At 42.3% G+C, this 144,179-nt stretch overlaps 3 protein-coding genes across 6 annotated transcripts in view; 2 read left to right on the forward strand and 1 right to left on the reverse strand.

Annotated features, from left to right (window-relative positions):
• The first annotated feature begins 16,173 nt into the window (after window positions 1-16,173).
• On the forward strand, window positions 16,174-84,250 carry LOC105923790. 2 transcript variants are annotated; one of them, XM_036134292.1, is made up of 7 exons: window positions 16,176-16,561; window positions 63,680-63,824; window positions 63,909-64,004; window positions 78,514-78,658; window positions 78,729-78,874; window positions 79,274-79,413; window positions 83,704-84,250. In XM_036134292.1, exons 1-7 carry the CDS (start codon window positions 16,462-16,464, stop codon window positions 83,850-83,852), a joined length of 921 nt encoding a protein of 306 aa, XP_035990185.1. In that variant the 5' UTR covers window positions 16,176-16,461; the 3' UTR covers window positions 83,853-84,250. The 2 variants fall into 2 exon arrangements, with proteins under 2 accessions (XP_035990186.1, XP_035990185.1); XM_036134293.1 differs by lacking the exon at window positions 63,909-64,004 and having other exon boundaries at window positions 16,174-16,561.
• A 10,776-nt stretch (window positions 84,251-95,026) lies between these two features.
• On the reverse strand, window positions 95,027-107,968 carry LOC118562010. Of its 3 annotated transcripts, none has more exons than XM_036134301.1 (14): window positions 107,881-107,968; window positions 105,484-105,920; window positions 105,307-105,366; window positions 105,188-105,223; window positions 105,036-105,099; window positions 104,838-104,941; window positions 104,460-104,732; window positions 104,247-104,340; window positions 103,516-103,583; window positions 103,208-103,432; window positions 103,039-103,098; window positions 102,824-102,958; window positions 102,457-102,528; window positions 95,027-102,234 (listed from the first exon to the last, which is right to left on the reverse strand). In XM_036134301.1, the coding sequence occupies exons 2-14, from the start codon at window positions 105,577-105,579 to the stop codon at window positions 100,057-100,059; spliced, it is 3,465 nt and encodes a 1,154-aa protein (XP_035990194.1). In that variant the 5' UTR covers window positions 105,580-105,920; window positions 107,881-107,968; the 3' UTR covers window positions 95,027-100,056. The 3 variants fall into 3 exon arrangements, with proteins under 3 accessions (XP_035990194.1, XP_035990195.1, XP_035990193.1); XM_036134302.1 differs by having other exon boundaries at window positions 103,039-103,095; window positions 107,008-107,963; XM_036134300.1 differs by having other exon boundaries at window positions 107,008-107,963.
• Window positions 107,969-143,069: 35,101 nt separating this feature from the next.
• LOC118562012 overlaps window positions 143,070-144,179 on the forward strand; it is a 3,926-nt gene continuing 2,816 nt past the window's right edge. Inside the window, exon 1 of the mRNA XM_036134307.1 lies at window positions 143,070-143,299. The gene's annotated coding sequence lies outside the window, so the exon portion shown is untranslated. The remainder of the gene's footprint in view (window positions 143,300-144,179) is intronic.

Genomic DNA, 144,179 nt, shown 5'->3' on the forward strand with positions numbered 1-144,179 from the left:
ATTTTCCCTTCATTCGTTGTTTGGTCTAATGTCAACTTTGATTTAGGCATAGATCTAAGTTTTGATGTGTTACCTCGGTTATGCGTAATCATTTTTTTGTTATTGGAGTTTGAATGTTTACCCAATATGATTCTCAACTGTTCTCACTGTCTGCTGACAGCTTACCAAGTTTTTGCTACTCCTGTGAGTAGTTTTTTCTGGAGTTCCCCTGCCCGCACTGAACCTCTCCTGCCTTTGCTCCTGGTGTTGTAAGTTTGGAGTGGTGGATTATTGTCCACTGGAGGCGTAAGTGGAGAAAGGAGTAGGGGGGTATTCAGGGCGGGGTGAGAGTAGACGGATTTGACCTTAATTAGTATACAGGTTTTAGCTTACCTAGTCGAATACACCTAAAATAATGTGCGCATAGGACCTAAAACAGGCCTTACTTTAATTAGATGAACCCTAAATTGTAGGCAAATGCTAAACTTTGATCTTGTGTGTTAAAACTCTCCGAAGCATTCATGTTAATCACTACTGAAGTTCCAGCACACATGATTTGTACTTGCATGTTCATGTCACGAGTCATCTTGTTTTTGATTTGTGGGTGATCACATAGATTATACATATTCTATGCGATCAAGGGGTGGAATGTTGTATTAATCTTTGCCCTACAGTCAAAGTGACCTGTTGCCTCTCGGACACAGAGCCAGGAGACGAGATGTCTGTGTATGTAATCCACTGTTACTGAGTGCAAGGCCGAATGCTGCAGCATAACACTGTATGGCTGACGACTGTCTAGGATGGGCTGTCTTTGCTTTGTCTCCTGCCAAGGCCACGGTGCAGTATTAGGGAGAGCCGAAAGCGAGGTCGGGCAGAAACAGGGGCAGACGCTAGGCTGCAGCCGCGCGGTGCGAATACTTTGTCCATGTGTTGCTCTGCTCTGTTTCTCAATAAAGTGCTGGAACAGTAACACTCCACGTCTCCTTCTTCAGTAAATCTCAGGGAAGTCAGTTATCTGTTCAGAACTCCCATAACAGTGAGCAAACTTTTCAATTATTTCATTTTGTATAGTGTCCGACATCCAGTTGTCTCTACCTTCTATCCACTTTCTTTCTTCAGGGAGATCATAGGTGCGCTGCAGCATCAGTTCATATAGTATTCCTTCACGTGCTGTGTCGCCCCTGAAGGCAATTCCCTTGCTGCCAAGGAATCGGATGATCCTGAAGAGAAGCTCCAAACAGTGTCGGGCAGTAGCCTGCTTTCTGGCATGAGCGCTGGATAAGCGAGCATCTATGTGGATGTCAACCAAAGCCGCCAACTTTTGTATTGACTCGCTGTGCAGCTCTGATTTCTCATGCTCATTGAATTTTTCAGTGGCTTTACGCCAATTTGAAAAGCTGGCATTTATGAAGGGGTTGTCTTTCTTAATTTTGTCTCTTGGTATGACTTTTTTTCCGATTGCTTTTAGACAAACAAAACACAAAATGTGATCAGTATCTTCCACATAATGCAGCCACTGCCATCTAGCAAACCAAGCCAGTGCCACAGAACGTGAGAATGTTTCATTACCACAACTCTGTGCAGGAAATTTGAAACCGGATGTTGGCTGGAAGGGCTTGTCTAATTCAATTACGCTTGGTTGAGTTGCGGGTGTAGGGGCTGGGCCTGCCGGTGCACCTGCCATCAGAGGCGGGCGGACAGTCTCCTCACTCCGGCTGCTCTCCATCGTGGTGGTTACTGTACAAGTATTTTTCTTAACCGGTGGTGGTTTTCCAAAAAAATCAGAAATTCGTTTTTGTGCCATATTTCCTCCTCTTTTTTTCTCATTAGACTCTGTAAATGTACTAGTCTGCTGCCGCGAGCGGGATAGCTCTTTACTCGGCGACCACTAGCTTACTTGACGTTGCCATGACAACGTAACTTTCATGAACTTTTCAAAATCATTTAAAATAGTTATAAGAAATTTATAAATTGTGTAAAGTATTTTATTTATTAGGGTTGTCAGTTTTAACGCGTTATTAATGTGTTAACAAAATGCTTTGTTTCCCCGCAGCGCTCTCCGGACAGTTTTTTTTTTCTTTTTACCCTTGGTGATTTTCCTAGTTCTCAGAATGCTAGAGACTAGCAAAACAGACCCGCGCTCTATGTTGCCAAGCCCGCTTATTTCATGTGACATTGGACTTCTTTTTTCTAAAGTTGTTTGTAACTTTCATAAGTCGCGGGTTGCAGTGTTGTCGGCTTGTTTCTGAGAGTGATGTCGTTTATTTCATAGACATATATCTTATATTATGTCTATGGTTTATTTGGGCTCTAAACTAAGGGACGCTGCCGCACTACAGAGTATGACCAACGGACATATCCCTCCGCCTCATAACGCGCTGCAGCGCATCCTCCTTTGACTGACATAGGAGCCGAGAGAGTAAAGGTCTGTCCGTATTTTCTGCAGTTTACGGTTGCAATAACTGAGGATAACTGCTAAAAGTAGATTACGCGGTGCAGATCACCATTTTGAGCAGACATTGGTTTTGACAATTATTTTTTTACACGCTGAAAACATTGCAGAAACCCAACCGATATTTTAATGCTTGTTAATTTGTTGTATTTTTTTGTCTCTAAAATGTAAAATTAGTAATTACTTTATATGTAAATGCTCAATACCATGTCTGTCTTTGTTTAAGAGGGAAAAAATATTTCGGTATGAAATGTTTATTTACACATTGTGTAAACATCAGGGCGTTATGATTAGTTATTTAGCCCATTATAGGCCAGAGTTTAACATTTTATGCCACCAGGATGTTTTCATTATAATTCTGAAAAGTGCTTGAAAATAAAAAGTAATATGTATTTTTAGTACAAGCATGTTTTTACTAGTGTCATTTATTGCAAAATTGCATATTAAAATGCCCAAATAAGCTTTTACACTTTCAGAAATAAAAAGATAAAATATGCTATTGAGTATATCATTCGCATTTTGAGTTAACTATTGAAATTATGCAGTTAAAATTTTTAGTAGTTTGACAGCACTATTTAATATTTTTTTATCTACCTCTCGCCACTAGGGGGTGCTGCAGCACCCCCAGCACACCCACTTCCCGCGGCCATGGTATACACTGTATGACAGTGAGAGCTGCGTTCTTCGAAGGCATATGTGTGCTGGGTCCTTGAAAGGCAACATGGCAGTACCAACCGTACTTCTGGTTGGTACAGACTGACCTAGGAGGCAGCGCCCCCTGCTGTCTTAATTTTTACCGTTGAGACGTTTGTGTCAAAACTGAAAATGAAGGCCTAACTTGTAAAGTTAAATTTGTGACTCACAGCAGCAGATTTGTGTAGTTGTACTCATTGATTTGTATTTGTGTTAAGGAAAAAATATATAAAAAATTGTTTTTTTTGAAGATTTTAATACACGTTTTGAATTTGTTTTGCACCATTTGTTTTAGATCAACTGCAGCAGAACTGAATGATAGACATTTATGATGTGCAACTCACAGAACACAATTTGTGTACTTGTACTCAAGAATTTGAAGAGGTTTAACTTTATTTTGTACTTGTGACAGATTAAAAAAAATCTACAATTACAAAACACCAAAGTTACAATGCACAAATAGTTTTGCAACAATAGTTCTGGACCATTTGGAGCAAAACTGAGAATGTAAGAGTTTTTTTTATGTGCAACTCACAGAACACAATTTGTGTACTTGTACTTAAAATTTGAACAGGTGTAAAAAAATTTTACTTGTGATTTTTTTTTATTCTACAAATACAAAACTTAGAATTTAACTTCCTCTACAACTTCGAATTCATGCTTACAATGCACAAATCGCTTTGGAACAAATGAACCTTCATATAGAGCCACTGCTCCTCCACGTCCAGAGGAGCCAGTTGAGGTGACTCGGGCTTCAGGTTAGGATGCCTCCTGGACGCCTCCCTGGTGAGGTGTTCTGGGCACGTCCCACCAGGAGGAGACCCAGGAGAAGACCCAGGACACGCTCGATGGATTATGTTTCTCAGCTGGCCTGGGAACGCCGCGGGATTCCCCCGGAGGAGTTGGCCCAAGTGGCTGGGGAGAGGGACGTCTGAGCCTCCCTACTGAAGCTGCTACCCCCGCAACCCGACTCCGGATAAGCGGAAGAATATGGAAGGATAGATAGAGGGAAATTTCAACCTGTTCTTTAATTCTTGTCTAAATAATTTTATTGCTGAGCAAGAGAGAACAGATGCTCCAAAGTTTCGTCTTCCACAGAACAAAAAATACATGGCTCCACCTCATATTTAAATCTCTTTTGGAGCATGGCAGCAGTGGGATAATATTTTCATTTTTTTATTTTTGTAGATGCTGGCCATTTCATAAAATTATATATTTGTTGTTATGATTTTATGGTCACCTTTCGATCGAAATTGTTTCTATTTAAATATTCTGTCAATAGTTTTGTTATTAAGTATTTTATCATTTAGACACAAGTTTTGGTCAGAGTAATTGCCCTTTAGAATAATGCAAATAATTTTGTATCAGTTTGTATTAAGCTGATGGTATTGCTTCACAGTCTTATTGTATTCCTTTCATGTGCTTTTAATATTGAATAAAATTTTTAAATCTGCAAATCTAAGAAAATTACCTTGTAGTTCTAATATATATATATATATATATATATATATATATATATATATATATATATATATATATATATATATATATATATATAAAATTATTCCCTTGTTATACCAACTTTGGATGAATAGCATTTCCTTATTCACTGTAACTACTCTTTTAACATAAATTGTCTTATAACAAAGCACTTGCTTATAAAATTCAGCCAGTTTGACAGACAATTTGGAAATCTTAAAGTCCCATTTTAAAAGAAATTCTAAACCTCCCACTTAATCATAAATGTTTTTGGGAATGCAAAACAAAACAGAATCAGGTTTAGCCAGAAAATATTTTATCCAGTTAACTCTAAAAACTCCAGCAATAGATTCAAAATTCATTGTTTTTAGGCCAAAGGTTGCAATGATCTAATTAGAAATTTGTGTTCAATTAAATAAAATGAGTTGAAGAAATCAATGAATACTATTAGATTTTCTGAATTTATAAGAGCATGATATTTCTATCATATCCAATATTAGTGTGACATTAATATAGATATGTCTGCCTTTAATGAAGGCAGACTGAAATTAATCTATTAACTTATTTATAATTTTTTTTATCCAATTAGCTTAAACTAAAGCGATTGATTTCTAATCATTACAAAGTATGGTTATTGGTCTCCAGTTGCCCAGCTGTAAAAAGTCTTTATAGGGCTTTGGCAATTTTGTAATCAAACCATTTTTCATTGTTGGGGATAGTTGACCATTGTTTATGCACTCCAAATATGCATTAAATAATACATTTTTCATCTCTTCCCAAAGGGTCTCAAAAAACTCAATAGAAACACCATCAATACCAGGTGATTTTTCATTTGTTTCACAGTCATTTTAATTTCTGATAATGTTAGATCTTTTTCTAATGTTTGTTTAACTTCTTCTGATCATTTTATTATGTTTTGTTCTATTGCATTCATGAACCTGTCACAATTATCTTCTTGAACCACAACCTCACTGCTGCAGGTTGGAGCGATGAGCCTGCAGACTGGAACCACAACCTTGCTACTGTAGACTGGAACCATGATTTTGCTGTTCTAGACCTGAAACACAACCTTGCATTTGTAGACTGGAACCAGGATCTTGATACTGCTTGAGGGTGGAATTCGGGCTGAGCTCAGAGGACAGGACACAGTTTTTAGGGGACAGGTCCCAGGTTTTAGGAAACTGGATCCCAGGAACCCACGGCGGAGACTGAGGGTGGTAGGTCCGCTGGAGCCCACAGTGGATCTCTGGAGACCAGTCAGAAGACTGGTCCACCTGATTCTTAGAGACAGGAAACCTATGAAAATTGGAGCTCAGACACCAGAACTATAACAAAACCGCCAATGCTCTCCGGCGATGCAGAACCACCAACATTATCTGGCGATACAGAACCACCAATGTTCTCTGGCGATGCAGAACCACCAACATTATCTGGCGTTACAGAACCACCAATGTTCTCTGGCGATGCAGAACCACCAAAGTTTTCGGGCAGTGCTGAGCCATCGAAGTTCTCAGATGAGGTAACTACAGATGTTTCAAGTGATGTTAATGATGACAAAGACGACGATGAAGATGGCAAAGGATTGGATGGCAGTTTGTGCTGTATGAAGTGTGGAAATGATGAAGATGATGGTAATGAATATGAATAAGATGGTAATAAAGCTGGGACCAAGAACTTTTCGGATGGTATAAGTGATGGACAGGAAGATGATAATGGCTCGGCTGTAACTGGAAGTGAATGTGAATCAGAAGGGAGTGACTGTGTAGGAGATGAGAGGGAACAGGGTGATGGGACTGATGACACTGGTTGAGCACAGACGTCCTCTGATGACTCAGGGTAGGTGCTGGAAGTTGTGACTATGGGAAACTGCTCACAGGGTTATGACGTGTATGTCCCTGACCCAATTGCGGAAGTTCCACGTCACCACCAATGCCACAGGATTAAAGCAGCCACAGACAGACTGCAAACACTGGCCTGGTCCTTGGGAACTGGGACACCAGATGGAATCAGGATCAGCTTGGTCATGCTGAGTAGCAGGAACAGGTGTGGAGAAGCCAGGCTGATCAGCAGAGCAACCTGGTGAGCTGCTTGCTAGCGGTGTTCCCAGTGATCTGAGATGTACCGGTTGTTATGAAACCGTAGCATCAGACCAAGGTTTTGCTGCTAACATTGGTTTATTTTAGGTCAAATAAAACTGGACAGCTTTCAAAGAGTACCCGCCAACTCTCTCCAGTCCTCCAACAACAACCCTCCAGCTCCCGAAATGACACATTTCTACAGTATAACTAAAAAGAACCTAACTTAAAGAAACAATTACTGTGCAGCAGTACTTAGGAATGAAGTCTATTGCAGATCATTACAGCATAACAATATTTATCACAATGGATGAAGAGGAATCCAAATTATCCAAGAAAAACATAATGTGTGACATATTAAAATGGGGAATGTTGAGTTTAAGATTCAAACAATTTTATATATCATTCCAAAAGTCCTGTGAATAGCAACATTCAAAAAAAAAAAAAAAACAAGTGACAAATAGTTTGAACTTTATATATGGGTCAACCTTAAATTAAAATAATCTTTCAAGAAATTCGTCCACCAGAAATAAGCTATTTATTAATTTCAAATTAGTCTCTTTCACTTTTAGTGAAATTGACCATTTAACAAATTTGGAATGAACCTTAATCATCAATTGATCATTGTTACAATTCTCCAATTTCTTGAAAGTATTTCTTTTGTAATGATGGACAATAGTTTGTCTCAAACCTTCGTTGATACATTTACATACAGTTACATTTATAACTCTACAAATTACAATTATTTGCTACTAACTTGGGTTGTGCAATTGTTGCCTGAGAGTACCAAAGAGTATTTTGGATTAATTGAATCAATGACTGTGGAAGAGATTTACAAAAAATGTTGAAGGCTCAACTTGCACAATTTAAATATTATATGTTGACAAAAGACGAGAAGCTCTAAAATCTACCATTGGTGTCAAATAAGTCATTTATAAATATAAGATTTTCATAAAACTAATCTTGTATGAATTGAATTGAATATATGGAATATGATGATGAAGGACTTCTTGCCTCAAGCTAATATTCAATTCAATTTTATTTATATAGCGCCAATTCACAACACATGTTATCTCAAGACACTTTACAAAGCCAAATTCAATCAAATCAGATGGGTAAAATGGGTTTCCTAGCAAAGGAAACCCAGTAGATTGCACTGAGTGTTGACAAGCAACCAGAAAGAGCATAGAGACACAGTGGACAGTCGTCTGCATTGTTGATGGCTTTGCAGCAATCCCTCATACCAAGCATATCTACTATGAAGAGAAAAATGACAGAGACAAAATAAAGTTAAAGGTTGAAATAACAACTAACAATGCAAATTGGAGAACAGTAGTAGAACTTAGCAGAGTGAGAAAAATAGATCCTGATGTCCTCCAGCAAGTCTAAAGCAGCATAACTACAGAGATAGCTCAGGGTAACCTAAGCCACTCTAACTATAAGCTTTATAAAAATGGAAAGTTTTAAGCATATTATTAAAAGTAGACACGGTGTCTGCTTTATGGACAAAAACTGGGTGTTGGTTCCATAGAACAGAGTCGGATAACTAAAGGATGTGCCTCCCATTTTACTTTTAGAAACTCTAGGAACCACCAGCAGACCTGCAGTCTGAGAGCGAAGTGCTCTGTTAGGAACATACGGGGTAATCAGAGCTCTGATATATGATGGAGCTTGATTATTAAGGGCTTCATATGTGAGAAGGGGAATTTTAAGTTATATTCTTGATTTAACAGGAAGCCAATGAAGGGAAGCTAAAATTGGAGAAATATGATCCCGCTTGTTATTTTCATCAGAACTCTTGCTGCAGCATTTTGGATCAGCTGAAGACTTTGAACTGCATTTTGTGGACTTCCTGATAGCAAAGAATTACAATAGTCCAGCCTTGAAGTAACAAATGCATGGACTAGTTTTTCAGCATCACTCCTGGACAGAATGTTTCTAATTTTGCCGATATTCCAGAGGTGAAAAAAGGAAACTCTGGAAACCTGTTTAATATGGGATTTAAATGACATTTCTTGATCAAAAATAACACCAAGATTTTTTACTTTATTGCCAGAGGCCAAGTTAATGCCACCCAGATTAAGTGATTGGTTAAGAAGTTTATTTTTTGAGGACTCTAGCCCAAAGATTACAACTTCGGTCTTGTCAGAATTTAGATGCAGGAAATTTAAAGTCATCCAGCTTTTGATGTCATCAAGACATGACTGCAGTCGAAGTAACTGATTGGATCAGGATTTATGGATAAATATAGCTGAGTATCATCAGCATAACAGTGGAAATTAATCCCATGCTGTCTGATAATTTTGCCTATCGGAAGCATATATATAGTAAAGAGAATTGGTCCAAGGACTGAACCCTGTGGTACTCCACAAGTGACCCTAGAGTTTGAGGAAGATTTATTATTAACATGAACAAACTGGAATCTGTCCGACAGATAAGATTTAAACCAGCCTAATGCTTTTCCCTTAATCCCTACAGTATGTTCAAGTCTTTGTAGGAGAATATTGTGATCAACTGTATCAAATGCAGCACTGAGATCTAACAGGACAAGTACAGACACAAGTCCATTATCTGAGGCCATGAGAATATCATTAGTGACCTTCACCAGAGCTGTTTCAGTGCTATGATGAGCTCTGAAGCCTGACTGAAACTCCTCAAGTAGGTCATTGCTTTGTAAATGTTCACAAAGTTGATTAGCAACTACTTTCTCAAGAATTTTAGATAAGAAAAGAAGATTAGATATAGGTCTGTAGTTTACTAACTCATCTTGATCAAGAGAAGGTTTCTTAAGTAAAGGTTTAATAACAGCAACTTTAAAAACCTGTGGTACATATCCATTTACTAAGGATAGATTAATCATGTCTAAAATAGTGCCACTGATCAAAGGGAATATGTCCTTAAACAACTTGGTTGGGTATCGGTCTAACATACAGGTAGAAGGTTTAGATGAAGCTAAAATTTTAGATAGCTCAGAAAGCTCTACTGCTTCTAAACAGTTCAAACACTGCGCAGGTTCTAAAGATTCCTCCAATGCTGCCTCACTTACTGAGGATGAGGTAATCATGTTTGGGAGGATGCAAATTATTTTATTTTTAATGGAATCAATTTTATTTATGAAGAATCCCATAAAATGGTTACTACTAAGAGCTAAGGGAATGGATGGCTCAACAGAGCTGTGGCTCTGGGTAAGTTTGGCAACTGTACTAAAGAGAAATCTAGGATTATTTTTATTCTCTTCAATTAATGATGAAAAATATGCTGCTCTAACTCTGTGAAGGGTCTTATTATACAACAATAGACTGTCCCTCCAGATTAGGTAGGATTCCTCTTGGTGTGTAGAGCGCCATTTTCTCTCCAATTTCCTAACATTGTGCTTCAAGGAACGCAGCTCTGAATTAAACCAGGGAGCCAGCTTCCTGTGAATAATCACCTTATTTTTCAAGGGAGCTACTTTATCTAATGCAGAACGCAATGAGGAAGTCACATTGTTAGCAAAGGTATCAATTTGTGAATGGGAAGAAACAGCATTGCTGCCATCTACAGGGCATTTCTGCAATACTGAGGATATTAAAAAGGGGACAGACTCTTTAAGTTTTGATACAGCATTATCTGATAAAGATCTACTATAATGGAACCCTCTTTTGGGGGTGGAGAACTCAGTTAGATTAAACTCAAATGTTATTAAAAAATGATCAGACAGGACAGGGTTGTGAGAGAATACTGTTAATTTTTCACAATCAATGCCATATGTCAGAACAAGGTCTAAAGTATGGAGCCGAGAGTGCGTCGGTTTATGCACATTTTGAGCAAAACCAATTGAATCTAGGATAGTTTTAAAGGCTACACTGAGGTTATCACATTCAGTGTCAACATGGATGTTAAAATCACCCACTATAATAACCTTGTCAGTATTTAACACCAAATCAGATAAGAAATCTGACAACTGATCCAAAAACTGAGTGTAAGGGCCTGGTGGACGATACAAAACAACAAACAGAAGAGGTTTTATTGCTTTGCAGTTTGCATGAGGGAAACTGAGGGTTAAATGTTCAAAAGAACTGTAATTATTAATTGGCCTGGGACTAATTAATAAATCAGACTGAAAGATTGTTGCCACTCCTCCTCCTCTTCCCACAGATCTGGGAATGTGGAAATTTGAATAACTGGAGGGAGTTGACTCATTTATACTAACGTAGTCCTCTTGTAGCCAGGTTTCTGTGAGACAAAACAAATCAATCTGATTATCAGAAATCAATTCATTAACTAACAAAGTCTTTGGAGGGAGAGACCTTATATTTAATAGAGCACATTTAATTATTTTATTTTTTTGGTTCAAAGTGATCCGTATGGATTTTTATTAGATTTTTATGATTTGTTCCTTTTAGATCAGTTTTTCATCTGTTAAGTTTTGGCCGTGGGAAAGACACCGTCTTAATAGGATAATGGGTGGGTAACAGTACAGAAGCTGCGGAGAGGTGTGTTAAACTACGGCTCTGCTTCCTGGTCTGGACCCTGGGTTGTCAGCATTTAGGAGAACTAATAAATCTGGCCAGATTCCTAGAAAGAAGAGCTGCACCATCCAAAGTGGGATGAATGCTGTCTCTCCTGATCAGACCAGGTTTTCCCCAGAAAGTTTGCCAGTTATCAATGTATCCAACGTCGTTTTCTGAACACCACCTAGACAACCAGTGGTTGAATGACAACATACGGCTAAACATTTCATCACTGGTCAGGTCAGGCAGGGGACCAGAGAAAATTACGGAGTCCGACATAGTTTTAGCAAACTCACACACCGAAACAACACCAACTTTGGTGACCTCTGATCGGCGTGACCGGGTGTCATTACCGCCAGCGTGAATAACAATTTTGCGGTATTTACGCTTATCCTTAGCCAGTAGTTTTAGGTAGGATTCTATGTCACCCGTTCTGGCCCCTGGTAAGCATTTAACTATGGTCCCTGGTTTCTTTAGTGCCACATTTCTCACTATCGAGCTGCCAATAATTAAGGTCGGCTCCTCAGCCGGTGCGTCGCTGAGTGGTGAAAATCTATTAGAAACTTAGACGGACTGGTGGTGATCTGGGGGCTGGGATCTAGAGCTATGTTTCCCACGAACCGTCACCGGTGCTACTGCTTTTGGTTCGCTATGTGAAGTTACTCTATGCGGCTCCGCGCTAGCAAAGAAGCGGCTATCAGCTGGTTTTTCAACAGCATGGAGCCGGGTCTCCAATTCGGACACCCTCGCCTCCAAAGCTACAAAAACACTACATTTATTACATGTACCATTATTACTAAAGGAGGCAGAGAAATAACTGAACATCTGACACAGAGAGCACAGACTGTGTTTCTTTTATCCTCGGCACTTTCCGTAGTTTCAAGAGTGCTAGAGACTGTAGCAAAACAGACCCGCGCTCACTGTTGCACAGACTGTTTATTTCATGCGACTTTGGGCTTGTTTTATTCTAAAGGCGCTTGTAAATTTCATGAGTCACGGGTTGCGTTTTTTTTGGGCACGTTTCTGAAAGTGAAATTGCTTATTTGGGCTCCAAAATAAGTGATGAAACAGCGGTTATTAAGAGACCTGCCTGCATTAGACAATTTGAGTGTATCCAGCTGAAATATCCCTTCGCCATAGGAGCCGACGGTAGTAAAGGCAGACAGAGCAACTCTGTAGTTTACGGTACAATAACTGGTGATAACTGGTGAATATAGATTACTTGGTGCAGATCACTGTTTTGAGCAGACATTGGTTCTGAAGATGAGTTTTTAACATGCTGATAACATTCCAGAAACCCAACCCATAAACCGTACTTTAATGCTTATTAATTTGTTTTCTCTGTATTTGACAAACTAAGGCTGACTTACGTTGCCAAACGAAGGACCTGGAGTCACAAAACAGTTGCTAAACAGTCTCTCTTAGGGTATTAAGCTCCTGCCCAGTTGCAAACAAAGTGTAAGACTGGAATGACCTGGAAATTTAAAACCTTTTTCCAGGCTTAAACTGTATGAATATAGATATAAACAGCAAGCAAAAATATTGTTCCAGCACTCAAAGCTCAGAGAGAGTGAAAAAACCAACAATAAAACTTACATTTTTATTAATTTATATGTATATGCCTAATACCGTGTCTATATTAGTTTAAGAGGCAAAAAAATATATCGGCATGAAAATAGGTATATATTTACAAATTTATTTACACATTGTGTAAACATCAGGGCGTCATGATTAGTCATTTAGCCATTATAGTCCAGAGTTTAACATTTGGCACTAGGATGTTTTCATTCCAATTCTCAAAAGTGCTTAAATAACAAAATAAACATATTTTTTGTACAATCATGTATTTTATTAGTGTCATTTATTGCAAAATTGCATATTAAAATGCCCAAACAGACTATTACACTTGCAGAAATAAAAGGATAAAATGTGCGATTAATTTGAAATTAATCTCGAGTTAACTATCGGGATTAATCGATTCAAATTCAATCGTTTTAATTGTTTGACAGCCCTAATATAAATACATGTCTTGTGTCCTTCACATTTGTTAATTTAACTTTTTGTTGTCTGTTTTTAAAGAGTATCATTATGTTTTCTGCTCAAAGCGGTTAAAGAAAACTAATACCCACTCCTGAGTCCCGACAGTAGATGGCGCAAGTTTAAAAACAATAACCTAACCTACTGGATCTAGCTAGGTACCTGAAAGAGCACCGTGCTAGCTAACCATTATTGATCAAACTTTTTATTCATTAATAAAACTTTTGAAATTACTTTCGTTGAGGCCTTTCGTCGGCCAGCGGCGCAGGACCCTTTAAGACGGCCGGCGGAGCAGGTTGAGGGCTTTCGTTGAGGCCTTTCGTCGGCCAGCGGAGCAGAAACGTGCGCACCCACGCTGGCTTGGGCCGTGGCGTGCGCAGCAGGAACCACCTTGGGCGCCGCTCTGGCAGGCACCAAATCCGTGCGGTCAGCAGCAGTGCGCGCACCCACGCAGGCTTTGGCCGTGGCATGCGGCAGTAGAGCTGGGCCTTTGGATGCCGGTGGTTCGGTGTAGACCCCATCCTCACAGGCTGCAAGACTCTTATCAGCGGGAACAGTGGAGGACCATAATGGGAGGAGGTCGTCCCTGTCCCCGTAGAAAAAGTCCCACAACTGGTCTTCGTGGACGCGAGGAGCCCGGTCCACACTCTCCAGAGCAGCAGGAGTAACTGCACCCGGCCGACTCACCAGTGAAGAGGAGGTGATGTCGGCCCCAGAAGGAGCAGCAACAGTGGTGGCGTCTGGATGGGCCCCGGGGAATTTTTGTGCTGGCGACCCCGTCGTCTGCACCGGGAGGAGCAGGGCACTGAATTAGGGGCTGCCGCTAGTGACGGGGCGGCGGCGGGATCAACGGCAGGAGCTGCAGCAGCGGCGGAGACAGCCGAGACGGGAGGAGCAGCGGTGGACAGGCAGGTGAGCTGTGGTCTGGGTGGAGGTGGCTCGTTGAGGAGCTGGGAATGCGCAGCCTGATAATTCCACTCCAACTCCTCAAACAGCCCAGAGATTCCGAGGGTTGAGAGGAGCTTGATCTGGTCCTTGAAAATGTCCCATGCGTGGTTGACGGCATTCAGCCGCTTCCAAGGCGGGCTGGCTGCGGCGATGGCATCCAGGCCTTCCCGGAGCTGGATACAGAAGAGCTCCGCCATGGGGCTCAGGAAAGAGGTGAGCTCCGGGCTCTGTGTGGGCGACGGGTTCATTTGGCTGGTCCGTACTGTCAGGGTTTTGTGGATTGAACCCGAATTCAGCCACACACAGAGCCACAATTAAAGAGTCTTTATTTCCGGGTTTGAGCAGTAGATGAAAAAACCAGGAAACTATACCATACTGGAGCAGAAGTGTGAAGATGGCTGAAGCTGGACGGCGGAGCTGGTGAGGGAGCAGATGCTTGGCAGACGGAGGACGAGGAACACACGTAGACTGAGGGCATCTGAAGATTGAAGATGAACCAGCAGTGGGGAACAGACTGAGGGAGTTTATACAGGAGAGCTGAAAAGAGAATTGGTATAAAGTAACTTTTTATTCATTAATAAAAGTTTTGAAATGATCCCCCCTCTGTTTCTTTTTTTTTTTTTTTTTTTTGCAAATCGCACACTGTATATATATATATATATATATATATATATATATATATATATATATATATATATATATATATATATATATATATATATATATATATATATATATATATATATATATATATATATATATAGTGTGCAAACCTTGTGAAACTGGAGTCTTTCAGACAGATTAGATTCAAAGAATTGTAATGTTTTTCCCTTAATCCCTACAGTATGTTCAAGTCTTTGTAGGAGAATATTGTGATCAACTGTATCAAATGCAGCACTGTGATCTAACAGGACAAGTACAGACACAAGTCCATTATCTGAGGCAATAAGAATATCATTAGTAACCTTCACCAGAGCTGTTTCAGTGCTATGAGGAGCTCTGAAGCCTGAATGAAACTCTTCTAATATGGCATTACTTTGTAAATTACTTTGTAAAGTAATATTGTTGGGGTTGGTTCTAACATACAAGTTGAAGATAGATGAAACTAATATTTTAGATAACTTGAAACAGTGTTGTGGGAAATAAACATAACTGATTCTCCAGTTACACACTAACTTGAGTCCATCAAGTTTCAGCACTTTGAGATCCAGAGCAGAGACAAAGTAATCACCCCCTGGTTAGGCTGCAGCTTGCCCTCTTGTCTGCTCTTTCCTATCAGCTCAGGACTAAGCGTATTGGCTAATGGCTGATGGCTGAGGGGTAACAGGCTGATAGGATGGTAGCTGATTCAAGTCCAGGAAAGTCCAAAATAAACAAACAAAAACCTAAATCATGACACACTATGCTATATTGGATGTCCAGAGCAGACATGATACAAACATCTCATACCCAAACATTTGTAGTCTCACACAGAAAACACACAATGTGTACCTTGATTTAATCAGGATAGAGTTAAGCTGTCTTCTCGCTGAGTATAGCTGCTTACAAGTTTCCAAGAAGATAGGTCAAGGTGATTTTAATACCTCAAGTTTTAATAATTCCGTTCACAAACAGCCCAAACATAGAACAAATTCTAAAGATACCTCCAGTGCTGCCTCACTTACTGGTGACAATGAATTATGTTTGTGAAGATGCCAGTGATTTTATTTTTAATAGTCAGTGTTATTATATGAATGAAAGGATCTACAATTACTTTGTTTTTCAAGGGGCCTGCGTTGCTCATTGCAATTTACTGTCCAATTACCGAACAGTTAAAAGCATAATGTGCCATTTGTTTTCGGTTTCGAACCTTTAAGTTCGAATGGTTAAACTTCCCTTTCAAACTAAATTTTGGAAACCTTTTGGATGATCTAACCAATCCATGTACCTGTAGATCAGGATAAATATGACAGTGGCAATGAAGCTGTGTTCCAGAATGATTCATTACGTGACGCCCCTTTCCGCAAAACTATTACATACTACTGACTGACTCACACGACGAAAGTGTTATCAAACCTTTACTAAGGAATAATAGATTTTTGTTTCATATGGTGATATTTTTCGTACGGTTTGTGTTTCATGTAGTGTTCAAGCAGTATCATGCATGGTGTTTTTAATTCAGTTTAAACGTTTAAAATATGTTTCCAGAGGCGGCGGTTTTGTAACCATTCGCTTCAGAGGTGGGGTTGTTTTCCGTGGAGCACGTGAAGGCATCTTGGTATAAAGACAGCTCGTTTCTGTCCAGCGGCAAAGCACGTCAACGAAAATGAAGGACAACAGTCTGCCCAGAATCCTGGTGATTCTCTTTTCTACGGTGGTTTTTGTCGCCGTTCTGGTTGTTAACGCGTTGGCTGGAGCGGGGAAAAGTAAGTTCAGCTCCATTCGACTTTTTACATAACAGCTGTTTTACCTATAAAGTTGTAACTACCGTAGTTCATGGAAATTGTTTCCTCGTTCTGTAGTGTGAAATGTTATGTTACAACGTGGTTTTGTACTTTTTCAGATGCAGCAGTTATGGTTACAAAACGTATTCCGTGTGTGGGTGAGTGAGAGAGAGAGAGAGAGAGAGAGAGAGAGAGAGAGAGAGAGAGAGAGAGAGAGAGAGAGAGAGAGAGAGAGATAAGAGAGATATAATAGATAGAGAGACTAGAGAAGGCGAGAGCTAGTAGTCTCTGCTCTCTCTCTCTCTCTCCCTCGATCTCTCTCTCTATCTTCGCGCGCTCTCGCGCTCGTCTCATCGATCTCTTCGCTCTCTCTCTCCCTCGCTATCTCTCTCCTCTCTCTCTCTCTCCTCTCTCTTCTCTCCTACTCTCGCTCTATATCTCGCTCCGAGAGAGAGAGAGAGAGACTGTTTTCCTGGCAGCGCCTGACCTGTTTCCCAAAACACCAGTTGTTTCCATGGTTGCCTTACTAACCGGAATTTGTGTCAGAACACTGGCTTCAAGTAAAAAATCTGCAGCTGTGTCACTCCAAATACCATTCCACGTTCTAGGCAGTAATTTACTTTTTCTGTCGAATATGACAAACACACAAGTACAACCAGGGGTGGACTGGCCATCAGGATCATTGAGAGTTTTCCCGCTGGCCCGGATCACTCTTTTAAAAAATTTGAATAAAAAAAAACGTTGTTTATGCAGCTCAGATTTCAATTGTAGAGGGAAAAGACAGACTCACCCCTTTTTTCATTTTCCGAGGCTGTTGATGCTCTGTCACAGCAGCGCTGTTAGCGACTTTTCAGTCTCCTGCTCCACCGATTTATTGATTAAAGAAATTCTCATCTGCATATGAATCCTTTGCACTGTAAAGAATTATCAAATGCAGGACAGACTCTGCATTTGGACCCTTATAGACCATGTAAAATGGAGCTAGAAAGCAAAAAAAGAAAGAAAGAGGAGCAGAGAGAGAGATGATCATTTATTTATGTAGTGCCAATTCATAACAAATGTCATCTCAAGGAACTTTACATGAGAAACAGATCCAGTTCACATCCGGAAATAATTTTGTACAATCCTATCATATAAACAGATTCAACATGTATCCAAAGTCTGCCGTGGTTCTAACTAACTGCAATCAAATTCACTTTTATGGAAAGTTAAGAGTGAGATAATGTTCATTTTCAGAACGCATGGAGGGGGGTGTTAGTCACTCGGTTTCGCTGTCATGGCAACTGGACACTGGAAGAGGATATCCAGTCAACTCCGTCTCATTTCTAACCGACTAGACATCTAGACATGGAAGTAGAGATGTTTTACTTTCGTTAAAAAGTGAAAGAGGTGTGTCGACACTTTATTGTTCTGTTTGTGGGTTAAAACAGAAAAAACACAACTGTTCTCCCGTGATTGTTTCAACATACCAAGACTGCCGAATATGAGGAGGGTCACCTCTGTTTAATCTCCATTCACAACATTTACGCTCAATATTGCACCTTCTAAGCAAGTGAACGGCTCTGTGGTTGTTTCCAGATTTCTTACGAAAATACAGTTCGTTCTGATTGTCATATCTCCAGAAATTCTGTCTGCTGCCACCAAAACTCCCTTCACCTGTCTGCTTTATTCTTGTAAAAAATGTTTTGTTTACAAGAATATTCAAATTTGATGAGTACAGGTACAGCTTTTTAAGCTCTGCGTCTCACTGGTTACTAAGTGACTGTAGGAAAAATAAAGTTGGGCGGATTTTTCCCCCATTGGTGTGGCGCGCGAGGAAAAAATGCATAAATAAAGACTGTAACGGGCTCCTTTAGAGAGAAGAGCAGGAATGACAGGTCTGAACTGAAGTCCCTTGTGTTAAAAGTCCCTTAAAATGCCCCTTAAAAGCGTGAACCTTAATTACGTGTAACTTAATTATACGCACCTGAATTCAAGCTCATGCCAACTCAGCCTGCCCACCGCACCACCGCTGGTTATGTGTCGTTAAACAAAATAGCATGAAACATAACTACTAAAGCCGGGCATACACTGTACGAGATACACGATTCTTCAGTCGTGCGAGAATTTTTTGGATTGTGCCGAGTTTCAGCTCGATTGTGCGTCCTGCGTCGTGTAGCATTCAGGGGGTAACGAGGGACAATTCGCCTCTCACCACCACCTCCCCATCAGGAATCAGGCGGTCGGTTGAAAATCCGCGTTAACATGTCTGAAATTCAGTCGGCCCTCGTGAGCGATGGTGAGCGATGGTGAGCGCGTCCTGCTGTTCAAGCGGAGTTACGACCGTCTACGAGCCGATTTCCCCCGACCTCGCGCACTGCGCACGCACAAACAAGTAGATTCTTCTTCGTTTTCTCAAACGAAAACATAGGAGCGTAGAGAAGCATGACGGCAGTACGTGTGACATGGAGTCAAACTACGGAGGAGCAACTCGTAGAATTGCCAAGGCAGCACGTTTCGTTCTAGTAAGCCTCATACTTAACAGTGAGCATCAACACTTCCACCTTTTTCTTCTTCTACTGCTGACATTTGGCTTCCGGTTAGACGAGTCCGAGTAGCGCCATCTCTCTACGGGGCTGAGTCCGACATGTGGTTTCTGAATGCACTCGTTGAGCAGTCAGGTCGCATCAGAGCGTCGGGCCGTACAGTGTAAGAACACATATCGTAAGCAGTGAACTTTTAAACCCTGCGGTTCCGTCGTACAGTTTGAGCTGTATATGAGTACAATGACTGAAAATGTGCATAACACTCCTATTGATTTTAATTGGGACATTTTGCTGCGGGTGGAAGGACACTAGATGTAGTGTTTCACGTTTTGAAGGCTGGACACTTTTAAAAGTCCTTTTGCTCAAAGAGAAGGGAGGGAAGACGAGCAGTAGGTAAGAGCGTTGAGGCACAGAAACACAGCACATGTAGTTCAGAAACATTTCGGAATGAATAAGTTAAAAAGAAACTTATAAACAGACCAAGTGGTGTTTTAGACTGCATCCATGACTGGTTCTGAATGAAGGCTTTATCTGACAGCTGCTCTCCCCCTTTGCCTCCTGCATATTGGCTTAAATCCCTAGCACCGAACCGTACCGGCTTACTTTCACCACTGGTTAAGACCAAAATCATTTATAACTCTGATTGCTCTTCCTCTGCTACTCTACTAACACAAAATGCAGCAGGAATTACTGATGGGCACAAGCAGGGCCGGTTCTAGCCCTTTGGTTGCCCTAGGCGAGATTGAGTTTTGCACCCCCCCCCTCACTTTTGCCGTGCGAAATACCAGTACTTTTTTCAGCATCTGTTTAGTGCTTCATTGAGTTGTTTACAGTTCCACAAAGAGTGCTGTGCGGTGAGTTGTGCCTACAGTTGTGCAAAGTGTGTTACAAAATTGCAAATTGAGTGCAAAGCAGTGTTTGTTCTTTTAATTTTGTGAACTCAGTGAGTGGATTTGCTATAAGTATTAATAGTTTTAGAAATTGTGCTATAAGAATCAAGGTTGTGTTTAAGCATTTAGAAAAAACTGTAACTTAGCATGGAGTGATGCATAGACAACAAATACCAGAAAAGGTTTCAGAACCTTTTCTTATTTATTATTTTAAATAATTTATTACACACTCAAAGTTAGGACTGTGCAAAAACACTTTTAACCATCTGTAAGGACACTTAGGTAAAGTATAACTAATAAATTGATGATTATTTGTACATCCCTTTTGAATAATCAATGCAGATAATCACTACAAAATATTTTTTTTGTATTAGTATCCTCCACACATTCTCAAGCTAATAATATAGTACATAATTCTGCTGCATATATACTGAGATAATTAGATGTCCTTTTTGAAATAATCTTTGTCAGGAATCACCACTGCTATACTAGTTGCTTCACTTTTTGTCTTTGTGTACACATGTTTACATGTGTTGTCTTTTACTTTCCTGTATCTGTTTATTCACTTGTGTAATGCACCCCAGCAATCAAAAAAAAATTGTTATGAGAAATTTTACCCACTGCTGCTTTTTTTTAGATGCTGCTAGCAGAGCTGGAGAAAATAAAAACTAAGCAGGTTGATGCAGCATCAGAGCCCCCATCACTGACAAGTTCATTTGTGAAACCAACAAAAGATGATGCCATCAATCTCTCATTCAGTCGATTTTCAAAAAGACCATGAAATAATTTTATTAGTAATTGCTTATATTACATAATAACCACAACAATTTTGTTTACATGCATGTTTTAGATTTTATTCTTTCAGCTTGGGTATTTTTTTAACTGCCAACAGGGGACCTCTAAAGGAAAAATCATCTTCATGTCCTGGGGGTGGGAAGTGGGCCCTTACCCAGCTGACTGCACACGAGGGTATCACAGCCCGGGTATCTTTGCCTAAATTGTCCCAACACCATCTCACAAATTGTCTATACGCTATATGTCTATACTGTTGCTTGTATTGGGACCAAGCAACCTGCAATGTCCAAGCATTTAGACACACCGCTTCCATGCCAGGATGGTCTGTGTCAGGGATTTCTCCATCCATCTCCTCTCTGGCTTCTTCCATCTTAGCAATAACCAAGTCGATTTTCTGGCAACAGATGCACTCTCTCACAGAATCCATTATTGGCAGTGAGAACAGGAACACCTAAAAAATAAGATTGATTAATTGTATATTTGTATATGAATTACACACCATAACTGATTTGCTAAATTCACTATTAATGCATTTATGGTAAGTTGGAAATTGATTTACATTTCAGGAAATATTTAGGCCTCAATATTACTCAGTGTATATTTTTAATATATTATTTTTGACTTTTGTTATGCTAGTATGTAGGTAGGCTAAATATTAATGTACAGATACTGTTTTTAAAATGTTGTCAAGTGATTCTTTATGATAAGTAGCACCTCATCATTGGGCCTAACTAGGCCATGGCATAAATTCATTTTTAGTTGTGAATAAATGCTCATTCATTTTAGTGATACATTTTGTCCTCATCTCTTTATTTAAGATAAGATAAGATAAGATAGACTTTATTGATCTCACAGTGGAGAAATTCACGTGTCACTTCGACTCAATAAAAGTGACAAAAGACCGATTATCTTGGCGTTTAAAATAACACAAAACAGCGCAAGAAGACCTCGTTTATTTATTTTTATTTTATAATTTTGTAGACAGCTGCCGATTAAACTAATGTTACAACCTTGATATGATTATATGCGTTGTTTTACCGAAAAATCTATTATAAGCGCCGTGAAAACGGCTGCAATGCGCGCTCCCGACAAAAGGGGAGGGGGGATAGATTTTCACAGGGGAATTGAATTTCGCACAACACCGGCATTTTAGTCATTAAATATCTATGGCGCCTAAAAGAAAATGATGTCAACATACGAAAAAATATTTGAACTGCGTTGTTAAAAGAAAAAAACTTGTCCTACCATTCATCTAATCTCCCGACATCCAATCTCCACTCATTGTCCGACTCGCTGTTGTTCGTCCGCTGCCTTCTCTTGATCTGAAACGTCTGGGTCGAATATGTGAGGCTCCAGACACAAATATTCTTCCTCCGATACATTAGAATGGTCTCCTGTTAGGAATTGCTCGGTTGAAGTCGAAATTTCGCTTTCAGATTTCTCGTTTTGGCTATCGCATGTAGTGCAGTAATCCGCCATGTTGAGATGAACGCTCCCGTTCTGACGTCACGACTACTGGGTTGGTGGGCGCTTGAAAAGTGATCAGAATCTTTTCAGATTTTCTCTTAAATGTGAAAAAGAAAATAAAAAAAATCGGTGGTATATTTATTTGTTCATATTTTGCTATATATATACATAAGGTTAAGTCAAACTGATGTACGCTTCATAACCGGTTTAATTCACTTTTTTTTCTAATTCTATGATTAATGGGAAGTAAGCCTAAGGGCGACGCTAGAGGGCGCCCCCAACACATTTGCCGCCCTAGGCAATTGCCTAGCTCGCCTATAGCAATCGCCGGCCCTGATCAGTTGGGGATAACACTAGATAAGGAGGGTTGAGTGGGTGCATGTCTGTTTTGTTGTTGCTTTGTTTGTGTTTTCTTCTTTTTGTTGTTAATTATTTGCACAGATTGTGGCTAACTACAACTTTACAGTGTGCACCAAAGACAAGATAAATAAACAGAACTTGGGCAATTCTTTCTTATCATGCACGTAGATGGTGACTTCCATTTGTGGGCGACTGTGGCTTGATGGGTTGAGTAGTTGTCTTGGAAACGGAAGCTTATGGGTTTGATTCCAGCTTTCCCTTGCCACATGTTGATGTGCCCCTGGGCAAGACACAACTTCAAGCTGCCTACTGAGCTGCGTATTGGGTGAATGTGGCTCTAGTGTACTTTGCTTTGATTGGTCAGTATGACTGCAAAAGCGCTTTATAAATTCAGTCCATTTACCAGCTGGAATGTTAGCTATTGAATCATCCAGTGAAAGGGAATAAGGTTCTTTCTCTTTTCTTCCGCCTTAAGGTACATATAGCATTTCTGTAGGAAACGCACCATAAAGATATAGCTCATTCAAGGCTTAAAAGAAGTTGGGTTGGGCACGAGGCGCAGCAATTCTGGTTAATAAAAATACTCCACTTATTGTCTCCATCTCCATCTTCTTTTTCGCTTATCCGGGGTCGGGTCGCGGGGGTAGCAGCTTTAGTAGGGACGCCCAGACGTCCCTCTCCCCAGCCACTTGGGCCAGTTCCTCTGGGGGAATCCCAAGGCGTTCTTAGGCCAGCTGGGAGACATAGTCCCTCCAGCGTGTCCTGGGTCTTCCCCTGGGCCTCCCCCTGGTGGGACGTGCCCGGAACACCTCACCAGGGAGGCGTCCAGGAGGCATCCTAACGAGGTGCCCGAGCCACCTCAACTGGCTCCTCTCGACATGGAGGGGCAGCAGCTCTACTCTGAGTCCTCCCCGGATGACTGAGCTCCTCAACCTATCTCTAAGGGAGAGCCCAGACACACTATGGAGAAAACTCATTTCGGCCGCTTGTATCCAGGATCTCGTTCTTTCGGTCATGACCCAAAGCTCGTGACCATAGATGAGGGTAGGAACATAGATCGACCGGTAAATCGAGAGCTTCGACTTTTGGCTCAGCTCTCTCTTCACCACAACGGATGGGTACAGCACCCGCTTCACAGCAGACGCCGCACCAATCCGCCTGTCGATCTCCCGCTCCATCTTCCCCTCATTCGTGAACAAGATCCCAAGATACTTGAATTCCTCCACTAGGGGCAGCAAATCCTCCCCAACCTGGAGAAGGCACTCTACCCTTTTCAGGTTCAAGACCATGGTCTCGGATTTGGAGGCACTGATTTTCATCCCGGCCACTTCGCACTCAGCTGCAAACCGCTCTAGTGAGAGCTGTAGATCACGCCCTGATGAAGCCAATAGGACCACGTCATCCGCGAATAGCAGAGACGCAATCCTAAGGCCACCAAAACGGATCCCCTCAACACCTTGGCTGCGCCTAGAAATTCTGTCCATAAAAGTTATGAACAGAATCGGTGACAAAGGGCAACCTTGGCGGAGTCCAACTCTCACCGGAAACGAGTTCGACTTACTGCCGGCAATGCGGACCAGACTCTGACACCGGTCGTACAGAGACCTGACAGCCCTGAATGCACAGGAACATAGATCGACCGGTAAATCGAGAGCAAACTCCCATGCCCCCTCCAGGATCCAGCTGAGGGTGTAGAGCTGATCCAGTGTTCCACGGCCAGGACGAAAACCACATTGCTCTTCCTGAATCCGAGATTCGACTGTCCGATGGACCCTCTTTTCCAGAACCCCTGAATAGACCTTACCAGGGAGGCTTAAGAGTGTGATTCTTCTGTAGTTGGAACACACCCTCCCGTCCCCCTTTTTAGATAGGGGGACTACCACCCCAGTCTGCCAATCCAGGGGAACTGCCCCCGATGTCCATGCAATGTTGCAGAGTCACATTAACCAACGCAGCCCCACAACATCCAGAGCCTTAAGGTACCCCAACCCGGAGGAGGCATTCTACACTTTTTCGGTTCAAGACCATGGTCTCGGATTTAGAGGCACTGATCCTCAACCCGGCCGCTTCACACTCGGCTGCAAACTGCTCTAGTGAGAGCTGTAGATCACGCCCTGATGAAGCCAATAGGACCACCTCATCCGCAAAGGCGAATCTCATCCACCCCTGGGGCCTTGCCACCGAGGAGCTTTTTAACCACCTCGGCGACCTCAGCACCAGAGATGGGAGAACCCGACCCAGAGTCCCCAGGCTCTGCTTCCACAATGGAACGTGTTGGTGGGATTAAGGAGGTCTTCAAAATATTCCGCCCACCAACGCACAATGTCCCGTGTCGAGGTCAGCAGCACACCACCCCCACTGTAAACAGTGTTGGTACTGCACTACTTCCCCCTCCTGAAACGCCGGATGGTGGACCAGAATCGCTTCGAAGCCATACAGAAGTCTTTCTCCATGGCCTCTCCGAACTCTTCCCACACCCGAGTTTTTGCCTCGGCGACCAGCCGAGCCGCCCGCCGCTTTGACTGACGGTACACATCAGCTGCTTCCGGAGTCCCACAGGCCAATGAAGCCCGGTAGGACTCCTTCTTCAACTTGACGGCTTCCCTCACCTCTGGTGTCCACCAGCATGTTCAAGGGTTGCCGCCACGACATGTACCGACCATCTTGCGGCCAAAGCTCAGACTAGCCGCCTCAACAATAGAGGCGCGGAACATGGTCCACTCGTACTCAATGTCCCCCGCCTCCCTCGGGACGTGTTCAAAGCTTTGGGAGTTAAAGGTCCGTCTAGCGGGGGACTCTGCCAGACGTTCCCAGCGAACCCTCACAGTACGTTTGGGCCTGCCAGGTCTGACCGGCTTCCTCCCCCACCATCGCAGCCAACTCACCACCAGGTAGTGGTCGGTGGAGAGCTCCGCCCCTCTCTATACATGAGTGTCCAAGACATGTGGCCGCTGGTCAGATGAAACGACAACAAAGTCGATCATCACACTGCGGCTTAGGGTGTCCTGGTGCCAAGAGCACATGTGGACACCCTTATGCTTGAACATGGTGTTCGTGATGGACAATCCGTGATGAGCACAGAAGTGTCACAGAACACCACTGGAGTTCAGATCAGGTGGGCCATTCCTCCCAACCATGTTTCTCCAGGTCTCACTGTCATTGCCCACGTGAACGTTGAAGTCCCCCAGAAAAACGAGTGAGCCCCCAGGAGGGGCACTCTCCAGTACCCCTTCCAAGGACTCCAAAAAGGGTGGGTAATCTGAACTGCTGTTTGGTGCATAAGCACAAACAACAGTCAGAACCCATCCCCTCAGAGGGAGGCCATTCTCGTTCATCGGGGTGAACCCCAACGTGCAGGCACCGAGATGAGGGGCAACAAGTATGCCCACCCCAGCTCGGCGCCTCTCACCAGGGGCAACTCCAGAGTGGAAGAATGTCCAGGCCCTCTCAAGGAGCGGCTGGACCAGAGCGGTGCGTCGAGGTGAGTCCGACTATCTCTAGTCGGAACCTCTCAACCTCATGCACAAGCTCCGGCTCCTTCCCCACCAGAGAGGTGACATTCCACGTCCCAAGAGCCAGCTTTGCGTGGACGACCGGCGGAGCGGGGGGGGCGTATCCATGTATTTTTGCCTGTTTTTTCCCGCCATTCACTATATGCACGCGCGAAAGCAACAACAAAAAAACGGGTGTTAAGGCAAGCATTCCGAGTTAGGTTTTTTTTTTTTTTTATGGAATGGGGGCGAGGCGGTAGCGTGAGTTTGGCGAGGCGGCCGCCTACGGGAAACACCGCAATATGACGGTGCTGTAGATGTGTGCTGATATTTATACCCATCTTCCCAACAATATTCCTTTTTTCTGCTGTTCATCAAATGTATTCACGTATAGATTATTTTTTGTAGATAAAAACTTACTTTACTTTAAAACTTAATAATAGGACTTGCAGATATAATAGAATAGTTATATCCCTGAATACGTAAAGATTATATGCCGAGACCTAGAACAGTGGGCAGATTGTCTCTTTCAAATTTCCAGACATATTGGGCAGCAAATATATGAAACATGCTGTACTGGATCAATACATTTTCTACAGAAACCCAAGCTTGGCTTCAGATTGAGTCTTCTGATTGTGGCACGACTGGTCTGCTTTGTTGACCTCTGCTCTCTCATTAGATAACTCGCTGAGAATCTGGGTGCAGTGTAGGAAAAGATTTGGGCTACATTCTATGTCAATCAAAACTCCTTTTTGTTCAGATCACATCTTTCCACCTTCTATGTCTGATTCTGCTTTTAAAATCTGGAAAAGAAATGGATTAACTACAGTCAAACACCTTTTCATTGATGGGACATTCACATCATTTACACAGCTTATGGAAGTTTAATATCCCGCGTACACAATTTTTTCTGCTATTTGCAACTGCAGCATTTTGTGAAGAATAGATATCCCTTTGTTCCTGAACTACCTGAGGTAACAACTCTGGATAAATTAATAGGTACTCTATTTCAATTAAAGAGATCTATACTTTACTATTACGTCTACAATCTCCTTTCCTTTCCATTATTAAGTCACATTGGGAGAAAGATCTTACAGTTACATTAACAGATGAGCTCTGGCAATCTGTTTCTTCGCAGAGTGCATTCTTCTTCTATATTCAATTCAATTCAATTAAATTTTATTTATATAGCGCCAATTCATGAAACATGCCATCTCGAGGCACTTTACAAAGTCAAATCAATCATATTATACAGATTGGTCAAAAAATTCCTATATAAGGGAACCAGTTGATTGCTTCAAAGTCCCGACAAGCAGCATTCACTCCTGGAGAAGCGTATAGCTACAGGGAGAGTAGCTCTACGCTATGCTCCACACATGGTCTCCTTCAATTCAAGGTCCTGCACCAGTTACATATTACAGAAGAAAAGCTGGCTAAGTTTTACCCAGGGACTGATGCCCGGTGTAACCGATGCAAGGCAGAAACGAGTTCCCTTATTCACACTTTCTGGGCAAGCTCTACACTTAATACCCATTGGACTTCTATATTCAATACACTTTCAGAAATATACTATCTTAATTTTGGCCCCTCCACTCTAACTGCAATCTTTGGAGTTACACCTACAGATGTTTTACATTCCAAACATAATTCAAACGCAATAACTTTTGCTACACTGATTGCGAGACATCTTATACTTTTGAGGTGGGAACAGGAGCCCCCTCCCACACATGAACAATGGCTTGCAGAGCCCATGAGGTTTTTGCATTTAGAAAAGATGAGATGTACATTGGCAGGTTCAACTGCTAAATTTGTCAAGACATGGTAGCCATTTTTACAATTATACAATACATGGAAACATTCAGGATGAGTATCACAACTTATCACAACCAAATTACTGCTATATTGCTGTGGTTATCTGTAAAGTAATTTTTTGTATTTTTTCCTTTATCATTAAATTTATTTATATGTGTTTGCTTGTTTGTTTATAGGGTAGTTCACGTGTGACGTCCCGCGTGACGTCAGCGCTACATCCGGGTCCCGCTGGTAGGCAGAAAACAGTACTGTTCTCGTCTACTACATGACAAAACGGGTGATTTAGAGCGTACTTTTACTTCGTTTATTTATGGAATCTAAGCAATGCCTACGACTTGTTGTGCTCCCGGTTGCACAGAGAGGCATTCCAAATTGTTGGATGTACGTTTCTGTCGTTTTCCAAAGGAGGAAGGACGAAGAAAGAAATGGATATTTTCAATGAAAAGAGCGCAGGCAGACACTCCCAATGGACTGGGGGGGCATCATACTACGACAGAATTTGCAGTCTACACTTCATCTCCGGTAAATACAACTTAATTCTGCTCTAGTCATTGTTCTACTTAAATAGCGGCGGAGGGTACACAGATCGCTACACGGGCCGGAGAAGCGGTAGCAGCAGCAGCCGTTGTCTGAAGCAGCAACGGCTGCTGCTGCTTCAGACAACGGCTGCTGCGTAAACACTACACGGGCCGGAGAAGCGGTAGCAGCAGCAGCCAAGCAGCAGCGGCGGAGCAGGCAGCGGCTGCTCTGCCAGTTCACGGGCTGCGGCAGCAGCCAGCGGCTGCTGCGTAAACACTACACGGGCCGGCGCCCCGGCCCGGCTACATGGGCCGGGGCGGGGCGGCTAGCAGCAGCTAGCAGCAGGGGCTACAGCCGCTGCTGCTGCTATTACGCCCCGGTTCACGGGCGCTAGTACTTCTGTGTTTACGCTGCAATGTCGCCGACACCGCCACCCATTTTAACAAAACAAAAACACCTAAATAATCCGTAGTGAACAAACATGTGTGAACAACATCCATCCATCCATCCATTTTCTGACCGATTAATCCCTCATGGCGTCGCGGGCGTTGCTGGAGCCTTTTTCCCGATTTAAAATAATTGTAGCCGTCCAGTGGTTTCATGGCTTTCGTGCTCTCTGTCTGTACTGGCCTGCCATGTTTATATGGCAGCTGTATATGTCATGGTACGGAGCGCTTGGCCAGCATTTCACAGACTCGCTCCGTCCCTTAAGGCTTTTGCTGTGTGGATCTGGCAATCTGATACCATCAACCATCAACTTACTCTTAAAACGATCTTGTAGTACGTTATCTAAAGAAGAAAAATACGCGGAGAACTCGTCAGTTTCTCTGTTTGCGTCCGCCATTGTGTTCGCCTTTTGCCTACCAGTCCGGCGCGCATGCGCGAAAAACCCGCCTCAAAACAATAACAATGAACTACCCTATTGTATGTGTCAGACAGAGTGTTAGTTTTGGGCTCCCCCTCTGTCCTGGGCCCGGGACAACTGACCCGTTTGTCCCCCCCTGTCGGCGGGCGTGAGCGGCTCTACTCTGAGTCCTCTGCCGATGACTGAGCTCCTCACCCTATCTCTAAGGGAGATCAAAGACATACTACCGAGAAAACTCATTTCGGCCGCTTGTATCCGGGATCTCGTTCTTTCGGTCACGACCCAAAGCTTGTGACCATAGATGAGGGTAGGAACATAGATCGACCGGTTTATCGACAGCTTTGCCTTTTGGCTCAGCTCTCTCTTCGGATTGGTACAGCGCCTGCTTCACAGCAGACGGTGCACCAATCCGCCTGTCGATCCCCGCTCCATCTTCCCCTCGTTCGTGAACAAGACCCCAAGATACTTGAACTTCTCCACTAGGGGCAACACATCAGTGACGTACGGTAGGGTTCATAGCTGGTGAGGCATTGACGTCATCAGAGTCAGATTTACAAATATATATACTCTACAGAGTAGACTCATTGCAAAGTGCTGAAGGAGACTGATTGAGCCAAATCATTTCACCAAGAGACATGGAAAAAAATATTGATTCTTTGATGAAAAAAAATACAACTAAATTATTTGTCATTTGATTGGTAACATTTTATGAGTTATGATGGATTTCTGCATTTGTAACACACGAAAACGTGTTACCTGCACACAGTTTGATGACCAAAACACATTTCGTAATCCACATATATTAAATTGTGGAAAATCAGTTCATAACTGTTTGAACAATTGAATTTATGATCTAGAGACAGGAAGATGCATTCACAGAATGGAAGCCAGCACAGTTACCATGGGATTGCACAATCTCAGGGGAGGCCAAGCTCGCTGCGGCCTCACCGGCTTCGCTATCAGCCGCCACCAAGGATTTACATGGAAAATAGCGAAAAGTCTGCGATTTTAAAGAAAATATGATCAAAATGAGGAAATTAGATAAAAAAATAACTTTTATTATAAATGACTGAGTGAATCACAATTTATATTATGTTATCATCATTATATATTTTCTTTCTTTCCATAATGACAAGTGAGGCCTGGCCTCACTTGCCTCCCCTGACTGCACGTCACTGCAGCACATCCTCCCCAACCCGGAGGAGGCATTCTACACTTTTTCGGTTCAAGACCATGGTCTCGGATTTAGAGGCACTGATCCTCATCCCGGCCGCTTCACACTCGGCTGCAAACTGCTCTAGTGAGAGCTGTAGATCACGCCCTGATGAAGCCAATAGGACCACCTCATCTGCAAATAACAGAGACGCAATCCTAAGGCCACCAAAACGGATCCCCTCAACACCTTGGCCATGCATAGAAATTCTGTCCATAAAAGTTATGAACAGAATCGGTGACAAAGGGCAACCTTGGCAGAGTCCAACACTCACTGGAAACGAGTCCGAATTACTGCCGACAATGCGGACCAGACTCTGACACTGGTCATACAGAGACCTGACAGTCCTTATCAAAAGGGCCCAGTACTCTATACTCCCGGAGTGCCCCCCACTGGGCAGTTGCTTCCAATTGCTTCTTTTGAACACATTGAGCTGGAACAAAAATAGCTTATGGACAGGTTGTAAAAATTTGGGAAGCTTTTCACAACATTTGTTGGGCTTTTAGAAAGATTTACTACAAAATATATCAAAATAGTTGTCTGGATAAAAAACTAAAACCATTTTAATAAAATTCCATCTCCTTGAAGTAATTTTACTGGTCAATTTATTTTTTAAATGAGTCGAATCTGTCGAATCTGACATCATCAATGAATAAAATTATAATGAATAATATTGATTGTTATAATGAAACAAGAAAAGAATAATGATTAATCAAGTGTCATTATGAAATTGTAAGGCAAGGCAAGGCAAATTTATTTATATAGCACAATTCAGTACAGAGACAATGCAAAGTGCTTTACATGATTAAAATATAGGAAAATAAAACAGAATAGTGTAGAAACAAAAAAAGAACATTTGAAAACAGTAAAACATTTTAACTTGAACATTCAAAGGCAATTTTAAACAAATGTGTTTTTAATCTCGATTTAAAGGAACTCAGGCTTTCAGCACTTTTACAGTTTTCTGGAAGTTTGTTCCAGATCAGTGGAGCATAGGAACCAAATGCTGCTTCTCCGTGTTTGGTTCGTGTTCTAGGTATGCAGAGAAGGCTGGAGCCAGAAGACCTGAGTGGTCTGGAGGGTTTATACGCTGATAACAAGTCTGTGATGTATTTAGGTGCTAAGCCATTTAGGGATTTATAGACTAACAGAAGTATTTTAAAGTCTATTCTCTGAGATATAGGGAGCCAGTGTAAGGACTTTAGAACTGGGGTTATGTGCTCTACTTTCTTAGTCTTAGTGAGAACGCAGGCAGCAGCGTTCTGGATCAGCTGCAGCTGTCTGATCCACTTTTTAGGCAGACCTGTGAAAACACCGTTGCAGTAATCAATTCTACTAAATATAAACGCATGGATTAGTTTTTCCAGATCCTGCTGAGACATTAGTCCTTTAATCCTGGAAATGTTCCTCAGGTGATAGAAAGCCGACCTTGTAATTGTCTTTAGATGCTTTTGAAGGTTCAGGTCTGAGTCCATCACTATACCCAGGTTTCGGGCCTGATTAGTGGTTTTTAGCTGAAGCGACTGAAGCTGTGTGCTAACTTTTGATCTCTCCTCTATTGGTCCAAAAATTATTACTTCTGTTTTGTTTTTATTCAATTGAAGAAAATTTTGGCACATCCACGTATTGATTTCTTCTAGGCATTTACTCAGTGCTTGAACTGGTTTATAGTCACCTGGTGACATGGTGATGTAAAGCTGTGTGTCGTCTGTATAGTTATGGTAGCTGATGTTATTTTTTATTATCTGAGCTAGGGGGAGCATGTAGATATTGAAGAGGAGGGGACCCAGGATGGACCCTTGGGGAACCCCACATGTGATTTTTGTCGTCTGGGACGTAAAGTTACCTACTGACACCAAAAAGTCCCTGTCCTTTAAGTAGGATTTAAACCAGTGGAGAGCTGTACCAGAGAGGCCGACCCAGTTCTCCAGGCGCTCTAACAGAATGGAGTGATCGACAGTATCAAATGCTGCACTAAGGTCCAATAGTACCAGCACAGTGGTTCTTCCACAGTCTGTATTTATATGGATGTCATTGAACACCTTAATAAGGGCGGTCTCTGTACTGTGGTGAGCACGGAAGCCAGACTGGAATACGTCAAAGCGGTTGGTCGTTGTTAAGAAGGTGTTTAATTGTTGAAATACAGCTTTTTCAATAATCTTACTGATAAAGGGGAGGTTTGAGATGGGCCTGTAGTTCTGGAGTAGTAGTTTGTCTAAATTGTTCTTTTTCAGCAGTGGTTTGATAATTGCTGTTTTTAGGGACTGGGGGAAAACACCTGACAGAAGGGACGTGTTTATTATCTGGGTCAAATCAGACGCTATGCCAGGTAAAACTTTTTTAAAGAAAGCTGTGGGTAGAACATCAAGGCAGCTGGAGGAGGAACTTAACTGCTGAATGATCTGCTCTAAGCTTTTGTGGTTTATTTTGCTGAAATGGGACATTTTGTCAGAAATAGTTCCAGCTGAATAAAGCATTGGTTCTGGTGTTGATATGGTAGTACAAAGTGATCCTCTAATTTTTAGGATTTTTTTCAGTAAAGAAGTTAGCAAATTCATTGCAGGCCCTGGTGGAGTGGAGTTCGAAAGTCACGTACACAGGAGGATTTGTTAGCCTGTCAACTGTGGAAAATAAGACACGAGCATTATTAATGTTTTTCTTGATGATCTCTAAGAAGAAAGATTCCCTTGCATTTTTCAGTTGTAAGTTATATCTATAAAGTCTCTCTTTATAGATGTCGTAGTGAACCTGAAGTCTGTTCTTTCTCCATGTGATGGTCCGACCAGTAAGGCAAAAGGACAAAGGCATATATAAAAAGTATTTTCTATTTATTTTTTCCAAAAATTGTTCACAGAGGACTTCTAACATCAAATCTCAAGAAAAAACTGACCTCCCACAATAAACACACAGGGGAATTTATACACAAAGGCTAGCCTACACAAAACGAGAAGGGGTGGGAGATGAGACAAAGACAACAATACATCAACATAAATAACTAATTCAAACCAACATATCTTGACTACAACACAACTATCAAAACATGACAACCTAACACCACAGAGGTTTTAGCAGTTATGTTGTTAGTAGAGAGAGAGGTAGATTCTTTAACATCAAGTCCCCTGCTTCCAGCAGCCTGATGGTTTGTTCCATTTCCTGGAATGCCTTTCAACCAGTCCTCTCCCCCAGCCAGTCCTTCAAACTCAGCAAAACAGAAATTAATGATTGCAATAAACAAAAAGGTGTTTACTAAATGTGTGCACCCATAATAGTAAACAACCAAATGCGAAAACAACTATATTGTGTGAAGACATTTAAATAAATACTAACACTGAGGAAAAGATGGAGGAGCCTCCACACACTCCCCCTCTTCTGGAAACTCCATGGGCCAGCGCGACAGGTAGTCAGCAGTAATGTTCAGCTTCCCAGGGATGTGATGGACATCAAACTGAAATGGTTGCATCGCCAGGTACCAGCGGGTTATCCTTCTGGACCTGAGGTTTGATGACTCCATTGCCAATAATATGTCCAAGATATTGAACTTCCTTCTTGGCAAGTGTGCATTTAGTTGCATTAACAGTCAGACCTGCAGCCTTAAGAGACTCAAAAACAGCCTTAAGATGTTGCAGATGGTCCTCCCAGGTGTTACTGTAGATGACAACATCATCCAAATAAGCAGATGCAAAATTTGAAAAACCGTCCAGTACCTTATCCATAAGTCTCTGGAAGGTTGCAGGTGCTCCATGAAGCCCAAAAGGCATGACTGTAAACTGATGGAGGCCCCACAGTGTCCGGAAAGCTGTCAGCTCACGAGACCTGGTGGTAAGGGGAACCTGCCAGTAACCCTTAGAGAGATCAATGGTGGTAAGATATTTTGCTCTTCCAAGACAGCAAATCAAGTCATCAATACGGGGAGTAGGATATGAGTCGAACTTGGAAACAGAGTTCAAATAGCGGAAGTCTATACAGAACCTCATTGTGCCATCCTTTTTTGGTACAAGGACAATAGGATTACACCAGTCACTGTGAGACGTCTCAATGATGCCCAGAGAAAGCATTAACTCAATCTCTTCTTTTAAAGGGCCAAGTAGACGTTCAGGGATCCTGTAGCTTTTTCGTCTCACAACTGCATTTTCCTTCAGACGAATATCGTGTTTAATATAATCAGTACGTCCAGGATTATCATTAAACACATTGATGTTACACTTGCAACACTCTCACTTGCAACTGCTGCTCTTGGGAAAGATGACCCAGGTCAAGAACAGAAGCTGATGGTAGAGGCAGGTATTGTTCCTCCACCTCCTCATCTGATACACTTCTGATGAAAAATACATCTTGTTTCCCCTCCGGCCTGGAGACCCACTCCTTTAGCAGGTTAACGTGCAGAACTCTTGTACTGCGTCTCTGATCCAGAGTACAGATCTTGTAGGTGGTAGGTCCTAGTTTTTGAACAACCTCATATGGACCTTGCCACTGAGCCAGAAACTTGCTGTCATTGGTAGGTAGCAGCACCAATACCTTTTGACCTGGTTCAAAACTTCTCACATGAGCAGTTTGATCATACCAGGTTTTTTGCTTCTGTTGGGAGAGGCGCATATGTTCCTGAGCCAATGAGGCCATCTTCTCCAACTTCTCTCTCATCTGGAGGACATAAGAAATGGTATTAACAGGCTCTTTTGCAGGTTTCTCCCCCTCCCACCTTTCCTTCAAAAGGGCCAGGGGACCTCGCACATCGTGCCCAAAAAGCAACTCAAAGGGGGAAAACCCGGTAGAGGCTTGGGGTACCTCTCGATATGCAAACAAGAGGTAAGGGAGCCACTGATCCCAATCAGACCCAGCTTCATTGATGAATTTCCGAAGCATGTTCTTAAGAGTCTGATTAAACCTCTCTGTGAGACCGTCAGTTTGTGGGTAATATGGGGTGGTTCTCAGTCCCTTGATGCCAACCAGTTTATACACATCCTTCAGTAATTTGGACATAAAATTTGTCCCTTGGTCAGTCAGTATTTCTTTTGGGAACCCCACTCGTGAACAAAACTGAACCAGGCAAGAAGCAACAGTTTTAGCCTTAACAGATTTCAGGGGGAACACTTCTGGATACTTTGTTGCATAATCAGTGATAACCAACATAAATCGGTTACCTGATTTGCTCTTCTCCACTGGACCCACAACATCCATGCCCAAGCGTTCAAATGGCGTATTTATAATAGGAAGAGGCTGAAGAGGTGCTCTCACTGCACATCTGGTGGAGGTTTTTTGACACCGAGGACAACTCCTGCAAAAACTGGCAACATCCTTTTGTAATCCTGGCCAGTAGAAATACCGTTGGATTCGGGCTATGGTTTTATGTTTCCCCAGGTGGCCAGCCCAGGGAATTGAAAGGCCCAACGTTAACACTATTTTTCTGGCTTTTCTGGGTAACACAAGCTGTTGTACTTCTCCATGTCTCCTGTAGAGGGTGCCATTTTGCATGTGAAATTCCTCTGCAGTTCCACCTTCTTCACCTCTCTTAATAAGGTCAGCCAGACTTCTATCCTGGTGCTGCAGCTCACTAATATTATCAGGAATTTCAAAGTCTAGTGGTACCTCAGGTTCAGGTAACACAGTAGAGGTTGTGGTATGTTTGAATTTTTCTCGCCTGCGCTGTGCACGAGACTTACGTTCTTTGGTTTGCCCCTCTCCAATCTCATCCCCATAAAATGGCAAGGCTCTTAGGCTGGGCTCATCTTCCTCTGAGGTCTTTGCCCGGGACCGTGTCAGCACAACATTGCACCTTTTAGAAGCATTTATTAGGTCTGTGAGAACTGGAAGATCATTTCCCAGGACAACAGGAAAAGGTAACTCATCCATAACACCCACATTTAACAGGTAAACATGTCCTTGCACTCTCATATAAATGTCTGCTGTTGGATACTTTTTTTCATCCCCATGAACACAGCAGATGGGTATTGTTTCCGAGGTGCAAATACTATATGGTGGGACATACCTGCTGTGTACCAATGTCTGATTGCTTCCTGTGTCAATCAGGGCTTTGACCCTCTGTCCATCTATTTCCACAGTAGTCTCCATCAGTGGCTGGTTTTGTCTGTTCACTACATGGTTCTCTCTGGGTACAAAACACATTTGAGAGAGTTTTGCTGGATTTTGAGCACACATGGGCTTTGTATGGCCCTCCTGCCCACATAAATAGCAAATGGGTTTTTTCCAATGGTTTTGTTTGACTGGGGGAGAACACTTTTCTTTTCCAGACAGCTTACTCACATTTCCATTTTGACTGGCGTTACCTGGACTCTGGATAAACTCCCTTTTTGCAGCTCTAAAAGCCAACGGTTGGGTCTTCTTACGGGCTGCCACAAAGGCATCTGCCGGGGAAACTGCCTCTGCTGCCCCTTTTGGGTTTTGTTCCTTAATCCAAACTTGGAGTTCTGGAGACAACATTTGGAAATACTGTTCAAGAATTATGACGTCATTTACTTCTTCAACAGTCTTACCTCGGGGCTGGACCCATTTACTATACAGTTCTTTAAGTCTCACGTAAAGCTCCTTGGGGGACTCATTTGGCTCCACGTGAAGAGAGCGGAACCTCTGTCGATAAGTCTCGCTGTTAATTTCATATTTCTGTAAAATAGCAGCTTTAACATTATCATAGTCCATTGATTCATCAATATCCATATGTACATATGCACTCCTGGCTTTACCCGTCAATAGTGGAATCAACTGAAATGCCCAGTCACTTTTTGGCCATCTGCAAGCACAGGCTATCCTCTCAAAAGTTATGAGGAAATGTTCAATGTCATCATCATCACTTAGCTTTTGCAGTTTTGGTTCTTTATACAAATGTGTAGAAACTGAGTCACCTGGCTTAACAGCAGACAGTGCAGGTTCTGGTGGTGAACTATCCACGTCATCAGGCTTCACTCCTGCAGAGGAGGGGGCGTGGTCTTGCACAAAAGGCCTCAGGCCTGCAGAAGACTGGGCCTGCAGCTCCTCTTGAAATAAACTGAACTGGTGTTGGAGAGCCTTAAACCTGTGGTCTTGGCGTGCCATTTCTTCCTCCCACTGTGCCTCTCGAGCTTTCTGCTGTCCAATGTGGGCCTGAAGGATCCCTGCCAAGTCAGATATGGTCGGCTCTCTCCCTTTGTCATCCTCTTCACCAGCTGCACCACACTCCTCATGCTCTGTTTGCACTTCCTGGTCTGATGGGGCTGACTTGCCTTTACCACCTCTGGCTCCTTTCATGGTTTAAGGTTTTTCTTCACTTGTTTCCAAAAAAAAAAAAAAAAAGGATAAAAAAATATACCTTTGTCCTTAACTGGAGGATCCCACTCCTGACACCAACTGTGATGGTCCGACCAGTAAGGCAAAAGGACAAAGGCATATATAAAAAGTATTTTCTATTTATTTTTTCCAAAAATTGTTCACAGAGGACTTCTAATATCAAATCTCGAGAAAAAACTGACCTCCCACAATAAACACACAGGGGAATTTATACACAAAGGCTAGCCTACACAAAACGAGAAGGGGTGGGAGATGAGACAAAGACAACAATACATCAACATAAATAACTAATTCAAACCAACATATCTTGACTACAACACAACTATCAAAACATGACAACCTAACACCACAGAGGTTTTAGCAGTTATGTTGTTAGTAGAGAGAGAGAGGTAGATTCTTTAACATTAAGTCCCCTGCTTCCAGCAGCCTGATGGTTTGTTCCATTTCCTGGTTTGCCTTTCAACCAGTCCTCTCCCCCAGCCAGTCCTTCAAACTCAGCAAAACAGAAATTAATGATTGCAATAAACAAAAAGGTGTTTACTAAATGTGTGCACCCATAATAGTAAACAACCAAATGCGAAAACAACTATATTGTGTGAAGACATTTAAATAAATACTAACACTGAGGAAAAGATGGAGGAACCTCCACACTCCACCTGCGTTCAGCTTTCCGACATTCCCTTTTTTCACCTCTAACTGCTGAAGCATTTCTCCAAGGAGATTTATTCTTCCCGGAAAGAACTTTCACTTTAACTGGAGCAATGCAGTCAATGATGTCTGAGACTTTAGAATGAAAGTTATCTTCTAGCTCATCTACTGAGTTGCAGCCCAAGGTTGAAGTATCAGAGTAAGCTTGAATAAAAGTTTCCGCGGCATTGTCCTTAAAGGTGCGTTTTCTTACGATGTCCCTTTGGCTAAATGAGTCACTGGAAATGATGCTTTCAAAGGTAACAGAAAAGTGATTAGATAGGGCAACATCAGTTACATTGACCTGTGAAATTTTTAGACCTTTAGTGATGATCAAGTCTAAAATATGTCCCTGTTTGTGTGTTGGCTGTTTAACATGTTGACTTAAACCAAAGTTTCTAAGTGTGTCACACAGTTCTTTTGCACTTCTGTCTTCAGGGTTGCCAACGTGAAAGTTGAAGTCTCCCACAATAATTAAACAGTCATAATCAACACATATCACTGACAGCAGGTCACTAAAATCATTAAAAAAGTTTGATGTGGACTTAGGAGGCCTGTACACATTCAGAAACATAGTTCGTACCGGGCTCTTTACCTGGAGAGCCAAATGTTCAAAAGAGTCAAATTTTCCTAAAAACACCTTTTTACACTTTAGTGAATCATTAAACAATGTTGCTACTTCTCCACCTTTCCTTTGCTGTCTGCTCTCACAAAGAAAATTGTAGTTTGGAGGTGTTGACTCCATCAGTATAGCTTCTTCACTAAATCCATGCAGCCATGTTTCTGTTAAAAACATTACATCAAGATTATTGTCAATAATGAAGTCATTAATTAAAAGGGATTTTCCTGACAGAGATCTAATATTTAATAAACCCAGTTTATATGACTTAGTGGTTGGTGATGTCTCTGTGACAGGTTGCATCTGACAGTTTATGATTTTTAAGTATTTGTTCCTGTTTATCCTTTTGTTTTGTTTTTTATTTCTGCCACGTATTATCACAGATATTCCATAATCTCCGGCTAAAGGCCCCGGCTGATGCTGGGAACTGTCATGTCTGATAAACGTGTGGCCAGGGGCCAATCTGTATCACAGCGAAGTAATTTGGAGTTCCTCAGTACCAGAGTGTTCTGTGATACGTGGAGGAGGAGGATCTGAAGCTCTGAGGCCTTTGGAGAATCCTGGTTTATTCACAGCAGAATGGCTATGTGGAGAGGATGTCATCTGTAGGCCAATCTTAAATACTTTGTTCATGTTATGAGAAAATTCCAGAAAAGGAACTTCTGGGCTTTGTGGAGAAGAAGGGGAGGCGGGTCCAGTCTGGACCGGTGTTTGTGACGATGGAGGTTCTTGGTCCTCTCTTTGTCCTGCTGAGATCTGGGATGAATCGTCCTGTAGCTCTGACAACGCCTCATTCTGTGTCATCTTTCTGGCCATCTTTATCTTGGCTTGTTCGGGCTGCACTGGGCTTATCATTTGTTTTGGCACTGGATGTACTTTGTTTTGGAACAAAGCTGATGACGCATGGTTCACAGAATAGAAGATGTTTGAAATCAGCCGTTTTGCACCTGACCTATTTAGAGAGAAACGATCTCTGTTGAACAGATGTCTTCTTTCCCAAAAGATGTTAAAGTTGTCTATGAAGGTTACAGTTGTTTTCTTTGCATGTTTTTTCCAGCCATTTGTTTAGCATCAGAATTCTGGAAAAAATCTTGTCTCCGCAGTTAGCGGGTGGGTGAGGCCCACTAAGAAAAACCTTGACATTCAGGCCATCAACAATGTATTGGTCAATGTAAACGCCCAAAGAGGCGTTGAGTTCTACTGAACTTAAAAATATGTCATGGCTGTGAAAGAGAAATGTTTGATTGAGCTATACTAAGAAAAATGAAGGTTTATATTAAGGTAGATTTAGAACTCATGTTGGGAAGCTATTGATAAAAAAATTTTCGGTTGAAATGATTGTTAAAGTGATCTTGTGTGTCATTTGGTTGTCTGATTGTACATTTTGTGCAGAGCCACTGTGTTTTTTGTTTGTTTGTTTTTGCCTCAGCGCAGTTGTGTGCTAATGGCATGTTCTCAGAATCAGAAATATTCATCCCTTCCTCCACCTTTCTCCTACTGCTTATGTATACGGCCATTTTAGCCTGTCCCAACAAAAAATTTATCAATTGACATTTACTCTTTCCCTGGCGTGTGAATTTAAAACCACAAATAAATCCATGTTTAGTGAAAATTTCCCCGTATCTGTTAAAAATAGTTCTCTAGATTGTTAATGACAAGAACTCGTCCCCTATATGACATTTTAGGTAAAATCCACTTCCACTTCAAAAGTCTACCCTTAACATTATCCAAAACATTTTTAGGGGTGTTTTACCCAAAAACACCCCTAAATATTTGAATCCACCTTTTCTCCACACTAAGCCTCCAGGCAGACTGAGTTGATCCCCCAGTCCACTTCCAACAATTATAGCCTTACTCTTTCTCCAGTTTATTTTTGCAGAAGAGATGCAGCCAAAAAGAAAGACAGTGCTGACTAAAACATCAATATCTTCCTGTGTGTTTACAAAAACTTTTAAATCATCAGCATAGGCTGACAAATTTAAAGAGACATTACACCCTAGAATACTAACACCACACAAATCCTTCCTCAGCTTATGAAGCAAAGGTTCAATTGCCAAGGAATAGAGCATTCCTGACAAAGAACAGCCTTGCCTCACTCCTCTTAAAACATTGAATGGAGCACTTAAGCCACCATTTATTTTAAGCACACTCGCAATGTCACAGTATTAAACCTGAATCATAGCTATGAAACCAGGGCTAAAACCAAAAGCAGTCAAAGTTTGCCACAAATATTGGTGTTCAACCCGGTCAAAAGCTATTTCTTGATCTATAGAAATCAGACCAATATCTATGCCCAATGAGTTGGAGATTTCCAAAACATCTCTAATTAAAGTGACATTATCACTTATCAGCCTGCCAGGCTGATAAGTGTCTGGTTTCCGTGGATGACTGAAGACCTAACTTCTCTAAGTCTGGTAGCCAGGACTTTCCGTGCAGACCAAACCTCAGTCCGTGCAGAGCAAAGAGACTGGTTGCCAGTTCCTTAGATCCTGTAAATCTCCTTTCTTTGGAAGCAGAGTAACGACTGCCCGTCTGTAGCTCAGAGGCAGGCAACCTCTCTGCAGGCTATCTGTAATCACCTCCAACAAATCCTCGCCGATCACAGACCAGAATGACTTGTAGAAATCAACAGGAAGACCATCCATGCCAGGGTATCTACCACTCTTCAGGCTCATCAAGGCAGTATGCAGTTCATGCAGCGTGAGCTGAGCCTCCAGTTTTCGATTGGCTTCAGCATCCACCTGAGGAAGTCCTTGGTAGAAATCATCACTCGCATCTGGATTCTCCAAATGTTGACTCTTAAAAAGGTCTTTATAGAAACTGACAGCAAACTTCCTGATCTCAGAAGAACCTGAGATAGTAGAACCACAGTCAGACTTTAGGGAGTGAACAATCTTTCTTTGTCCATTCTTTTTTTTCTAGTTCAAAGAAAAAATGAGACAGGGCATCCATCTCTGTTACACTTTGAAAGCGTGAACTGACCAAGGCTCCTTTGGCTGCTGTGCCCAGCAGATTGGCCAGAACAGACCTTTTAGCTTTGAGGGAATTTAAAAACCCTCGGTTTCCTGTAGACCAGGGATGTCAAACTCATTTTGGTTTAGGGGCCGCATACAGCTTAATCTGATCTCAAGAGAGCCACACGAGTAAACTCATTGCAAGATTAAATAGAACTAAAAAAAAGTGAACTTGTTGATTTTTATATTAGATGAATTTCACTTTTACACAATATATTATGAATAACTTCAGCGTTTTTAAGAAAAGTGTGTTCAATTTCAACAATACTCTTACTCAGTTAAACATTTACTTTTGCATTATGCATAAGAACTGATCACAGTGATTGTACAATGTTGAAAAACATTTATTCACATTTTTTGAAACTTAAAAACACTGTCCTGCATGACAAAATACATCAAACAGATAAAAATTAAGAAATGATTTAAAATCAATATTCCACATCTGAAGCTCAGTGCTACCATCTGCTGATTAAAACACAGCGCCCCTCGTGGACAATATAGGAACTGCAGATTTTCAATTAAACAAAGTACTTTTTTTTTTCAACGAATTGTTTTATTATTCTCTTCCTTTTATCTCCTCTTTTTTCACCTTTTCTTTTGTTCTTGTTCTTCCTTTCTTCTCCTACTTTCCCATTGTAGTGTCCATATCATTTGAGATATTCCCTGCGAATCATAATAAAACTATTCACATTCATAAATCAAGGGGAGCACTATGGCAAAAGCAGTACTGCTCCACTTGTGAAAGTCAAATCTGATGAGCTCTTTTTGGCAGTAAGACAACAATTCTTATTGCCACATTGCCAGACAGGACACTGGATAAAAAAAAAAAAGATTTTTTATTATTATTTTTTTTTAAATAATGATAATGCATTTAGCCACCGGGCCATATGTTTGACACCCCTGTTGTAGATGCTGCCAAACCCTGCAGCTCTACCATCTGACTCTCCAAGTCCCTCATAGATCTGGTTATATCTCTAGTGACATTGCGAGTGAACTGTTGACACAACTGCTTAATTTGACATTTACCATAATCCCACCACTGTTTGATACAAGAATGACTGATCCAGAACTATTCAAAAGCTGCTCTAAAAGCGCCGTCATTCAAAAGAGCTGTATTAAAATGCCAGTAGACACTCCTTATACGAACATTTTTAATTAACACAGAGCAACAAACCAGACAGTAATCAGAAAAACTAACAGGCATTATTTGACAACTTTTAAATATATTCAAATGATGTTTAAATGCATATATACGATCCGATCTTTCCAAGGATAAAAGATTATCTTTAGAATGACTCCATGTATACTGTCTCTGATTCTTGTTGAAAGCTCTCCATACATCTGAAAGCTCAGAGGCTACAGTCAGCTAGCTGCCTGAGCCTCCGAGAGGATTCAGCATGAGGCTCTAAGTGGTTCAAGTAACGGATTTTCAGTGCAATTAAAATCTCCTCACAAAAACAAATAATCATTATCACTGCAATCATTTACAGTGTCCCCTAAAACATTCAATAGGCACATTCTATCCACCATCTTAGTTGGAGCATACACATTGAGAAAAACTAAATTCACATCTTCATATTTTTCTTTAACTTTCAATAAATTACCTTCGATTATTTTCTCTGCTTCACAAGAAATAGGCAAAAAATTCTTAGAAAACACAATGCCCACACCGCCACTACAACTAGACTTGTGACTAAAAAAAACCTCCCCTCCACATTCTTTCTTCCAGTCACTCTCATTGTCAGCATTGCTGTGTGTTTCTTGAATTAACATTATATCTATTTTCTTTAAAGCCATGAATCTAAAAAAACTCAGCCCTTTTCACTTCATCTCTGGCACCATTTAAATTTAATGTGCCTATTTTGAAATCACACATAGAAATGAATAAACAAAAGAAAAGATACAGAATAATATAAAATATATCTTTAAATATCCTCATCTTCATCAGCAGTATTTACTTGGGTTCTGACTTTCAAAATCAGTTTCTTTAAGCGATAAATTTCTTAATCTGTTAACACATCATCAACAAAATGTCCAGTTTTCTGTTAAAGCTAGAGAGGATTCAACAAATCTTTTTAAATCTGGAAAATGTTCTACTTTAATCAGACTGAGTCCTTCAGTTTTTTGTAAAAAAAAACAAAACTCTTAATTTCAGCAGGAGGATACAGATTCTGCTGATCCTGACTCAAGGGCAGGCTACCATCAGACTCCAAACTGCCCTCTCCTGCTTTGTTCGCTCTCTTAACTCTGAGAGCTTTAGTGCTGCTGTTAGCAGGTTCAGAACTTTTCCTTTTCTGTGATAGTTTCAACAATTCCTCATCAAGCATGCTGTCATCAACACAAACACTTTCACAAAAAACTTAATTGGCTCTTTTTTTCTTTAAATCTGCATCAAAACTACTCACAGATTGATCATGTTTCTTCTCACTATCAGTGATATCAATTCCATTAGAGCGATCACAATTTATAAAGGATCGCACCTCAGGCTGTTCTTCTGCAGTTACAACAGAAGAATCACCAGAAACCCCGGCATCAGCAACATCAAGACCCGCACCAACTACCGTGAAACCACCAGCGGCCCCATGGCTCTCCCTGGTGGCACTGTGACCCGCCTCGGCGGCACCGCAGCCAGTTTTAATGGCACCGTGAATCCCTGCAGCGGTACCACGGTCCGCGTCGGCGGCCGGCCGCCCGCCTCGGCAGCATCTCGATCCACTGTAGCTGGCCCGCGGCCCGCCCCGGCTGCACCGCCACCCGCCCCGGCGGCACCGCTGCCATAGCCAGCATTGAATTATATGACCTTCTGTACCACAACCAAAGCATTTCATGTTCTCAGAAGAGGCATAAGCCATGTAATTAAATCATCTACTTTAAAATTAAAGGACAAATTAAGCTCATTAGCTGTGTCCTTAAGGATCATAAATACCTGGCCTCTATGACACACGACATGTTTAAGAAGCACAGATTTACAGCCTAAAGAAACCATCTTTATGGGTGAAACTAGCTGTCCATAGCGTGACAACTCCTTAACGAGAAGATCATTTTTAATAAACGGGGGTGCATTTGAGATAATAATCTTTTTAGCTGGACTGACCAGCGGGAGAACCGGTGTGAAAGTATCATGAATGACGACGCCCCTTTCAACCAAACCATTAACTTTGGATGTGTTATCAAGAAAGATAACAATTGCACCATTCATACGGGAAGCAGATTTCACACTATCACAGCCTACAACTCCTCCAACAGCTAATGCTGCCTCCTCTACTGAACAATTCACTGTCGGTATGAGTTTGACAGCATGCCGACATGTCAACTTTTCAAACTCCGCACCGCTCTCCAAAATGGGCATGATTCCAAAAGCCAAACCGAACTGGTAGAAAAAACTACCGGATCAGCCTGGAACAACCAAAACTCAACTTAAAGAACAAGTAACAGTGTGAAGAAAAAAGTGTTTAAAACACCTTACAGAAAGAGAAGAGATAGAATGAAGACTCAAAAAAGCACTCACTCTGACACTCCCGTCCCCAGCTCCATTCACGCCGCCATTCACCCAGAGAGAGAGAGAGAGAGAGAGAGAGCTCTAAAATAGAGTGTTATGTGTTTAATAGTTTTGTGCTTTTAACATGAGAGAGTTTGAGATTTGGCCTTGTTTTTTTCTCTTAAGTTGGGCAGGTTTTATGCTGGTTTGGACTGGAAACTAACAGTGAGATATGGCAACCTGTAGCTCGGTGTCTGGACTCAAAATTCAAGCATAAGCTACACACTGATAAATATGAGCGCTGGTGTCAGCTGAACACTGAAGTAAAAATTCATACTAGCAGAGGTTCTGTAATTACAGCAGCTATGAAGCACAAGGATCAGAACAAAGCAGAGTTCCTTTCTGCCTGCAAGTAACCCAACTTTCTTCATTTCAACAGTTTTCCTGCTTGGTTCTGCTCCTGGTGCTCTCTGTTTAACTAACCCTCCTAGCGTGAATGTTTACTCCAGTGTTGACTTCAATGCTGACCCATCAGAATCAGAAATACTTTAATAATCCCAGAGGGAAATTGTTCCAAACAGAAATTAATAGCGCTGCTTCCAGCTCGCTCTCCTTTGCTTCGTTGTCACTTCTTGTAATTGTTTGGTAATCAGACCGCTCTACCGACACCGACGGTGACTACAGCCGAGCCGCGGCGTCTCTGAAGGCTATGAAGGTATGACCCAGTGATCTGCCCCTCTCCAGCTGTGATTGGCTAGCATGTTGCCTTCAGTCGTTGATTTGATTGGTTGAATTGTATGATTGACACATCAAAGATAGTACTAATAGATCGATGGCCACTCCGAGGTTAAAAAAATAAATAAAACAAAAACAATAGACATCTTCCAGTCCAGGGGGGGGCACGGCTGGCTCAGCCGGGCAGGCAGGCCCCCCAATGTTTGCCCATCCCGCCGGGTCTGCAGGACAGTGACGTAAAATGGTGGATAAAGATCTTGTTGTGAACGTTATCGTGCTTACAGTTGAAACCCAATAAACATGACAATGTTTTAATTTTAATACACAGTACTAGAAGAAGCACTAAAAATATCCAATTCCTTTGCCATGCCACTAGTAGGTGATATGTTCTTTGAAGCTCTACAACCTCAGCAGTACTGTGGGGGTTAGTGGGGGTACTTTGGCCAGGTTCCCAGATAAAGCTATGTTTAGTGACTTCAGTTGGCAGACTTTTTGTGCATTCATTCATTCATTTTTTTGGAGGTTTTTACGGCACTAGTGGCACATTTTTTGTACAGTAGGCTGACCGGAAAGGGGGTACAAGAGAGGGGGAGAGACATGCGGCAAAGGACAACAGGTCAGAGTCGAACCTGCGTTAGCCACGTCAAGAGCTAAGGCCTTCATATATGGGTCTGGATCTTGTTCATTTGTCTTTAAACACAATTTTATGAAATCAAAAAATACAACAGCATAATCTAAAAGTGTAGGTTGTTATGTTAGATGCATAAGGACTATAGGCCTGTTCACGAAGCCTACTACTAAAAAAAACCACTAACTACGTTTACGTGGACAAAAGTAATCGGAATGAAGGGCCGATTGGAAAAAAGGCTTCATGTAAACACACCAGTCGGAATATATACACACACACATATACATATATATGTATATATATGTATGTGTGTGTGTGTGTGTGTGTGTGTATATATATTTGTGTGTGTATATGTGTATGTGTTATGAATATAAGGATCAATTTTTTAAATCTAAACATTGTGGTCTTCATTATTTCATAAACCCGTGTCACATGTGAACCTTTAGGAACAGACTTTTTGGGGGAGTATTAAAGAGGTAAAATTACTAATATGAGAAAAACAGACATAGGACAATAAAGTAAAAAAAACAAACTAGAACTGCAAGCAGTTATTAACGGGTTCCAAGCCCACCAACGCCCTGCCCCCTTGAGCATGTTCCTGGACTTCAGTTCAGCACCATCAAAACTGGAACATCTGGGCTTCAGCACACCTCTTCGCAACTGCCTGCTAGACTTCATCACCAACAGACCTCAGTTGGTCCGGGTCGGACAGAATACCTCTGATGTCATCACCCTCAGCACAGGCTTTCCTCAGGGCTGTGTCCTGAGCCCCCTGCTGTTCACCCTGATGACACACGACTGTGTCCCCAGGTTCACCACCAATCACATTGTGAAGTTTGCAGACGACACGATGGTGGTGGGCCTGATTAAAGACGACAACGACCAGGACCAGAACTGATCCTGAACGTGGAGAAAACGAAGGAGATCATTGTGGACTTCAGGAAGAAATGGCCTCACCATGCTCCACTTCTCATTAACAGCTCAGCTGTGGAGGTTGTCAGCAGCAATAAATTCCTCGGGGTGCACATAACACACAACCTCAGCTGGTCTGTGAACACCAGGTCACTGGCGAAAAGGGCACAAAAGCGCTTGCAGATGAGGAGAGCCCACCTGCCCCCCGCCCATCCTCACGACCTTCTACAGCAGCACCATAGAGAGCATTGTGACCAGCTGTTTGTCTGTGTGGTGTGGATGCTGCATCGCCTCTGACTTGAGGAACCTGAGGAGAGTGATGATGACAGCAGAAGGGATCATCGGGGTACCCTACCCTCCATTAAAGACATTTCATCCCAGCACTGCCTGTCCTGAGCCCATAACATCATCAGAGACCCCTCACAATCCCACCATGGAATGTTCTCCCTGCTGCCCACCGGGAAAAGGTTTTGCAGCACCTGCTGCAGGTCCACCAGGTTTTGCAACAGCTTTTTTTGTGTTTCCATCTGACTGTGAACTGTAAACTGGAGTCTACACATTTGCATCATTATCTGGCATTACCAATGTTGTTGAACTTTTATTATCCTTTTAAAAAAATACATAAGGTAATGCGTTTTTTAACGCAAAGGCGGAGGGGTATAAGGCCTAACAGAAAAACTCATGAAGCCAATCTTTACCTTATCAGGAAGAACGCCACCTTGAAACTACAGAGGTTCCCAGAGACTCTATTTTTTCCCAATCCACAGATTTTAACAATCTTTTTAACCTACGCACTTCACCACCTTGTATATTTCTTTTAAGTTTTTCCAAATCTTCCTTGAATGGAATACCAGTAATTACACTACGTGATACTCCAACAACTTTCTTTTCACTCAAAATCTGATCATCCAGAGAAGACAGATCACCCGCTATTACCATCTAATGTAGAACAGATTACTGGATCAATGTGTGCTTCTGTGCTTTTTTGTCTGTCTTGTTGTGTCTCTGCTCTGTCTTCTGTAACCCCCAGTTGGTCGAGGCAGATGACCGTTTACACTGAGCCCGGTTCTGCTGGAGGTTTTTCCTTCCCGCTAATAGGTGGTTTATCTTTCCACTTTCGCTTCATGCTTGCTCAGTATGAGGGATTGCTGCAAAGCCATGAACAATGCAGACAACTGTCCCTGTAGCTCTATGCTTCTCCAGGAGTGAATGCTGCTTGTCGGGACTTTGAAGCAATCACCTGGTTCCCTTATATAGGACATTTTTGACCAATCTGTATAATATGATTGATTTTGACTTTGTAAAGTGCCTCGAGATGACATGTTTCATGAATTGGCGCTATATAAATAAAATTGAATTGAATTGAATTGAATTGAATTAAGACTCTTTGAATGTGTATATTCCATGTTATTCTTTCGTCAAACCAAACCCCTAAAAATTTGAATTGGTTCACTCTTTCTATTCCTTGATTATACATTTTTAATTTAACATCATTAATTTTCTTCCTTGAAAAGAACATTGTTTTAGTCTTATCCACTGAGAATTTAAATCCCCATTTTAATGATCATTCTTCAACTTTAAAAATAGCTTCTTGCATCTTTTTAGTAATAAACTCTAAATTCCTTCCTCTCTTCCACATAGCTCCTTCATCAGCAAAAAGAGAAAAACCCATTCCATTATCTATATTTTGAAACTCTGAATCTCAAGCATACTTCTTGGTAGTTGCAAAGAAAACACATCATCTATCATTACCGAAACTAATAAAGGACTTATTATACTTCCCTGGGGAGTACCATTTCCAACAATATTTTTCTCAGAATGATAATTACCTATTTGAACATGTATTTGTCTTTTACTTAGAAAATCCACTGACACATCCTACCTGTAATACCCATCTCTATAATTTTAATTAATAAACCTTCTTTCCACAACATATCATATGCATTTTCAATATCAAAAAACACTGCTACAATACTTTATTAATTTGAGCTTTACTGATTTCAAATTCCTTTTTTTTTTTTTTTTTTCTCCCCAGTGTCCTGTCTAGCAATATGGCAATAGGAATTGATGTCTCAATGCCAGATAGAGCTCGACAGATTTTGCTTTTACAAGTGGAGCGAACAGCTTTCGCCATAGTGCTCCACTTGATTTATGCTTGTAAATAGCTTTATTATGATTCCTGCAAGGAGAATTTCAAATTATATGGACATGACAATGGGAGAGTAAAGGAAGAACAAAAAGTGAAAGACAAAGAAAAGAAAAAAAAGAGTAGAGGTGAAAGAAAGAGGAGATAAAGGAGAGAATGATAAAACCTTCTCCGTCTGCTCCGTCACCTGGAAAGAGAGATGCAAAAAGAACAGCACAACCAACAGACATAAAGCAACAGATACAATCAAATAACACCTAGATGCCATTGCTAAATCATATATATTATTATGTAAGCTGACATGTGTAATGTGATACTTGAAAAAAGAAAGTGAGAGAACATAAATAAATAAATAAATTATAAGATTACTGTATATAAGTGAACACTTAATACCTGGGACCCAGCACCTGTGGGAGATGTGAGAGTACACTAGTTTAGGTGAAAATTATCCAGAAATAGCTTGATAGTGATTGTGGAGAACCGAAGACCCACCTTCCCCGAGCACAGAGGCAGGCGTCAGGGGACCCGTAACCCCGGACTCCCAAAGGGGTCCCTAAAGCAGGTCGCCCAGGAGGGGCCGACACAGGATATCTGCATCCCCCCCCCCCAAGGAAGGAGCAGAGACGACCCCGAGGAAATCCCCCAGCCACCGCAATGCCGACGCCCTCAAGAGCCGCGGGGACGAGCCCGTGGGCTCCGCCGGCAGCTAGCCCCGCTGAAGTGGTCCCGGCCATGGGCCCTGAGGGCCAGAGGCCCCAGGGGCACCCCGCCCCCGCGACGGGGGCCCCGGCCGCCCCCCGGGGGGCGAGGCCCCGCGAAGAGGCCGCCGGGAGTGGGCCGGCGCACGCCCGGGAACCCGCCCCAAACCCGAAGCCAACCAATGCGCCAGAGGGCCAAGGCGCCCGCCAACGAAGTGGAGGAGGGCAGGATGTGGGGGGATGGGCTCCGCACCTAGTGGAGACTTGAGATGTTCTTGGGAGAGGGAGCGGACCACACCCATACCTGGAAGAAAAAAAAAAAAAAAAAATGGAAAACTCATTCACACCATCCCTCCCTTGTGCCCCACTCACCACACACAGAAAAAAAAAGACGCTGTACACACATTCCCACATAACACTCACATCCAACACTGACCAGAGGGGGGGGTCACCCCAAATCGACTATACGACTGCCTGTGCCCGACCCCCGGCCCCGGACCAGACGCCCCCCGGACCGGGCCCCCCCAAGAGGGCGGGCCAACACGACCCGCACGAGCCACCCGGCCAGAGCCCTCCTCACCCCCTAAATACCTAATAAACCCCCTCCCTCCCCCACCTTACCCTTGCCATCTCTGCCCCCCGCCCCTCCTGGGGGGAGCGGAGGCATCAGCCCCAGACCTGGCAAGCCGCTGACTACACACCGCAGCCCCCCGCCAAGACCCCGGACACAGTGGCCCGCACCTCCTCCAGGCCCCAGACTCCTTGCCGCCATCGGAGAATGGGGGTGTGCAGAAGACCCCGATCCTCCCTACGCCTGCTCAGATGTTGTGTTGTTGCATGTTGTTCTCAAGTGCGTTTAAAAACTGGGAGCGCCGAAGGGGATGCACGGCACAGCCCACCCCCCTTCCGGAAGGAAGCTGTTGCCAGCGCACCCCCTCCGGGCGACTGCCGAGAACCCTCAATGTCTAAGTGGGAGAGGAGGTGAAGGGAGCCGTCCGAGGTGAGGCTCACACAACATAAGCCCCCCCCCCCCCCAGACGTCTTCCCCCCACCACCCCCTACCATGGCCTACATGAGTGTGCGATGTGAAAAATGTTTGAAGTGAAAGTGTCTAAGATGCATGATAAAATTGGGGAGAGGGGCGTCACCAGAAAGTGGCAACCTCCAGTAACGCCCCCTCCCCCAGGACCTACATGTGTGGCGGCGTGATGGAGCAGGCAGAGGGAGGAGTCCGGGGATGGGGAGCAAATGACTGGGAAGCTATCCCAGGGAGCCAGCTCCCCTACTGACTCCAATAGGCACCCCCGCTCCCCGAAAGCCCCACCCAGAGAAGGGGGCCTCGCCAGCGGCACCACCGTAGCCCGGGGGCCAGGGAGAGGCCGCAGGGCCCGCCAGCCAACCACCCACCAGGACCAACACCTCAACCCCCCCAGCCCACCCACCAAGCCTACTGGCTTTCCCCCCCCCCAAAAAAAACAAAATAAATAAATAAATAATAATAATAATAATAAATAAATAAATAAATAAATAAGAGGGGGGGACCCTGGCCAGCCGGCCCGCACGAGCCATCCCAAACCCCACCTCCCAAGCGAAACCCGCACCGGAAGACGACACGGACCAGGACCGGGACAGGGGGCCGGACACAAGCCCACCAGAACGTCCCCCCCCCCCCCCCCCCCCATCCCCCCGTAGATTTAATCCCACCCCAACACTAACGTTCAAACAACTAACCATACATTCGACAGTAGACATCCAGGCTGGGTAGGTCCCTACTCCCCCTCCTTCCCCCTCCCCCCACTGGCAGAGTGCCTATCCAATGAAGGAGAAGAGCATCTGCCCTGAGATGTTAATGACCATGCCCCCCTACCAGCTCAACGGGCCCCGAGGCCCCCCAGCGCACCCGAGGCCCCGTGCAGGGGCGGACACCCGGGCGCGCGCCGGCCCACACCAAAAGCGGCACACCCCCCTGAACCGGAACCCCCGAGGCCCCGCCGGGGCCCCCGCCCAAGGGCGGCACGCCCCAGGGACCCCAGACCCACCCCGGCCCCACCCAGCGGCAGCACAGCTACCAGGTCAGTAACCCACGTTCGTCAACACGCAGCTCCCAAAGAGCGCCGCAAGCGGCTGCTGTAGGCCACCCGTAGGCCTCCCAAGCTCCTCCCAGATGGGGGCAACAGACCCCGGAGCCGGATCTACCAGGCGCCCTACTCCAAGTGCCCCCAGGGCCCCAGGAACCCCTCCATCCACCCACTGCGCCCTGCAGGAAGCAACCCACCGCCCCCTATTCCACTAAGTGATGGTGTTGATCAGAGGAGCCCAAAGAGACCAATCAGATGTGGAAGCAGATGCTGTCTCTAGATTAATATGATCCAACAAAAGATCTCTATACTGATTGATACTGAGATTTTGTTTACTTTTCCAATTCATGAGGATAGTTTTCTTTGCGATACATAAAGCAGTGAAAACCATGTAAACTATTTCTTTTTTCAGAGAACTTTCCTCAAAATTACCGAGCAAGCACACTGATGGGGAAGGTGTAATTTTACAGTTCAAGCACTTTGATAAGTCCTTACATATCTGTGTCCAGAACCTCTGGACTGGTGTGCATAACCATAACGCATGAAAATAATTATCAGGATGATTGCCTATGCAGTGTGGGCAGATATTAGATTGTGCCAACCCCATCTTGAATAATCTTTGTCCTGTGTAGTGTACTCTGTGAAGGATTTTGTTTTGTATTAGTTGTAAGTTGGTGTTTCTAGTCAATTTGAAAGTTCTTAGACATGTCTGAGCCCAGAAATTTTGTTCAAAGGTGCCTGATAAATCCTTTTCCCACTTCATTATAGGAAGAGATATCGAATCATCTATTTTAGTCAATGTCCTGTATGATTTAGACAGTAGTTTGGGGGGGGGGGGTTAAATCTAGGAACTCTAATATATTAGTTGGGACTTGTAAACCACCATTAATATGCTTATATTTATTTTTAATTATAGATTTAAGTTGTTCATATTCCAAGAATTTATTTTTACTAATGCCATATTGCATATTTAGTTTAGCAAAATTGATGAACTCGGTTCCGTCAAGTAGATGTTCCAGATATTTAATACCTTTATTCTTCCAGTATGTAAAGTTTATCATTTTATTATTTTGTAGGATATCAGGGTTATTCCAGATAGGTGTACGACTGCATGGGATAAGGGATGATTTTGTCATTTTAAGGAACTCCCACCATGCTGTCAGAGTAGAACTGATGTTGATATTTTTGAAGCATGTATGGCGTTTTATATTTGAGCTAATAAACGGCAGATCTGAAATCATGATATTATTGCACATTTCCTGTTCTATATCTAACCAAGGCTCATCTAAAAGACTATTTTTTATCCATTTAGAGATGTATTGTAGCCTATTTGCTAAGTAATAGTTATGGAAGTTAGGCAGATCTAATCCTCCCCTGTCTTTAGTCTTCTGTATTGTCTTTAAGCTAATACGTGGGGGTTTATCTTTCCAAAGAAATTTAGAAATGGCAGAGTCTAGAGATTTAAACCAGTCAGATTAATTCTAGGTAGGACCATCATTTTTATTGAAGCTACCCTACCCATAAGTGTGATTGGAAGCGATTTCCATCTTTCAAGGTCCTCTTCTATCCTGTTTAGAAGTGGGGCATGGTTAAGTTTAAGTAAATCCGTTAATTTATTCGACACAGTAATACCTAAATATTTAATATTTCCTGATTGCATTTGTAAATCTAGGGAGTTTTCGAGAGAGCAATTAATTGACAGTACCGTAGATTTAGACCAGTTTAACGAGTAATCTGATACTTTAGAGAAAGATTCTAGTATTCTAATTACTTGTAAAAGAGAATTATTTGAATGCTGGAGATAAAGTAATACATCATCCACGTACAGAGTAATCTTGTGCTCTATTTTCATGCATTTTATACCTTTTACAGCTTTTGTTTGTCTGATTGTTGCTGCTAGAGGTTCTATAAAGATGGCAAAAAGTGATGGAGAAAGAGGGCATCCTTGCCTGGTGCCCCTCTCTAGACAAAAACTGGAAGATATTTGATTATTTGTCCTGACACAGGCTGTTGGAGAATTGTATAGAATTTTTAACCAGTTCATGAATAAATTGCCAAAACCGAATTTATGAAGAGTAGCGAATAAAAATTTCCAATTTACTCTATCAAATGCTTTTTCTGCGTCTAAAGACAATATATTGGTTTTAATGTTTTTACTGTAGGAATAATCAATTAAATTAAGTAATCGGCGTGTATTTGTGGATGACTGCCTTCCTCTGATGAAACCAGTTTGATCTGGATGTATTATGAGAAGAGTTACTTTGTCTAATCTTTTTGCAAAGGCTTTACAGATTATCTTAATATCCACATTAATTAAGGATATGGGACGATATCTAGTGGGCAACACAGGATCTTTGTCTGGCTTGAGCAGAAGGCTGATGGTGGCAGAGTTCATATTAGCTGGAAATCTACCTTTTTCCTGTATTTCCTGCAACATTCTGTGGAACGTTGGGGCTAGAATATTCCAGAACTCTTTATAAAACTCAGTGGGGAATCCATCTGGACCTGGAGCCTTTTTATTAGGCATGCTTTTAAGAGCTTCCTGGGTTTCAGCTGTTGTCAGCGGGGAATCCAGTGTCATTCTTTGGTTATCTGATAATTTAGGAAGTGTAATTTTATCCAGAAATTGCTTAATATCCTTCTCTGATGGATTTATCTGTGGTGTGTATAAAGATTTGTAGAAATCGCGGAAGGTATTATTTATACACTCTGGTTCACTTACTGTATTACCAGTTGAATCTGTAACTGCAAATATAGTAGTTTTCTCCTTATTTATTTTAAGCTGATTAGCTAGAAAGCTTCCTGACTTATTGCCATGTTCAAAATTTTCTATTCAGAGTCTTTGTATTAGAAATCTATTTTGCTTTTCAATATAGTGGTTTAGTTCTAATTTTACTTCACGGATTTTACCTAACTTTCCTTCTTCTTGAGATGATTCTAGTAACTTAAGTTTTTCTTCTAATTCCTGAATCTTTTTGTTTTCTTTTTTCTTTTTATGAGATGAGAAAGAAATTATTTTACCTCTCATCACTGCTTTTCCAGCTTCCCTAAATATCGATGCCGATGTACCTGGTTGATCATTGTATTCTAAGTATGAGGCCCACTGTTCTTTAATGAATTTTATAAATTCTTCATCTTTAAGCAGTGATGTATTAAAACTCCACCTTTTGTTTGGTGTGGTTATTTTTTTATTAATTAAGGTGAGAGCAACAGGACCGTGATCACTGATAGCAATAGGATGAATTACCGTCTCTGAAACAACCGACAGCATTGAGCTGCTTATTAGAAAGTAGTCCAGACGAGAGTACGAATGGTGAACATTTGAAAAAAAAGTGTATTCTTTACTATTAGGATGAAGAGAACGCCATGCATCGCAAAGACCAAAATCACTCATGTATTGTTTGACTACACTTACTGACTGCCAACTACGCTGAGCCCCTGTTTTATTCAACCTGTCTATATCGTTATTTAAACCGAAGTTGAAGTCACCTCCTATAATTAGTGAACAATCCCCGTGTTTTCAAAGTGCAAGGAAGAATTGGTGGAAAAAAGAGGGGTCATCAACATTTGGACCATATATACTGACAATACATAGCTTCTGGTTATGGATAGCTATTTTAATTATTATGTATCTACCTTCAGGATCTATAGTTTTATCTAATATTTTAAAACTAACGTTTTTGTGGATTAAGATTGCTACACCTCTCTGTCTAGAGTTATAGCAGGCCGTAAACACATTAGGGAACTCAGGTGAATTAAGCTCACTTGCATTTGTAGCTGATTTGTGGGTTTCTTGCAATAAGACAACATCTGCCTTTAATCTAGTAAGCTGGTTAATGATCTTCATTTTTTTCTCTCTGGTGCCAGCCCCATGCACATTCCATGTCACAAACTTTACATTCGCCATAGATGTGAGTGAGAAGTTAGAAGGTGCATGACCTTGAGAAAATAGTCATACATAGACCCAGGTAGCATCATATGATGTGCTTGTGATTGACTGATGATCAGGAAAGAAGCAGACAAATAAGGTAGAAATACACAAAAAAATAAAAAAGTGCAAAGAGTAAGAGAGTGTGAAAAGGGATAAACCATAGCCCGTGCCTTGTGTACCCAACCGTGAACAACAAACATACCAACGTGCCATTGAGCTGTGCGTGTATTTAATTTATCACCGTGTACCGATCTGTGCGTCTTATTTATTTATTTTATTTATTTATTTTAAGTCATTGAAACATGCTTTAAGTCCACCTGTGGTGTAACTAATAAAGCCAAGGGGTGATCTTCTGATCCCTGAACAACTGTCCATTAATATAAAGTCTGTCAACCGATATGGTGGCTTTAACGCCGTCCATTATGTATTTCTTCCTGATTGGGAACAGCACTCGCCTGCGATCTAGGATTTCCTTAGGAAACTGATCATTAACACTAAAGTCTGTCCCTCTCAGTTCCCTGCCGCAACTTCTAACAAATTCTTTTTGTTTATAATGCTCAAATTTAGCTATGATTGGGCGAGGACGGGTTTTGTCGGGTTTCTTACCTCCGAGCCGGTGGACTCGATGAAAAGTGATGTTTTTTACCTGATCCGCCGGGATTTTTAGCTTCTGCTGGAGAAAGTTCCGGACCGTTTCTTCTGCTATCTCTCCCTGCTGCTCCTGGATGCCTGCAAAGACGAGATTATCTCTCATACTTCGCGACTGTATGTCCAGAATGGATTCCTTCATTTTCTTATTTTCGCCGGAAAGCTGGATAATCCCTTCGGTCAGCTCCGTAACATTCCCCCTCAGCGCGTCATTCTCGGTGGCCATAGCTGTTAGCTGGGCTTGGCTAAACTCCACCGATTCTCTCAGAGACTGAAACTCCTTATGTAGAACCTCTACCAAGGCGAGACGCGCTTCAAGGCTGGTAAGCTTCTTGTCGATGGATTCCAAGATGTCACTGAAGTTCCTGTCGGGAGACAGAGTTGATGAAGATGACGCACTGGTGGAATTAGAACGAGTGCGCTTAAGTGACGGTGTGCTAGCAGCCGTAGGCTTCTGGGCCTTCCCCATCACGATGCTATCAAAACACTCGTCCAGGTAGCACTCCAGGCCCGTCACGGTCTCTTCATCCAGTTTGTTCCCTCGTGAAAAATAAGACAGTTGTAAATGTTTGGGCTTTAACTTTGTATTATTTTCAGTTATTGGTTCGTTCTTACCTTAGCTTGTTTGATTTGAATTACATGAACGCCTCCATTTTACTTACGCACAGCTCTCGCGAGATCTCAGCCGCTCATCTCCGTCTCAGCCGCTCCCCTGCATTGGAATTTGAATACTGATTTCAAATTCCAATTCTTCCCTCTTCAAGTTTCTGCTCCGCTTAGAAACAGCACGAGATGTGACGTCACATCCGGTGATGTGCCCAAATATGGGGCAAAATGGCCGCCCTGTTCGCAGCTCTGGAGAGTCAGAGCTCAGGATGGTGAGAGCTATGAACAGATCATAAAATTCATAAATTTGTTAAAAATCAACGGTTTGCTCTAAAATTCTGAAAATATTCATGGATCTCGGAGAGTAGTTTATCTAACTGTGTGATTTTTAAAATGCCCATTGAAAAAAGCATTTCAGAGAAAAAAAACTTTATAGTCTTGCACATGTGAATTTCAATGTCTTTTAAATAGTTCAAAATCGCCTGGATTTTTACCAAACTGAAGTCCATGTTTAGTCTGAATGTGCTTTACAAATAGTGGCCACCTTTATTGGGATTTAAAAATATTTGTGGAAAATACATTGATTGTTGCAATTCACAAACTTTTAAAAATTCAGAGTGTGGGACTTTCAAAAACCTCAATACATGCTGTGAGAGAATTGTTACACCTTATTCAAGGACTACATCCTGAAAATCTGAGATTGTTTCACCACAAAATTGATTTTTGGTAATTTTTTGAAGTTTTCAAGGTTTTTTTCACACTTTTGGAAAAAGGCCCCGCCCACTTGTTTGAATCATTACCATATGTAATACTTTAGTTAAGGGCTATGACTGGAAGGGGATGAAGAAGGTTTTGTAAAAATCCGATCAGCCATTCTTACGTAGTAGATTTGTTGACATCACTGCGCCCCCTAGTGATGGGTGATCCTTAAACGCGGGTCACATGTGCAAAATCTTATTTGGACTGTGGGTTATGAAGGACATGTTAAAATCTGTTATGATTTTAGAATAATCAGCAATTACATTTAGAGCTAGCTAGCTAACAATCACTTATTTTAGTGTTACTTTTCGAAAAACTCAAAATTAAAAAATAAATTTTTTTATTTGTTCATTACACAGTTATATAGTGGTCCCACACTCAAAAACTTCATATCACTTTGTTTATTGGATGATTTTGCATCAAAAAGGGAATTGGCACACCCTTTGTTTCCCAGCTAGTTTTCACGCTACATGGCTACAAAGGTTAAACCTTTCTTGTTAAACTCCTCGTACATTTTTTGTGCAATCCGCGCAAAACTCCATATATAACCGTGTAATGGAAAAATAAAAAAAAGTTAAAGCGGCAGATTTTTTAATTTTGACTTTTTCGAAAAGTAATGCTAAAATAAGTTATTGCTTGCTAGCCGGCTCTAAATGTAATTGCTGTTTATTCTAAAACCATAACAGATTTTAACATGTCCTTTATAACCCATACTCCAAATAAGATTTTGCACACGTGTCCCGCGTTTTCATCACTAGGGGGCGTTGCGATGTCAAGAAATTAAGAATAGAATTTAAAATTCTTCTTCTAACGTATACAGCCCTTAATAATCGAGCTCCATCATATGTCAGAGCTATGATTACCCCGTATGTTTCTAACAGAGCACTTCGCTCTCAAACTGCAGGTCTGCTGGTGGTTCCTAGAGTCTCTCTAGAGTGAATTTCAGAGGGCTAGTGACACATGGCAAGTAAATCTTTGTACCAAATAAATTAAAAATAACATAAAAAGAACAAAGCCAATCTAGGCTGCGGATGATCTGTTCACAGCTCTGACCAGCCAGAGCTCAGTCTAGACCCGCCTTCTGCGGAGCTAGTTTAGCTTTCCTTCACACCTTGTTTCTGCTGCAGCGGTTAAAGTGCGAAGCAGGACGCAAGGGGCAGAGCCCTCCCAGGTAAAGCCTTCATTCAGACCCAGTCATGCCCGCTGGATCAGAAAACACTTATCAGCGGCCAGCCTTCAAAATGTGAATCACTACGTTAAAAGGAAAATTCCGGTCAACAAGAAAAAATCAGTGGATCATTAGCTATACCTAAAACTAATACGTTCGTGGTGATTAGGGCTGGACGATATAGAAAAAAAGCATATTGATAAAAAAAAATATGATATGATTATGATATTGCTAAATAACTTACTTTTAATAAAGAACACACAAACACTGAATCTTAATTAATCCTTATTTAACCAACATTTTTACCCATAACTGATTTTTTAAAAAGAAAAAAAACTTAAGAGACCTGGGTGTTGTTATTAAATACTCACAAAGAATAAACTAAAGTGACCAGTAAAATTACCCAAAATAAATATAACATATAAATAAATCAATACACTAGTTACTCCTCAGGTTCCATTCTCCTTCTATATAGTCAATTGAGAGGCTGAAACAGGGCTGAGGTCCGAGTTTGTGGCGTGGGAAGACACAGATTGCTGCTCATTTTGCACTGATTCCCTGCGCTGTTAGAGGAAAAACTTGCGGCCCGGAACTTTATATCGCGGATCAAGAGTGGCAAGTAGTTGTTTGAAGCAAAATTTTTCAACTGCAGACAACAGCAGCATATCCCTCACTATGAAGCATGTTACTGCATGCGTGATGTCCTTATGTCGCTTGGATGCTTTGTCATTTTATCACAAAGAAGGGCCCCAGTTTTGCTTGCTATAACTGCTTTGTTTTGGAAGAACTTCCATAAGATTCCTCCGCCGACGCGGAGCCGCGACGGGGCTGACACAGCTCGCGCTGCTGCGGGTGTGAGCAGTTTAGGTGATGAAACAAGTTGGTTGCGTTACCAGATTTAGTTTTTACCGGTTCCTTGCAAATTTTACAAATCACTGTGGTTTATTTCTGTCAGACTGGCGAACTAGTAAAACCCCGTTTTAGGACAATTTCCTCCACCTCTCCTTGCTGCGACATATTCACGTGCTGTGTTGTGCTTAGTGACGGCGTGCCTGGGTCCGCGATTACGATTGGTTGAGAGGAAGCAGTGACTGTAGCATCAACTAATATGTCCCTATATCGAACTTAAATCGATTTTCCTATTGTGCCACACGTCTATCAATCAATATATATTGTTATTGAATTATCGTCCAGTCAGCTGGTATTTTGGCCGGTAAAAAATAAGCCTGGCCGGTTGATCATCCGGACACTGTTTATTTCGGACACTGCACACACACATTTTTTATAATATATATATATATATATATATATATATATATATATATATATATATATATATATATATATGTGTGTGTGTGTGTGTGTGTGTGTGTGTGTATGTATGTATACCTTTGCACTTTTACTGTGGCTGTTTAGAGTTCAACAGTCTGATGGCAATGGGGAAAAAGCTGTTGCAGAACCTGGTGGACCTGCAGCGGATGCTGCGGAACCTTTTCCCAGTGGGCAGCAGGGAGAACAGTCCATGGTGGGTGTGTGAGGGGTCTCTGATGATGTTATGGGCAAGGGACATGCATGGGCATTGGACATGGGATGACATGACCTAAATGGAGATGAGAGGAGCCCCGATGATTCCTTCTGCTGTCCTCACCACTCTCCTCACATTCCTCCAGTCAGAGGCGCTGCAGCCTCCACACCACACCGAGAGACAACTGGTCACAATGCTCTCTGTGGTGCTTCTGTAGAAGGTCGTGAGAATGGGCGGGGACAGATGGGCTCTCTTCATCCGCCGCAAGGAAGTAGAAGCGCTTCTGTACCCTCTTCATCATTGACATGAGCTGTGTCTCAATTCACAAGCTGCGTCCTTCGAAGGACGCATTTTGAGGCCAGTTACGTCACAACGATGCGCGGAGGCTGTCCCATTTAGCAAAAATTCTGAGGATGCTTAAAATGCAGCCTTCGAATGCGTCCTCCTTTTCCCCGAATTCTGAGGATGCACCGCTACCATCCTTAGTGGCCTCGCCTGCCATAAGATTTCCCGAGGTGCTTTGCGCACTTTTTTAGTGATAGTGAAAGTAGTGATTTAAGTCAGTTATTTACAGGGTTTGTACACATTTAACTATTCAATTCAAATTACTAAAGTTACAAACAGAAGCTTATATCAAGTCTTACAAATAAATATAAAATGTTATATTTAAACATATTCGTCAATCTGCTGACAAGCGTTTGTTTAATAACTGGTATATTATGATCAGTAGCAGGCCCCTGGGTGAAAATAATAGCAGGTATATGTTACCTCTCCACTGCGCTCTCCCAGCCTGAGAAAAATTTGTCGCCGGTTTTGCTGCCGCCGAAGCCGTCTAAACTGACTCTCCTCCTCCAATAACAAGTAAATTAAAAAAATTTAAAAAAAATTTCCATATCCATTTTTTTGTCGTCTGGCGCTGTTTTTCCCGGGCTTGGGGTAGACATGATGACATCGTGTCGCAACCAGGAAGTGCTCCAAAGGCTGGACCATCCCATTTACCAACGGTTGAGGATCCTCCGGAGCATCCTCCGATGGCTGGGTCCTCCTAAGGCTGTGTAGGCTGGGTCCTTTGAAGTACGCAGCCTGCGAATTGAGACACAGCAATGGTGTTCACAGACCCGGTGAGGTTGTCTCTGATGTGCACCCTGAGGAATTTGGTGTTGTTGACCACCTCCACAGCTGAGCTGTTAATGAGCAGTGGAGCGTGGCAAGGCCGGTTCTTCCTGAAATCGACAATGATCTCCTTAGTCTTCTCCACGTTCAGGATCAGGCTGTTGTCTCTGCACCAGCCCACCAGCTGCTCCACCTCCTCTTTGTAGTCCTGGTTGTCGTCGTCTCTGATCAGGCCCACCACCATCGTGTCGTCTGCAAACTTCACGATGTGATTGGTGGTGAACCTGGGGGCGCAGTTGTGTGTCATCAAAGTGAACAGCAGGGGGCTCAGGACGCAGCCCTGAGGGGAGCCCGTGCTGAGGATGATGACATCAGAAGTGTTCTGTCCGACCCGGACCGACTGAGGTCTGTTGATGAGGAAGTCTAGCAGCCAGTTGCGAAGGGGTGTGCTGAAGCCCAGATGTTCCAGTTTTTCCATCAGATGCTGTGTTGTGGGTGGGCTTGGAACCCATTAATAACTGCTTGCAGTTCTAGTTTTAATTATTATTATTCTTTACAAGAATAAATTCAGGAGAATGAAGCCAAAGGGATACAAAAATAAACTTGTAATATTAAAAAAATAAAGATATTACGAATACAAAGTATATTCTGAGATTACAGTCCCTCTGATACCGTTATTTGCCACATTTAACATGGTGGACGTTCTGACGCATTGCAGCATAGGCAGAACCTACGTATATGATGTATATGCTCGGGTGTAGTTCACTACTTGGAGGTCCGCACGTACTCGAGGCGCACTAAAGGCGCACTCAAGGCGCACTCTGCGTGGACCCCACGCATCAGATACGTGTCACACTATAAGGTTCTCAAAACAAAGAAGTCTTTACATCAAGCTGTTTTTATATATGACACCGAGCTAGATACACAGGGCTGCTCCAGTCTTGCGCATGTGCAGTCATTCAAAAATGGACTTAGGCGATCTTACTCACATTGCTGGAAAAATCGCCTACTTTCTCTGTAAAAGCGACATAAAAATATTTCAAATTATATCTGCTTTTTATTTTGTTTGGGTCAAACTGGATTATTTTATTGGCATCTACTAGCCTTTCAATGTCACTAATATTGACTTTCTTTTGTCCTCAGGTCCTTTCCACTCCAGTACAGGCAATGTGTCAGCCCGCTATGATACAGACATCACTCCAGCTGGTTGGACCTTCTCCATCTGGGGAGTTATCTACACCTGGCTCACCCTGATGGTCATTTACATCACTTCATATGTTTTCAGAGGGTAGGTTAACATTGTAAAGGATTTACTGATCATTTCCTGTCGCAACATAAATAATGGGACTGATAATTATTTTTCTTTCAACAGGTCTTGGGCTCAGTGTCTGCTACCCTATGGCTTCTATTTTTCCTGGCTGTCCAACATGCTGCTGAATATGATGTGGCTTGTGCTGTGGGATAAAGAGTATGTCTTCTGCTTCTGTTAGCTTCTGTTAGGGGTGACTGTGGCTTGAGTAGTTGTCTTGCAACTGGAAGGTTGTGGGTTCGATTCCAGCTTCCCCTTGTCTAATGTTGATGTGCCCCTGGGCAAGGCACTTAACCCCAAGTTACCTACCGAGCCACGTATCGGTCTATGAATGTGGGCATGTTAGTAAGAGTGATTGGGTGAATGTGGCTCTAGTGTACAGTGCTTTGAATGGTCAGCATGACTGGAAAAGCACTATATAAGTTATATTCTGAAAACTGTGATTCATAGTGCTACAATATACTGGTTGGAGCTTATTGAGGGATTTTACCACAATAACAAACTTGCTCTAATTATTTAAACCAGTCTTATCTGACTGGTTGGAGCTTATTAAGGGATTTTACCACAATAACAAACTTGCTCTAATTATTTAAATTTCCACATTCCCAAAACTACAGGACAAGGAGGAGTAGCAATCATGATTCTGTCTGGTTTATTAATTAGTTCCAGGCCAAGTAATAACTACAATTCCTTTGAACATTTAACCCAATCCAAACTACAAAGCAATAAAACCTCTTCGGTTTGTTGTTTTGTATTGTCAAGTCCTTACCTTTTTAGATCAGTTCTCAGACTTCTTATCTGATTTAGTGTCTAACACTCCATCCATCCATCCATTTTCCAAACCGCTTTATCCCTCATGGGGTCGCGGGGGTTGCTGGTGCCTATCTCCAGCATTCACTGGGCGAGAGGCGGGGTTCACCATGGACAGGTCGCCAGTCTGTCACAGGGCAACACAGAGACAAACAGGACAAACAACCATTGACGCACACACTCACACCTAAGAACAATTTGGAGAAGCCAATTAACCTAACAGTCATGTTTTTGGTCTGTGGGAGGAAGCTGGAGTACCCAGAGAGAACATGCAAACTCCAGAACATGCAGAAAAACCCAGGGCAAAGGGAGGACTTGAACCCAGGACCTTCTTGCTGCAAGGCACCAGCGCTACCCAATGCGCCACTGTGCAGCCCTAACACTGACAAGGTTATTATACTTGGGGATTTTAACATTCATGTTAATACTGAATGTGATAACCTTATTGTAGCCTTTAATACTATCCTAGATTCTATTGGTTTTGCTCAAACCAAACCATCGACCGATGTACTCTTGCCTTCATACTTTGGACCTTAGCTTAATTAGAATTACCAGTATTTCCTCACAACCCTGTTCTGTCTGATAAGTTTTAAATATCCTTTGAGTTCAATTTAATATGTCTTTATCAGATAATGCTGAATCAAACTGTAAAGAGTCTGCCTTCCTTTTAACTTCCTAAATATCACAGAAATGCCCAGATGGCAGCAATTTTGTTTCTTCCCATTCACAAATTGACGCTTTTGTTGACGGTGTTACTTCCTCTTGTGTTTTGCATTTGACAACTCCTTGAAAAAGAAGGTGAATATTCACAGGAAGTTGGCTCCCTGGTTTAATTTAGGGCAGCACAATGTTAGGAAATTGGACAGAAAATGACGCTATTTTTCTCATTCTGAGTTCTCCTACGTTTCTCCAATTTGCGTTGTTTGTTGTTATTTCAACTTTTAACTTTTTGTTCTATGTCATTGTTTTCTTTTTAGTAGGTACACCTAATCTTGCGTTCTGTTAGCTGTGACATAATTTTTGTGCCTCTGCTGTCTTCTCTAACCCCCAGTCGGTGGAGGCAGATATCCATTTTCATTGAGCCTGGTTCTGCTGGAGGTTTTCCTCCCTGTTAAAGGGAAGTTTTCCTCTCCACTGTCGCTTCATGCATGCTAAGTATGAGGGATTGCTGCAAAGCCATCGACCACGTAGACAACTGTCCACTGTGGCTCTACACTCTTTCGTGGGGGTGAATACTGTTTGTCAAGACTTGATGCAATCTACTCTGGTAAATAGCTCAAATATAGCTCAAGGAAATATTTTTGTCTAAATATTTTAGACCAAATATTTTAGCCTAAAATATTCAACTCTTTATTTTCTTTTGTTTTTTTTCCTTCAGTCCCACCGTTATCTTTAGTAATTTCTGCCAAAAGCTGCAGCATTTTGATTTAATCCATCCAAATGCAGAATTTGCAAGCAATACTCTGATTGGATGAAAAAAAACCCTGTCGGTGGCTAGTGGAGTGGACAGTTTTTGAAGTCACGAGTGCAGAGACAGAGGCGCATCTGGTGTTGAGCATGGAAGGAGCAGGTTGAGCGCTTGAGCAGACACGGTGCTGAGCACGCGCAGAGATGGAACTGAGCGTGAGGACAGTGGGTTGAGAAGAGTTTATCAGAGTTGAGTGCACACCAGACAAGTAATGATTGAGCACGTGTGATGTTTGATCGCTGAATACCCTCCTCACTGTGCGCTCCGATTGGTTTTGCGCACTCAAGTCAATGGCACAATCGTTACACTATAATGGTTTACAACTTAACTCGCTTGTGCTGTAGGATAATTAGCCAGATTTTTGCCCTGATCTTGGTTGTCTTGGCCCGATACCATAGCGTGTGGTTGTCCCCCGAAGACAAACGAGGACGCAGACAGTGGAATGTGACATGTAGCCAATCAAAAAGCGCAGTGAGGGATATCCCGAGGAAAAAAAAGAACATAATTCAGGTAGACCCCCTGTTTGTGCTGTCTACACTCCTTTAACCAATACTGAGCGCACATCTTTTTTTTCTCTCTGTTAAAACTTTTTTTTTCTCTGTTAAAATTAGGCCGCAATCTATTGCCACTGTTCTTCCTGAGCATCCATGTTTATTTACTCTAAACTCACGTTTAATCTCAAAAGGTTTTGCTAGATTTCCCATCTGAATGTTCATGAGTGAAATCTGTTCTTGTGTGGTGTGCTTGCCGTCTGATCGGACACCACACACTGTACAAGCAAACATGTTATATCTACAACTTTTTATTGTTAAGTCAGGCTTTGAAAACCAGCAGACTATTTTAAAATCTTGTTGTGTAAACCAGTCTTAAGGGAAACAAAATCAAGTTTCTCACAAAACCTAAATATTACATGTAACCTGTTTCCGCTAAGGCTTATTGTGTTACTTCCTGTTTTCATGGTGTGAACTGTGGTCTGTTGCTCCAGACTCTCTCGCTCTTATCTTTAATCTCTTTGCTGTAACCTCTGTTTCTAACACATAACCACTTTAAAACATTTTCTGTTGCTGCACATCACGCTTGGGAACTCATGTTTCACACGGTTTGCTTTTTTAGCCTAGCTTTAGCCTAGCCTAGCTTTAGCTCCACAATGGCTTCCCCCCTTACTCTCTCCTCCGCCTCTCCGTCTCTGTCTAAGTCTCCCCCTATCTCCTGCTCTCTGTGTCAGATGTTTAGTTATTCCTCTGCCTCCTTTAGTGATAATGGTACTTGTAATAAATGTAGTGTTTTTGTAGCTATGAAGGCACGGGTGTCAGAATTGGAGACCCTGCTCCGTGCTATGGAAAAACCAGCTGATAGCTGCCCCTTTGCTAGCACATAGAGTTACTTTATTTAGCGGTCCTCCAGAAACACCTGAGCAGCCGGGTAACCAGGCCGGCTGGGTGACGGTTCGTAGGAAGCATAGCTCTAGATTTCAGCCCCCAGGTCACCACCAACCCATCTGCGTTTCTAACAAATTTTCCACACTCAGCGACACACCCACTGAGAAGCCAAAACTGATTATTGGGAGCTCTATAGTAAGAAATGTGGCACTAGAGCAGGGGTTAAAGTTCTCATCGGTGTTCATCATTCATCATTATAACTTTTGGAAGAACATCTCAAACTTGCCACAGATGCATGAATAAAGTAGTTGTGGTCAAAGGTTTTCTTTGGGTTTATGCGAACCAGCAAGTCAGGAAGTGGAGCGGATTGACCATCTGACAACAACTTCCATCGGTAAGGGGGCTGTGGCTGCTCCTGCAGTTAATTAATTAATTATTTCCACCTGTGGCCATATCACTGTGCCCTCAGGTACGGTTTCTAGACTTTAAACCTTCCTTGTACCCAGTCAAGGAGGTTGCAACGACTAACAGAGGCACTGATTCCAATTAAATATATAGTTTATTAAATGTACAGATGTCAAGAAACAGAAGTCAATGTATTTTATTGTACAACCAAAAGAACCGCTTTAAAAGTGAGCACCTATGCTGGCCTGGAATCCTGCTAGCTGTGAAACCAAGTTAAAAACCCAGTTGAATATATTAGATCCTTTGGGGGGGGACCACTACAGCAAAACACAAACTGAATACACCTAAGTGTCCCCCAACAAAAACACACTCACTCCCAAAACCCTAGTGTATATAACACAAACAAACAACCCCCCCTCCCCCCCACCAGTCCCCTTAACCCAATCTGAATAAAACCAGTGCAAGATCCAGGGACAACTTAGGTCCTCAGGTCGATTGAACCCAGACCAGGCAGCCGAAGAATACAAATTCTCCCCTGCTTTTACTAATACTAAAAGAAAGAAAAACAAACAAACTGGAACCGTCTTGGAACAGTGATTGAGATAGAACCAACCGGCAAAAGAAACAGTAGTGAAAACCGAACTAAAACCACGACTGAAACAGTAGCAGGTCAGCCTGCACACAAAAGAAATCATGTTAGAACAGCACCTTAAATATCCAGGTAACATGAAACTGTCAATTTACCAATAGGGTGAAAACCCGGTCCACGGTTCATTGTATTTCTCTAAAAATTAGTTGCCTAAAATAATCGGAGAGAGGGATTTAACTAAATCATCCTGCAGTAATCTCACGCTCAATTGTAACCATGCCTTTACAGGAATCCTCAGCCTCGAATGTGCTTTCCTCACCTATTTGCCGCCTTTTAACTGGAAAGGCTGATTACCTTTCTCGTTAACCCCCAGCTGCACACAATCACAGCATCCTCCATATATGGGCAGGAGGAAGGGTGTGCAGCACCATGCTTCAGGGCCATAGTGCCCCGGCTACATCACCTTTCAGCGTTTATTGCCTGGCTTCCAGCAATTTGGCTGATAAACGCGGTGACCAACCAGGGACCTCCTCATTATTTGCTGTTATGTTTTATTTAAAACTCGAAGAGTAAAGCGCTAGCTCAGGCTAATTTAGCATCACGCGCTTTTTTTGAAGGGTCGAATATAAAACAATTTCCTGCATTCGACTGGGTCCGTTTAGGAAAAAGTAACAAAATAAAATAAATAATTTCACCTGCGCTTTTCTGAACCAAAGAAGGCAGAGCTGCTATCAGTCAATATACAGCAGCGTCCATCTAATGAGCCGCTGCGCACCAGGACACTCTTAATAAAATGACAAGGAAACTAGATCAAAAAAAAGGAACTGCAGCTACAACATGGACTGGAGAGTGGGTTCTAACTGGGTGAGGCCAGAGGTGATTCTCATTTTCTCAGAGAGTTACTGCAAAGTAACTCAGCAAAGTATTTTACACAGAGTGGAGCACGATGTGAAGCTTCACTGTAGAAGCAAGTCGTACTAGAAACAGCTGAAAAAGCCTCCTGTCTGTGGATCTATGGACTCATTTTGCTCCGACCCCAAAACACCTGCCAGACAGACAGTACTGCAGCCAAGATTACCTTCAACAATATTTAACTTTACGAAATACATTAATAAAATTTTGCTAATTAAAAATGTTCATATTTAAAAGGAAGTTAGATTTTTTTCTGATAAACCTTGAGCAATTTTATTAAACTTTTTAAAAATGTAACATCCCATCCTTTATCGATGGCTTTTCCCTACATCAAGCCGTATCTGATGGGGAAACGCAGTTCGACGTCACACAGGGTCGTGGGGGCTCGTCCATCCTGGACAGGTCTCCAGTCACTGGGCTAAGGTTTAACAGTTTTATTACTCTTCAAAAAAGCTAAATAATGCCTTTTTATAAACTCATGAGTTGTAATAATTTATTGTTGAGCAATAATGGGCAAAGCAGAGACTGATTATTGTAATGAGTGATCTGTGTTAAATTAAAATGGATGACATCATAGTGTTGGTTATGTGTCCAGAATTGTCCAGGTTGTGGTTGGCCTTGTATGCTCATAGGATTAATTTATACTTAATGTGACAGGGAGCCAGTGGAGTTTATGTACAGGAGTGAATAGGGCTGGACGATAATTCAATAACAATATATATTGATCTATAGACGTGTGGCACGATAGGAAAAAAAGGGGTCGATAAAAGTTCAATAGAGACAGTTTTCCTTCCGTCCTTTCAGCCTATCATATTAGTTGATGCTACAGTCACTTCTTCCTCTCTACCAATCGTAATCGCAGACCCAGGCGCGCCGCCCTCTCAAACCACAACACAGAGCACGTGAATATGTCGCAGCAAGGAGCGGCGGAGGAAACGGTCCCAAAACGGGGTTTTACTAGTTTGCCAGTCTGACAGAAATAAACCACAGTAATTTGTAAAACTTGCAAGGAACCGGTAAAAACATAGTCTGGTAACGTAACCAACTTGTTTCATCATGTAAGCCGCTCACACCCGAGGCAGCGCGAGCTGTGTCAGCCCCGCGCGACTCCGCGTCTTCGTAGGAATCTTCTGGAAGTTCTTCCAAAACAAAGCAGGTATAGCAGCTAAACTGGGCTCTCTTCTTTGTGATAAAATGACAAAATGGCGGCATAAGGACATCACGCATGCAGTAACATGCTTCATAGTGATGGATATGCTGCTGTTGTCTGCAGTTGGAAAAACCTGGTTTCAAACAATTACTCGCCACTCTTGATCCGTGATATAAAGTTCCGGGACGCAAGTTTTTCTCTAACAGCGCTCCTTAAATTGTGCAACTAATGCAGGGAATCAGTGCGAAATGAGCTGCAATCTGTGTCTTCCCACGCCACAACCTCGGACCTCAGCCCTGCGTTAGCCTCTCAATTATGAAACCTGAGAAGTAACTAGCGTACTATTCCAACCTAAATAGGCGATTTTATTTATTTATTTGGTATATTTATTTTGGGCATTTCACTGGTCACTTTAGTTTATTCTTTGTCAGTATTTAATAACATAACTCAGGTCTCTTAAGTTATTTTTCTTTAAAAAAATTCTGTTATGGTTAAAAAAGTTGGTTAAATAAACATTTAATTTGAATTCTGTGTTTGTGTTCTTTATTACAATTAAATCATTTAGCAATATCATAAAATGTCCAGGCAGAGCTGCACATAAAATATGGTTTTAAATATTTTCAATAATTATCGATATCGATCAATCTGCATTTTTTTATTGATAAGCTTTTTTTCCATATCGTCCAGCCCTAGGAGTGAAGTAGATGATGTAATGATGAAGCTGCTGTCTTTGTACTATTTGTAGTTTATGGAGGTTTTCTGAAGGACAGGGAGGGAAGGGAGCTGAAACTGTAAAGTCAAGAGGTGAGTGGACTGTGGACCAGTTTGGCTAAAGTGTGAAGGAAGAACTTGATGCTGCAAATATGAAAGTTAACCAGGTGATGATGTGGAAAGTGAAGGAGAGGATGGGAGGCTGTCCAGGATGACGCCGAGGCTCTGAAGCTGAAACGTGGGACAGAGACAGGAATGGTCATTGCATATTGTAAAACTACCAGATATGGTTAAAGTTGACTTTGCACAATAAGCAGGTGAGTTAACTAATGTGACATGATGTCCACGGTCCTGGAAATATATGGGCTGACTCGAAACTTTTTTCAGTCAAACTGATTATTTTTGCTTTAACCCATGCACTAGAGACACCAGGGACCATAGTTAAATGCCTGCCAGGGGCCAGAACGGGCGACATCGAATCTTACCTGAAACTGCTGGCTAAGCATAAGCGTAAATACAGTAAGATTGTTATTCACGCTGGCGGTAATGACACCCGGTCACGCCGATCGGAGGTCACTAAAGTTGGTGTTGCTTCGGTGTGTAAGTTTGCTAAAACAATGTCGAACTCCGTAATTTTCTCTGGTCCCCTCCCTGATCTGTCCAGTGATGACATGTTTAGCCGCATGTCATCATTCAACCACTGGTTGTCTAGGTGGTGTCCTGAAAACGACGAGGGCTACATTGATAACTGGTGAACTTTCTGGGGAAAACCTGGTCTGATCCGAAGAGACGGCATTCATCCCACTCTGGATGGTGCAGCTCTTCTTTCTAGGAATCTGGCCGGATTTATTAGTTCTCCTAAATGCTGACAACCCAGGGTCCAGACCAGGAAGCAGAGCCGTAGTTTAACACACCTCTCTGCAGTTTCTGTACTGTTACCCACCCATTACCCTATTAAGATGGTGTCTTTTCCACGGGCCAAAACTTAACAGATCAAAAACTGATCTAAAAGGAACAAATCATAAAAATCGAATAAAAATCAATACGGCTCACCTTGAACCAAAAAATAAAACTATTAAATGTGGTCTATTAAATATAAGGTCTCTCCCTCCAAAGACTTTGTTAGTTAATGAATTGATTTCTGATAAACAGATTGATTTGTTTTGTCTCACAGAAACCTGGCTACAAGAGGACTACGTTAGTATAAATGAGTCAACTCCCTCCAGTTATTCAAATTTACACATTCCCAGATCTGTGGGAAGAGGATGAGGAGTTGCAACCATCTTTCAGTCTGATTTATTACTTAGTCCCGGGCCATATAATAACTACATTTCTTTTGAACATTTAACCCTCAGTTTCCCTCATCCAAATTGCATAGCAATAAAACCTCTTCTGTTTGTTGTTTTGTATCGTCCACCGGGCCCTTACTCTCAGTTTTTGGATCAGTTGTCAGATTTCTTATCTGATTTGGTGTTAAATACTGACAAGGTTATTATAGTGGGTGATTTTAACATCCATGTTGACACTGAATGTGATAACCTTAGTGTAGCCTTTAAAACTATCCTAGATTCAATTGGTTTTGCTCAATATGTGCATAAACTGGCGCACTCTTGGCTCCATACTTTAGACCTTGTGCTGACATATGGCATTGATTGTGAAGAATTACCAGTATTTCCTCACAACCCTGTCCTATCTGATAATTTTTTAATAACATTTGAGTTTAATCTAACTGAGTTCTCCACCCCTAAAAGAGGGTTCCATTATAGTAGATATTTATCGGACAATGCTGCATCAAACTTTAAAGAGTCTGTCCCCCTCTTAATATCGTCAGTATTGCAGAAATACCCTGCAGATAGTAGCAATGTTGTTTCTTCCCATTCACAAATACTGTAGATGTCTTTGTTAACGGTGTGACTTTGTCATTGCGTTCTGCATTAGACAATGTAGCTCCATTGAAAAAGAAGGTGATTATTCACAGGAAGCTGGCTCCCTGGTTTAATTCAGAGCCGCGTTCCTTAAAGCACAATGTTAGGAAATTGGAGAGAAAATGGCGCTCTACACACCAAGAGGAATCCTACTTAATCTGGCGGGACAGTCTATTGTTGTATAACAAGACCCTTCGCAGAGTTAGAGCAGCATATTTTTCATCATTAATTGAAGAGAATAAAAATAATCCTAGATTTCTCTTTAGTGCAGTTGCCAAACTTACTCAGAGCTGCAGCTCTGTTGATCCATCCATTTTCGTAGCTCTTAGTAGTAATGATTTTATGGGATTCTTCATAAATAAAATTGATGCCATTAAAAATAAAATAATTGGCACCCTCCCAAACATGATTACCTCGTCCTCAGTAAGTAAGGCAGCATTGGAGGAATCTTTAGAACCTGCACAGTGTTTGAACTGTTTAGAAGCAGTAGAGCTTTCTGAGCTATCTAAAATCTTAGCTTCATCTAAACCTTCTACCTGTATGTTAGACCCAATCCCAACCAAGTTGTTTAAGGACATATTCCCTTTGATCAGTGGCACTATTTTAGACATGATTAATCTATCCTTAGTAAATGGATATGTACCACAGGTTTTTAAAGTAGCTGTTATTAAACCTTTACTTAAGAAACCTTCTCTTGATCAAGATGAGCTAGTAAACTACAGACCTATATTTAATCTTCTTTTCTTATCTAAAATTCTTGAGAAAGTAGTTGCTAATCAACTTTGTGAACATTTACAAAGCAATGACCTACTTGAGGAGTTTCAGTCAGGCTTCAGAGCTCATCATAGCACTGAAACAGCTCTGGTGAAGGTCACTAATGATATTCTCATGGCCTCAGATAATGGACTTGTGTCTGTACTTGTCCTGTTAGATCTCAGTGCTGCATTTGATACAGTTGATCACAATATTCTCCTACAAAGACTTGAACATACTGTAGGGATTAAGGGGAAAGCATTAGGCTGGTTTAAATCTTATCTGTCAGACAGATTCCAATTTGTTCATGTTAATAATAAATCTTCCTCAAACTCTAGGGTCACCTGTGGAGTACCACAGGGTTCAGTCCTTGGACCAATTCTCTTTACTATATATATGCTTCCGATAGGCAAAATTATCAGACAGCATGGGATTAATTTCCACTGTTATGCTGATGATACTCAGCTATATTTATCCATAAATCCTGATGAATCCAATCAATTACTTCGACTGCAGTCTTGTCTTGGTGACATCAAAAGCTGGATGACTTTAAATTTGCTGCACTTAAATTCTGACAAGACAGAAATTGTAATCTTTGGACCAGAGTCCTCAAAAAATAAAGTTCTTAATCAACTACTTAATCTGGATGGCATTAACTTGGCCTCTGGTAATAAAGTACAAAATCTTGGTGGAATTTTGGACCAAGACATGTAATTTAAATCCCATATTAAACAGGTTTCCAGAGTTTCCTTTTTTCACCTCAGGAATATCGCCAAAATTAGAAACATTCTGTCCAGGGGTGATGCTGAAAAACTGGTCCATGTATTTGTTACTTCAAGGCTGGACTATTGTAATTCTTTACTATCAGGAAGTCCACAAAATGCAGTTCAAGGCCTTCAGCTGATCCAAAATGCAGCAGCAAGAGTTCTGATGAAAATCAACAAGAGTGATCATATTTCTTCAATTTTAGCTTCCCTCCATTGGCTTCCTGTTAAATCAAGAATATGATTTAAAATTCTTCTTCTAACGTATAAAGTCCTTCATAATCAAGCTCCCTCATATATCAGAGCTCTGATTACCCCGTATGTTCCTAACAGAGCACTTCGCTCTCAGACTGCAGGTTTGCTGGTGGTTCCTAGAGTCTCTAAAAGTAGAATGGGAGGCAGATCCTTTAGCTATCAGGCTCCTCTGCTGTGGAACCAACTCCCAGTTTTGGTCCTTGAGGCTGTCACCCTGTCTACTTTTAAGACTAATCTTAAAACTTTTCTTTTTGACAAAACTTATAACTAGAGTGACTCATGTTACCCTGAGCTACCTCTATAGTTATGCTGGTATAAGCTTAGGCTACTGGAGGACATCAGGGCCTATTTTCTCACTCTACTGATTTCTACTGTTCTCCAGTCTACTTTTCTCCAGTTTTGCATTGCACTGCATTGAAATGACTGTTGTGATTTCAGCTTTTAACTTTTTGCTCTCTCTCTTTTTTCTTCATAGTAGGTACACCTGGTCTGACGTTCTGTTAGCTGTGACATCATCCAGGGAAGACAGATCACCCGCTACTATCATCTAATGAGAACAGATTACTGGATCAATGTGTGCTTCTGTGCTTTTTGTCTGTCTTGTTGTGTCTCTGCTCTGTCTTCTGTAACCCCCAGTCGGTCGAGGCAGATGACCGTTCATACTGAGCCCGGTTCTGCTGGAGGTTTTCCTTCCCGTTAATGGGGAGTTTTTCTTCCCACTTTTGCTTCATGCTTGCTCAGTATGAGGGATTGCTGCAAAGCCATGGACAATGCAGACGACTCTCCCTGTAGCTCTACGTTTCTCCAGGAGGGAATGCTGCTTGTCCGAACTTTGAAGCAATCAACTGGTTCCCTTATATAGGAAATTTTTGACCAATCTATAATTTGATTGAATTTGAGTTTGTAAAGTGCCTTGAGATGACATGTTTCATGAATTGGCGCTATATAAATAAAATTGAATTAAATTGAACCAATAAAGCCTTGAAATGTGTCATTGTTATGTTGTACCTATTAAATAACACTAAAGGACAGAGAAGGTAATAGCTAAAGTAGCTGGCTGTTCAGAGATTGCTGGGTACAGAAAAATAGATGGTAAGTGGAAGAAGGCATTTTAGAAAAGGGGAATAACAGGGATAACAACAGCACTGAGAGGATTGTTAAGCATAATCTTTCCTACAGTTTTACTTCAGTGCCTTTTGGGGACTGCAGCATGAGTCAATATTTCTAGAGCCACCACACAGATGTTTACAGGAACTCAGTTACAACTGTCTTATTCCTTGTTAAGCCACTTCTGAACCAGAGACATATGAATGGTTAGGTGAAACAGGACCAGAAAAGGTCCTATTATGAGATAGCTGTTTATTTTGTATTTAATTTTCCTGAGTTCAATTCCATTCAATTTTATTTATATAGCGCCAATTCATGAAACATGTCATCTCAAGGCACTTTACAAAGTCAAATTCAATCATATTATACAGATTGGTCAAAAATGTCCTATATAAGGGAACTCAGTTGATTGCATCAAAGTCCCGACAAGCAGCATTCACTCCTGGGGTCCATTCTTCGTACGTCGCTAACTCAGTTAGCTGGATTTGATTGTTGACGATTTGGCATGATCTTGGATCGTTTGGTTTCTTCGAAACTCATCCTGGACTTGCTGTCATAGCAACATGTGCGCAAGCTTAAAACTGCTTGCGAGCAGGCTTATTTCATGTAAACAGGATTAGATTGGAGCTTTATAAGCGGAGGAGATAGGGAAGTCTGTCGTAGCCATGTCCATTTTTACGACTGCAACCTGTTGCGGAAGGTGCAAGAATAATTTGCAGAGTTTTTCGAATTAATCGCGTATTGCGCAATAGAGAGGATCCTTAAGCGCAGCGTGACATTGTAATTGTAGAGAGATTTTTCTTGGTGGCTGTTATAAACAGACAAGCACATAATTTAACAGTGGCTTTTAAAGAGGAAAAAGTGGTGTTAGAGCCATAAATAGAAAATATTTAAGTTATTTGTATGATGGTTTGCTTTTTATTTTTATCATATTCAGTAAGAAGATTTGTTCAGGCCATTTTATTGTGAAGTTTAGTTTTACTTTGAAAGGCTTGCTTCCTGTTGAACCGTATATTGTATTAGAAAAAACTATGGATGGATTATCTAGACACGGAGCAATACAGTTTTTGACCGTATAAACTGTGGATGACTTGGAAAAGGAAGAACTTAATTTTTTCTAGATAAAGAATTTTTTTTGTTAAAATTCCCAGTTTGCATGCGTCCTTTACTTCCAGTGTCTAAGGAATGACACCAAAATTTGGATCTCTTGACATAACAATTGCCTTTTTAAAATAAAGTATAATAATTAAAGGCTACCATTTTGTAGAATATTCTTGTATTTCACTTTTACTTGTCCCCATGTTCCAGTGGGTCCTGTGGAGGCTTTGATATAAAAGAACAAAGTAAATATGAAATTATTAAAATGCAAAAATTCATACTGTAGAAAGTGATACAAACATCTACCATGGACAGTATTTACGCATTAATTTGTCTGCTACTTTTTGCCAGCCCACTCTCCTGGCTTTATCAGATTTTGAGGTGTTTTAATTAATGACTCGAATTCGGCATAACCTTCCATTTTAAACAAACGCATGGATGCGCAGTTATCTCAATCCAGCCATACTAATCATAAACAACAGGTGTGTTCGAAGAACCCAATTAGCCAGATCATGATTAGCCGGATGAAACCATCTTGGATGTGTCATTTGATCTCGGATGTGTTAAGCAACGTACGAACAACGGACCCCTGGAGTCTTGAGTAAGAGCAGAGAAATGCCCCGAATCCAAGCTGTTTAAGGTCCAGAGTGAAGTTAGTGTTATGGTCCTGGTGTCTAAAACATCTCAAGGAAGCACAACATATGGCATAATTTATATTATATAATCCAGACCAAATTATATTCTAACAAAAAGTTTTACTACACCCATGTGTGGACACAGTTAGGGAACCAATAGTCTTTGCAAAATAAACAAAAGGTGGAAGACGTCAAAAACCAGCTAGCAGTTGACTGTCGGATTCTGGCCATTCCCCTATCCCTACGTTTCAAGACCCCAGCCTACAACCAAAAACCAAAAAATCCAACACAAACAAAGGCTCCCTGTCCAAATAGCAGTTTCACAACAACCTGGCCTTCAGGTGCAAAGATGCCATATATTAAAGGAAGAGTGGGAGCAAAACCCCTTCCAGCCTATCAGCCATAACGAGAAAACACAATAAATCAGACACTCATTCATAAAGGTGATGCAGGGACACATTAGTCAGTGATGATTTTGGGTACCATGTCATCTGCTGCTGTTAGTCCACCAGTTGTTTAATAAAGTCCCGTATCAGTGCAGTCCTTTACTAGAACATTTTAGAGTCCTTCATGGATTCTTCTGCATACAAATTTTATTGAGATTCTAATTGCATTATTCAGTCGGATTTGGTACCTCCCCAAATGGCTAACAGTACAAATACCTGGTTTAAAGACCGTGTTCTGTTCTTTGTTTTCATGTCTTACAGGATGATGCTGGCAGCTCTTGTCGTGTTGGTCCTGGTAGCCTGTGCCAACTACAGCTCTTTGTTCTTCGTTTCCTTTGCCACAGATTACTATGGACTGTGGTTACAGTCATACCATAAAAAGGACCTGGCCTGCCTCAGAATACTGGTAGGACCTAGTGAGTCAGCATTCATAGGTTAGCTGTCTGGTTTGAATTCAAATGTTTTTGTGTGTTCAGGTCCAGAACGGCTTGGCTTTTTACACCACATGGAGTTCTATTGCCGTTCTGCTCAATTTCTCTGTGGTTCTCCATTTGTGGGGTGTTGAAAAGAGCACAGCAGCAACCGCCTCGCTGTGCATTCTTTTTGCAGAGTTGTTGGGATGGTAAGATTTATTTCTCACCAAGTCTGTTTCTAGTTTGGAGCGACTCTAGCTCATGTACCAGGCTTGTAATAAAAAAGTTAGTGGTTTGGCTACAGCTTCCTTCCCTCTTGTTCATGTGCCCTTAGGCAAGACACTTATCCTCAAGTTCCCAATATAGATTTATGGTCACTTGAGTGGCCTGAATGCAAAAGCATTAACTACACTAAGCATTATGTAAGACCAGTCCGTTTACCATTTAGTTATGACTTTCTCAGTAACTCAAATGACTTTGATCTGGGGTTTTTTTTTGTTTTTTTTAGAAGAATATATTTCGATTTAAAGGTCCACAGTAAGTCATCACTAAGCTTTACTGTATCTTCCAGCACTGATCGTTATCTGCTCTCTCTTCCATGTTTGCAGGTTTATTCTGGAGAACTGGGTGCTGGACCGCTGGGTGCGTAACATTCTGACAGTATATCCTGTAGTCATCGTAGCTCTAGTTGGAAATGTCTACAAACATTTTAACCCGGCTGACCCCACTCCAAACACTGTCTTTATGGGTGAGTTAAAACCTTATTTATATATTGTGAGAAACAAACCCCATGACTGTCCTGGATATAGAGATAAACTAAGCAGCATCATAAGTGTGCAGTTGTACTAATCTTAATCATTTCAGAAAAGAAAAAATTAACAGGTTTAAGCATGTTAAGGATCAAACCAATGGTGCGCTGCCTTTGTGTAGCATCTACTGTTTTGGTCTGCTGTTATTAAGATAAAAGTAGTCAAGGATTGTTAAAGGTGTACAAGCAACATAAGGGTAATGGAAATACATGGGGTTAATTTTTTGTTTGTTTTTTTAGTTAAGGCTATTCCATTCAACTTAGGATGTCATGATTCATTGAATGATTTGAGGACCTCGATTCATAAAATTCATCAAGGCAAAATGATTTGCTTTGAGGCTTCATTAAATTATATTTACTTATTCAACGCACTGTGTTCCAGCCAGGTGGCTACCACTAATGCTACCCTTAACGATAAGACAGCTGGCGATAGGCACCAGCACCCCTCGCGATCCCACAAGGGATAGACGTGATAGATAATGGATGGATGGCTATCTATCTATCTATCTATCTATCTATCTATCTATCTATCTATCTATCTATCTATCTATCTATCTATCTATCTATCTATCTATCTATCTATCTTTCTTTTCAGGCCCTCATAAACAACGTCCTCAGGAATTTCATTAACCATTTCGTTTTTTTTATCTCAAGGACATCCTTTTTTTTTCCAAAGACCCCCAACAACACAAACAGCATGTCCGCATGGTTCTCCAACGCCTCCTGGAAAATCATTTGTTCGTCAAGGCAGAAAAATGTGAATTCCATCAACACACCATCAGTTTCCTCAGCTTTATATTTGAGGGTGGACAGGTGAAGACGGATCCAGGAAAGGTCAAGGCAGTTACCGACTGGCCCACACCCACAACAAGAAAACAACTTCAAAGATTCCTAGGGTTCGCCAACTTCTACAGGGTATTCATCAAGGATTACAGCATCATCGCCTCACCACTTACAGCCCTCACCTCCACCAAGAAGACGTTCCTCTGGTCCGAAGATGCCGATCATGCTTTTAATTCTCTTAAAGAGAGGTTCTCTAAAGCTCCCATCCTCACATATCCCGACCCAGCAGTCCAATTCACCCTGGAAGTCGATGCTTCGGATACAGGAGTGGGAGCTGTCTTATCCCAGATGTCAGCCTCTGATGGAAAGCTTCACCCCTGTGCCTACTTCTCCAGGCAATTTAACCCCGCAGAGGGTTACTACAACGTGGGGGATCGAGAGCTCCTAGCTATTAAGCTAGCTCTGGAGGAGTGGCAACACTGGCTGGAGGGAACAGAGTTACCCATTATAATCTGGACTGATCATAAAAATCTTGCATATATTCAGTCAGCCAAAAGATTAAACTCCTGTGAGAGCCGATGGTCCCTGTTTTTCTCCCGGTTTAACTTCACCATCACCTATCATCCCGGTTCCAAGAACACTAAACCAGATGCCCTGTCCCAACTGTTCTCCACCACCGATGACCCGACAGAACCTCAGTGCATCATCCCCGAGACCTGTGTAGTGGGAGCCATCATCTGGGAGCTGGAGCAAAGGATCCAACAAGTTCTGTTAACTGAGCCAAACCCCGGGGGTGGTCCTCCTCGAAGACTTTTTGTACCATCTACCGTCCGTTCCCAGGTTATTCAGTGGGCCCATTCTTCTCGTTTCTCTGGTCATCCCGGTTCCAGCTGCACCATTGCACTCGTCCGTCGCTATTTCTGGTGGCCATCTCTAAACAAAGATATTAATGAATTTGTCGCTGCTTGCCCAGTTTGTGCCAAGAACAAGGTTTCCAGTCGACCTCCTGCTGGTCTGATTCAACCACTTCCTAGACCCAGTCGCCCTTGGTCCCACATAGCCCTAGACTTCATCACTGGTTTACCACCATCCAACCACAAGACTGTCATCCTCTCAATCATCGATCGATTCTCCAAGTCCTGCCATCTGGTAGCCTTGTCTGGTCTCCCCTCTGCCCATCAAACCGTCTGTCTCCTCATCAATCACGTTTTATGACTCCATGGTCTTCCTACCAAAATTGTCTGTGATCGCGGTCCACAATTCATCTCTCGGGTCTGGCATGACTTCTGCCAGTCCCTGTGATCCAAGGTTTCCCTCACATCTGGTTTTCACCCACGATCCAACGGACAGTGCGAACGCCTAAATCAAGAAATCTGCTTATGTTCCCACAATCCCAACACATGGAGTCAACATCTCGCCTGGGTGGAATATTCCCATAACTCCCACGTCTCAGCAGCTACTGGTCTTTCCCCATTCAAAGTTTCATTAGGTTATCAACTACCTCTCCTTCCATCATCATTTCCAGACTCCACTTTTCCCTCCGTCAAGTCACATCTCACCCGTTGCCGTAAAATCTGGAACCAGACCCAAACTGCTTTAGAGCACGCATCCACCAGAGATAAAAGATTTGCTGATCGTCATCACTGTCCTGCACCCACTTACACCCCCGGACAGAAGGTGTGGCTCTCATCCAAGGATTTCCCATTAAAGGCAACCTCCAGGAAAATGGCTCCCCGGTTTTTCAGCCCCTTTGAAATCGACCAGATCATTAGTCCCACTGCTGTCCACCTCAAGCTTCCTTCTCATCTCCGTGTACATCCCACCTTCCACGTCTCTCAGATTAAACCTCTTATTTCCAGCCAGTTATGCCTTCCAGCCGATCCCCCTCCACCCGCCCGGGTCGTGAATGGCAATCCGGCCTTCTCAGTTAATAAGATCGTCGCCGCCAGGCGGCGTGGAAGGGGTTACCAGAACCTCGTAGATTGGGCTGATTATGGTCCTGAGGAGCGCTCCTGGGTTCCTCGCTCATTTATCTTAGACCCATCTCTCTTGACGAGTTTGAGGCTTTCTCCTCCCTTTAAACCCTCCGTTAAAGGGGGGGGGGGGGTGTTTTCATAGTCCAGGCCCAGGTGCAGGCCTGGTTTTCTCTCTCTCTCTCCTTCTCTGCAGGGTTGGACGGGCAGGTGCTCCTCATCGGAGTTAATTGCCAACCTTCTTAAGGAGCTAGAGCCAGGAGGAGGGCGTCAGTTCATTAACGCTCATGCATTGGTACAGACCGCAAGCCTTGTTCCTAGTTTCAAGCCTTGATACCTTGTGTGTACCCAAGCCTAATCCTGTTTTTGCTCCTTCCTCCTAGAAACCTGGATACCCAGCTCAAAACCACATCTCCTCAGTTCAAGCTCTGGAAACCACTTCTGAGACCTCTCCGAGTTCCCGTTCTGGACACCAGAGTAAAACCTCAGACCCACGCCCTACAGAAGCCCTCCTTCCTGCGCTCGCCTGCCTATCCACCCTCAAGCCACCACCTCTGGAGAGAACCCAGCGGCTCTGCACCTCCCATCTACATCACTGGACAACACCCCCTCATGCTCAAGCCTCACTGTCATCCCAGTGAGTTTTTCTCTGCCAACCATCACAACAACAATAATTTCTCAAACCATCTCCGGCCTGCTGCTCACCTCTCTCCTTCCCTTCCTCAGCCCACGTACCCCGAGACTCAGCCAGCCGACATCACCGCTCTTTTATAAAAAAAATTTCAATAAAACCCTTAAACTGTTTTTCTGCCTCCGTATTTGTGCTCATTCCAGTTTATTTAAACCATGATAGAAAAAAGGAAACTCTGGAAACCTGTTTAATATGGGATTTAAATGACATGTCTTGGTCAAAAATAACACCAAGATTTTTTACTTTATTAACAGAGGCCAAGTTAATGCCATCCAGATTAAGTGATTGATTAAGAAGTTTATTTTTTGAGGACTCTGGTCCAAAGATTACAACTTCTGTCTTGTCAGAATTTAAGTGCAGGAAGTTTAAAGTCATCCAGCTTTTGATGTCATCAAAAGCTCAGTCATTGCTTGCCAACTGTAGTCTTAATTAATTCTGTTATCAAGGCCTAACCTAGTTTCCACACTATAACTATGCAATATTTGTGGCTGTAACTATTTCTAAGCTCAATTTATTTTCCTCTTTAGTGAGGGAAAAGTGAAGGGGTTCTCCTCCAGCCAGCTAGGGTCTAGCAGTATATGGGGGAGGGGCATACTGTGTTAAACTATAGAAAATGTTAGTGGTTTTGAAAACGTAACTTTTTAAAACTTCTCTACCTTGATAAGAGTAGCTAGTGCATGCCAGATATTTAATGAAAGATGCTTATATTAAAGGAATGCAATAACCTTATGTTGATTTAATTTTAAGCCCTCATACGTTTCTTTTCCCTTTTTGTCCTGTTAGTGGTACAGCTGGTGGTAGCCTGCATCTTATTTGTTTCCCGAGTCTGCTCGGTCATATGGAGGAACAAGTGGCGCCCTCTCCACTCACCAGGTTCAGCTCGGCTAATGGTGTCCCCACTTGATGGCAGCAAGTTTGGGATCTGTACCTAAGGAAACTCATCATCAAATAGTCTCCTTCACATGTTTACTCATTGCCTCTTTCAGAGCTAAAGCTCAGTTATCAAATGGGGTTTTGCTTGACTTAAATTTCATAAATAACCTAAAAATGTTTTCTTTCTCTCCTGACATGTAGTAAATTTTCTCAGCAGAAATGTGTCTGAAATACTAGTCATTATTTTAACTTGAATTAGTCTACTAACATTTTACTGTCATCTTTATTATTTTTAAAGGCATCTATATAATTTGATCTAAAGTATTTTACATGCACGAAAAAATGTGTGCGGCAATGTCTAAGTTTCCTTATTATGCATAATATAACTGGAATATTGACTGTTAACAGTGTAACATGAAGTATGTTTTATGTGCCTATTAAAATGTTGCCAACACTAGTTTTGGTTTATTTTTAGATTAGAGCATGTAATGCTGATGTCATGGGTATTTTTTATTATTTGGATTGACAATAAACTTACCACCTAACATCTCATCATTCATTTGATTTTCAAGTTAGACTGCATGCATAAGACTCTCAGTCCAAAGGTCTCCACATTGATGGTTACTCTTCTTTTTTGATACTTTAATTTTGCCATCACATAATATGATAAAGCTTACATCATTTTTATATGTAGGTGGAAATTTGTAGTTGACATATTTTTATGAAATCACATCGGTAACATTTAGTAAGAATTCAGGATCAGCATTTATGTTTATTGTTTTTTGCATCATCACAATAAAATTGCATACATAACATAATTTGGCTAAGCCCCCACCCCAGCCCCATGCAGTTCATCAATAACATTTTGTGTTTGTTAATATTATGGGATGCTGTCTGTAACAATCACACTAGGAAAGTAGAAAGTGGGTTTGTAAGAGCTTTTTAAACAAATCTACTGAGTCCAGAGAGTGCATTTCAAGAGGAAGCTCATTCAAAAGTCGAGGAGCGGCAGCTTTAGAAGAACAGTCTACCCTTGTTTTAAAGCAGGTTTGTGGAACCATTAACACATTCTGTCTAGACAAACTCTGACTCCAGGTGAAGCTGTAGGGCTTAATTAGGCCACAGATATAGGCAGAAGTCTGTTGATGAAGCGTTCATAAAGTCAGCACTAAGATTTTCAATTGAACACAATACACAGCAGGGGAGCAGTGGAGAGATTTTAACATGGGTGCGATGTGAGTCCTGTTAGTTCTAGCCAAAGGTCTAGCAGCTGAGTTTTAGAATGACTGCTGACAGACCAGCTGTTTCTTATTTAGACATGAAAAGAGAGTGTTGGAATAGTCCAACCTGGAAGACACAAAGCATTAGCACTTTCAAAATTAATCTCTGGACAACATGGATCTGAGTTTAGCAATGTTACATTGCTGAAGGAAGCAGTTCTTAACTAGTTGCCTGGCATGGGGATCTAGTGACATGTTCTCATTGAAGATAACCCCAAGATTCCTCAATTTGGCTTTGTAGATGCTGTTTTATCACTGTAGTCTTTATTGGCATTTTCAAACAAATATATTTAACAGACAGCTGCCTATTGAAAGCATAATAATCTTCAATCCTGTAAATTGGCCCAACCTTTAATTATAATTCCCTGGGTACGATTTGCTGGGGGGGATGGAGGGATTTACCCCCCCTCTGGTCATTCATGTTTTATCCCTGGAGGGGGGATACATTCCTCCCCCCTCTGATCTGAATAACTAATATTATGAGGGGTTAAAGTTCTCTGTCGCTGCGACGGATTTCTGTCATTTGGAAAATGAGCGCAAAATGTTCCGTTTAGACCTTTTATTCGAGATTTTTAACAGAAGCTGCGCTCAATCAATAAAATCTGGCAGAGCCAGAACATTAGCCAATCAGAAGGAGAGTAGGGCAGGTCTTTGCAAAGCGGAGATCTGCCAGTGTGAGGTTTATCGGTGTTAAATCATTTTAACTTTTGGAAGAACAAACTGACCACAGATGGTATGAATGAAAGTAGTGGTGGTCAAAGGTTTTCTTTGGATTTATGCGAACCAGCAGGTCAAAAAGTTCAACGGATAGAACAGCTGACAATTTCCCTCGGTAAGTGTGTCTATCACTGCTCTTGCAGTTAATTGATGAGTTATTTCCACCTGTGACCATGTCACATGTCAGTGTTTATTCCCTCACTTCCAGTAATTTAGCTGATAAACGCAGCGACTAACCAGGGAGGAAGAAAAGCTAACCTCCCTGAGACCGTGGTGTGACGTCACAGACAGGTGTCGGATCGACAGCGGCGGGAACGTTGACTGTTTTGGAATTTATTTATTTATTTATTTATTTATTTATTTATTTATTGGATTGTGATTTGGCGGTTGGCATAAACTGGTGAGTGACTGGGTCGAAATGGCCTCACAGGAAGAAGATGGTGGGGATGAAATGGAGAGTGGTGAATGGTCCCAAGTAAGACCGATACAAGGCGTAGGGAGGAAGGGAAAGTTTCAAATAAAAGATCTTTGGGTGAGGATAGTCCTGAGGAAGAAATTAGGATTATTCGAAGGAAGATTGAAGGTAGTGGGTTCAAAATAATCCTTAAATTTAGAAAGGAGGATGAAGGTATTAATCTGGGTCCAGTGGCATTATCCAGGGAATTGAAACACAAGGTGGGAGAGGTAGAAATTGCAAAAATTCTTCGAGATGGAAGTTTGTTAATAAAATGTAAAGATGAAGTTCAACGAAATAAAGCATTAAACATTGATAGTCTTTGCAAAAAAGTGGTGTCTGACAGAAGAGTTCTTGAAGAAAGCAAAGGTTCCCGTGGAGTGATTTATGGCATTCCTGTTGAGGATCTGGAAAAATTAAGACGCAACATTCAAGGTGGTGAAGTGAAAAAAGTGAGAAGATTATTGAGAACAGTTGATGGTGAGCGAGTTAATAGTTTGTCTGTGCTATTGGAATTCCAAGATTCCGTGTTGCCAGAAAGAGTTAAAATCGGATGTATGAGTTATTTTGTTCGACCATATGTTCCTCCACCTTTAAGGTGTTATAAATGTCAGCGGTATGGGCATGTAGCGGCAGTGTGTAAAGGTAAGCAAAGGTGTCCAAGGTGTGGAGGAGAGCACAGGTATGAAGAATGTAAAGGGGATGAGCAGATGAAGTGTTGCAACTGTGGAGGTCAGCATTCAGTGACATATGCAGGTTGTGAAGTTAGGAAGAAGGCTGTTGAAGTTCAGAAGGTGAAGATGGGGAGTAACATAAGTTATGCTGAAGCAGTGAAAAGAGTGCAAGGGCAAAATTCAGGGGTGGAAGCAAGAAAAGTGATTCATAACATAAGATCAGAGAACAGCATCAGAGAACAAGTTAAAACAACAACAAATAAAACAACTGAAAAACTTATTCTGTTTATAGCCTATGTGATTAACTGTACAGACCAAGTCAAACATAAAACAGAAAAAATTAAAATAATAATAAAAGGAGCTGAAAAATTCTTGGATATGAGGGAACTATCATGGGAACAAGTGAAAAAACAATTAGAAACAGATGGGAAGCCAGGAAGTGGTGAAGGAAGAGCAGTATGATTATTCTGCAATGGAATGGTAGAAGTTTAATACAGAATGGGCAGGAGTATAAAGGCTATATTAACAATCTAAAAAATAAACCAGAAATTATATGTGTTCAAGAAACTTGGTTGAAATCGACGTTAGATTTTGTTATTAGTGGATATAAGAGTATACGCAGGGATAGAGAGGATGGTTTAGGAGGTGGATGTGTTATATTTATCAAACTAGAAAAATTTCTGAAGAAATTTAGCAAGGCGCCTGCCACTTGGTGCGTACCGTACCGTCAGAAATAGCAACAGGAAGCAACACTGCGAATTTCAGCTTCCTAAGGTCTTCACAGCCCCCGCAGCGGCCGTTGAAAGGTGCCATGTTAAGTCAATGGACCTCCTAGGAGCCTCTTGCTAGCAGCGTTGTCATGGAGACTCACTGACAGCTGCAGCCCTCTCTCTGTCTATAAAGGCAGAAGAACCCTGGAAAAGCAGAAGTTGATAGGACCTTCCTATAGCTACTTCTGGTTAGCAACATGCTAACAGTTAGCCTCTAGCATGGTTGTGTTCAGTATCACTGGGTGATGTTACTCTGTTAGTTTGGTTGAAATCCTGTACTGAGAAGTTCCTAAAAAGGGAGAAAATCCTAAAATTCACCAAATCTGTCAAGCAGGAGTTTGTACAGGCTTCCTAGAGCTACTTCCAGTTAGCAACATGCTAACCGTTAGCCGCTAACATGGTTGTGTTTAGTATCACTGGGTGAGTGTACTCTGTTAGTTTGGTCCAAATCCTGTACTGGGATGTGCCTCAAATAGGGAGAAAATACGTCGTTTGTAACGTTGCCATGGTAACTCAAAATGGCGGGTGGTACAAAAAAATACTTCATGGGATCAGCACACATGTTTTAATATACACACTGTGGGGATTATAATACAAAACTGTTAGTCTCCCACACCGGGAATCGATCCCACGACCTCTTGCATGCTAAGCCTGCACTCTCCCTCTGAGCTATACTGTAGCGCCATATGTGGGCATGCATTATTGGGACCATAAGGCGTTTGGTCCTCCATTGAAAAGGATTGGATGTTTGACACCTCATAGCTGGGATATGCTTTATGCGACGTAGCCCAAATTTCTTGTGGAGCTTTCTCTCTAAAGTACAAACAGACTCTGTGAAGCAAAAGTTGGTGAGACCTTCCTAGAGCTACTTCCGGTTAGCAACATGCTAACCGTTAGCCGCTAACAAGGTTGTGTTCAGTATCACGGGGTGATTATACTCTGTCAGTTTGGTCCAAATCCTGTACTGGGAAGTGCCTCAAATAGGGGTGCCAATACTTAATGTCACCAAACGTGACCAAAGTTCATGGGTCAGATTGGCCTCCTTTAGCAACTCAGCCTCACCACATCTGGGCCCAGAACTCAACATTTGACCAAAATGGTGTGTAGTGCCATTTCCCACAGGTGGGTGGTGCTGTATTGGCCAATTGGGTCGTGTCTGGTTATCATGCCAGGTCCTGTTGGAAGCAAGGGCCCAATAGGAAAGCATGTGAAATCCCAAATGGGACAGAAAACTGACACATGGCTGAAAGTCACATGAAAATTTTAAAATGTTAAGAGGAAGTGACTGTGCGAATTTCAGATTTCTACATTAATCACAGCCGCTGCAGCTGGCGTCGAAAGTTGCCATTCTATCTCAATGGAACGTCTCCCACTGGCCCTCAGAGTTCCGTCGTCATGGAAACTCACTCACACACCTGCAGCGGGCCAGTCTAAAGAAGTGCAGACACTTTGTGTCCAAGTCTGCCTATTGGATTATAATGGAGAACTTTGCCTCGAACAACGCACAATTTCTCCGGAACCATAAATGGTAGAGACGTAATTTTTTCTGTGTTTATTTCGTAACGGATAGGGGAAGAAGACTTGCTATCGGTTTTTGCTGGGAAAAGTTTAATAAAGGCGTAAAAAAATATGATCTAAAGGACATTTTTATGAAATTTCAGAAATCCTCTGAAAATGGTCCCGAACAAATCGCTCTGGCTAAAAAAGTATAAGAGATATCAAAATAATTCTTTCACTGTGAGTATCAGCAGGCTTTTGATGACCATGTAGCTCATTTTCATATTTTTACAAAAATCGGTGTAGGCACAGCGACGATGTAAAAAAGTGGATGATGTGGGAAAATGCAGCTCCAAAGCGATTTCAGGATTTTGCACATTCGCTACTCCCGAACAAATTGTTCCTGTGGAAAAACCGTAACAGTTATCCACAAAATTCCTTTTTCTTGAGTGCCAGAAGGGTTGGGACATTCATGTGTGAAAGTCTCATGCCTGTACATAAAACGGTTTAGGAGTAGTGACGATGCAAAAACATGTGATGTTTTGGATTTTCAGACGTCATTTTTCAAAACCGCTCCATAGGAAATGAATGGGGGAGGTTTCAGGTTTGTGTCGGTCTGAGGTGATTTGCGAAAAATCTATAAATGCCACACCAATGAGGGTTACATTTCCCGAATCCAGACAAAAATACCTACGTTTTGATGTATAATTTGTCTACATAGAGTGAAAATTGAGTGAGTAAGGTCAAGTTGTTCGGAGTTTTGAAATCTTTAAAAAAAGCTAGAGTGGCCCACTCTAGCGGTTGGAGAATTCCGTCATTGACTTTCATTGTAAACGATGATTTCGCTGATTTTTGGACATGAGCTTTGAGAAGTAACTGTGAAGAGATGATAAAAAATATTCACATGCCGTTTTCACTTCTGAGTAGTTCACAGATATATCTACAAACTGGAAGTTAAACGGTGTTCGTAGGTGAAAGCATGACCACACAGTACAGCGTTGAAAATGGTCATTTGGAGGCTTTTTTGAGGCTTTCTTTCTACCCGACTCCATTGATTAATATGGGTTTTTTTGGGGGGTGGTTTTTCGCTTATTGCGTTGCCATGGTAACTGGAAACCCCAATAAAAGTAGTAGCACACTATTCCCGACCGAGCCACACGTTTTGGTACCTATATCGTGGGGGTGCACACTACGGTTTGGGCCGCATTAATCGTGGAATAATAAAGAATAACTAGAAAATTTCTGAAGAAATTTAGCAAGGCGCCTGCCACGTGGTGCGTACCGTCCAAACCGTAAGAGTTACCTTTGCGAATCAGAGGTTTGATTCAAGTGTTTGAAAAAAAAGAGTTGTGTGCAGGAAGGCAAAATGTGTATGTACTCTATCCAAACTGTTGTCTGTAAAGGCACATCAGAAAACAACACAGGCAAGGCACTTAAACCCATAGCATCAGAGCGCTGTCACTGTGGAAGTTGAGACAAATATCCCAATATTTTAGTATGTAACCAATTGCCATAAGTCAACACTTAACACAGGAGCCTATCTCCTCCATCAGCGCTCCTAAGAGGCTCCTTGGATTAGGCACTGAGCCCAGACAGGACAGTCTGCAGCCATTACAGCACTGGACAGTTCCGCAATAGATTCAAAGGGGTAAGGGTGACACATGACAAGAAGGTGTGCTCAACGTAAGATTTAAACATGTTCACGTGACAGACAAAATCTACACGTTCTGGAAGATGTAGCAATCACATACTTAGCAAGCAACAAGCTTATGTTTACATTTCAATGTTTGCTGTCTTATTCTGCTTGTGAGGCTCTCCTGTGCATTGCAGTGGAATTGTGGAGCCTCAGAATGAAAGCCTTTACAAGCACTGTTTAAAAGTTGGCAACATTTTTAAAAGAAGCCTTTTTCCATCAATGTGCACTTGTGAAATAATCTCCTAGTTTAATTAAATACTTGCACTGCTTTTTATGTTTGGTACATTTGTTGTTTTTCATTTTTAATGTTGCTTTCCTTTTGCTTTTCCTACAATTTAGCATCCGTTTTCCATATATAATTAATGCATTTTTTGCAATGCAGTACTGTGGATCACAGGTCAACAGCTCTGATTTTTTTGTCTTTAGTCCCAAAAAGGCACTTCTGAAATTGAGTCTGGTTTGGAAGTGTCCTGACACAGAGTATTCCACATTTTAAGTCCATACCTGGTACATGTTTGTACGTAGGTGCTCTTGATCCACCAACTCCGTCTTAAGTCTTCTCCTTGGGAAAGCTTTCCCCAAAGGATTGAACAGATTCTTCTTGGCAATCCTCACAAAGCAGCAGTTCTTCCTGTTGCTGGTGCACTGTTTAACACTAAATGTTTTCCCTTTTACTCAACTTTCTTTAACATGCCTGTACAGACAACAACCAGTTTCTTCAGAATGATCTTTTATGAAATATATACCTATGAAGGGGGTCCATGACTGTCCTCTGGACATCCATACAGTCAGCAGTATTCTCCATAATTACATTTGACATTACAATGACATTTGCAAAAGAGGCTTAAAATATATCACTGTGTGCAATGATTCCCTGTCTGGGTTTCACTTAACTTTCTGAAATGACTGGGAAAAACTATGCATGATTAATATTTGAGATATACTTCTTGGGAGCAATGATATATCTCCAAAACTTTTGGGTCAACTTCGGTGCTCTACATTTATATGACCTGAAATTTTTTTCATTAAATATTTCCAATATATCAAGACATATTTTAAGTTCACCATAAAGAAAACTGTACAGCTAATGTTAGTGCAGTCACGTTATACCATGTATTAGTCACCATTGTCATGTATACAAATGAACAGACAGTATATTGACGATGAACACATTTATTAACTAAAAAAACAGAACTAACTTCAAACAGCCAATAATTGATAAAAGTACAAGTACAACATGCTCTCGGACAATGAGAGACCAAACAAAGTGAACAAAAATACATTTGAGGTCATGTGTAATGGGCATCTCCTGTAAGAAACAGATAAGGTGTGTCTTACAGGCGATGCCATTTACACATCATTGTTTTCTGTGTCCTGTATGGGGGCAGCTGTTGTATCTTCTAAAACCAAATGGCCAATTTGAAATAAACAAAATACATAACCTTACACACAGTCCACAGTCCAAGCATTTTATCTACAATTTAGGGTTCAACTATTTGAGCTAGGCCTGTTTTAGGTTCCTATGCGCACATTATTTTAAATTTACATTAGACTAGGTAGGCTAAGACTGTTCAGTAACCAAGGTCAAATCCGTCTACTCTACCTCCACCCCAAGAAACCTCCTACTTGGTCCTCCACTTTCCATTCCCATGGACAAACATCCATCACTTTCAAACCTTACAAATCCAAGAGTACCAGTAGGGGGCATCACAGGGCGGGCTGGGCCTCCACCAGAAAAACGCCACCTCGTAAGAAATGGTAAAAAACCGATGCAGCCCGGTCAAGGGTAATCCCGCTCTGGGCCAATCTGAGCGAGATGAAACCCCGTATTGAATCTAAAAATTATCCTTACCGAGTAATTTATGGATCTGTGATACTCATCAGATCCTGGCTCTCTATATAACAAAGCCAAAAGATTGCAAGAACTGTAGATCTTGGTGTGTGTGCTCTAGCGTGTTCCTCCCAGACTTCTTCTTTTCTTGTTCCTCTGCTTGGACAAAACCATTTAGTTGGATGTAATGAGTGTTCAGTCCTCTGAAGGTGGTTGGCAGACACCAGGCCTTGTTTACTGTTGAGGAACAGAAACAAGGATGTAAGTAGTGTTCTTATCAAGACTCTCAATCTTGTGTCTTTTACCTTCTTCAATCACTTTCATATCCAGATATTCCAGCTCAAAATTATTGTGTTCTTAGCTTAACCTCCTGCACTGTAATTATTAGATCTTCCATAACTCCTATATTAAAAGGAGAAATCTTTAAAGTTTGTCGTTATCAGCAGCAATTTCTCTGTAATTGTTAACCAAATTTCTCCCATGTCTGTCTTATCTTACAATGTCTGACAGTTGAAAGTTCTCTGGCCATGAAGTAATAAGATGATAAATCTATGTTGCACTGTTTGAATGTTCATCACAGTTCATTTAACACACTAAGTCACAAGTAATTGTATTAAACCTTTCAGAGACTTCTTGCAGAACCAGCCTTAAAATATTTCACCTTTTTCTAAAAACCCAAACATAAAAACCCTTTAGTTTGTAAAAGAAAGCTTTACTATATAAAAAAGATGGACAAGGAAAAAGGTGAGAAAAGGCTTCAACATCTATCTTGGGGAGCACTGTCCTTGGCAGGCGATCTCTGTCAGAGCTAAATTCACGTTAAAAAAATAAATAAATAAAAATTCAAATGGCAACTTTTAATTTTGTGCAAAGTATGATGTACCACTATTTATAAAATCTGTGTGGGATGGGATGGAGAGGTCCAGCAGGTCTACCTTTAACACAAAGTAATGCGTAGAATGGCTTACGCCATATATTGACACAATGTTTAGCTGAGAAACTTTAGAAGGCTGAAGAATTAGGGGGGATTTGTTTTTTTTTTTTTTATGTTTTTATGTGACATATCTTAGCTGAGCAATTTAAACATAACTCTTGGTCAACCATCCTCTGTGCTTGGAGGGATTGGGTACTGAACAGCGTCTCACACTGGCCTTGTAATAAAAGTCAAAATTGCAATGAAATATTTGTTAAACCATCTGTGGGACATGAAATTGAAATGATAATCCAGAAAATATACATAAATATAATGAATACCTTCTTCCCCCTTGGAGAAGATGTAGGTAGCAGAGTGACACAGCCAGAGGCAGGAACGATCAGGTCCACTTCCTTCAGCGACTTTGGGCTAAACCACACAGGATTCAATGGGATGGTCAATCTGAAATAAACAAAATACAAAAGCTTACTTAAGGCCTTTTATGTCCTTAATGACATTTGTGATTTTAACAGAATACAAAGATACCTTCTTGTCTACAGCGTGGGTTGGCAAGCCCAACTGAAGACTACGGCCAGTCACAGGGCAATCTGGTCTCTCCTTTAGTCCACGGCAAACTCAGTCCAGTGCAAATTCTAACAGAAACCATGATATACAAGAAAGCCTTTGAGATTTTAACACAAGCATCCTACAGATTTTAGCTACATACATTTTAAGTATATACCTACACAAAAGCTTTAAATGTTGACACAGAACTCCTCCTGATAGATCTCAGCATCTAACATGACCTAAAAACACAATCATGAGACTGTTGAAATGGCAGAATGAGAGTGTGATGGAAAAATTGTAATAAAATATTTGTTAGGTTTGCTATGTGTAATTTGGATACCTTGCTGCAAATGGTGGGTTGCCTTCCAGGTCTACCAGGTTAATCTTCACGTTCACCAAGCACCAACCTATGCGTTTCACCTTGTGCAACCTGCAAAAGAGACTAACACTTGGGGAAAAAAGAGACAGGGAGAAGAGGCTGAAGTATGCACAGGGCGGAAAGTAGAGAAAGCATATAGGAGGAGAAAAGTCTGCAGCAGAGATGAGGAAAAAAGTCTGCAGCAGAGATAGGAGAAAAGTCTGCAGCAGAGATGAGGAAAAAAGTCTGCAGCAGAGATAGGAGAAAAGTCTGCAGCAGAAATGAGGAGAAAAGTCTGCAGCAGAGATAGGAGAAAAGTCTGCAGCAGAGATAGAGAAAAGTCTGCAGCAGAGATGAAGGGGAAAAGTTTGCAGGAGATAGGAGAGAAGTCTGCAGCAGAGATGAGGAGAAAAGTCTGCAGCAGAGATAGAAGAAAAGTCTGCAGCAGAGATGAGGAGAAAAGTCTGCAGCAGAGATAGGAGAAAAGTCTGCAGCAGAGATAGGAGAAGATTCTGCAGCAGACATAAGATGAGAAGACTCCGGAGATGAGAAATAAATACACATTCCCAGATAACGGAGCGGAAAATGGCCATTCTGGAACACGGTGCTCTGCATAGCTCTGTACAAGTAGTGGCTCAACAACAACAACAACCACCACCAAAGGAAAGTCTAATGGGAGCACTGCTAAGAAAGAGAAACAAATTGTGCCATAAAACATATTGAGAGCAGTCATTGCTCAGCAGAAAGTTGCACAAGTGCAGGCTCATGGTTAGACTCAAACTATTAAAAGGGTCTTAACAGTCAACTGTGCTATGTGATTGGGGACTATTAAATCAAGAACAAAGCAACATAGTCCTGCCCAATCACATTTTCCACTTCACAAAGTCAAGGAGAGGCAGCAGCTGAGAAAGAAGACAAAATACAGTATACCGGGTTGTGGTAACTGTAATACGTCTGCAACACACCTGACTGGACACAATATTCTGGGCGAGATATGTAAATGTGATCAATCAGGGTGCGCTTTTCCGTTGTTGGATCCGAGATAAGCTGGGTGAACCCTTTGATTTCAAACAACTCCTTGATTGCTTTTCTTCCCGGAGAGAGAAGATCCTCATTGAAGTCTCCCAATACAACAACCGGCTGAATATCAAAAGAATTAAGACCATCTAAGAAGCTCTGAATGTTTTTCAGGAAGCTGGCAAGATCATAACTGGGTGGCCTGTAAACTGTGGCAACAAGGACGGATATCGGAGCGTCCAATCTAATCACATTGTACTCAAGATCTGTAACATTGTGAAAGTATCTCCGTTCCTCAGGTTGGAGAATGCTCCTGCACTAAGTTGCTACTCCTCCCCCTTCCTTGGTAGCTATGTCAGCTCTGCTAGAGTAGGAGACATGTCTGTTGCGCGCAAACAAACAATAACCCTCCATTTGCAAAGAAGCTGGACAAGAAGATCCAAACAAATGACTTTCCGTAAGACACAGAATATCGGCCAATCCCAGTTCATGATGGTGCTTCATGTCCTCATAGTGACACACAAGACCTTCGACATTGTGGTGGACGATTTTCAACGTAGTGTGCTGAGGACTTGATGGGAAATGCAGCAGGGGGCTGGTGTTCAAGAACGATGCTCGCCTCATCGTATCCATAGCTGCTGTGATACTTTCATCAGCGTAGATCTTCTTCTCATCAAAGTCGATGATTTTAAGCCCTTCCAAAGAAGTGGTACGGCTTAATGCCACATATGCCATGCCAGGTTCAAAGATACGTTTTAAAGAAACAACTGCCGACTGCATGGTCATCCCCTGTACTTTGTGTGCCGTACACCCAAAGGCCAATTTAAGTGGAAACTGCCGTCGCACCACTCCTTTTATGCTGCTTTGCTCCTCGAATCTCTCAATGTATACCAAGTCGTCCGGTTTACCACGCATCCTTTTGGTCTGTCCAGCCGTGGAATTGTCCAGTCTCAGTCCGATCAGTTTCACAGTTACCACTCCGTCTATGGTGTCCGTAACGATGTCGGCTATCGTTCCAAAGGTTCCATTCACCAGGCCATCCTCTACATCCAGGTTCCTCGTTATCATAACTCTAATACCCAATCCAGCTTGTATGTGGTCGCGCAAATCTCGACTTTTGCCCCCAACACAACTGCCTAAACTAACCATGTTTCCTGTTTTGGTTTCTCTCCTGTAGTCCTCTGTGTGAACGTCCACAATCGCTGTACCTAAAGAGGCAACCACCGCAGCGTTGTGTGCGTCCACCTGTTTGTTGGTTGCAAATATGTGCAACACATCCAAGGGACAATCCTTGGGATCTGCAACACACCGCGTCAGCAAAGCTCTGTCCTCTTCACTGAGATCATCAGCTTTCCTTTTGACGCGAAGCCGGTTAAGCAGCTCAGCAAAGACTTTGTCATCCTTCTGCCGCATGATTTCGGTTAGACTTACTAGGCAGAAATTCTCATTCCAGAGATCAAGTACACCATCCTCCATGACACAAAGAGGTCTTGAAGCTCCCAAGGGGGGCAGTTGGTGAAAGTCTCCCACCGCAAGAACACAGACCCCACCAAACGGCCTTGTGTTCCCTTTGATCTGCTGAAATCTCCAGTGAACATATGCCAATAGTTCTTTAGAAACCATGGAGATTTCATCAATAATCAAGATCTCCACATTGGAAAGAACTGCTCTGACCTCATCCAGGGCATTTCCAAGTCCCTTATAAGGTGGCTTCAAGCTTTTGGGGAGCTTTAAGATGGAATGCAAAGTCTTGCCTGAAATGTTGTATGCCGCAGTCCCAGTGAAAGCGGTGAGGAGCACAGTGGGCTGAGACATGTCACCGACATCCCGCAATCTAGGAAGCTGACGCAAAAGCTTAGTTGCCTCCTGGTAAACGCATTTGATGACATGCGATTTACCACACCCGGCTCCTCCCGTCAAGAAGTAAAAGAAGGGTTCTGGGTTCTGACCCCAGACACGCTGCAGGCACCAATGACGAACGGCATAGAATATAGATGACTGAGTCTGGTTTAAACTGCGGAACATTTGTCGCACAAAGTCAGGGCTCAGTTTAGGTACTTCAATCGCCGGCAGGGTTACATCCATTTGGTATTCGGGAACCGGGTCCTGCTCTTCGTCTTGTTCCACCACTGGCCGCTGCGCAACACATTCCAAACGCTCGACTTCAACCTCGGGCGCAAAAGTGTTCCAAGCATTCCGAACTGGTCCTTGCTTTTTCATTTTCTCCATGATCTTGTCGATTTTTTTCCCTTGTCCTTCATACCTCTTCTGATTAAAATCTACCCATTGTTTGACACTCCACCTACGGTGACGTCCATTGTTGTAGAAGGTTTCATAAGATGGGTGTTCCTGACTTTTGAGATCCTCGTCGCTCCTGTGTGGCAAGTACAACTTCAGGAGCCGCCTGTAAAATTTTTCCGGCTGTTTCTTTTCGGAGAAACGAGTGAATCTAATGACGGCTGGCTTCCCCACTGTTCTCTTCTGGATGTATCCGGCTTCGTTTAAGAGAGGGATTGCATTGGGTCCTTCAATTTGCCTACCATACAGGACCCTGTATTCAGAGACAAATACAGCCAAACACATGTCTTCAAATTCCACATTTTGAGGTCTGTTGACGTATTTGTCTGGCAATCCTTTCATCCAGATATCCTCCTCATCTGGGCCCATGTTCATGAGTCTGCTCATTGGAAGACTCATTTTCACAGCGTCTTCACCCGTTTGAATGAAAATGACACTACGTGACGACTTCTTAAGAGGTAGACTGCAGGTGCGTGCTACAGACTCCTGAGCACTGACCTCTCGTTGTTTTGAATAAGCCTGCATGATCTTCTTCATCTCATCCTGCTGGTTGACATTGGACTTCTTCAGATCCTCAACGACAGACTTGAGGTACTGTGCCATTTCATGCTCTGGCTTGGCTATGTAGGACATCATGTACTCGATGCAGCTGTACTCATCAAGCACATACTGAATGTCCATGTTGGCATTCCACGCACGGAGGAGAACTGGGTTATAACCGTTTACCCAAGCGTCCCTGGGGTCCCGCTTCATCATTACCACCATCCCAGAAGTGAGAGCGTCAACATAGTACCTGTATTCCTGCCTGGTCATGTTACAAGCCTGGAGTAGCTCCGACAAATCCTTGAAAGATGATTTTTCGTCCATAAGTAAATCCCTTACAGGCTTCAGCTTCTTCTTAGCCACCGTTTGTAGTGTAGAGATGATTCTGGATCTGGATTTTTTGGACTTCTTCCGGCCTCTCTTTTCCTTTACTTGCTCTGCTTTTTTCTCGTCATCTTCCAAATCCAAATCGAACTGAGGGACGGTGATGGTGGTTCTTTCCATCGGTAGTTTGGGGAATCCAAATCGGCATTCGACGTTTCCCTTCTTGCACGATTTCGAATGCTTTCTGCTGTGCATCTGAACCTCCTTGACAATTTTATGGAGCTCGGGGTCTGCGGTTTCATCGGGCAGTTGACAGCATATGTAGCGGTCGATGAAATTTATGACTCCATCGCAACATGCCGGGTCTTCCATCTCGGGTGCATCCTTAATCCAAATCACCGCATGTATATGAGGTGAACCCCTTGCCTGAAACTCCACACGATAAAAGTAATCCTCAACAGGCCCAAGAGGCTGTGCCGGGGAAAGAATGAGGTCTGTGAAAAGCGCGTCCACTCTTTTCTCAAACATGCGCATGACAGTGACCGGATTGCTTCTAAGAATATCGCACTTTGTATTCCAGTCAAGATCTGAAAACACTACCTGTTCTCCATGCTGAGCTTTGATAGCCTCAATGAACTCTGGCCATCTCATTTCAGCTGCGGAGAAGGTCACAAAGAAGGTAGGTTTTCCAAGCTGCCGAACCATGGCGTGCAAATCACGGAGGCCTTTTTCCCAATAAGCCGGAGTGCCTCGTAACGGTTGCATGAAACGAGTGGCCTCTTTATTCTGGATCAGCGTTTCCACCTCTTCTTTATCCTGGAGCATTTTACTGGAAATGTTCCGTCCATCTTTGGTCGTCGGTTTCCCTTTCCGTGTTTGTATAGACATGCTGTTGTTGGCCATGTGGGTCTCAGTGACAAACTGAGCAAAGAAAAGATAGCTCTGGTCTGCCGCAAACCTAGTGTCTACCGAGAAAAGACGTACATTGAAATACATACTCGGAGACAGCTTGACTCGCCTGGCTTCATCCAAGGTGTTTCTTCCAGTGGGGAATTGGACAGGGTAAGCCATGGATTCAAGCCTGGGAACACTGAAGAAGGAAACAGGTTTGTTTCCTTGGGCAGGAGCGATGCTGAAAATACCATCTCCATAAGAAAGGACTTCCTGTGCCAGGTCGGGGGGCTGCATACAGGTGTCCAAGACTAAACCAGGCCGAAGCGCCTGATGCTCTTACCCTATGTGCTCAGGTTGTTGGTCCGTTGCCGCATCCGAATCATTGTCACATTCAGGGATAGACTCCTCGGTTGGCTCATCCTCTTGAAAGTCAAACGCAGCACTCGTTTACAGTAACATCCCTGTAATCGGGATGGGTCCGTTTAAGTGTGGCCAGACCAGCCAGCACATTCTTCATGTTGACGGTGTAGAAGTACTGATGTCCTTTGAATTTGATTTTTCTCTTCAGCTTGACCTGTAGGAGCTGGGCTTCTGTGCTGGGCCGTGGGAGACTGTTGACAGTTGTTTCCATCTCAGAAGGAACACATACAACAGCTCCATGTACTGCTTTTTGCTGTCCTTTTGGCAAAGAAACGATCTTTGCAAATGGGATAATTTTGGATATTAGCTGCCTTTCCAATACATTCAGCTCAGCAAGCTCCGGGGGAATGGGTGACAGATGCAAGCCATTTGCAGCAGCGATTGGTGGCATCCCTCCTCTAAATAGGTGGTTGTCACATGTGAAGCAGATCCATTCCTGCATCCTCTCCTCAGTTACAGAACATGGGGCAGAGCATGCAGATCCACAGACGTGTACATAAGTACCCGTTAAGCACTCAGCCACCACTTTCATGTTCTTTTTATACTTACCCCTGTTACAATGCTTCACTTGACCTGGGAAGAGAGCTCTGTGGCACACCGTGCAGACGTATGTGGGTCCATGGCGAATTTTGTGCTGGAATTTCTTTATTGCTGCGTTCATTTCTGGGCTGATCTGAGGCTGTGGAGCTTCCTGGTGATGACCAAAGTTCCTCCTGTATTTCCTACGGATTCGCAGAGCACACCGCATTGTCCAATCTTTGGAAAGCGCTTGCTTTGACAGCCTTAATTTCCTGTTGACCGTACATTTTTTATTATGTTGAACCTGGAACGCTAACTTGGTGTGATATTTTTCCCTCATATACTTGCTCATAACTCTCTTCTGCCTGGCTCTGAAGTCGGGATCTGTGTATCTTACTTTGACATATTTCTTCTGTCGGCTTCGGTAGGTGGGATTTTTGCTGTATCGTTTCCTGATATATTCTCTTTTTTGCCTTTGGTAGGAAGGATCCCTCTTGTATTTTTCTCTTAGATGGCGCCCCATGCATGTTTTCTGTCTCATCCTGAAAGTGAGATCAGTTCTGTATTTTTCGTTTACGTAATTAATTTTTCTCCAACGAAAGGCAGGTTCATTCTTGTATCGGCTGGTGAGGTGGTCCTTCCTCTGCTGTTTTTTAAGGACATATGTTTTTTTTAAAGCTTGTAGTCTACTTAACTTAAATGATGGACAGGTGGCATACCTTTGTTTTTGGGATGTGCTTTGTTTTATCTTTCTTAGTACATTTTGTCCCAGCTGTGCTTGGATCCTTTGCTTTATCTTTTGCCTCCTGGCTTTTGGCATTTTGGACACATCTGGGACTGTTGGGAAGGTTTCATCTACAATGTTGCCTACATCACAAAGCCAAGGTGGCATTTCCTCCTTGTCAGAAGTGCTCTCTGGTTTTTGGACATCTGGTCTTGCTTCTGTGGGTCCTGGGGAAATATTCACAGAGTCCAAGGCGGGAGCAGGGGCATCATCAAAATCGTTGACAAACCCTACTGGGACAAACTCATAAGTAGCACGTGGGCCACGGTTTTGAAAGAGTTTGTAAAGATGCTGAACCATGAGCGTCAAGTTGCTAAACGTCTTCATTATTGCTGTTCCATTAGGGTGGGGGAGGCCTGCTGAATTCCGTGAGTGAGAATCGAAAACTCCAAACCTACCGTCTCTGTCACGGAAAACCGCAATGAACTCTGGAGTGACCAGAAGGAAAGCATGGGTCACATTTTCAGACAGGCACTCCAGTTGTGAGGCAAGATCCAAACCCAAGCGTCGTGATGTTGGAGGGCTGTCATTATGTCGGAAGACAAAACCAACTCTAATACCTGTTGTGTGTACAGTGTAGATGTTCCTGTCCGTCAATACCTGCTTGGGCATCTCTTCCACTGTCAAGTGATCGTCAGCAAACGTACCATCCAACATGAGCTGCTGTTTTGTGCCAACATACAGTGCATCTCCTTTTTCAAGCACTCTGTCAAGTAACACTTTGTCAAACTGCAACCCCTCATTGTGATAAGCCAAAAAGGTCAGAGCCATGCATGCACACTGATGGTTACGTGAAAAAATACCATATTTCCTGTCCGCCTGGGAATGTGTAGCCCTCACAGACCGGACTGGTGAACCGCAAACGGCAGGTTCCAACGCACAGTCCTGTGTGAACATCAGAAAAAGGGTGCATATTAATTTTTGGTCAATAACATTTAGGTACTGACCAATTTACAAATCATTTTTATAACTATTAATAATGATCAGAAATATTTTAGGTGCCAAGCATGGTTGAAATATTTGTGTTTATTAGTAGGGAGTGTGCATGCAATGTAACAGGCTGCTCCCCTCCAGAGAGAAGTCAGAGGACATAGCTGGAGCACCTACCTCGGTCGTGGGGACTTCTCTCCTTGTCTTGTGAGGGACGGGCCTGGTCTTCACAGTCAGCGTTCTCTCGGCCTGAAACATGTCAAACATCCATCAACATTTAACATTGAACTTAAATTTTGAAAGAGATTTCAACATTGACATAGAACTTATAATGTACTATCTGCATGAAGCGAAAATAAACAAAAAACATTCAGTCCAACTGTAACCATAGAAATTTTATTTTTATTTTTGCAATCATATGCAAAGTAAGAAAGAGAGTCACACCTGCCGCTCCTTCAGTGTGTCTTTTAGAACAAACGACATGGTTGCTACATAAACCCTGGTGGTAGGAGTAGAAAAAAAAAAAAAAAAATCAGAAACACACCTTCTTCCCCTTCGGAGCACAGGTGGGTTCCAGGAAGTCACAGCCAGACGAGGGGACGATCCGATCCATCTCCTCCAGCAAGGCGGGGCTGAACCACACAGGATTTGGAGGAATGGAAGGGTCCAGCAGGTCTCCCTTTTAAAAAAAACTTAATATAAATTTATGCGTACATTAAGTGCAGACACGGATTTAGTAAAAGATTAGCCAATACTGACCTGTTGGTCAACCATCCTCCTGCTGGAGTGTGGACGGACGTCATCACCCTGGACCTGCTGCTTCATGGATGTTTAAAAACCACAAATCAGTCAGAGGCAGAAATGTGCTAAAGCATATAAAAGCTGAAAAGGAAAAAAAAGGTAAAAAAAAAAAAAAGTCAGTCATTACCTTCTGGCCACCTTCCACGAGTGTCCATTCGAAGGGGTTGGAAGGACGTGGAGACGCCACCTCGCCGACCACCACCAGCCTAGGAGGGGGGGAAGTTCTGACCGGGGGAGGGGAAGCCGTCACAGGAGCTGGAGATTTCGGTTCACTTGCATCCAGCTGCGTGTAGGTGGCAACCCACAGCAGCTGGGCAAGAACCTCCATCCCAGGAGTGTCGCTCAGGTGAACCTGCCACAGACGATCAAACATGAGCACATGAAACCATTTTCAGTAAGCTTTCATTAGCATTTTTATCGTGATGTTTAACATACGCCATCCTTGCTCCACAGCTCCAGACGACTCAGAGGGAAGTATTCCGCAATAGAAAGGTACCGAACACCTCCAAAGAGAGAAAAAAAAGAAAACAAAGTTGCCATTTTTTAATTCCTGTCAGTCCAACATAACATAATTTAAATGTGTAGGTAACGTCAAAACGTAGGTCTGAAAAGCAGTATTTGAAACAGAAGATTTTGGTTACACCATTATCAGTGAGATGATAACTTTAAATTATGACCGTAATAAACAGAGGTGGGTAAATGTTGCTTTGGAACGTGACATCTGTGTCTGGTTTTCCTTCTTGCTGTTTACTTAAGCAGCTGATTTTAAACCAGTGGTCTCCAACTGTAATCATTGGGGGCTGTTGTCCTGCAGCTTTTAGATGTGTCCGTTGCAATACAAACATGAATTATTTGCTTTGTACGTTATTAACATGCAGTCCAGCTCTGCTAATGAGCTCCTATCAGAGTCAGGTGTGTTGATGGAGAGACCCATGTAAAAGTTGCAGGACACCAGCCCTGGAGGACTGCAGTTAGAGACCACTGTTTAAACATTAGTCCCTCTCTGTTTCATGGAGCAGGACATGCTTAGAAGTAATCTCTGCACAGATGTTTTACTTTCTGAACCAGGATTTCCCACCTCTGACAATTACCAAATGCTATCAATCATCAGCATAACAACATGAACAGTAGTTTCAGTGTAAAGAAAAGCTCAGCAAAACACATACTTCTCCGAGCAGCCACCCGGTGGTACGCCTGCCGCAGCAGAAGCTGCAGGCTTTCCTCCACAACAAGACGTGGAGGAAAGTCCACAACAACCACCTGCATTTTGAATCCAGAGACAGAATAGGATAAAATAAAAAATTAACACAACTTCACATAAATGGCATTTAATGTACATTTAGTTGACAATATACAAATGCAGTCTTAATTAAACGTACGTTAGGCCAGCGGCTGCAGATGGTGGCCAGCAAGTCGTCAAAGTCCACAGCTGCCTCCTCCGGTGTCCTGCTGACGGTCAAGTTGTTGCTGGGTGCCAACAGACAGACTACCTCTGGAGTCCGGGGTAGAACTGCCTTCTGCACCTCACGCCTCAACTGAGCCGCAGAGGCCCCGGGGGTTGCAAGGAACCCAAAGGAGAACTTGCCCTCTGGCATGGTGACAAAGCCATCTACGATAGCACGTAAATGGGAGTCACCAACCAACAGAGCAAACTAAAAAAGAACAAAAAAAAAAAAAAAAAAAAAAAAAAAAAAGGATTAATGATTGTGTTCCTAAATTGATGTGATGTTTGTGGATAAAGTAGAATGGAAAACTACCTTCTTCTCCGGAGCCTCGGCTGGGAGGACCAACTTGTGACTGAGCCCAGTCACATCGGAGCGCGGCCACTGCTTCACCCGATGACGATGCCCCGTCCCCCGGCCTGTTTAGAGAAGCACAGACAACAGGATGAAACTTAGAAGCTTTGGCAAAGTAAAAAGCACAAATGTAGGGATTATTTTTTTTAAACTACATACCTGACCGAAGAAAGGTCAATGGCGCACGGGGCTCCTCCTGGTATGCTGTGGCACTCGACGACGCCTAAGTTTTAAATAAAACTTTCGTTTAACTACAATCAAAAACAGCATTAATGTTGGAAATAAATTAAATGCAGTGTGCATGTACTTGCCTCGTCAGGAGACTGGGGCTCGAGCAGCCTGGACATCTAACAGCAAAAATAACTCAAATGAGAAAAGAACATAAATGATGGACAAGTAAGTTGCTGAAAAGGAAAAATCATAGCTGTACCTTTACCAGCGGAGACTTCGTGGGGGACCAAACCCGTGAGGTGGTCGGTGGCGTTCCGGGCTAAAAACACACAATCCCATCACAACATTCATAAGTGCAAATTTCGCAAAAGTTTACTTTAAGTAATACATAAAAGACAAACGTTATTTTCGTATTCTACTATCATCTATATATTACCTTGGTGCGATCCGATGAGGTGGACTGCAGATCCTCCTGGTCCAGGCGCCTCCATCTCCTCTTGGCCGCCTCCGAGCCCCTACCTCTGCGTGGCATCCTGGGAAGCTTTCAGAAAGACTAAGACTTGGAAGGAAAGTTATGTTATCCAAAAACCAGACAGAAAAATATGCCTTAAATTTGTAATATACAACAGTTGTATTTGTAGGGATGCTAGTAATTTATGCTGTGTATATCTGTCAGTAAGGGTGTGTGTGTATGTGTGTGTGGGGTTTTGTGTTGTAATCGAATATGCAAATGCGGTTTGTCAATGATGGGATTCTGATGTAAGGTGCCTTTAATGTGGTGATAGAGAATAGAAATGTGTGTAATGTAATTTGTAACAGCACTGGTAGCACAAGGAAATTTCCAAACTGCAGAAGTCTCGCACAAGTGGAAAGCTGTAATGAGAAGCAAGGAAAACTGGAATTAATGTTACTGAAAGAATTAATCAGTTAAAGAAAACATTGAGATAAAGACATGAATTGGTATTAAGCAAGTATTTTGGGGTTTATCTTCCACTTTGGAACCACTCTAAAGCTTGGTAAACTGGCAGGTCAGGCAGGTCAGAGGTGTGGGACAACCCACCGTACTGTGTGTTGCCTATTTTGGAATAGAGCTATAAAACTGAATAGAGCTATAAAACTGAATATATATATATATATATATATATATATATATTTTTATATATATATATATATATATATATATATATATATATATATATATATATATATATATATATATATATATATATATATATACACACACACACATATACATATATATCATTTATGAATATATAAATATACAAAAACATATTTACATATATGTATACATGTATATACACACAGATATCCATATACACATAATTGTATATACATATATATTTAATGTGAATAACATGTAAAATATTTCAGCACCTAATTTCCTAGTAGTTGATAGTGTTAGTACATCCACTGACTGTAGAATTACCTGTGAAACGTTTTCACACAGCCAGAAAACTGCTTGTTGTTACAACCAAATGCTATGGGATTAAGTGAGATTAAGGAGTAGCAAGATGGCGGCCAGTGACTTCAGGTTTTCGGCAAAATCAGCACTCCAGTGTATGATATAAGCTCATGACCTCCACCCGTTTGACACTGGCTGTTTTTTTCTTCACAAAAATGGCTTCCTTTAGGCCTCTCTCAAACCAATGTTCTTTCCTATCAAGGATGAGAACATCTCCGGACATGAGAAAGATGTTCCCATTCTTGAAAGGTAAGAAGGTTCTGATACAAGCAACTGTCTTTAGCATGCAGATCTAGCTCTGGGTACAAGCTAATTCAAATCAAGCTAGGAAGTATGGTTAAACAGCCAAAGACAGAAAAAAAAAACAATTTCAAAGCACATACCTAGTCTATCATCCATAAACAATTTTAATCATATTTAAGTCAGAAAAAGCAACGAAACAGCATGTTTTAAGTAGGGAGCAAAAAGACGTCTTACCTCGACGAAAGCAGAATCGGAAAGGAACATTCCAGAGAACAATGGCCCATAACTACCGACAATATAGCCAATCAGGGTGCTGCGTTTTGTCACCTGATGTGACGCATCACTTCACAGATAAAATACATATTTAAAAAAATAAAGTATTAAAGCAAATAACTGTAACGGTATACTTTCACAATAAAAAACCCGCAAAACGCATAAAAAGAAAGTTTAAAAAGCCGTCGACAGGTATTTCTCTGTTAGCTTAGTTTGTAGCTTAGCTCAGAACCTAAGGCTGACTTAACAGGCGTACTGTAGCTGGGTGAGCAGACATCCCCCGATTTCCGTGGCTTGTCCATTTTGGACCACCTGCTAAAGCTGGACCCCGGCTAAAGATGTCCCCTATGTTAACAGTTTATGTCTGAGGGAGAAAACGTTGCGTACGGGCAGTTATTACGGTAGAAAAAGCGCATCAGCATATTGCGCTAAGAAACAGGTTTTACGGTAGCCGTGTGAGCTACTGTTAACAAAGACGAGGAACAGAGCGCACCACTTGTTAGGCGGTAATAAACCTTTCAGATGTTAGCTGTCATTAAAACACAAAAAAAAGAATAAGAGCGTAGCCCTTTTAAAATGGAATAAATCCGGCCGTGCAGTACTTGCTCAGCGGGCAGACTCGCCTCCCAATGGCCGCAGCATGCCGTGGTTTGAGCAGGGATGGCGTTCTCTGGCTGCTTATCGTTAGCAGCCAGAGAAATCAGCATTTGAAACAGTAACATGCTTTCTTTGTACAAGTAAAGACGTGGGTGTTGGCGTGGTAAAAGAATGATGTTGACAAATAAGCACAAAGACCTATGTTTGTAACCCAGCGGATGTGGAAACCGGTCTTACCGTATTTCAGACGTGAAGCTATGAATCCACACAGAACAAAACAGCAACATGATATCCCACCTTGTTTGTGATACAATCAATGGTTGTCATATTAATATATGGTCGTTGGCCGTTTGTTTGTATAACCCGAGGAGCGCTCTCTGTCTTGTGAGTCATATTAAAATATGGTCGTTGGCCGTTTGTTTGTATAACCCGAGGAGCGCTCTCTGTACGAAAAGAGATAGCGGATGCGGAAGGACATCGGTTGCCGTTCAACTGTTAAGACAGTTCTGTTGCGTATTAAACAATGAAGTACTCCAGCAAAATAACATATGGTAAGAAGATAAAATTAGATTGAAACGGAGAAAACATACGCCTGCGACCAGCAGGTCGGTCTAGCACGCAAGCGCAGTAATGCCTTCTACTTCCGTGTTTATGTCCCTAAAGCATCATGGGAAACCGAGTTCAATAACGCGTTATGTGGTAAGCTTTGTATTGCTTTCAAGCTTTATATATATATATATATATATATATATATATATATATATATATATATATATATATATATATATATGCTGACAGCTTTTCAAAGGTTCTGGAAGCACAAACTTTGTGTTCCACCTCACCAGACAAACATTATGTTTGATGAAATGGTTTCTTCATGCTTTGGACATGACTTTTTAACGTGTGTGTTTGTGCTGTATTGACTGTATTTTATTGCAGTAGGTTACAAGTTATTCAAGTTTGTTGGAAAATAAAAGTACATAAGACAATATAGTAATTATTTTTGAGCTGCTGCTTATTATCCAGTCCCTAAATAAAAGATTGAAAACCTATTTTATAACAGTGACCTGGACAATACAGCAGCACAAAAAGCAAATATAAAAAAAATAGAAGCATGTCATTATTTAACAAAAAGTGAAATATTTAAATAATTTGAAAAGCTCTAATACGCAAGCAACATAGAAGTAACATCATAAAGGAATGTTCAATATCAGATGCATTGAGATTGATGTGGCCAACATAAATCTCCACAGCCAGGATTCAGACCAGTGGCTCCCAGAAGAGGGTCATGGACACTGACCAATGTACTAACAGGGTCTGACGTGAAGCGCATGGAAAATGTCGAACAGGTTGTAGGCTTATAGGAAGCTGCTGACATAGTAATTATAAATGTCCCACTGGATGCTGGAGGCCGCTAGCGACAATCCTACAGGTTGTACTGTGCCTGTTGCCCATTTACAACTGGAGATCGGCACCAGCACCCCTCGCGAACCCAGCACAGATAAGCGTGTTAGAAAATGGATGGATGGATGGATGGATGGATGGATGGATGGATGGATGAATGAATGAACTGGGCTATTTATTTTCTCTTTACCATCAAGATGTCTGGCAACTGGCACCAGAAGTTTGGATTATTGGGCTTTATTTGTCTGGAAACAGATGCATACAACACTTTACGTGCACAGCCATGATGAAGTGGTTGAAGGCGAACAGCTGATAATACAGCAATCTGATTGGCCGAGCAGCAAAAGTGTATAAGACATATTTACACAGTTATATATTTTGCAGTTACATATTAATATAAGTAACACACAAACTATACTTTAACATCTCTCTCTCTCTCTCTCTCTCTCTCTCTCTCTCTCTCTCTCTCTCTCTCTCTCTAAAGATATATATATAGAAGTCAGGAGTCATGCCCTCCTTCAACACAGGCTGACACACTAACCATCGCACCAACTGTCATTTCAACAGGTGAAGTTCAAACAGAAAGGAACCTGTGGCCTGTACACCAAGAAGAAGCAAAATATTTAAACAATTTGAGAAGTTCTAACCCACCCTGATTCAGTGGCGTGTTAGAAGGCAGTTCTGCATATATATATATATAAATACATATATATACATATATATTGTTGTAGATATATGTTTTGTTACATCTACCACCGTGCAGCCTGTCCCTGACCTGTAGTAAGCTCTGGCCCTCAGAGTTCCGTCGTCATGGAAACTCACTCACACACCTGCAGTCTATTGTGAGCAAAGTGCAGAGACTTTGCTCACAAAAAGTCCCATTGGATTATAATGGAGAACTTTGCCCCGAACAACGCTCGATATCTCTTCATCCGTAAATGGTAGAGACGTAATTTTTTCTGCGTTTAGTTCGTAACGGATAGGGGAAGAAGAAAAGCTATCGTTTTTTGCTAGAAAAAGTTTAATAAAGGCGTAAAAAATTATGATCTAAATGGGATTTTCAGAAATCCTCTAAAAAGGGTCCCGAACAAATCGCTGTAACTCAAAAAGTATAAGAGATATCAAAATAATTCTTTCACCATGAGTATCAGCAGGCTTTTGAGGACCATGAAGCTCATTTTTATGTTTGTACAAAAATCGGTGTAGACACAGCGACGATGTAAAAAATTGGTTGATGTGGGAAAATGCAGCTCCAAAGCGTTTTTAGGATTTTGCACATTCGCTACTCCCGAAAAAATTGTTCCTGTGGAAAAACCGTAACAGTTATCCACAAAATTCCTTTTTTGTGAGCACCAGAAGGGTTGGGACATTCATGTGTGAAAGTCTCATGTCTGTACATAAAACGGTTTAGGAGTAGCGACGATGCGAAAACATGTGATGTTTTGGATTTTTAGACGTCATTTTTCAAAACCGCTCCATAGGAAATGAATGGGGGAGGTTTCGGGTTTGTGTCGCTCTGAGGTGATTTGCGAAAAATCTATAAATGCCACACCAATGAGGGTTACATTTCCCGAATCCTGACAAAAATACCTACGTTTTGATGTATAATTTGTCTACGTAGAGTGAAAATTGAGCGAGTAAGGTCAAGCTGTTCAGAGTTTTGAAATTTTTAAAAAAGCTAGAGTGGGCCACTCTAGCGGTTGGAGAATTCCGTCATTGACTTTCATTGTAAACGATGATTTCGCTGATTTTTGGACATGAGCTTTGAGGAGTAACTGTGAAGAGACGATAACAGATATCCACATCCCGTTTTCACTTCTGAGTAGGTCACAGATATATCTACAAACTGGAAGTTAAACGGTGTTCGTAGGTGAAAGCATGGCGACACAGTACAGCTTTGAAAATGGTCATTTTGAGGCTTTTTTGAGGCTTTCTTTCTACCCGACTCCATTGATTATCATGGGTTTTTTGGGGGTTGGTTTTTCGCTGATATTGTTGCCATGGTAACTCGAAATCCCAATAAAAGTAGTAGCACACATCTCGAGATCGAGCCACAGGTTTTGATGCCTATATTGTGGGGGTGCACGCTACTTTTTGGGCCGCATTAATCGTGAAGTAAGAAAAATAAAGAATAACTAGAAAAATTTCTGAAGAAATTTAGCAAGGCGCCTGCCATCTTGGTGCGTACCGTACCGTCAAAAATACCAACAGGAAGTAACACTGCGAATTTCAGGTTCCTACGGTCTTCACAGCCCTCGCAGAGGCCGTTGAAAGGTGCCATGTTAAGTCAATGGACCTCCTAGGAGCCTCTTGCTAGCAGCGTTGTCATGGAGACTCACTGACAGCTGCAGCCCTCTCTGTCTGTAAAGGCAGAAGAACCCTGGCTAAGCAGAAGTTGGTAGGACCTTCCTAAAGCTACTTCTGGTTAGCAACATGCTAACGGTTAGCCGCTAGCATGGTTGTGTTCAGTATCAGCGGGTGATGTTACTCTGTTAGTTTGGTTGAAATCCTGTACTGAGAAGTGCCTAAAAAGGGAGAAAATCCTAAAATTCACCAAATCTGTCAAGCAGAAGTTTGTACAGGCTTCCTAGAGCTAATTCCGGTTAGCAACATGCTAACCGTTAGCCGCTAACATGGTTGTGTATGGTATCACTGGGTGAGTGTACTCTGTCAGTTTGGTCCAAATCCTGTACTGGGATGTGCCTCAAATAGGGAGAAAAAACGTCATTTATAACGTTGCCATGGTAACTCAAAATGGCGGGTGGTACAAAAAATACTTCATGGGATCAGCACACATGTTTTTATATTCACACTGTGAGGATTATAATACAAAACTCCAAGTTTTCCATACCGGGAATCGATCCCACGACCTCTTGCATGCAAAGCCTGCACTTTCCATCTGTGCTACACTGTAGCGCCATATATGGGCATGCATTATTGGAAACATAACTGGTTTGATCCAAAATGGCACCGAAAACTGACACATGGCTGAAAGTCACATGGAAATTTTAAAATGTTAAGAGGAAGTGACTGTGCGAATTTCAGATTTCTACATTAATCACAGCCACTGCAGTGAGCGATGAAAGTTGCCATTGTATCTCAATGGAGCGTCTAGCTCTGGCCCTCAGAGTTCCGTCGTCATGGAAACTCACTCACACACCTGCAGCGGCCGAAGTGCAGACACTTTGGTCACAATAAGTCCCATTGGATTATAAAGGAGAACTTTGCCTCGAACAACGCACGATTTCTCCGGAACCGTAAATGGTAGAGACGTAATTTTTTCTGTGTTTATTTCAAAAAGGATAGGGGAAGAAGACTTGCTATCGGTTTTTGCTGGAAAAAGTTTAATAAAGGCGTAAAAAATTATGATCTAAAGGACATTTTTATGAAATTTCAGAAATCCTCTGAAAATGATCCCGAACAAATCGCTCTGGCTAAAAAAGTATAAGAGATATCAAAATAATTCTTTCACTGTGAGTATCAGCAGGCTTTTGATGACCATGTAGCTCATTTTCATATTTTTACAAAAATCGGTGTAGGCACAGCGACGATGTAAAAAAGTCGATGATGTGGGAAAATGCAGCTCCAAAGCGATTTCAGGATTTTGCACATTCGCTACTCCCGAACAAATTGTTCCTGTGGAAAAACCGTAACAGTTATCCACAAAATTCATTTTTCTTGAGTGCCAGAAGGGTTGGGACATTCATGTGTGAAAGTCTCATGTCTGTACATAAAACGGTTTAGGAGTAGCGACGATGCGAAAACATGTGATGTTTTGGATTTTTAGACGTCATTTTTCAAAACCGCTCCATAGGAAATGAATGGGGGAGGTTTCGGGTTTGTGTCGGTCTGAGGTGATTTGCGAAAAATCTATAAATGCCACACCAATGAGGATTACATTTCCCGAATCCTGACAAAAATACCTACGTTTTGATGTATAATTTGTCAACGTAGAGTGAAAATTGAGCGAGTAAGGTCAAGTTGTTCGGAGTTTTGAAATTTTTAAAAAAGCTAGAGTGGGCCACTCTAGCGGTTGGAGAATTCCGTCATTGACTTTCATTGTAAACGATGATTTCGCTGATTTTTGGACATGAGCTTTGAGGAGTAACTGTGAAGAGACGACAAAAGATATCCACATCCCGTTTTCACTTCTGAGTAGGTCACAGATATATCTACAAACTGGAAGTTAAACGGTGTTCGTAGGTGAAAGCATGACGACACAGTACAGCGTTGAAATTGGTCATTTGGAGGCCTTTTTGAGGCTTTCTTTCTACCCGACTCCATTCATTCCTATGGGGTTTTTTGGGGGGGGGTTTTCGCTAATTTTGTTGCCATGGTAACTCGAAACCCCAATAAAAGTAGTAGCACACATTTCGTAATCGAGCCGCAGGTTTTGATACCTATATTGTGGGGGTGCACGCTACTGTTCGGGCCGCATTAGCCGTGACGGAATAATAATAAAGAATAATAAATAAGCCGTTTAGAGGTGAATAGTAATAGGTGCCTCCATGCATTTGCATGGGAGGCAGTGCTGTGCTTCGCACAGCACTGCCTCCTCATTGCAAATGCTATGGCAGGCGCCTAACTAGAAAAATTTCTGAAGAAATTTAGCAAGGCGCCTGCCTCTTGGTGCGTACCGTACCATCAAAAATACTAACAGGAAGTAACACTGCGAATTTCAGCTTCCTACGGTCTTCACAGCCCCCGCAGCGGCCGTTGAAAGGTGCCATGTTAAGTCAATGGACCTCCTAGGAGCCCCTTGTTAGCAGCGTTGTCATGGAGACTCACTGACAGCTGCAGCCCTCTCTGTCTGTAAAGGCAGAAGAACCCTGGCTAAGCAGCAGTTGGTAGGACCTTCCTAAAGCTATTTCCAGTTAGCAACATGCTAACGGTTAGCCGCTAGCATGGCTGTGTTCAGTATCAGCGGGTGATGTTACTCTGTTAGTTTGGTTGAAATCCTGTACTGAGAAGTGCCTAAAAAGGGAGAAAATGCTAAAATTCACCAAATCTGTCAAGCAGAAGTTTGTACAGGCTTCCTAGAGCTACTTCCGGTTAGCAACATGCTAAACGTTAGCCGCTAACATGGTTGTGTTTGGTATCACTGGGTGAGTGTACTCTGTTAGTTTGATCCAAATCCTGTACTGGGATGAGCCTTAAATAGGGAGAAAAAACGTTGTTTATAACGTTGCCATGGTAACTGAAAATGGCGGGTGGTACAAAAAAATACTTCATGGGATCAGCACATATGTTTTAATATACACACTGTGGGGATTATAATACAAAAACCTTAGTCTGCCACGCCGGGTTTCGATCCCACGACCTCTTGCATGCAAAGCCTGCACTTTCCATCTGAGCTATACTGTAGCGCCATATATGGGCATGCAGTGTTGGGACCATAAGGGGTTTGGTCCCCCATTGAAAAGCATTAGATGTTTGACACCTCATAGCTTGGAGATGCTTTATGCCACGTAGCCCAAATTTCTTGTGGAGCTTTCTCTCTAAAGTAAGAACAGACTCTGTGAAGCAGAAGATGGTGAGACCTTTCTAGAGCTACTTCCGGTTAGCAACATGCCAACAGTTAGCCGCTAACATGGTTGTGTTCAGTATCACCGGGTGATTGTACTCTGTCAGTTTGGTCCAAATCCTGTACTGGGAAGTGCCTCAAATAGGGGTGCCAATACTTAATGTCACCAAACGTGACCAAAGTTCATTGGTCAGATTGGCCTCCTTTAGCAACTCAGCCTCACCACATCTGGGCCCAGAACTCAACATTTGCTCAAATGGTGTGTAGTGCCATTTCCCACATGTGGGTGGTGCTGTATTGGCCAAGTGGGTCGTGTCTAGGCATCATGCCAGGTCCTGTTGGAAGCAAAGACCCAATAGGAAAGCATGTAAAATTCAAAATGGCACAGAAAACTGACACATGGCTGAAAGTCACATGGAAATTTTAAAATGTTAAGAGGAAGTGACTGTGCGAATTTCAGATTTCTACATTAATCACAGCCGCTGCAGCTGGCGTCGAAAGTTGCCATTCTATCTCAATGGAACGTCTAGCTCTGGCCCTCAGAGTTCCGTCGTCATGGAAACTCACTCACACACCTGCAGCGGCCGAAGTGCAGACACTTTGGTCACAATAAGTCCCATTGGATTATAATGGAGAACTTTGCCTCGAACAACGCACGATTTCTCCGGAACCGTAAATGATAGAGACGTAATTTTTTCTGTGTTTATTTCGTAAAGGATAGGGGAATAAGACTTGCTATCGGATTTTGCTGGAAAAAGTTTAATAAAGGCGTAAAAAATTATGATCTAAAGGACATTTTTATGAAATTTCAGAAATCCTCTGAAAATGATCCCGAACAAATCGCTCTGGCTAAAAAAGTATAAGAGATATTAAAATAATTCTTTCACTGTGAGTATCAGCAGGCTTTTGATGACCATGTAGCTCATTTTCATATTTTTACAAAAATCGGTGTAGGCACAGCGACGATGTAAAAAAGTGGATGATGTGGGAAAATGCAGCTCCAAAGCGATTTCAGGATTTTGCACATTCGCTACTCCCGAACAAATTGTTCCTGTGGAAAAACCGTAACAGTTATCCACAAAATTCCTTTTTTGTGAGTGCCAGAAGGGTTGGGACATTCATGTGTGAAAGTCTCATGTCTGTACATAAAACGGTTTAGGAGTAGCGACGATGCGAAAACATGTGATGTTTTGGATTTTTAGACGTCATTTTTCAAAACCGCTCCATAGGAAATGAATGGGGGAGGTTTCGGGTTTGTGTCGGTCTGAGGTGATTTGCGAAAAATCTATAAATGCCACACCAATGAGGATTACATTTCCCGAATCCTGACAAAAATACCTACGTTTTGATGTATAATTTGTCTACGTAGAGTGAAAATTGAGCGACTAAGGTCAAGTTGTTCGGAGTTTTGAAATTTTTAAAAAAGCTAGAGTGGGCCACTCTAGCAGTTGGAGAATTCCGTCATTGACTTTCATTGTAAACGATGATTTCGCTGATTTTTGGACATGAGCTTTGAGGAGTAACTGTGAAGAGACGACAAAAGATATCCACATCCCGTTTTCACTTCTGAGTAGGTCACAGATATATCTACAAACTGGAAGTTAAACGGTGTTCGTAGGTGAAAGCATGACGACACAGTACAGCGTTGAAATTGGTCATTTGGAGGCCTTTTTGAGGCTTTCTTTCTACCCGACTCCATTCATTCCTATGGGGTTTTTTGGGGGGGGTTTTCGCTAATTTTGTTGCCATGGTAACTCGAAACCCCAATAAAAGTAGTAGCACACATTTCGTAATCGAGCCGCAGGTTTTGATACCTATATTGTGGGGGTGCACGCTACTGTTCGGGCCGCATTAGCCGTGACGGAATAATAATAAAGAATAATAAATAAGCCGTTTAGAGGTGAATAGTAATAGGTGCCTCCATGCATTTGCATTGGAGGCAGTGCTGTGCTTCGCACAGCACTGCCTCCTCATTGCAAATGCTATGGCAGGCGCCTAACTAGAAAAATTTCTGAAGAAATTTAGCAAGGCGCCTGCCACTTGGTGCGTACCGTACCGTCAGAAATAGCAACAGGAAGCAACACTGCGAATTTCAGCTTCCTACGGTCCTCACAGCCCCCGCAGCGGCCGTTGAAAGGTGCCATGTTAAGTCAATGGACCTCCTAGGAGCCTCTTGCTAGCAGCGTTGTCATGGAGACTCACTGACAGCTACAGCCCTCTCTGTCTGTAAAGGCAGAACAACCCTGGCTAAGCAGAAGTTGGTAGGACCTTCCCAAAGCTACTTCTGGTTAGCAACATGCTAACGGTTAGCCGCTAGCATGGTTGTGTTCAGTATCACCGGGTGATGTTACTCTGTTAGTTTGGTTGAAATCCTGTACTGAGAAGTGCCTAAAAAGGGAGAAAATCCAAAAATTCACCAAATCTGTCAAGCAGGAGTTTGTACAAGCTTCTTATAGCTACTTCCGGTTAGCAACATGCTAACCGTTAGCTGCTAACATGGTTGTGTATGGTATCACTGGGTGAGTGTACTCTGTTAGTTTGGTCCAAATCCTGTACTGGGATGAGCCTCAAATAGGGAGAAAATACGTCGTTTATAACGTTGCCATGGTAACTCAAAATGGCGGGTGGTACAAAAAAATACTTCATGGGATCAGCAGACATGTTTTAATATACACAATGTGGGGATTATAATACAAAACTCTTAGTCTCCCACACCGGGAATCGATCCCACGACCTCTTGCATGGTAAGCCTGCACTCTCCCTCTGAGCTATACTGTAGCTCCATATATTGGCAGGCAGTATTGGGACCATAATGGGTTTGGTCCTCCATTGAAAAGCATTGGATGTTTGACACCTCATAGCTTGGAGATGCTTTATGCGACGTAGCCCAAATTTTTTGTGGAGCTTTCTCTCTAAGTGAAGAACAGACTCTGTGAAGCAGAAGTTGGTGAGACCTTCCTAGAGCTACTTCCGGTTAGCAACATGCTAACCGTTAGCCGCTAACAAGGTTGTGTTCAGTACCACCGGGTGAGTGTACTCTGTCAGTTTGGTCCAAATCCTGTACTGGGAAGTGCCTCAAATAGGGGTGCCAATACTTAATGTCACCAAACGTGACCAAAGTTCATTGGTCAGATTGGCCTCCTTTAGCAACTCAGCCTCGCCACATCTGGGCCCAGAACTCAACATTTGACCAAAATGGTCAGTGGTGCCATTTCCCACATGTGGGTGGTTTTGTATTGGCCAATTGGGTCGTGTCTGGTTATCATGCCAGGTCCTGTTTGAAGCAAAGGCCCAATAGGAAAGCATGTAAAATCCAAAATGGGACAGAAAATTGACACATGGCTGAAAGTCACTTTAAAATTTTAAAATGTTAAGAGGAAGTGACTGTGCGAATTTCAGATTTCTACATTAATCACAGCCGCTGCAGCTGGCGTCGAAAGTTGCCATTCTATCTCAATGGAACGTCTCCCACTGGCCCTCAGAGTTCCGTCGTCATGGAAACTCACTGACACAGCTGCAGCGGGCCTGTCTAAAGAAGTGCAGACACTTTGTGTCCAAGTCTGCCTATTGGATTATAATGGAGAACTTTGCCTCGAACAACGCACGATTTCTCCGGAACCGTAAATGGTAGAGACGTAATTTTTTCTGTTTGTATTTCGTAACGGATAGGGGAAGAAGACTTGCTATTGGTTTTTGCTGTAAAAAGTTTAATAAAGGCGTAAAAAATTATGATGTAAAGGACATTTTTATGAAATTTCAGAAATCCTCTGAAAATGGTCCCGAACAAATCGCTCTGGCTAAAAAAGTATAAGAGATATCAAAATAATTCTTTCACTATGAGTATCAGCAGGCTTTTGATGACCAAGAAGCTCATTTTCATATTTTTACAAAAATCGGTGTAGGCACAGCGACGATGTAAAAAAGTGGATGATGTGGGAAAATGCAGCTCCAAAGCGTTTTTAGGAATTTGCACATTCGCTACTCCCGAACAAATTGTTCCTGCAGAAAAACCGTAACAGTTATCCACAAAATTCCTTTCTTGTGAGTGCCAGAAGGGTTGGGACATTCATGTGTGAACGTCTCATGTCTGTACATAAAACGGTTTAGGAGTAGCGACGATGCGAAAACATGTGATGTTTTGGATTTTTAGACGTCATTTTTCAAAACCTCTCCATAGGAAATGAATGGGGGAGGTTTCGGGTTTGTGTCGGTCTGAGGTGATTTGCGAAAAATCTATAAAGGCCACACCAATGAGGATTACATTTCCCGAATCCTGACAAAAATACCTACGTTTTGATGTATAATTTGTCTACGTAGAGTGAAAATTGAGCGAGTAAGGTCAAGTTGTTCGGAGTTTTGAAATCTTTAAAAAAGCTAGAGTGGGCCACTCTAGCGGTTGGAGAATTCCGTCATTGACTTTCATTGTAAACGATGATTTCGCTGATTTTTGGACATGAGCTATGAGGAGTAACTGTGAAGAGACGATAAAAGATATCCACATCCCGTTTTCACTTCTGAGTAGGTCACAGATATATCTACAAACTGGAAGTTAAACGGTGTTCGTAGGTGAAAGCATGACGACACAGTACAGCGTTGAAAATGGTCATTTGGAGGCTTTTTTGAGGCTTTCTTTCTACCCGACTCCATTCATTCCTATGGGGTTTTTTGGGGGTGGTTTTTCGCTAATTTTGTTGCCATGGTAACTCGAAATCCCAATAAAAGTAGTAGCACACATCTCGTAATCGAGCCGGACGTTTTGATACCTATATTGTGGGGGTGCACGCTACAGTTCGGGCTGCATTAATCGTGACGGAAGAAGAAGTAAAGAATACTAGAAAAATTTCTGAAGAAATTTAGCAAGGCGCCTGCCACTTGGTGCGTACCGTACCGTCAGAAATAGCAACAGGAAGCCACACTGCGAATTTCAGCTTCCTACGGTCTTCACAGCCCCCGCAACGGCCATTGAAAGGTGCCATGTTAAGTCAATGGACCTCCTAGGAGCCTCTTGCTAGCAGCGTTGTCATGGAGACTCACTGACAGCTGCAGCCCTCTCTCTGTCTGTAAAGGCAGAAGAACTCTGGCTAAGCAGCAGTTGGTAGGACCTTCCTAAAGCTATTTCCGGTTAGCAACATGCTAACCGTTAGCCGCTAACATGGTTGTGTTTGGTATCACTGGGTGAGTGTACTCTGTTAGTTTGGTCCAAATCCTGTACTGGGATGAGCCTTAAATAGGGAGAAAAAACGTTGTTTATAACGTTGTCATGGTAACTGAAAATGGCGGGTGGTACAAAAAAATACTTCATGGGATCAGCACATATGTTTTAATATACACACTGTGGGGATTATAATACAAAAATCTTAGTCTGCCACGCCGGGTTTCGTTCCCACGACCTCTTGCATGCAAAGCCTGCACTTTCCATCTGAGCTATACTGTAGCGCCATATATGGGCATGCAGTATTGGGACCATAAGGGGTTTGGTCCCCCATTGAAAAGCATTGGATGTTTGACACCTGATAGCTTGGAGATGCTTTATGCCACGTAGCCCAAATTTCCTGTGGTGCTTTCTCTCTAAAGTAAGAACAGACTCTGTGAAGCAGAACATGGTGAGACCTTTCTAGAGCTACTTCCGGTTAGCAACATGCTAACAGTTAGCCGCTAACATGGTTGTGTTCAGTATCACCGGGGGATTGTACTTTGTCAGTTTGGTCCAAATCCTGTACTGGGAAGTGCCTCAAATAGGGGTGCCAATACTTAATGTCACCAAACGTGACCAAAGTTCATGGGTCAGATTGGCCTCCTTTAGCAACTCAGCCTCACCACATCTGGGCCCAGAACTCAACATTTGACCAAAATGGTGTGTAGTGCCATTTCCCACAGGTGGGTGGTGCTGTATTGGCCAAGTGGGTCGTGTCTAGGCATCATGCCAGGTCCTGTTGGAAGCAAAGACCCAATAGGAAAGCATGTAAAATCCAAAATGGGACAGTAAACTGACACAAGGCTGAAAGTCACATGAAAATTTTAAAATGTTAAGAGGAAGTGACTGTGCGAATTTCAGATTTCTACATTAATCACAGCCGCTGCAGCTGGCGTCGAAAGTTGCCATTCTATCTCAATGGAACGTCTCCCACTGGCCCTCAGAGTTCCGTCGTCATGGAAACTCACTGACACAGCTGCAGCGGGCCAGTCTAAAAAAGTGCAGACACTTGGTGTCCAAGTCTGCCTATTGGATTATAATGGAGAACTTTGCCTCGAACAACGCACGATTTCTCCGGAACCGTAAATGGTAGAGACGTAATTTTTTCTGTGTTTATTTCGTAACGGATAGGGGAAGAAGACTTGCTATCGGTTTTTGCTGGAAAAAGTTTAATAAAGGCGTAAAAAATTATGATCTAAAGGACATTTTTATGAAATTTCAGAAATCCTCTGAAAATGGTCCCGAACAAATCGCTCTGGCTAAAAAAGTATAAGAGATATCAAAATAATTCTTTCACTGTGAGTATCAGCAGGCATTTGATGACCATGTAGCTCATTTTCATATTTTTACAAAAATCGGTGTAGGCACAGCGACGATGTAAAAAAGTGGATGATGTGGGAAAATGCAGCTCCAAAGCGATTTCAGGATTTTGCACATTCGCTACTCCCGAACAAATTGTTCCTGTGGAAAAACCGTAACAGTTATCCACAAATTTTCTTTTTTGTGAGTGCCAGAACGGTTGGGACATTCATGTGTGAAAGTCTCATGTCTGTACATAAAACGGTTTAGGAGTAGCGACGATGCGAAAACATGTGATGTTTTGGATTTTTAGACGTCATTTTTCAAAACCGCTCCATAGGAAATGAATGAGGGAGGTTTCGGGTTTGTGTTGCTCTGAGGTGATTTGCGAAAAATCTATAAATGCCACACCAATGAGGGTTACATTTCCCGAATCCTGACAAAAATACCTACGTTTTGATGTATAATTTGTCTACGTAGAGTGAAAATTGAGCGAGTAAGGTCAAGTTGTTCGGAGTTTTGAAATCTTTAAAAAAGCTAGAGTGGGCCACTCTAGCGGTTGGAGAATTCCGTCATTGACTTTCATTGTAAACGATGATTTCGCTGATTTTTGGACATGAGCTTTGAGAAGTAACTGTGAAGAGACGATAAAAAATATCCACATGCCGTTTTTACTTCTGAGTAGTTCACAGATATATCTACAAACTGGAAGTTAAACGGTGTTCGTAGGTGAAAGCATGACGACACAGTACAGCGTTGAAAATGGTCATTTGGAGGCTTTTTTGAAGCTTTCTTTCTACCCGACTCCATTCATTCCTATGGGTTTTTTGGGGGTGGTTTTTCGCTAATTATGTTGCCATGGTAACTCGAAATCCCAATAAAAGTAGTAGCACACATCTCGTAATCGAGCCACAGGTTTTGATACCTATATTGTGGGGGTGCACGCTACAGTTCGGAACGCATTAATCGTGACGGAAGAAGAAGTAAAGAATAACTAGAAAAATTTCTGAAGAAATTTAGCAAGGCGCCTGCCACTTGGTGCGTACCGTACCGTCAGAAATAGCCACAGGAAGCAACACTGCAAATTTCAGCTTCCTATGGCCTTCACAGCCCCTGCGGCGGCCGTCGAAAGGTGCCATGTTAAGTCAATGGACCTCCTAGGAGCCTCTTGCTAGCAGCGTTGTCATGGAGACTCACTGACAGCTGCAGCCCTCTCTCTGTCTGTAAAGGCAGAAGAACCCTGGCTAAGCAGCAGTTGGTAGGACCTTCCCAAAGCTACTTCTGGTTAGCAACATGCTAACGGTTAGCCGCTAGCAGGGTTGTGTTCAGTATCACCAGGTGATGTTACTCTGTTAGTTTGGTTGAAATCCTGTACTGAGAAGTGCCTAAAAAGGGAGAAAATCCTAAAATTCACCAAATCTGTCAAGCAGGAGTTTGTACAAGCTTCTTATAGCTACTTCCGGTTAGCAACATGCTAACCGTTAGCCGCTAACATGGTTGTGTATGTATCACTGGGTGAGTGTACTCTGTTAGTTTGGTCCAAATCCTGTACTGGGATGAGCCTCAAATAGGGAGAAAAAACGTTGTTTATAATGTTGCCATGGTAACTCAAAATGGCGGGTGGTACAAAAAAATACTTCATGGGATCAGCACACATGTTTTAATATACACACTATTGGGATTATAATACAAAACTCTTAGTCTCCCATGCCGGGATTCGATTCCACGACCTCTTGCATGCTAAGCCTGCACTCTCCCTCTGAGCTATACTGTAGCGCCATATATGGGTATGCATTATTGGGACCATAAGGGGTTTGGTCTCCCATTGAAAAGCATTGGATGTTTGACACCTCATAGCTTGGAGATGCTTTGTGCGACGTAGCCCAAATTTCTTGTGGAGCTTTCTCTCTAAAGTAAGAACAGACTCTGTGAAGCAGAAGTTGGTGAGACCTTCCTAGAGCTACTTCCGGTTAGCAACATGCTAACTGTTAGCCGCTAACAAGGTTGTGTTCAGTACCAGCGGGTGATTGTACTCTGTCAGTTTGGTCCAAATCCTGTACTGGGAAGTGCCTCAAAAAGGGGTGCCAATACTTAATGTCACCAAACGTGACCAAAGTTCATGGGTCAGATTGGCCTCCTTTAGCAACTCAGCCTCACCACATCTGGGCATAGAACTCAACATTTGACCAAAATTGTCAGTAGCGCCATTTCCCACAGGTGGGTGGTGCTGTATTGGCCAATTGGGTTGTGTCTGGTTATCATGCCAGGTCCTGTTGGAAGCAAAGGCCCCATAGGAAAGCATGTGAAATCCCAAATGGGACAGAAAACTGACACATGGCTGAAAGTCACATGAAAATTTTAAAATGTTAAGAGGAAGTGACTGTGCGAATTTCAGATTTCTACATTAATCACAGCCGCTGCAGTGAGCGATGAAAGTTGCCATTGTATCTCAATGGAGCTTCTCTCTCTGGCCCTCAGAGTTCCGATGTCATGGAAACTCACTGACACAGCTGCAGCGGGCGAGTCTACAAAAGTGCAGAGACTTTGCTCACAATAAGTCCCATTGGATTATAATGGAGAACTTTGCCCCGAACAACGCTTCATATCTCCTGATCTATAAATGGTAGAGACGTAATTTTTTCAGCGTTTATTTCCTAACGGATAGGGGAATAAGAAAAGCTATCGTTTTTTGCTGGAAAAAGTTTAATAAAGGCGTAAAAAATTATGATCTAAATGAGATTTTTATGGATTTTCAGAAATCCTCTTAAAACGGTTCCGAACAAATCGCTCTGGCTAAAAAAGTATAAGAGATATCAAAATAATTCTTTCACTGTGAGTATCAGCAGGCTTTTGATGACCATGTAGCTCATTTTCATATTTTTACAAAAATCGGTGTAGGCACAGAGACGATGTAAAAAAGTGGATGATGTGGGAAAATGCAGCTCCAAAGCGATTTCAGGATTTTGCACATTCGCTACTCCCGAACAAATTGTTCCTGTGGAAAAACCGTAACAGTTATCCACAAAATTCATTTTTCTTGAGTGCCAGAAGGGTTGGGACATTCATGTGTGAAAGTCTCATGTCTGTACATAAAACGGTTTAGGAGTAGCGACGATGCGAAAACATGTGATGTTTTGGATTTTTAGACGTCATTTTTCAAAACCGCTCCATAGGAAATGAATGGGGGAGGTTTCGGGTTTGTGTCGCTCTGAGGTGATTTGCGAAAAATCTACAAATGCCACACCAACGAGGGTTACATTTCCCGAATCCTGACAAAAATACCTACGTTTTGATGTATAATTTGTCTACGTAGAGTGAAAATTGAGCGAGAAAGGTCAAGTTGTTCGGAGTTTTGAAATCTTTAAAAAAGCTAGAGTGGGCCACTCTAGCGGTTGGAGAATTCCGTCATTGACTTTCATTGTAAACGATGATTTCGCTGATTTTCGGACATGAGCTTTGAGGAGTAACTGTGAAGAGACGATAAAACATATCCACATCCCGTTTTCACTTCTGAGTAGGTCACAGATATATCTACAAACTGGAAGTTAAACGGTGTTTGTAGGTGAAAGCATGGCGACACAGTACAGCTTTGAAAATGGTCCTTTTGAGGGTTTTTTGAGGCTTTCTTTCTCCCCGACTCCATTCATTCCTATGGGGTTGTTTTGGGGGTGGTTTTTCGCTTATTTTGTTGCCATGGTAACTCGAAACCCCAAAAAACGTAGTAGCACACATCTCGAGACCGAGCCAAAGGTTTTGATGTTTATATTGTTGGGGTGCACGCTACGGTTCGGGCCGCATTAATCGTGAAGGAAGAAAAATAAAGAATACTAGAAACATTTCTGAAGAAATTTAGCAAGGCGCCTGCCACTTGGTGCGTACCGTACCGTCAGAAATAGCAAGAGGAAGCAACACTGCAAATTTCAGGTTCCTACGGTCTTCACAGCCCCCGCAGCGGCCGTCGAAAGGTGCCATGTTAAGTCAATGGACCTCCTAGGAGCCTCTTGCTACCAGCGTTGTCATGGAGACTCTCTGACAGCTGCAGCCCTCTCTCCCTCTGTAAAGGCAGAAGGACCCTGGCTAAGCAGAAGTTTGTACAAGCTTCCTAGAGCTACTTCCGGTTAGCAACATGCTAACCGTTAGCCGCTAGCATGGTTGTGTTCAGTATCACCGGGTAAATTATACTCTGTCAGTTTGGTCCAAATCCTGTACTGGGAAGTGCCTCAAATAGGGGTGCCAATACTTAATGTCACCAAACGTGACCAAAGTTCATGGGACAGATTGGCCTCCTTTAGAAACTCAGCCTCACCACATCTGGGCCCAGAACTCAACATTTGACCAAAATGGTGTGTAGTGCCATTTCCCACATGTGGGTGGTGCTGTATTGGCCAATTGGGTCGTGTCTAGGCATCATGCCAGGTCCTGTTGGAAGCAAAGACCCAATAGGAAAGCATGTAAAATCCAAAATGGGACAGTAAACTGACACATGGCTGAAAGTCACATGAAAATTTTAAAATGTTAAGAGGAAGTGACTGTGCGAATTTCAGATTTCTACATTAATCACAGCTGCTGCAGCTGGCGTCGAAAGTTGCCATTCTATCTCAATGGAACGTCTCCCACTGGCCCTCAGAGTTCCGTCGTCATGGAAACTCACTGACACAGCTGCAGCGGGCCAGTCTAAAAAAGTGCAGACACTTGGTGTCCAAGTCTGCCTATTGGATTATAATGGAGAACTTTGCCTCGAACAACGAACGATTTCTCCGGAACCGTAAATGGTAGAGACGTAATTTTTTCTGTGTTTATTTCGTAAAGGATAGGGGAAGAAGACTTGCTATCGGTTTTTGCTGGAAAAAGTTTAATAAAGGCGTAAAAAATTATGATCTAAAGGACATTTTTATGAAATTTCAGAAATTCTCTGAAAATGATCCCGAACAAATCGCTCTGGCTAAAAAGTATAAGAGATGTCAAAATAATTCTTTCACTGTGAGTATCAGCAGGCTTTTGATGACCATGTAGCTCATTTTCATATTTTTACAAAAATCGGTGTAGGCACAGCGACGATGTAAAAAAGTGGATGATGTGGGAAAATGCAGCTCCAAAGCGATTTCAGGATTTTGCACATTCGCTACTCCCGAACAAATTGTTCCTGTGGAAAAACCGTAACAGTTATCCACAAAATTCATTTTTCTTGAGTGCCAGAAGGGTTGGGACATTCATGTGTGAAAGTCTCATGTCTGTACATAAAACGGTTTAGGAGTAGCGACGATGCGAAAACATGTGATGTTTTGGATTTTTAGACGTCATTTTTCAAAACCGCTCCATAGGAAATGAATGGGGGAGGTTTCGGGTTTGTGTCGGTCTGAGGTGATTTGCGAAAAATCTATAAATGCCACACCAATGAGGGTTACATTTCCCGAATCCTGACAAAAATTCCTACGTTTTGATGTATAATTTGTCTACATAGAGTGAAAATTGAGCGAGTAAGGTCAAGTTGTTCGGAGTTTTGAAATCTTTAAAAAAGCTAGAGTGGGCCACTCTAGCGGTTGGAGAATTCCGTCATTGACTTTCATTGTAAACGATGATTTCGCTGATTTTTGGACATGAGCTTTGAGGAGTACTTGTGAGGAGACGATAACAGATATCCACATCCCGTTTTCACTTCTGAGTAGGTCACAGAAATATCTACAAACTGGAAGTTAAATGGTGTTCGTAGGTGAAAGCATGGCGACACAGTACAGCGTTGAAAATGGTCATTTTGAGGCTTTTTTGAGGCTTTCTTTCTACCCGACTCCATTGATTATCATGGGTTTTTTGGGCGTTGGTTTTTCGCTGATATTGTTGCCATGGTAACTCGAAATCCCAATCAAAGTAGTAGCACACATCTCGAGATCGAGCCACAGGTTTTGATGCCTATATTGTGGGGGTGCACGCTACTTTTTGGGCCGCATTAATCGTGAAGTAAGAAAAATAAAGAATAACTAGAAAAATTTCTGAAGAAATTTAGCAAGGCGCCTGCCACTTGGTGCGTACCGTACCGTCAGAAATAGCAACAGGAAGCAACACTGCGAATTTCAGCTTCCTACGATCTTCACAGCCCCCGCAGCGGCCGTCGAAAGGTGCCATGTTAAGTCAATGGACCTCCTAGGAGCCTAATGCTAGCAGCGTTGTCATGGAGACTCACTGACAGCTGCAGCCCTCTCTCTGTCTGTAAAGGCAGAAGAACTCTGGCTAAGTAGAAGTTGATAGGACCTTCCTAAAGCTATTTCCGTTCAGCAACATGCTAACGGTTAGCCGCTAGCATGGTTGTGTTCAGTGTCAGCGGGTGATGTTACTCTGTTAGTTTGGTTGAAATCCTGTACTGAGAAGTGCCTAAAAAGGGAGAAAATCCTAAAATTCACCAAATCTGTCAAGCAGGAGTTTGTACAAGCTTCTTATAGCTACTTCCGGTTAGCAACATGCTAACCGTTAGCCGCTAACATGGTTGTGTTTAGTATCACTGGGTGAGTGTACTCTGTTAGTTTGGTCCAAATCCTGTACTGGGATGTGCCTCAAATAGGGAGAAAATACGTCGTTTGTAACGTTGCCATGGTAACTCAAAATGGCGGGTGGTACAAAAAAATACTTCATGGGATCAGCACACATGTTTTAATATACACACTGTGGGGATTATAATACAAAACTCTTAGTCTCCCACACCGGGAATCGATCCCACGACCTCTTGCATGCTAAGCCTGCACTCTCCCTCTGAGCTATACTGTAGCGCCATATATGGGCAAGCATTATTGGGAGCATAAGGGGTTTGGTCCTCCATTGAAAAGCATTGGATGTTTGACACCTCATAGCTGGGATATGCTTTATGCGACGTAGCCCAAATTTCTTGTGGAGCTTTCTCACTAAAGTACAAACAGACTCTGTGAAGCAAATGTTGGTGAGACCTTCCTAGAGCTACTTCCGGTTAGCAACATGCTAACCGTTAGCCGCTAGCATGGTTGTGTTCAGTATCACTGGGTGAATATACTCTGTCAGTTTGGTCCAAATCCTGTACTGGGAAGTGCCTCAAATAGGGGTGCCAATACTTAATGTCACCAAACGTGACCAAAGTTCATGGGTCACATTGGCCTCCTTTAGCAACTCAGCCTCACCACATCTGGGCCCAGAACTCAACATTTGACCAAAATGACGTGTAGTGCCATTTCCCACATGTGGGTGGTGCTGTATTGGCCAATTGGGTCGTGTCTGGTTATCATGCCAGGTCCTGTTTGAAGCAAAGGCCCAATAGGAAAGCATGTAAAATCCAAAATGGGACAGAAAATTGACACATGGCTGAAAGTCACTTTAAAATTTTAAAATGTTAAGAGGAAGTGACTGTGCGAATTTCAGATTTCTACATTAATCACAGCCGCTGCAGCTGGCGTCGAAAGTTGCCATTCTATCTCAATGGAACGTCTCCCACTGGCCCTCAGAGTTCCGTCGTCATGGAAACTCACTGACACAGCTGCAGCGGGCCAGTCTAAAAAAGTGCAGACACTTGGTGTCCAAGTCTGCCTATTGGATTATAATGGAGAACTTTGCCTCGAACAACGCACGATTTCTCCGGAACCGTAAATGGTAGAGACGTAATTTTTTCTGTGTTTATTTCGTAAAGGATAGGGGAAGAAGACTTGCTATCGGTTTTTGCTGGAAAAAGTTTAATAAAGGCGTAAAAAATTATGATCTAAAGGACATTTTTATGAAATTTCAGAAATCCTCTCAAAATGATCCCAAACAAATTGCTCTGGCTAAAAAAGTATAAGAGATATCAAAATAATTCTTTCACTGTGAGTATCAGCAGGCCTTTGATGACCATGTAGCTCATTTTCATATTTTTACAAAAATCGGTGTAGGCACAGCGACGATGTAAAAAAGTGGATGATGTGGGAAAATGCAGCTCCAAAGCGATTTCAGGATTTTGCACATTCGCTACTCCCGAACAAATTGTTCCTGTGGAAAAACCGTAACAGTTATCCACAAAATTCATTTTTCTTGAGTGCCAGAAGGGTTGGGACATTCATGTGTGAAAGTCTCATGTCTGTACATAAAACGGTTTAGGAGTAGCGACGATGCGAAAACATGTGATGTTTTGGATTTTTAGACGTCATTTTTCAAAAACCGCTCCATAGGAAATGAATGGGGGAGGTTTCGGGTTTGTGTCGCTCTGAGGTGATTTGCGAAAAATCTATAAATGCCACACCAATGAGGGTTACATTTCCCGAATCCTGACAAAAATACCTACGTTTTGATGTATAATTTGTCTACGTAGAGTGAAAATTGAGCGAGAAAGGTCAAGTTGTTCGGAGTTTTGAAATCTTTAAAAAAGCTAGAGTGGGCCACTCTAGCGGTTGGAGAATTCCGTCATTGACTTTCATTGTAAACGATGATTTCCCTGATTTTCGGACATGAGCTTTGAGGACTAACTGTGAAGAGACGATAAAAGATATCCACATCCCGTTTTCACTTCTGAGTAGGTCACAGATATATCTACAAACTGGAAGTTAAACGGTGTTTGTGGGTGAAAGCATGGCGACACAGTACAGCTTTGAAAATGGTCCTTTTGAGGGTTTTTTGAGGCTTTCTTTCTCCCCGACTCCATTCATTCCTATGGGGTTGTTTTGGGGGTGGTTTTTCGCTTATTTTGTTGCCATGGTAACTCGAAATCCCAATAAATGTAGTAGCACACATCTCGTAATCGAGCCGCAGGTTTTGATACCTATATTGTGGGGGTCCACGCTACGGTTCGGGCCGCATTAATCGTGACGGAAGAAGAAGTAAAGAATAACTAGAAAAATTTCTGAAGAAATTTAGCAAGGCGCCTGCCACTTGGTGCGTACCGTACCGTCAGAAATAGCAAGAGGAAGTAACACTGCAAATTTCAGGTTCCTACGGTGTTCACAGCCCTCGCAGCGGCCGTTGAAAGGTGCCATGTTAAGTCAATGGACCTCCTAGGAGCCTCTTGCTAGCACCGTTGTCATGGAGACTCAGTGAGAGCTGCAGCCGGTTGGTAGGACCTTCCTTCCTAAAGCTATTTCCGGTTAGCAACATGCTAACGGTTTGCCGCTAGCATGGCTGTGTTCAGTATCAGCGGGTGATGTTACTCTGTTAGTTTGGTTGAAATCTTGTACTGAGAAGTGCCTAAAAAGGGAGAAAATGCTAAAATTCACCAAATCTGTCAAGCAGAAGTTTGTACAGGCTTCCTAGAGCTACTTCCGGTTAGCAACATGCTAAACGTTAGCCGCTAACATGGTTGTGTTTGGTATCACTGGGTGAGTGTACTCTGTTAGTTTGATCCAAATCCTGTACTGGGATGAGCCTTAAATAGGGAGAAAAAACGTTGTTTATAACGTTGCCATGGTAACTGAAAATGGCGGGTGGTACTAAAAAATACTTCATGGGATCAGCACATATGTTTTAATATACACACTGTGGGGATTATAATACAGAATCTTAGTCTGCCACGCCGGGTTTCGATCCCATGACCTCTTGCATGCAAAGCCTGCACTTTCCATCTGAGCTATACTGTAGCGCCATATATGGACATGCAGTATTGGGACCATAAGGGGTTTGGGCCCCCATTGAAAAGCATTGGATGTTTGACACCTGATAGCTTGGAGATGCTTTATGCCACGTAGCCCAAATTTCTTGTGGAGCTTTCTCTCTAAAGTAAGAACAGACTCTGTGAAGCAGAAGATGGTGAGACCTTTCTAGACCTACTTCCGGTTAGCAACATGCTAACAGTTAGCCGCTAACATGGTTGTGTTCAGTATCACTGGGTGATTGTACTCTGTCAGTTTGGTCCAAATCCTGTACTGGGAAGTGCCTCAAATAGGGGTGCCAATACTTAATGTCACCAAACGTGACCAAAGTTCATTGGTCAGATTGGCCTCCTTTAGCAACTCAGCCTCACCACATCTGGGCCCAGAACTCAACATTTGACCAAAATGGTGTGTAGTGCCATTTCCCACATGTGGGTGGTGCTGTATTGGCCAAGTGGGTCGTGTCTAGGCATCATGCCAGGTCCTGTTGGAAGCAAAGACCCAATAGGAAAGCATGTAAAATCCAAAATGGGACAGAAAACTGACACATGACTGAAAGTCACAAGAAAATTTTAAAATGTTAAGAGGAAGTGACTGTGCGAATTTCAGATTTCTACATTAATCACAGCCGCTGCAGCTGGCGTCGAAAGTTGCCATTCTATCTTAATGGAACGTCTCCCACTGGCCCTCAGAGTTCCGTCGTCATGGAAACTCACTGACACAGCTGCAGCGGGCCAGTCTAAAAAAGTGCAGACACTTGGTGTCCAAGTCTGCCTATTGGATTATAATGGAGAACTTTGCCTCGAACAACGCACGATTTCTCCGGAACCGTAAATGGTAGAGACGTAATTTTTTCTGTGTTTATTTCGTAAAGGATAGGGGAAGAAGACTTGCTATCGGTTTTTGCTGGAAAAAGTTTAATAAAGGCGTAAAAAATTATGATCTAAAGGACATTTTTATGAAATTTCAGAAATCCTCTGAAAATGATCCCGAACAAATCGCTCTGGCTAAAAAAGTATAAGAGATATCAAAATAATTCTTTCACTGTGAGTATCAGCAGGCTTTTGATGACCATGTAGCTCATTTTCATATTTTTACAAAAATCGGTGTAGGCACAGCGACGATGTAAAAAAGTGGATGATGTGGGAAAATGCAGCTCCAAAGCGATTTCAGGATTTTGCACATTCGCTACTCCCGAACAAATTGTCCCTGTGGAAAAACCGTAACAGTTATCCACAAAATTCATTTTTCTTGAGTGCCAGAAGGGTTGGGACATTCATGTGTGAAAGTCTCATGTCTGTACATAAAACGGTTTAGGAGTAGCACATGGTTGTGTTCAGTATCACCGGGTGATTATACTCTGTCAGTTTGGTCCAAATCCTGTACTGGGAAGTGCCTCAAATAGGGGTGCCAATACTTAATGTCACCAAACGTGACCAAAGTTCATGGGTCAGATTGGCCTCCTTTACCAACTCAGTCTCACCACATCTGGGCCTAGAACTCAACATTTGACCAAAATTGTCAGTAGCGCCATTTCCCACAGGTGGGTGGTGCTGTATTGGCCAATTGGGTTGTGTCTGGTTATCATGCCAGGTCCTGTTGGAAGCAAAGGCCCAATAGGAAAGCATGTGAAATCCCGAATGGTACAGAAAAGTGACACATGGCTGAAAGTCACATGAAAATTTTAAAATGTTAAGAGGAAGTGACTGTGCGAATTTCAGATTTCTACATTAATCACAGCCGCTGCAGTGAGGGATGAAAGTTGCCATTGTGATTCAATGGAGCTTTTTCCTCTGGCCCTCAGAGTTCCGTCGTCATGGAAACTCACTCACACACCTGCAGCGGCCGAAGTGCAGACACTTTGGTCACAATAAGTCCCATTGGATTATAATGGAGAACTTTGCCTCGAACAACGCACGATTTCTCCGGAACCGTAAATGGTAGAGACGTAATTTTTTCTGTGTTTATTTCGTAAAGGATAGGGGAAGAAGACTTGCTATCGGTTTTTGCTGGAAAAAGTTTAATAAAGGCGTAAAAAATTATGATCTAAAGGACATTTTTATAAAATTTCAGAAATCCTCTGAAAATGATCCCGAACAAATCGCTCTGGCTAAAAAAGTATAAGAGATATCAAAATAATTCTTTCACTGTGAGTATCAGCAGGCTTTTGATGACCATGTAGCTCATTTTCATATTTTTACAAAAATCGGTGTAGGCACAGCGACGATGTAAAAAAGTGGATGATGTGGGAAAATGCAGCTCCAAAGCGATTTCAGGATTTTGCACATTCGCTACTCCCGAACAAATTGTTCCTGTGGAAAAACCGTAACAGTTATCCACAAAATTCATTTTTCTTGAGTGCCAGAAGGGTTGGGACATTCATGTGTGAAAGTCTCATGCCTGTACATAAAATGGTTTAGGAGTAGCGACGATGCGAAAACATGTGATGTTTTGGATTTTTAGACGTCATTTTTCAAAACCGCTCCACAGGAAATGAATGGGGGAGGTTTCGGGTTTGTGTCGGTCTGAGGTGATTTGCGAAAAATCTATAAATGCCACACCAATGAGGGTTACATTTCCCGAATCCTGACAAAAATACCTACGTTTTGATGTATAATTTGTCTACATAGAGTGAAAATTGAGCGAGTAAGGTCAAGTTGTTCGGGGTTTTGAAATCTTTAAAAAAGCTAGAGTGGCCCACTCTAGCGGTTGGAGAATTCCGTCATTGACTTTCATTGTAAACGATGATTTCGCTGATTTTCGGACATGAGCTTTGAGGAGTAACTGTGAAGAGACGATAAAAGATATCCACATCTCGTTTTCACTTCTGAGTAGGTCACAGATATATCTACAAACTGGAAGTTAAACGGTGTTCGTAGGTGACAGCATGACGACACAGTACAGCGTTGAAATTGGTAATTTGGAGGCTTTTTTGAGGCTTTCTTTCTACCCGACTCCATTCATTCCTATGGGTTTTTTGGGGGTGGTTTTTCGCTAATTTTGTTGCCATGGTAACTCGAAATCCCAATCAAAGTAGTAGCACACTATTGCCGACCGAACCGCACGTTTTGATACCTATATTGTGGGGGTGCACGCTACGGTTCGGGCCGCATTAACGCACAAATAATTAAGAATATTAATAATAATAATAAAGAAGTCAGTTTAGAGGTGCATAGTAATAGGCCCTGCCCATGCATTTGCATTGGGAGGCAGTGCTGTGCTTCGCACAGCACTGCCTCCTCATTGCACATGCAAGGCAGGCGCCTAATAAAGAGACGCCTTTAGAGGTGAATAGTAATAGGTGCCTCCATGCATTTGCATGGGAGGCAGTGCTGTGCGAAGCAAATGCTATGGCAAATGCTATGGCAGGCGCCTAACTAGAAAAATTTCTGAAGAAATTTAGCAAGGCGCCTGCCACTTGGTGCGTACCGTACCGTCAGAAATAGCAACAGGAATAACACTGCGAATTTCAGCTTCTTATGGTCTTCACAGCCCCCGCAGCGGCCGTCGAAAGGTGCCATGTTAAGTCATTGGACCTCCTAGGAGCCCCTTGTTAGCAGCGTTGTCATGGAGACTCACTGACAGCTGCAGCCCTATCTGTCTGTAAAGGCAGAACAACCCTGGCTAAGCAGAAGTTAGTAGGACCTTCCTAAAGCTACTTCTGTTTAGCAACATGCTAACGGTTAGCCGCTAGCATGGTTGTGTTCAGTATCAGCGGGTGATGTTACTCTGTTAGTTTGGTTGAAATCCTGTACTGAGAAGTGCCTAAAAAGGGAGAAAATGCTAAAATTCACCAAATCTGTCAAGCAGGGGTTTGTACAAGCTTCTTATAGCTACTTCCGGTTAGCAACATGCTAACCGTTAGCCGCTAACATGGTTGTGTTCAGTATCACCAGGGGATTGTACTCTGTCAGTTTGGTCCATATCTTGTACTGGAAAGTGCCTCAAATAGGGGTGCCAATACTTAATGTCACCAAACGTGACCAAAGTTCATGGGTCAGATTGGCCTCCTTTAGCAACTCAGCCTCACCACATCTGGGCCTAGAACTCAACATTTGACCAAAATTGTCAGTAGCACCATTTCCCACATGTGGGTGGTGCTGTATTGGCCAATTGGGTCGTGTCTGGGCATCATGCCAGGTCCTGTGGGAAGCAAAGGCCCAATAGGAAAGCATGTGAAATCCCAAATGGGACAGAAAACTGACACATGGCTGAAAGTCACATGAAAATTTTAAAATGTTAAGAGGAAGTGACTGTGCGAATTTCAGATTCCTACATTAATCACAGCCACTGTAGTGAGCGATGAAAGTTGCCATTGTATCTCAATGGAGCGTCTCGCTCTGGCCCTCAGAGTTCCGTCGTCATGGAAACTCACTGACACAGCTGCAGCAGCCGTCTACACAAGTGCAGAGACTTTGCTCACAATAAGTCCCATTGGATTATAATGGAGAACTTTGCCCCGAACAACGCTTCATATCTCTTGATCCATAAATGGTAGAGACGTAATTTTTTCTGTGTTTGGTTCGTAACGGATAGGGGAAGAAGAAAAGCTATAGTGTTTTGCTGGAAAAAGTTTAATAAAGGCGTAAAAAATTATGATATAAAGGCGATTTTTATGGATTTTCAGAAATCCTCTAAACACGGTCCCGAACAAATCGCTGTAGCTCAAAAAGTATAAGAGATATCAAAATAATTCTTTCACCATGAGTATCAGCAGACTTTTGAGGACCAGGAACCTCATTTTTATGTTTGTACAAGAATCGGTGTAGCCACAGCGACGATGTAAAAAGTGGATGATTTGGGAAAATGCAGCTCCAAAGCGTTTTTAGGATTTTGCACATTCGCTACTCCCGAACAAATTGTTCCTGCGGAAAAACCGTAACAGTTATCCACAAAATTCCTTTTTTGTGAGTGCCAGAAGGGTTGGCACATTCATGTGTCAAAGTCTCATGTCTGTACATAAAACGGTTTAGGAGTAGCGACGATGCGAAAACATGTGATGTTTTGGATTTTTAGACGTCATTTTTCAAAACCGCTCCATAGGAAATGAATGGGGGAGGTTTCGGGTTTGTGTCGGTCTGAAGTGATTTGCGAAAAATCTATAAATGCCACACCAATGAGGGTTACATTTCCCGAATCCTGACATAAATACCTACGTTTTGATGTATAATTTGTCTATGTAGAATGAAAATTGAGCGAGTAAGGTCAAGTTGTTCGGAGTTTTGAAATCTTTAAAAAAGCTAGAGTGGGCCACTCTAGCGGTTGGAGAATTCCGTCATTGACTTTCATTGTAAACGATGATTTCACTGATTTTCGGACATGAGCTTTGAGGAGTAACTGTGAGGAGACGATAAAAGATATCCGCATCCCGTTTTCATTTCTGAGTAGTTCACAGATATATCTACAAACTGGAAGTTAAACGGTGTTCGTAGGTGAAAGCATGACGACACAGTACAGCGTTGAAAATGGTAATTTGGAGGCTTTTTTGAGGCTTTCTTTCGACCCGACTCCATTCATTCCTATGGGTTTTTTGGGGGTGGTTTTTCGCTAATTTTGTTGCCATGGTAACTCGAAATCCCAATAAAAGTAGTAGCACACTATTCCCGACCGAGTCGCACGTTTTGATACCTATGTTGTGGGGGTGCACGCTACGGTTCGGGCCGCATTGAGCGTCAAACAATTAAGAATATTAATAACTAGAAAAATTTCAGAAGAAATTTAGCAAGGCGCCTGCCACTTGGTGCGTATCGTGCCGTCAGAAATAGCAACAGGAAGTAACACAGCAAATTTCAGCTTCCTACGGTCTTCACAGCCCCCGCAGCGGCCGTTGAAAGGTGCCATGCTAAGTCAATGGACCTCCTAGGAGCCTCTTGCTAGCAGCGTTGTCATGGAGACTCACTGAAAGCTACAGCCCTCTCTGTCTGTAAAGGCAGAAGAACTCTGGCTAAGCAGCTGTTGGTAGGACCTTCCTAAAGCTATTTCCGGTTAGCAACATGCTAACGGTTAGCCGCTAGCATGGCTGTGTTCAGTATAACCGGGTGATGTTACTCTGTTAGTTTGGTTGAAATCCTGTACTGAGAAGTGCCTAAAAAGGGAGAAAATCCTAAAATTCACCAAATCTGTCAAGCAGAAGTTTGTACAGGCTTCCTAGAGCTACTTCCGGTTAGCAACATGCTAACCGTTAGCCGCTAACATGGTTGTGTCTGGTATCATCGGGTGATTGTACTCTGTCACTTTGGTCCAAATCCTGTACTGGGAAGTGCCTCAAATAGGGAGAAACTACATTGTTTATAACGTTGCCATGGTAACTCAAAATGGCGCGTGGTAACTCAAAATGGCGGGTGGTACGAAAAAATACTTCATTGGATCAGCAGACATGTTTTAATATACACACTGTGGGGATTATAATACAAAACTCTTAGTCTCCCAAGCCGGGAATCGATCCCACAACCTCTTGCATGCAAAGCCTGCACTTTCCATTTGAGCTATACTGTAGCACCATATATGGGCATGCATTACTGGGACCATAAGGGGTTTGGTCCCCCATTGAAAAGCATTGGATGTTTGACACCTCATAGCTTGGAGATGCTTTATGCGACGTAGCCCAAATTTCTTGTGGAGCTTTCTCTCTAAAGGAAGAACAAACTATGTGAAGCAGAAGTTGGTGAGACCTTCCTAGAGCTACTTCCGGTTAGCAACATGCTATCCGTTAGCCGCTAACAAGGTTGTGTTCAGTATCACCGGGTGATTGTACTCTGTCAGTTTGGTCCAAATCCTGTACTGGGAAGTGCCTCAAATAGGGGTGCCAATACTTAATGTCACCAAACGTGACCAATCTTCATGGGTCATATTGGCCTCCTTTAGCAACTCAGCCTCACTACATCTGGGCCCAGAACTCAACATTTGACCAAAATGATGTGTAGCACCATTTCCCACAGGTGGGTGGTGCTGTATTGGCCAATTGAGTCGTGTCTGGGAATCATGCCAGGTCCTGTTGGAAGCAAAGGCCCAGTAGGAAAGCATGTGACATCCAAAATGGCACAGAAAACTGACACAAGGCTGAAAGTCACTTTAAAATTTTAAAATGTTAAGAGGAAGTGACTGTGCGAATTTCAGATTTCTACATTAATCACAGCCGCTGCAGCTGGCGTCGAAAGTTGCCATTCTATCTCAATGGAACGTCTCCCACTGGCCCTCAGAGTTCCGTCGTCATGGAAACTCACTGACACAGCTGCAGCGGGCCAGTCTAAAAAAGTGCAGACACTTGGTGTCCAAGTCTGCCTATTGGATTATAATGGAGAACTTTGCCTCGAACAACGCACGATTTCTCCGGAACCGTAAATGGTAGAGACGTAATTTTTTCTGTGTTTATTTCGTAAAGGATAGGGGAAGAAGACTTGCTATCGGTTTTTGCTGGAAAAAGTTTAATAAAGGCGTAAAAAATTATGATCTAAAGGACATTTTTATGAAATTTCAGAAATCCTCTGAAAATGATCCCGAACAAATCGCTCTGGCTAAAAAAGTATAAGAGATATCAAAATAATTCATTCACTGTGAGTATCAGCAGGCTTTTGATGACCATGTAGCTCATTTTCATATTTTTACAAAAATCGGTGTAGGCACAGCGACGATGTAAAAAAGTGGATGATGTGGGAAAATGCAGCTCCAAAGCGATTTCAGGATTTTGCACATTCGCTACTCCCGAACAAATTGTTCCTGTGGAAAAACCGTAACAGTTATCCACAAAATTCATTTTTCTTGAGTGCCAGAAGGGTTGGGACATTCATGTGTGAAAGTCTCATGTCTGTACATAAAACGGTTTAGGAGTAGCGACGATGCGAAAACATGTGATGTTTTGGATTTTTAGACGTCATTTTTCAAAACCGCTCCATAGGAAATGAATGGGGGAGGTTTCGGGTTTGTGTCGGTCTGAGGTGATTTGCGAAAAATCTATAAATGCCACATGAATGAGGGTTACATTTCCCGAATCCTGACAAAAATACCTACGTTTTGATGTATAATTTGTCTACGTAGAGTGAAAATTGAGCGAGTAAGGTCAAGTTGTTCGGAGTTTTGAAATCTTTAAAAAAGCTAGAGTGGGCCACTCTAGCGGTTGGAGAATTCCGTCATTGACTTTCATTGTAAACGATGATTTTGCTGATTTTTGGACATGAGCTTTGAGGAGTACCTGTGAGGAGACGATAAAAGATTTCCACATCCCGTTTTCACTTCTGAATAGTTCACAGATATATCTACAAACTGGAAGTTAAACGGTGTTCGTAGGTGAAAGCATGACGACACAGTACAGCGTTGAAATTGGTCATTTGGAGGCTTTTTTGAGGCTTTCTTTCTACCCGACTCCATTCATTCCTATGGGGGTTTTTGGGGGGTGTTTTCGCTAATTTTGTCGCCATGGTAACTCGAAACCCCAATAAAAGTAGTAGCACACATTTCGTAATCGAGTCGCAGGTTTTGATACCTATATTGTGGGGGTGCACGCTATGGTTCGGGCCGCATTAGCCGTGACGGAATAATAATAAAGAATAATAAATAAGCCTTTTAGAGGTGAATAGTAATAGGTGCCTCCATGCATTTGCATGGGAGGCAGTGCTGTGCGTCGCACAGCACTGCCTCCTCATTGCAAATGCTATGGCAGGCGCCTAACTAGAAAAATTTCTGAAGAAATTTAGCAAGGCGCCTGCCACTTGGTGCGTACCGTACCGTCAGAAATAGCAACAGCAAGCAACACTACAAATTTCAGCTTCCTACGGCCTTCACAGCCCCCGCAGCGGCCGTCGAAAGGTGCCATGTTAAGTCAATGGACCCCCTAGGAGCCTCTTGCTAGCAGCGTTGTCATGGAGACTCACTGACAGCTGCAGCCCTCTCTGTCTGTAAAGGCAGAAGAACTCTGGCTAAGCAGCTGTTGGTAGGACCTTCCTAAAGCTATTTCCGGTTAGCAACATGCTAACGGTTAGCCGCTAGCATGGCTGTGTTCAGTATCACCGGGTGATGTTACTCTTTTAGGTTGGTTGAAATCCTGTACTGAGAAATGCCTAAAATGGGAGACAATCCTAAAATTCACCAAATCTGTCAAGCAGAAGTTTGTACAGGCTTCCTAGAGCTACTTCCTGTTAGCAACATGCTAACCGTTAGCCGCTAACATGGTTGTGTTTGGTATCACTGGGTGAGTGTACTCTGTTAGTTTGGTCCAAATCCTGTACTGGGATGAGCCTCAAATAGGGAGAAAAAACGTTGTTTATAACGTTGCCATGGTAACTCAAAATGGCAGGTGGTACAAAAAATACTTCATGGGATCAGCACACATGTTTTAATATACACACTGTGGGGATTATAATACAAAACCCTAAGTCTCCCACGCCGGGTTTCGATCCCACGACCTCTTGCATGCAAAGCCTGCCCTCTGCCTCTGAGCTATACTGTAGCGCCATATATGGGCATGCATTATTGGGCTGATAAGGGGTTTGGTCTCCCATTGAAAAGCATTGGATGTTTGACACTTTGTAGCTTGGAGATGCTTTATGCCACGTAGCCCAAATTTCTTGCGGAGCTTTCTCCCTAAAGTAAGAACAGTTTCTGTGAAGCAGAAGTTGGTGAGACCTTCCTAGAGCTACTTCCGGTTAGCAACATGCTATCCGTTAGCCGCTAACAAGGTTGTGTTCAGTATCACCGGGTGATTGTACTCTGTCAGTTTGGTCCAAATCCTGTACTGGGAAGTGCCTCAAATAGGGGTGCCAATACTTAATGTCACCAAACGTGACCAAAGTTCATGGGTCAGATTGGCCTCCTTTAGAAACTCAGCCTCACCACATCTGGGCCCAGAACTCAACATTTGACCAAAATGACGTGTAGCACCATTTCTCACATGTGGGTGGTGCTGTATTGGCCAATTGGGTCGTGTCTGGGCATCATGCCAGGTCCTGTTGGAAGCAAAGGCCCATTCCTGGCTGAAAGTCACATGAAAATTTTAAAATGTTAAGAGGAAGTGACTGTGCGAATTTCAGATTTCTACATTAATCACAGCCGCTGCAGCTGGCGTCGAAAGTTGCCATTCTATCTCAATGGAACGTCTCCCACTGGCCCTCAGAGTTCCGTCGTCATGGAAACTCACTGACACAGCTGCAGTCTAAAAAAGTGCAGACACTTGGTGTCCAAGTCTGCCTATTGGATTATAATGGAGAACTTTGCCTCGAACAACGCACGATTTCTCCGGAACCGTAAATGGTAGAGACGTAATTTTTTCTGTGTTTATTTTGTAAAGGATAGGGGAAGAAGACTTGCTATCGGTTTTTGCTGGAAAAAGTTTAATAAAGGCGTAAAAAATTATGATCTAAAGGACATTTTTATGAAATTTCAGAAATCCTCTGAAAAGGATCCCGAACAAATCGCTCTGGCTAAAAAAGTATAAGAGATATCAAAATAATTCTTTCACTGTGAGTATCAGCAGGCTTTTGATGACCATGTAGCTCATTTTCATATTTTTTAAAAAATCGGTGTAGACACAGCGACGATGTAAAAAAGTGGTTGATGTGGTAAAATGCAGCTCCAAAGCGTTTTTAGGATTTTGCACATTCGCTACTCCCGAACAAATTGTTCCTGCGGGAAAACCGTAACAGTTATCCACAAAATTCCTTTTTTGTGAGTGCCAGAAGGGTTGGGACATTCATGTGTGAAAGTCTCATGTCTGTACATAAAACGGTTTAGGAGTAGCGACGATGCGAAAACATGTGATGTTTTGGATTTTTAGACGTCATTTTTCAAAACCGCTCCATAGGAAATGAATGGGGGAGGTTTCGGGTTTGTGTCGGTCTGAGGTGATTTGCGAAAAATCTATAAAGGCCACACCAATGAGGGTTACATTTCCCGAATCCTGACAAAAATACCTACGTTTTGATGTATAATTTGTCTATGTAGAGTGAAAATTGAGCGAGTAAGGTCAAGTTGTTCGGAGTTTTGAAATCTTTAAAAAAGCTAGAGTGGCCCACTCTAGCGGTTGGAGAATTCCGTCATTGACTTTCATTGTAAACGATGATTTCACTGATTTTCGGACATGAGCTTTGAGGAGTATTTGTGAGGAGACGATAACAGATATCCACATCCCGTTTTCACTTCTGAGTAGTTCACAGAAATATCTACAAACTGGAAGTTAAATGGTGTTCGTAGGTGGAAGCATGACGATACAGTACAGCGTTGAAAATGGTCATTTGGAGGCTTTTTTGAGGCTTTCTTTCGAGCCGACTCCATTCATTCCTATGGGTTTTTTGGGGGTGGTTTTTCGCTAATTTTGTTGCCATGGTAACTCGAAATCCCAATAAAAGTAGTAGCACACTATTCCCGACCGAGTCGCACGTTTTGATACCTATGTTGTGGGGGTGCACGCTACGGTTCGGGCCGCATTGAGCGTCAAACAATTAAGAATATTAATAATAATAATAAGATAGAGACGCGTTTAGAGGTGAATAGTAATAGGTGCCTCCATGCATTTGCATGGGAGGCAGTGCTGTGCTTCGCACAGCACTGCCTCCTCATTGCAAATGCTATGGCAGGCGCCTAATAAATAGTCCGTTTAGAGGTGAATAGTAATAGGTGCCTCCATGCATTTGCATGGGAGGCAGTGCTGTGCGTCGCACAGCACTGCCTCCTCATTGCAAATGCTATGGCAGGCGCCTAACTAGAAAAATTTCTGAAGAAATTTAGCAAGGCGCCTGCCACTTGGTGCGTACCGTACCGTCAGAAATAGCAACAGCAAGCAACACTACAAATTTCAGCTTCCTACGGCCTTCACAGCCCCCGCAGCGGCCGTCGAAAGGTGCCATGTTAAGTCAATGGACCCCCTAGGAGCCTCTTGCTAGCAGCGTTGTCATGGAGACTCACTGACAGCTGCAGCCCTCTCTGTCTGTAAAGGCAGAAGAACTCTGGCTAAGCAGCTGTTGGTAGGACCTTCCTAAAGCTATTTCCGGTTAGCAACATGCTAACGGTTAGCCGCTAGCATGGCTGTGTTCAGTATCACCGGGTGATGTTACTCTTTTAGGTTGGTTGAAATCCTGTACTGAGAAATGCCTAAAATGGGAGACAATCCTAAAATTCACCAAATCTGTCAAGCAGAAGTTTGTACAGGCTTCCTAGAGCTACTTCCTGTTAGCAACATGCTAACCGTTAGCCGCTAACATGGTTGTGTTTGGTATCACTGGGTGAGTGTACTCTGTTAGTTTGGTCCAAATCCTGTACTGGGATGAGCCTCAAATAGGGAGAAAAAACGTTGTTTATAACGTTGCCATGGTAACTCAAAATGGCAGGTGGTACAAAAAATACTTCATGGGATCAGCACACATGTTTTAATATACACACTGTGGGGATTATAATACAAAACCCTAAGTCTCCCACGCCGGGTTTCGATCCCACGACCTCTTGCATTGCGCCTGCTGTCTCCCGATCTACGAGCAAAGTAAGCCCAAAGTAAGCCCAAAAGTAAGCCCACTCCAGCCAATCGCAGCGCGCCCTCTGCCGGCGCTCGGCCAATCACCTGCCCCCGCTGGTGGGCTTACATTTGACCAATCGCCTTCCAGCACCCGGATCCCTCATAAGCGCTCGGAGGAAGACGCTCCGCAGTCATCTTTACGTTGACAACTGTCTGGACTACTTTGACGAGCGGTAAGTTTAAAATATATATCAATATTCTCTCTTTGTTTATTACAACTACCGAGCATGCTGCAAAGACGGCAGATTGATACGAACTCTTTCTGTTACCGTCTCGGTTTTAGCCGTTGTGTCTGTCGCTAGCTTGTACAGCGACCGTCAAGCTTTTTTCACACAGTAATAATAATATTTTACATGAATGTGATCAAGTTTGCATTTTGATCACACTTGATCGCGCTGTTCTGCTGCTGTTATAACCCGCTGCTGTAATAACCTGCGCTTCGCGGAGGTTGTGCGCGCCGGTCGCCCCACTTAAAACCGGCCCGTTTAGCGCTATTCAGATTAGTTATGACTTTCATACAGTAATAATAATATTTTACATGAATGTGATCACGTTTGCATCTTGATCACACTTGATCGCGCTGTGCTGCTGCTGTAATAATGCGCGCTTCGCGGAGGTTGTGCGCGCCGGCCGCCCCGCTTTAGCGCTATTCAGATTACAGTTATGATCATCACTTTATGAATGATCATAAGTGCGGGTTTTCTTTGATTTTTGTCTACCTCCCGCCAAGAAAATAAATTGAAATTACACTTGGTATTATAGCAACAACATTATACGAACAAGTAACACGATTATATTAACAAGTGTTGATTCATTTTTGATAGAATTATTATTAATATATCCTAATTTTATTTTACTTAATTCCCGCCTAAAATAGCGCGGTTTTAAAAACAAATGGAAATTACACTTGATATAATATTGTTACTACAACACCAACAAGTCTTATTTTTGTCTTTAATACATTTATTGCAAAAAAGTTTATTATAAATTATTTTTTTTTAAAATTCCCGCCTAAAACAATGCGCTTTATTTGCAGTATAGTACAATTTTTGA

The sequence above is a fragment of the Fundulus heteroclitus genome, unplaced genomic scaffold, assembly GCF_011125445.2.
Source record: "Fundulus heteroclitus isolate FHET01 unplaced genomic scaffold, MU-UCD_Fhet_4.1 scaffold_79, whole genome shotgun sequence".
In the NCBI taxonomy this organism is placed as follows: Eukaryota; Metazoa; Chordata; class Actinopteri; order Cyprinodontiformes; family Fundulidae; genus Fundulus; species Fundulus heteroclitus.

Coding starts and splice junctions, on each gene's coding strand:
- LOC105923790 (XM_036134292.1), top strand. CDS start 16,462: ATGAAGGACAACAGTCTGCCCAGAATCCTGGTGATTCTCTTTTCTACG. Junction 16,562..63,679: donor GTTGGCTGGAGCGGGGAAAA/GTAAGTTCAGCT, acceptor TTTTGTCCTCAG/GTCCTTTCCACTCCAGTACA. Junction 79,414..83,703: donor TCCAAACACTGTCTTTATGG/GTGAGTTAAAAC, acceptor TTGTCCTGTTAG/TGGTACAGCTGGTGGTAGCC.
- LOC118562010 (XM_036134301.1), bottom strand. CDS start 105,579: ATGCCACGCAGAGGTAGGGGCTCGGAGGCGGCCAAGAGGAGATGGAGG. Junction 105,367..105,483: donor CCTCATCGGATCGCACCAAG/GTAATATATAGA, acceptor GTGTGTTTTTAG/CCCGGAACGCCACCGACCAC. Junction 102,959..103,038: donor GGAGGATGGTTGACCAACAG/GTCAGTATTGGC, acceptor TTTTTTTAAAAG/GGAGACCTGCTGGACCCTTC.